Genomic DNA, 116,147 nt, shown 5'->3' on the forward strand with positions numbered 1-116,147 from the left:
TTTGTACCTGTTTCCTCCAACATCTTCACAAGGTCCTTTGCTGTCGTTCTGGGATTGATTTGCACTTTTCGCACCAAAGTACGTTCATCTCTAGGAGACAGCTCCTTCCTGAGCGGCATGATGGCTGCATGGTCCCATGGTGTTTATACTTGTGTACTATTGTTTGTACAGATGAACGTGTTACCTTCTGGTGTTTGGAAATGGCTCCCAAGGATGATCCAGACTTGTGGAGGTCTACAAAAAACCACAGGTACACCTCCAATTGACTCAAATTATGTAAATTAGCCTATCAGAAGCTTCTAAAGCCATGACATCATATTCTGGAATTTTCCATGCTGTTTAAAGGCACAGTTGTAATGCTCTGGGTGTCGGGAGTGTGAAGTCAGGCGCAGGAACAACAGAGAGTTCAATATAGTGCTTTTAATGCACACACGGTAAACAACGGCCCCACGAAAACACTGGGTGTACAAACAAATGCCCCATACACGGGGGACGAAAAAACAGTCCAATACACTCTACGAATGAATAAACAATACGTTCGTCTACTCCCGATACCAAGGTACAAAATGATCAATCCCGCACAAAGAAACGGGCGGGCTGGCTGACTAATAAAGCCCAACTAATTACAATCACCTCAACACAGGTGTAACCAATAAACACATAAGGAGGGGGAGGAAAAGAGTCAGTGGCAGCTAGTAGGCCGGCGACGACGACCGCCGAGCGCCACCCGAACGGGAAGGGGAGTCACCTTCGGTCGGAGTCGTGACAGTACCCCCCTCTGACGCGCGGCTCCCGCAGCGCGCCGACACCGGCCTCGAGGTCGACCCGGAGGCCGAGGCGCAGGGCGATCCGGATGGAGGCAATGGAAATCCCTCAACATTGACGGATCCAAAATGTCCCCCACTGGTACCCAGCACTTCTCCTCCGGACCGTACCCCTCCCAGTCCACGAGGTACTGCAGGCCCCTCACCCGGCGTCTCGAGTCCAGAATGGCCCGTATCGTATACGCCGGGGACCCCTCGATGTCCAGAGGGGGAGGAGGGACCTCCGGCACCTCACCGTCCTGCAGGGGACCAGCTACCACCGGCCTGAGGAGAGACACATGAAACGAGGGGTTAATACGATAATAGGAAGGGAGTTGTAATCGATAACACCTCGTTTATTCTCCTCAGGACTTTGAAGGGCCCTACACACTGCGGCCCCAGCTTCCGGCAGGGCAAGCGGAGGGGCAGGTTTCGGGTCGAGAGCCAGACCCTTTCCCCCGGTACAAACACAGGGGCCTCACTGCGGTGGCGGTCAGCACTCCTCTTCTGCCTTATACTAGCTTGTTGGAGGGACTCCTGGACGGCCCTCCAGGTCTCCTTGGAGCGCTGTACCCATTCCTCCACCGCAGGAGCCTCGGTCTGGCTCGGATGCCATGGTGCCAGGACCGGCTGGTACCCCAACACACACTGAAAGGGGGACACGTTAGTAGAGGAGTGGCGTAGTGAGTTCTGGGCCATCTCGGCTCAGGGAATGTATCTCGCCCACTCCCCTGGTCGGTCTTGGCAATACGACCGCAGAAACCTACCCACCTCCTGCTTCACTCTCTCCACCTGCCCATTACTCTCGGGGTGATAACCGGAGGTCAGGCTGACCGAGACCCCCAGACGCTCCATGAACGCCCTTCATACTCGGGACGTGAACTGGGTTCCCCGATCAGAAACGATGTCCTCCGGCACCCCGTAGTGCCGGAAGACGTGGGTGAATAAGGCCTACGCAGTCTGTAGGGCTGTAGGGATACCGGGCAACGGGAGGAGACGGCAGGACTTAGAAAACCGATCCACAATCACCAGAACCGTAGTGTTCCCCTGAGACGGGGGAAGATTGGTCAGGAAATCTACGGATAGATGAGACCATGGCCGTTGTGGAGCGGGGAGGGGTTGCAACTTCCCTCTAGGAAGGTGCCTAGGAGCCTTACTCTGGGCGCATACCGAACAGGAGGAGACATAAACCCTAACGTCCCGAGCTAAGGTATGGCCACCAATACCTCCCCCGAAGGCTCCCCACTGTCCTCGCCACCCCAGGGTGACCCGAGGAGGGTAGGACGTGAGCCCACCGAATCAGTTGGTCCCGAACACCAAGCGGCACGTACTTCCGCCCCGCCGGACACTGAGGAGGCGCGGGTTCCGCCCGTAGCGCCCGCTCGATGTCCGAGTCCACCTCCCATACCACTGGTGCTATCAGCCTCGAGGCGGGAAGGATGGGAGTGGGATCGGTGGACCTATCCTCCGTGTCGTAAAGGCGGGACAGTGCGTCAGCCTTTACGTTTTGGGAGCCCGGTCTATAGGATAACGTAAACCGGAACTGGGTGAAGAACATGGCCCACCATGCTTGACGTGGGTTCAGTCTCCTAGCTGCCCGAATATACTCCAGATTCTGGTGGTCGGTCCAGATGAGAAAGGGGTGCTTAGCCCCCTCAAGCCAGTGTCTCCACACCTTCAGAGCCCTGACCACCGCTAACAACTCCCGGTCCCCCACATCATAGTTACGCTCCGCTGGGCTGAGCTTCCTAGAGAAGAAAGCGCAGGGGCGGAGTTTTGGTGGCGTACCCGAGCGCTGTGATAGCACGGCACCCACCCCTGCATCGGACGCGTCCACCTCCACTATGAATGCTAGAGAGGGGTCCGGATGCGCCAACACGGGTGCATCCGTGAACAGTGCCTTCAACCTGTTGGAAGCTCCGTCCGCCGCTGCTGACCACCGCAACCGCACCGGGCCCCCCTTTAGCAGTGAGGTAATGGGAGCCGCTACCTGGCCAAAACCCCGGATAAATCTCCGGTAGTAGTTGGCAAAACCCAAAAACCGCTGCACCTCTTTTACCGTGGTCAAACACGGCACAAAAACGGCAGGTAAACTCTGGGTAGTGCTCCTTCGCTGAGTCTGGGCCATTCCAGACTGCGTTCGCCCACTCCAGAGCACGACCCGTTAGGCAGGAGACGAGGACACTCACCCTCTCCGCTCCCGAGGGAGTGGGTCTAACGGTGGCCAGGTACAGTTTCAGTTGGAGTAAGAGAGGAGCCCACTCCTCTCCCATCAGTCCATTCTCTCCATCATTTGATCCATGGCCGATCCGATCCGATGGAGGACGGTGGTATGGTGGAGAACCCGTTCCTCCATCGATGGGAGAGGGTTGGCCGCTGCTCCTGCTGACTCCATTTTCTAGGTGCGGGATTCTGTAACGCTCTGGGTGTCGGGAGTGTGAAGTCAGGCGCAGGAACAACAGAGAGTTCAATATAGTGCGTTTAATGCACACACAGTAAACAACGGTCCCACGAAAACACTGGGCGTACAAACAAATGCCCCATACACGGGGGACGAAAAAACAGTCCAATACACTCTACGAATGAATAAACAATACGTTCGTCTACTCCCGATACCAAGGTACAAAATGATCAATCCGCACAAAGAAACGGGCGGGCTGGCTGACTAATAAAGCCCAACTAATTACAATCACCTCAACACAGGTGTAACCAATAAACACATAAAGAGGGGGAGGAAAAGAGTCAGTGGCAGCTAGTAGGCCGGCGACGACGACCGCCGAGCGCCACCCGAACGGGAAGGGGAGTCACCTTCGGTCGGAGTCGTGACAACAGTCAAGTTAGTGTATGTAAACTTCTGACCCACTGGAATTGTGATACAGTGAATTCTAAGTGAAATAATCTGTCTGTCAACAATTGTTGGAAACATTTCCTGTGTCATGCACAAAGTAGATGTCCTAACCAACTTGCCAAAACTATAGTTTGTTAACAAGACATTTGTGGAGTGGTTGAAAAACAAGTTTTAAGGACTCCAACCTAAGTATATGTAAACTTCCGACTTCAACTGTATATAACCATGTAGGTTACAACTGATGTATCCTTTGCTTTGTATTATTTTTCTCTCTCTCTCTGTGTTTTTTATTTATTTTTATTTAACTTGGCAAACCAGTTAATAACAAATTCTTATTTTCAATGACAGCCTAGGAACAGTGGGTTAATTGTTTACTGTTTACTGTGTTTAGCGCTATAGTACTGTGCATGAAGGAGGTTGACGTTTATTGGGATGAGTCTTGTCCTGGAGGCAGAACTGAGCAACTTCTTCTAGATGGGCAAGTTGCACCTTTCAGACTGCTGCTTTATGTACATCAAATCAAATCAAATTTTATTTGTCACATACACATGGTTAGCAGATGTTAATGCAAGTGTAGCGAAATGCTTGTGCTTCTAGTTTCGACAATGCAGTAATAACCAACGAGTAATCTAACCTAACAATTTCACAACAGCTACCTTATACACACAAGTGTAAAGGGATGAAGAATATGTACATAAAGATATATGAATGAGTGATGAGTGATGGCAAGATGCAGTAGATGGTATCGAGTACAGTATATACATATGAGATGAGTAATGTAGGGTATGTAAACATTATATTAAGTGGCATTGTTTAAAGTGGCTAGTGATACATTTTTTACATGTATGGCAGCAGCCACTCAATGTTAGTGGTGGCTGTTTAACAGTCTGATGGCCTTGAGATAGAAGCTGTTTTTCAGTCTCTCGGTCCCTGCTTTGATGCACCTGTACTGACCTCGCCTTCTGGATGATAGCGGGGTGATCAGTGGCTCGGGTGGTTGTTGTCCTTGATGATCTTTATGGCCTTCCTGTGACATCGGGTGGTGTAGGTGTCCTGGAGGGCAGGTAGTTTGCCCCCGGTGATGCGTTGTGCAGACCTCACTACCCTCTGGAGAGCCTTAATAAGGTTGTGGGCGGAGCAGTTGCCGTACCAGGCGGTGATACAGCCCGACAGGATGCTCTCGATTGTGCATCTGTAAAAGTTTGTGAGTGCTTTTGGTGACAAGCCGAATTTCTTCAGCCTCCTGAGGTTGAAGAGGCGCTGCTGCACCTTCTTCACCACACTGTCTGTGTGGGTGGACCAATTCAGTTTGTCTGTGATGTGTACGCTGAGGAACTTAAGAATTAAATTGTCTATCAATCCCTGTCCACCCTATATTTTTTAGTCACGTTTATGAGTATTTATGTATAAGAGTAGATCACTGTCTAAGTGGCGCACGGACATTTTCTCACCAGCTGGTCTACATTTCACATTGTCTAACCATGATTTTGGTGGCTAAATATAAACATTTTCGATCAAACTCTATATGGATTGTGTAATATGATGTTACAGGAGTGTCATCTGAAGAATTCTGAGAAGGTTAGTGAAAAAATTAATATATTTTGGCGATGTTGACTTTTATCGCTCACTTTGGCTAGAATCAATGCTGGGCTGCTATGTGCTATGTGCTATGCTAATATAACGATTTATTGTGTTTTCGCTGTAAGACACTTAGAAAATCTGAAATATTGTCTGTATTCACAGGATCTGTGTCTTTCGATTAGTGTATGCTGTGTATTTTTACGAAATGTTTGATGATTAGTAAGTAGGTAAACACGTTGCTCAATGTAGTTCTTCTAGTCCATTTGTGACGCTGGGTGCAATTGTAACCTATGCCATCTACCTGAAATATGCACTTTTTTCTAACAAAACCTATCCCATACCATAAATATGTTATCAGACTGTCATCTGATGAGTTTTTTTCTTGGTTAGGGGCTATAAATATCTTAGTTTAGCCGAATTGGTGATAGCTACTGGTGTTGGTGGACAAATAAAAGATGGTGAAGGGGAAGACGTAAGCAGTGTCCGTATACTCATAGCAATAACAGTGCCCTTTTAACTGACTCCAGATCAGGGGCCAAAATTTCTGAAATCTGACTCCATGTCAGGGAAATTGCTGTAGAATGGGCTCTGTTCCACTTAGAGACAAAATTTCAACTCCTATAGAAACTATAGACTGTTTTCTATCCAATAATAATAATAATATGCATATTGTACGATCAAGGATTTTGTGGGAAGCCGTTTCAAAAATTACACGATTAGCATAAATAGTCACAACAGCGCCCCCATCCTCAACAGGTTAAGGTTGTGGGCGGAGCAGTTGCCGTACCAGGCGGTGATACAGCCCGGCAGGATGCTCTCGATTGTGCATCTGTAAAAGTTTGTGAGTGCTTTTGGTGACAAGCCGAATTTCTTCAGCCTCCTGAGGTTGAAGAGGCGCTGCTGCACCTTCTTCACCACACTGTCTGTGTGGGTGGACCAATTCAGTTTGTCTGTGATGTGTACGCTGAGGAACTTAAAGCTTTCTACACTATCCACTACTGTCCCGTCGATGTGGATAGGGGGGTGTTCCCTCTGCTGTTTCCTGAAGTCCACGATCATCTCCTTTGTTTTGTTTTGTTGAGTGTGAGCTTATTTTCCTGACACCACACTCCGAGGGCCCTCACCTCCTCCCTGTAGGCCGTCTCATCGTTGTTGGTAATCAAGCCTACCACTGTAGTGTCGTCTGCAAACTTGATGATTGAGTTGGAGGCGTGCATGGCCACGCAGTCGTGGGTGAACAGGGAGTACAGGAGAGGGCTCAGAACGCACCCTTGTGGGGCCCCAGTGTTGAGGATCAGCGGGGTGGAGATGTTGTTACCTACCCTCACCACCTGGGGGCGGCCCGTCAGGAAGTCCAGTACCCAGTTGCACAGGGCGGGGTCGAGACCCAGGGTCTCGAGCTTGATGACGAGTTTGGAGGGTACTATGGTGTTAACCTGTCTAGGATCAGCGTGGCGCTAGCGGCACACCCCCCCCCCCCCCACTGAAAAACCAGTGCCGCGAAATTCAAAAAAAATATTTTTTTAAAATATTTAACTTTCACACATTAAAGTCCAATACAGCTAATGAAAGACACAGATCTTATGAATCCAGTCAACATTTCCGATTTTTAAAATGTTTTACAGGGAAGACACAATATGTAAAGATGTACATCTATTACCTAAAAACACATTAGCATAATCCACCATCTTTTATTTGTCCACCAACACCAGTAGCCATCACCAATTCGGCTAAACTAAGATATTTATAGCCCCTAACCAACAAAAAAACTCATTAGATGACAGTCTGATAACATATTTATGGTATGGGATAGGTTTTGTTAGAAAAAAGTGCATATTTCAGGTATATGGCATAGTTTACAATTGCACCCACCATCACAAATGGACTAGAATAATTACAATGAGCAACGTGTTTACCTAACTACTAATCATCAAACATTTCGTAAAAATACACAGCATACACGAATCGAAAGACACAGATCCTGTGAATACAGACAATATTTCAGATTTTCTAAGTGTCTTACAGCGAAAACACAATAAATCGTTATATTAGCTTAGCACATAGCAATTAGCAGCCCAGCATTGATTCTAGCCAAAGTGAGCGATAAAAGTCAACATCGCCAAAAGATATTAATTTTTTCACTAACCTTCTCAGAATTCTTCCGATGACACTCCTGTAACATCACATTACAACATGCATATACAGTTTGATCGAAAATGTTTATATTTAGCCACCAAAATCATGGTTAGACAATGTGAAATGTAGACAAGCTGGTAAAGAAAACGTCCTTGCGCCACTTAGACAGTGATCTACTCTTATACATAAATACTCATAAACGTGACTAAAAAATATAGGGTGGACAGGGATTGATAGACAATTTAATTCTTAATACAATTGCGTTATTACATTTTTTAATTTATCCTTACTTTTCAATACAGTTTGCGCCAAGCGAAGCTACGTCAAAAAACATGGCGTCCTAAGCCACTAAAATGTTTCGACAGAAACACGATTTATCATAATAAAAATGTCCTACCTTGAGCTGTTCTTCCATCAGTATCTTGGGCAAAGGATCCTTTCTTGGGAGAAATCGTCTTTTGGTGGAAAGCTGTCCTCTTGCCATGTGGAAATGTCAACTACGTTCGGGATGAACTGAAAAGCGTTCCCAACTTTTCACATCGTTGCAAAAATAAATGTCCCAAAATCGCACTAAACGGATATAAATTGCTATAAAACGCTTTAAATTAACTACTTTGTGATGTTTGTAACTCCTATAACGAGTGAAAAGATGACCGGAGAAATATAACAGGCTAAACTAACGCTTGGAACAGGAGAGGGTCGGTGTCTTCCACGCGCGTTACGCAGCAAGAAAAGACTTGCTAGCTAAAGGTTTTTTTCATTTGTAGGGCCTGTGAACGAGCAATCGAGCCCGTTGGAATCGTCATCACGTAAAGGCATCCAGGGGAAGACGTAAGAAGTGTCCGTATAGTCATAGCAACGACAGTGCCCGTTTAAATGACTTCAGAAAAGTGGCCAACGTTTCTCAAATCTGACTCCATGTCAGGGAAATTGCTGTAGAATGGGCTCTGTTCCACTTAGAGACAAAATTTCAACTCCTATAGAAACTATAGACTGTTTTCTATCCAATAATAATAATAATATGCATATTGTACGATCAAGGATTTTGTGGGAAGCCGTTTAAAAAATTAGCCACATTAGCATAAATAGTCTAAACAGCGCCCCCATCCCCAACAGGTTAAATGCTGAGCTGTAGTCGATGAACAGCATTCTCACATAGGTATTCCTCTTGTCCAGATGGGTTAGGGCAGTGTGCAGTGTGGTTGCGATTGCGTCGTCTGTGGACCTACAGGGGCGGTAAGCAAATTGGAGTGGGTCTAGGGTGTCAGGTAGGGTGGAGGTGATATGGTCCTTGACTAGTCTCTCAAAGCACTTCAAGATGACGGAAGTGAGTGCTACGGGGCGGTAGTCGTTTAGCTCAGTTACCTTAGCTTTCTTGGGAACAGGAACAATGGGGGCCCTCTTGAAGCATGTGGGAACAGCAGAGTGTGATAAGGATTGATTGAATATGTCCGTAAACACACCAGCCAGCTGGTCTGCGCATGCTCTGAGGACGCGGCTGGGGATGCCGTCTGGGCCTGCAGCCTTGCAAGGGTTAACACGTTTAAATGTTTTACTCACGTCGGCTGCAGTGAAGGAGAGTCCGCAGGTTTTGGTAGTGGGCCGTGTCAGTGGCACTGTATTGTCCTCAAAGCGAGCAAAGAAGTTGTTTAGTCTGTCTGGGAGCAAGACATCCTGGTCCGCGACTGGGCTGGTTTTCTTTTTGTAATCCGTGATTGACTGTAGACCTTGCCACATACCTCTTGTGTCTGAGCCGTTGAATTGCGACTCTACTTTGTCTCTATACTGACGCTTAGCTTGTTTGATTGCCTTGCGGAGGAAATAGCTACACAGTTTGTATTCGGTCATGTTTCCAGTCACCTTGCCCTGATTAAAAGCAGTGGTTCGCGCTTTCAGTTTCGCGTGAATGCTGCCATCAATCCACGGTTTCTTGTTGGGGAATGTTTTAATAGTTGCTGTGGGTACGACCTCGTCAATGCACTTGCACCGAAGCAGCGTATTCGTCTGTCAGGACCCGGTGCGAGAAACAGTCACTAATAATCGTCAGAACCCAGAAGATGAGGCAGACACAGCAGTACTAGAGATGGTGGTTTAATTAAAGAACAAAATCTTCAGGCAAAGAATCTAAATCCACAATGTCCAAACATAAAGCCAAGAAGCACAAAATGGATATCCTCCAAAATACAAAGAAACTCCAAAGTGGTAAAAACAGCAGGGAAAAACAAACCTCAAAAGACTACTCAAAAATACACAAGAACTAAACCAGAGAACCTCTGGAAAATCCAAAAAGAGAATCATATGTTCAGAACAAGGCTTGGGCTGGGGCTGGGTGCTAACATACAAACACTGAGCAAGGAACTGAGGAACACACAGGGTTTAAATACTAACAAGGGAACGACACACAGGTGCAAACAATAATTAGAGCAAGGAAAAACAAAAGATACAAAAAAGGTGCAATGGGGACATCTAGTGACCTGAACAGTCCTGGCCAAAACCTGACATTCGTCAATGTTGTTGTTTGACGCAATGCGGAGCATATCCCAATCCACGTGATCGAAGCAATCTTGAAGCGTGGGATCAGATTAGTCGGACCAGCGTTGAACAGACCTGAGAGCGGGAGCTTCCTGTTTTAGTTTCTGTCTATAGGATGGAAGCAACAAAATGGAGTCGTGGTCAGCTTTTCCAAAAGGAGGGTGGGGGAGGGCATTATATGCGTCGCGGAAGTTAGAATAACAGTGATCCAGGGTTTTACCAGCCCTGGTAGCACAATCGATATGCTGATAGAATTTAGGGAGTCTTGTTTTCAGATTAGCCTTGTTAAAATCCCCAGCTACAATGAATGCAGCCTCAGGATATGTGGTTTCCAGTTTACATAGAGTCAAATAAAGTTCGTTCAGGGCCATCGATGTGTCTGCTTGGGGGGAAATATATGCGGCTGTGATTATAATCGAAGAGAATTCTCTTGGTAGATAATGCGGTCGACATTTGATTGTGAGGAATTCTAAGTCAGGTGATTAGAAGGACTTGAGTTCCTGTATGTTGTTATTGTCACGTTCTGACCTTAGTTCCTTTTTTATGTCTTTGTTTTAGTTTGGTCAGGGTGTGAGTTGGGGTGGGCATTCTATGTTGTTTTTCTATGTTTTGTTCTGTTGTTAGATTTCTATGTGTTGTGCCTAGAATTGGTTCTCAATCAGAGGCAGGTGTCAGTCGTTGTCTCTGATTGGGAGCCATATTTAGGTAGCCTGTTTTTCATTGTGTGTTGTGGGTGATTATTTTCTGTTCTGTGTTTTGCTTCACCGTACAGGACTGTTCGTTTGTCGTTTTATTGTTTTTGTTCAGTGTTCAGTATTCTTATTAAAACAAGATGGACACTTACCATGCTACGCATTGGTCCTCCTCTTCTTCCACCCACGATGAGCGTTACAGTTATGATCACACCACGTCTCGTTAATCATAAGGCATACCCCCCCGCCCCTCTTCTTACCAGAAAGATGTTTGTTTCTGTCGGCGCGATGCGTGAAGAAACCAGCTGGCTGTACCGACTCCGATAGCGTGTCTCGAGTGAGCCATGTTTCTGTGAAGCAAAGAACGTTACAGTCTCTGATGTCTCTCTGGAATGCTACCCTTGCTCGGATTTCAGAAACCTTGTTGTCAAGAGACTGGACATTGGCGAGTAGTATGCTCGGGAGCGGTGCGCGATGTGCCCGTCTCTGGAGCCTGACCAGAAGATCGCTTCGCCTGCCCCTTTTACGGCGTGGTTGTATTGGTTGGCCAGCTGGGATCCGATCCATTGTCCCGGGTGGTGGGCAAAACACAGGATCCGCTTCGGGAAAGTCATATTCCTGGTCGTAATGATGGTGAGTTGACGTTGCTCTTATATCCAGTAGTTCCTCCCGACTGTATGTAATAATACCTAAGATTACCTGGGGTACCAATGTAATAAATAACACGTAAAAAAAACAAAATACTGCATAGTTTCCTAGGAACGCGAAGCGAGGCAGCCATCTCTGTCGGCGCCGGAAGTCAGTACATAGTCATTAAACACTGGTCACTTGAATAATGTTTACATACTGTTTTACCCACTTCATACTGTATTCCAGTCAAGGCTCATCCTATATAACTACTGCTGTATAAACTTTTTATATTCATATTTTGTCCATACTGTCTATACACACCATTGTATACATATATATTTATATTCCGTACTGTGACATTGCTCGTTCTAATATTTATTAATTGAAATGTTTTGGGGATTTGTGTGTATGGTTTTATATTGTTAGGTATTACGGCACTGTTGGAGCTAGAAACATAAGCATCTCGCTGCACCTTCGATAACATGCAAAATATGTGTACACGACCAATCAAATTTGATTTGATATGCAAAGTCAAAATTGGCTATATTGTAAAAATTGATAAACCAAAAATTTGCGTTTTGCCCTTAATAATTTAGGGTTAGCAGTATTATTAAGGTTAAGGTCAGATTGTATGACTTTGTGGCTGTGCCAGCTAGTGACCACTCTGCAGAGCTGCCTCCAGAACAAGATTCATGACGAGAAATGCTAACCTGCGTATATGACATCCATATGGCTATGCCTTGACAAAGATGAAAGCCCAGCTCCTGTTTTACGAGTGTAGAAAGGTCGTATGACATTTTACACCTCAGGCGAGAGGAGTCACACTCTGTCTGACTTTCCCATACCCCTTTGGTGTGCTACTGATCACAAGTCAAGTCACAGGAAAATCACTTCGGATACCAGACAAAAACATGTCAACAGTGGGCCATTAGTACATCTCAAGTAAAAGTATTTACACAATGCATGCATATATGTATTCATTTATATGCAAGGGAGTTGAAAGACACATAGATGTAATATCATGGGACAATTCAACCCACTAGGTCAGTCAAAACCTTCATGAACAATTAGGCAAGACGTTTCAAGTTGAATATCACACTGGAATTGAATTATTTTTGAGAAATATGTTACTATTGTGAGCACTGATGATAAAATAGGCATTTGCATTACTGAAGACTACATATTTGGATGTGATCTAATTCTAATGTAAGCCAAATCTATTCAAATGTAAATACATGTACACTAACACCGTACCCGACATGCAATCAAGCATCCTGGATACAGCATCACTCATATCATGTTGTGTACTTCCCATCAGTACTTAATTGTGGTGCTCTTGGTTTACAGGGATTCTGTAGTTGATTTTCCCTGATCACCCCTTAGCAATGGCACACAGCCATGGTCTGGAAACCTAAAAGCATCACTGTTTCCAGAAACTGTTTCCAGTCTTTACAGCTCACAAGTTATCTATAGCGTACCTCATCCAGGCTGATCCAGACTGATTCATACACACTCTCTTTTTCAATCTGGTACTTTTTGCCCTTGCCCCACCCATGTCTACCTTCCTTACTCTGTCACCCCCCACCTCTGTGTCCCCTAACCACTTGACACCTTTTCAGATTCATCCCCTTCAGTTGGCAGACAGCGTGTTTCACCCGGGGGCCACGATGCAGTGATCCCCGCCCAAATCAATGGCAGATAAATCAATGCTATCTCTTTCTTCCATGCCTCTGCCACAATCGATTTTTTTGCTGTTACCTTGCTGTTTGTGGAGACTTGAACTTTGTTCAATTAAACCCCAGTTCACTTTGCCCGGGAAGCAAATTGTAACAGGGCAAGTCTTGCATTTGAGTAACAGACAGAAAATCTTGCCAGAGCTTCGACTAACAGTATTTATGAGGTTCCCATGAAAAAGGAATTGCACAACTTTTAACTGTTGCTGGCCTGGGACGTGATGTCTTTAGGAGGTAAGACCTAATCCCACTAATGTTATTGCAAAGTTGATATACAATTTCTGGATCAAAGATAAAGGTTATCTCTTGCAGAAAAAGATCTCTCTTGCAAAATACATTGTCTCTCAATGAGACTAATCTGGATCAAACGTTTTCAAAATACAATGGGAAACCACAGCCACCTCTCTAGATTTACAGTACCCAATATACTGTAGGCTGGATGGCCACTCAAAAACTAAAAGAGAAAAATTGCTGTAGCAGTACCCAGGCCATTTTTGTTTAAACCTGTCTAGGATGAGGGTGCCGCTAGCGGCACACCCCCCCCACATTCCACTGAAAAGGCAGAGCCGCGAAATTCAAAAAAAATATTTTTTTAAAATATTTAACTTTCACACATTAAAGTCCAATACAGCTAATGAAAGACACAGATCTTGTGAATCCAGCCAACATGTCCGATTTTTAAAATGTTTTACAGGGAAGACACAATATGTAAAGATGTAAATCTATTACCTAAAAACACATTAGCATAATCCACCATCTTTTATTTGTCCACCAACACCAGTAGCTATCACCAATTCGGCTAAACTAAGATATTTATAGCCCCTAACCAAGAAAAAAACTCATCAGATGACAGTCTGATAACATATTTATGGTATGGGATAGGTTTTGTTAGAAAAATGTGCATATTTCAGGTAGCTGGCATAGTTTACAATTGCACCCACCGTCACAAATGGACTAGAATAATTACAATGAGCAACGTGTTTACCTAACTACTAATCATCAAACATTTCGTAAAAATACACAGCATACACTAATCGAAAGACACAGATCCTGTGAATACAGACAATATTTCAGATTTTCTAAGTGTCTTACAGCGAAAACACAATAAATCGTTATATTAGCATAGCACATGTGCAAACATTACCCCAGCATTGATTCTAGCCAAAGAGAGCGATAACGTAAACATCGCCAAAATATATTATTTTTTTCACTAACCTTCTCAGAATTCTTCAGATGACACCCCTGTAACATCACATTACAACATACATATACAGTTTGTTCGAAAATGTGCATATTTAGCCACCAAAATCATGTTTAGACAATGAGAAATGTAGCCCAGCTGGTGAGAAAATGTCCGTGCGCCATATTAGACAGTGATCTACTCGTATACATAAATACTCATAAACGTGACTAAAAAATATAGGGTGGACAGCGATTGATAGACAATTTAATTCTTAATACAATCGCGGAATTACATTTTTTAAATTATCCTTACTTTTCAATACAGTTTGCGCCAAGCGAAGCTACGTCAAAAAACATGGCGTCCTAAGCCACTAACATTTTTCGACAGAAACACGATTTATCATAATAAAAATGTCCTACTTTGAGCTGTTCTTCCATCAGTATCTTGGGCAAAGGATCCTTTCTTGGGTCTAATCGTCTTTTGGTGGAAAGCTGTCCTCTTGCCATGTGGAAATGCCAACTGCGTTCGGGATGAACTGGAAGGTGCCCAGAGATTCACAGCGTCTCAGAAATAAATGTCCCAAAATCGCACTAAACGGATATAAATTGCTATAAAACGCTTTAAATTAACTACCTTATGATGTTTTTAACTCCTATAACGAGTCTTAACATGACCGGAGAAAGATTACTCCCAACACTAATGCTTGGAACAGGTGCGGGTCGGTGTCCTCCACGCGCATGACGCAGCTGCAAAAGAGTGACTAGCTACAGGGTTTTTTAATTTATAGTGCCTGTGATTGCGCAATCGACCCCATTCAAATCGTCATCACGTAAAGGCATCCAGGGGAAGACGTAAGCAGTGTCCGTATACTCATAGGAATAACATTGGCTTTAAAACTGACTCCAGAACAGTGGCCAAAATTTCTGAAATCTGACTCCATGTCAGGGAAATTGCTGTAGAATGGGTTCTGTTCCACTTAGAGACAAAATTTCAACTCCTATAGAAACTATAGACTGTTTTCTATCCAATAATAATAATAATATGCATATTGTACGATCAAGAATTTTGTAGGAAGCCGTTTCAAAAATTACACGATTACCATTAATAGTGACAACAGCGCCCCCAGCTTTAACAGGTTAATCTCATTTGGGGAGAAACAACAATTGATAGCCTGGGTTACCAGTGCATTGCATGGGGGAAGTTTTGCGTTGCGTGTGGCACTGCTTTGTTGTGCAATACTTCCAGGTCTCTTGGCAGGAAAATGTTCAATGTGATCCGCTGGGCCTATCATCATGCATTTAGGTCACAGATTCAGGTATTATTGGGAATGATTTCCAGCCGATGCACAAGCTCAGACATATAAAAAAAAATATATTTAATGTAGCCGCAAAGAAAATGATTCACTGTGATATTGCCCTTGTCTCCTGCATAAATAATTCATTATTTTTATGTTCCCTCATGGTGACTTGGGGGATTGGAACGGCTGAGTGTTTTCACAAGTATTTGTGTCCAATCTTCTCTGTATTGGGTGTACTCTAATCAAAGCAGATAGTAAACATGTTTTGAATATTTGTTGAGATTCAACAGCTGAGTCATCTACTTATCAACTAATCAAATGACTTGTTTGCATGCCTCACTCGGGCACAACAGCAGTACCCAGGCCAGTATTTTCAATTAATAAGAATTGCGTTGATTGACTGTAGCGCCGGCTGCTGATTGGCTAAATACCCGGGGCGTGAGGTGGTTGAAGTTGTCAACAAAGCAGCATGACAGTAATATGATGGCATGTTTTCAAACTACCGGTAGTTTCTTTAAGATATATAAAGCGATCTGTGCATTTAAACAACAGCATAAATCCTATTTTACTTTTGCATGTCAAAAACCGAATGACCAGTGCTGCACATGCTGTCACTGTTTTGAACAGATTAGATTATACTATTTAGAACGAGCAGCCAACTCGTGTCACGAACAAACAAGTACACCAGGGAGAACGCAACAAGCATACAGGTGCAATAAGTGAAAACACATTATCTGACTGGGGATAGCTAGCTAACGTAACACCAGAAAGCATGATGTGCTAGCCAGTCAACTTTTATTCTGAAATAACTAATAAGTTAGTCAGATATTAGTTTAGAAGAACTTGAAATTGGCATGGAGCTAACTAGCTAGTGAGCTACCAGCTAGCTATAGCTTGCTAGCTACTTATCAAAGGTATATAGATACACTACATGACCAAAAGTATGTGGACACCTTGTTGTCGGATATCTCATTCCAAAATCATGGGCATTAACATGGAGTTGGTCCCCCTTTGCTGCTATAACAGCCTCCACTCTTCCGGGAAGGCTATCCACTAGATGTTGGAACATTGCTGTGGGGACTTGCTTCCATTCAGCCACAAGAGCATTAATGAGGCCGGGCACTGATGTTGGGTGATTAGGGCTGGTTTGCAGTCTGCGTTCCAATTAATCCCAAAGGTGTTTGATGGGGTTGAGGTCAGAGCTCTGTGCAGGCCAGTCTGTATGGACCTCGCTTTGTGCAGGGGGGCATTGTCATGCTGAAACAGGAAAGGGCCTTCCCCAAACTGTTGCCACAAAGTTAGAAGCACAGAATCATCTAGAATGTCATTGTATGCTTTAGCTTTAAGATTTCCCTTCACTGGAACTAAGTGGCCTAGCCCGAACCATGAAAAACAGCCAAAGACCATTATTTATCCTCCACTCAACTGTACAGTTGGCATTATGCATTGGGACAGGTGGTGTTCTCCTGGCATTCGACAAACCCAGATTCGTCTGTCGGACTGCCAGATGGTGAAGCGTGATTCATCACTCCAAAGAACTAATTTCCACTGTTGCAGAGTCCAATGGCGACGAGCTTTACACCACTCCAGCCGACGCTTGGCAATGCGTATGGTGATCTCAGGCTTGTGTGCGGTTGCTCGGCCGTGGAAACCCATTTCATGAAGCTCCCAACTGTAATGGCAGTCTAGCTCTTCCTCCTCCTCGGACGAGGAGAGGCGATAAGGATCGGAGGACCAATGTGCAGCGTGGTAAGTTTCCATGATTTAATATACACGAAAACAAGACACTATACAAAATAACAAACAAACTAACCGTCACAGTCCCGTGTGGCACAAACACTGACACAGGAAACAACCACCCACAAAATCCCAACACAAAACAAGCCACCTATATATGATTCTCAATCAGGGACAACGATTGACAGCTGCCTCTGATTGAGAACCATATTAGGCCGAACACAGAAACAGACAAACTAGACACACAACATAGAATGCCCACCCAGCTCACGTCCTGACCAACACTAAAACAAGCAAAACACATAAGCACTATGGTCAGGACGTGACACCAACGAACAATTATTTTGCTGATGTTGCTTCCAGAAGCAGTTTGGAACTCGGTAGTGAGTGTTGCAACCGATGACAAAAGATTTTTACGCTCTATGTGCTTCAGCTCTAGCGCGGCAGAAATTTGACTTGTTTGAAAGGTGGCATCCTATGACGGTGCCACGTAGAAAGTCACTGAGCTACTCAGTAAGGTCATTCTACTGCCAAATTGTGTCTATGGAGATTGCACGGTTGTGTGCTCGATTTTGTGCACCTGAAATAGCTGGCTGAAATATGGCTGAAATAGACGGAATTTGAAGGGGTGTCCACATACCTTCATATATATAGTGTAGCTGGTTAATTTGACCAACAAGAATCTACCAAACTATGTCTCAAGGTTTCTCAAAATTACTTTAGCTGCCTAATACATGTTATCATGCTTTGTGATACACCCAGTTTTATGCTGTTTAAGTCCACACAACATGTCGCCCTGTAACCTACAGTAGATCCTGATATACAACATGGGGGGAACAATAAAATTGGCCATGCTTTTTTGTTCTACCAGATCTGCGATGAGAAGGTTCTAGCTAGTGTATCCTTCTGTCCTTCGACTCTTATTGGATGTAATTGTCCAGTTTATCAGGTCCCAGCCTCCCATGACAGTTATGATTATTTATTTACAAGTTAATTAACATTTGCTTTAGCACCATCTGTACCTGATAGAGCAGATCTAGTCCCGTGTGCGAGAGATTCATCACTGGGAGGAAGACCGAGATAAGATGGCGCCGACCGAGATGGCCGCCTCGCTTCGCGTTCCTTGGAAAATATGCAGTATTTTGTTTTTTTATGTGTTATTTCTTACATCGGTACCCCAGGTAATCTTAGGTTTCATTACATACAGTCGGGAGGAACTACTGAATATACGATTAACGTCAACTCACCATCGTTATAACCAGGAATATGACTTTCCCGAAACGGATCCAGTGTTTTGCCTTCCACCCAATACAATGGATCTGATCCCAGCCGGGGACCCTATGCGACGCCGTAAAAGGGGCAAACGTAGCGGTCTCTTGGTCAGGCTTAGGAGACGGGCACATCGCGCTCCACTCCCTAGCATACTACTCGCCAATGTCCAGTCTCTTGACAATAAGGTTGATGAAATCCGAGCACGGGTAGCATTCCAGAGAGACATCAGGGATTGCAACGTGCTCTGCTTCACGGAAACATGGCTAACTCAAGAGACGCTAACGGAGTCCGTGCAGCCAGCTGGTTTCTTCATGCATCGCGCCGACAGAAACAAACATCTTTCTGGTAAGAAGAGGGGCGGGGGGGTATGCCTTATGATTAACGAGACGTGGTGTGATCATCATAACAACACACAGGAACTCAAGTCATTCTGTTCACCTGATCTAGAACTCCTCACAATCAAATGTCGACCGCATTATCTACCAAGGGAATTCTCTTCGATCATAATCACAGCCGTATATATTCCCCCCCAAGCAGACACATCGATGGCCCTGAACGAACTTTATCTGACTCTTTGTAAACTGGAAACCACACACCCTGAGGCTGCATTCATCGTAGCTGGGGATTTTAACAAGGCTAATCTAAAAACAAAACTCCCTAAATTCTATCAGCATATCGATTGTGGTACCAGGGCTGGAAAAACCCTAGATCATTGTTATACTAATTTCCGCGACGCATATAAGGCCCTCCCCCGCCCCCCTTTCGGAAAAGCTGACCACGACTCCATTTTGTTGATTCCAGCCTACAAACAGAAACTAAAACAACAAGCTCCCGCGCTCAGGTCTGTTCAACGCTGGTCCGACCAATCTGATTCCACGCTTCAAGACTGCTTCGATCACGCGGATTGGAATATGTTCCGCATTGCGTCCAACAACAATATTGACGAATATGCTGATTCGGTGAGCGAGTTCATTAGGAAGTGCATTGACGATGTCGTACCCACAGCAATGATTAAAACATTCCCAAACCAGAGACCGTGGATTGACGGCAGCATTCGCGTGAAACTGAAAGCGCGAACCACTGCTTTTAACCAGGGCAAGGTGACCGGAAGCATGACAGAATACAAACAGTGTAACTATTCTCTCCGCAAGGCAATCAAACAGGCTAAGTCCCAGTACAGAGACAAAATCGAGTCGCAATTCAACAGCTCAGACACAAGAGGTATGTGGCAGGGTCTACAGTCAATCACGGATTACAAAAAGAAAACCAGCCCCGTCGCGGACCAGGATGTCTTGCTCCCAGACAGGCTAAACAACTTTTTTGCCCGCTTTGAGGACAATACAGTGCCACTGACACGGTCCCCTACCAAAACCTGTGGGCTCTCCTTCACTGCAGCCGAGGTGAGTAAAACATTTAAACGTGTTAACCCTCGCAAGGCTGCAGGCCCAGACGGCATTCCCAGCCGCGTCCTCAGAGCATGCGCAGACCAGCTGGCTGGTGTGTTTACGGACATATTCAATCAATCCTTATCCCAGTCTGCTGTTCCCACATGCTTCAAGAGGGCCACCATTGTTCCTGTTCCCAAGAAAGCTAAGGTAACTGAGCTAAACGACTACCGCCCCGTAGCACTCACTTCCGTCATCATGAAGTGCTTTGAGAGACTAGTCAAGGACCATATCACCTCCACCCTACCGGACACCCTAGACCCACTCCAATTTGCTTACCGCCCCTGTAGGTCCACAGACGACGCAATCGCAACCACACTGCACACTGCCCTAACCCATCTGGACAAGAGGAATACCCATGTGAGAATGCTGTTCATCGATTACAGCTCAGCATTTAACACCATAGTACCCTCCAAACTCGTCATCAAGCTCGAGACCCTGGGTCTCGACCCCGCCCTGTGCAACTGGGTCCTGGACTTCCTGACGAGCCGCCCCCAGGTGGTGAGGGTAGGTAACAACATCTCCACCCCGCTGATCCTCAACACTGGGGCCCCACAAGGGTGCGTTCTGAGCCCTCTCCTGTACTCCCTGTTCACCCATGACTGCGTGGCCATGCACGCCTCCAACTCAATCATCAAGTTTGCGGATGACACTACAGTGGTAGGCTTGATTACCAACAACGACGAGACGGCCTAGTGAGGGCCCTCGGAGTGTGGTGTCAGGAAAATAACCTCACACACAACGTCAACAAAACAAAGGAGATGATTGTGGACTTCAGGAAACAGCAGAGGGAGCACCCCCCTATCCACATCGACGGGTCAGTAGTGGAGAAGGTGGAAAGTTTTAAGTTCCTCGGTGTACACATCACGGACAAACTGAATTGGTCCACCCACACAGACAGCGTCGTGAAGAAGGCGCAGCAGCGCCTCTTCAACCTCAGGAGGCTGAAGAAATTCGGCTTGTCACCAAAAGCACTCACAAACTTCTACAGATACACAATCGAGAGCATCCTGTCGGGCTGTATCACCGCCTGGTACGGCAACTGCTCCGCCCACAACCGTAAGGCTCTCCAGAGGGTAGTGAGGTCTGCAGAACGCATCACCGGGGGCAAACTACCTGCCCTCCAGGACACCTACACCACCCGATGTCACAGGAAGGCCATAAAGATCATCAAGGACAACAACCACCCAAGCCACTGCCTGTTCACCCCGCTATCATCCAGAAGGCGAGGTCAGTACAGGTGCATCAAAGCAGGGACCGAGAGACTGAAAAACAGCTTCTATCTCAAGGCCATCAGACTGTTAAACAGCCACCACTAACATTTAGCGGCCGCTGCCAACATACTGACTCAACTCCAGCCACTTTAAAAATGGGAATTGAGGGAAATTATGTAAAAATGTACCACTAGCCACTTTAAACAATGCCACTTAATATAATGTTTACATACCCTACATTACCCATCTCATATGTATATACTGTACTCTATATCATCTACTGCATCTTGCCATCTTTATGTAATACATGTACCACTAGCCACTTTAAACTATGCCACTTTATGTTTGCATACCCTACAGTACTCATCTCATATGTATATACCGTACTCTATACCATCTACTGCATCTTGCCTATGCCGTTCTGTACCACCACTCATTCATATATCTTTATGTACATATTCTTTATCCCTTTACACTTGTGTGTGTATAAGGTAGTAGTTGTGGAATTGTTAGGTTAGATTACTTGTTGGTTATTACTGCATTGTCGGAACTAGAAGCACAAGCATTTCGCTACACTCGCATTAACATCTGCTAACCATGTGTATGTGACTAATAAAATTTGATTTGATTTGATTTGATTTAGAGCAGACCCAGAAGTTGTGACTGAATGGACGCACATTTGAGGGCCCCAGGATGGTCCATTTACTTTGTGCTGTTATAATTTATGCTATGAAATCCTACGATTTCATTGGGGAAGTTCCTCCTCATAGCAAATAGCTGGCAAAACATTCCAAGCAATGTCTGCACCACCTATGTGCCCATGGAGGCGGAGCTGATGCTTCTGCTGCTGCTGGCAGTCACTGAGGTGCAAAGTAGTAAGTAACTGAACAGTTTATTTTGAACAATATATTTTTGAAACAGGAAAATGTACACATTTACCACACTTTTATGAGCATTTATAACATAATTATATAATATATGTTATTTTTTTATAAATACATTTTGGTGGGGACCAATCACAAGTGGGGCGCCGCCCCTAACACCCAAATGAGCAGGCTGCTGCTAATTGTCTTGCTGGATTCAATGGACACAGTTAGTTGAGACAGGCTTTTCTCTCACAACCCATCCAGGTACTTCGATAAAGGAAGCAGCATGGCAACTGGAGGCTGACTAGAAGGGAGGAACTATCAGAGTGGTTAACTATGGATTCTCAGAGAGTAGGCTATTGTCCAGTCTCAGACCACATAAAAGACCACATACCATATGTATCCTCCAGAAACCTGTTACTCTTTAGCCTACTGTGCTTTAAGAGGCTAGCATCAAAGTGAAAGTCATACATAGTATTTTCAAAGGGAAGAGCTAGGACAGCTAGCAACATAACATGGAGCTGCCAGGAGCAGAAGGATTGGTGAGCGATCAGATAGGGCAGAATTGATGACCTGGCTCAGGATGGATTTCTGGGAGAGCGGGCTGCCAGAGCGAGGTAATACTTTCAGACTCTTATCGGCACTGGCATAAGCTGAGTGCTGCATCACCCACTTCCCAGCGTCAGCTTATTATGAGAGGCCATGATGTGATTGCCTTGTACTACTTTTGTGTGTTCCAGCAGGGTCTGTCTGTGTGTGTGCTGGGCTGGCTGGACAGAGTGGGCTGGTGCTTGTGGAGATGGCCTCATGTCACTCATTACAAACTCCATGGAGCTCCCAGCAATCAATGTAGAATGCATTTTTTTGCAAGCAGAAATCCACTTACGGATAGTCTAGAAGCTGTTAGGGTCAGGAATAAAAGTTCAAAAAGACAGAGTTAGTTATCTTAATTAAAGTATTGCTGAGATGGGAAAAGTTAACAGTGTTCTTAATTGTGGTCTGGGTTGCTCTGTCCCATGTTGTCAGGCTTTACCTATATGGTGCTGACAGCATCAGGCTCTAGCATTTGTTTGACAAATTGTGAATACCATGAGACAGTGGTGGAAAAAGTACCCAACTGCCATACTTTTGTAAAGTAAAAGTGAAAGTCACCCAGTAAAATACTACTTGAGTAAAAGTCTAAAAGCATTTGCCATTAAAGTATCAAAAGTAAATGTAATTGCTAAAATATACTTCAGTATCAAAAGTAAAAGTAGAAATAATTTCAAATTCCTTATATTAAGCAAACCAAATGGCACCATTATATTGTTTATTCTATGGATAGCTGGTGGCAGATTCCAACACTCATTTAGAAATGGAGCATTTGTGTTTAGTGAGTCCGCCAGATCAGAGGCAGTAGGAATGACCAGGGATGTTCTCTTGATAAGTGCATGAATTGGACCATTTTCATGTCCTGCTAAGCATTCAAAATGTAATGAGTACCTTTGGGTGTCAGGGAAAATGTATGGAGTAAAAAGTACATTATTTTCTTTAGGAATGTAGTGAAATAAAAGTAAAAGTTGTCAAAAATATAAATTGTTAAGTAAAGTACAGATACTTAAAAAATACTTAAAATGTAGGTAGTAGTTTAAATGATTTTTACTTAAGTACTTTACACCACTGACTATACAAGGCATTGTATTGCAGCTTGCTATAAGGCCTATAATAAAGGCTCCAGAGTGGCGCAGCGGTCTAAGGCACTGCATCTCAGTACAAGAGGCGTCACTACAGTTCCTGGTTTGATTCAAGGCTGGATTGGGAGTCCTATAGGGCGGAGCACAATTGGCCCAGCGTCGTCCGGGGTAGGCAATCATTGTAAATAAGAATTTGTTCTTAACTGGCTTGCTTAGTTAAATAAAGGTTACATTTAAAACATTGGCATTTAAAGAAACGTAAATCGATGTATTCCGTTTATTATAGGGTCTACATGTCTTACTTATAGTACAATGTTCAGTTGAGTCGGCTAGACTGAATCTCTCTGCTTTCTCGGCAACTATTTATTTCACTGACTAGGATAAACCTTTCCGCGATTAAACAATGTGGTTTCAAACTTGACGCCTGGACGCTGACAACGTCACCGTGGTAACAATCCTCAATTATCAATGATTGGCTAACCCGTGGGAACGTTTCAATTCCCTCAGTACAATGATTGGTTGGTGGGCGGTTTAAGGAGCGGTTAGAGTCTGCATCGTTCCGGGTTATTGTCAGTTTCGGCAGCTTTGCACAGGGAGAGGACCGCATCTTGAATAGCAGTGAGCTGCCTTAAACATACAAATATTTATTCGGACATTATCAATATTGCTTGGTATTTAGATCAAAGAGAAGGTCAACGCAAAGGAATGTTTGGAACTGGGTTTGTCACCTCAATTGGAAATCAGAGTCTATAATCGGGAGGACAGACGTTTGCGAGAGGCTGTAGACAGACATCGCCGGAGAAAGTGTATGCCAAACGGGCTAAGGATTTAATAGCACCTCTTATTTCTCACACCTGCATTTGTTTCAAAGTATTGGAATCTGCACGGTTACTCTGTGCTACAGACAACGTTGAAACATTTTGTTTAGTGGACAAATTCAGATTGATTGATTAGACTAAATAGGTGAACCACTTTGACCTATATGCGTAATTGCTTTGGGGAATCATTCGCATCCATCTATTCTTTTGGATTGAGAATTTCGTTTTGTGACGTCTTTTTGGAAATATTCTCGGGGAAACGAGGAGAAGAAATGACACGATAGCGTATCATTTTACAGGCTAGTTTCGGAGGGCGAAAGGTTGAGTATAATATGCGTTAGGTGAGACCACAGTTTAACGGGAGAGACTGACACGCAACACTCCTGGATTTGTCAACCTGTTATTTCCCAGGGTTTGAATTCACGGTCATTCAGCCCAGGAAACGAAACGCATCAGTTACAATAATATTGTTCATTGACGGAAAGAGCAATTAATTTAACCATTGGGTTTTCCAGTTTGGACTCTGATTCACTGTCTGAAAATGTGCATGACACTGAAAGGGGGAGAATAAACTGTATTGCTGTTGATCAACAACGGGTGGTTTTTGGATTTTGGAGAGCTAAATGAAACCGATCTGATTTATCTCTGGACCGCAACGCTCTGAAGCAGACTACTCATCGCCAGCTAACCTGCATGGAGTTCTAATCTGCACTACGAAACAATTTATGGTAACTAGCCAATTTTATCTTCAGGTTTCAAAACTATAGTCATACATTTATCGCATGCGTAATTTGGGAATTGTGTTGCTGCTAATGGCAGCCGGGGTCATTCGGCGACATGTCTTCATATCATAATTGATGGATGGAGTGTAAGAAAGCTGGCACATTGCATAACAATTGATGGATAGTATTGTAGGGAAATAGAATGAGGATGTAAAATGCTGAGTCTACGGTACAGAGATGTTTCAATGACTGGGGTAGGACAGGCTATAAAACCTGTTTTCATGCGTAGCCTAGGCTAACCTACAATAAAGGACATGTTGTAAAATCGATGTCAGTTACTTAATTGATTTAGGATCTGCTTTGACTTGTTGTATTTGTTCTTTTCAAGGGTAGGGAGCAATTGAGTATATTGTCGGAAGTATTCTACACAAGGAATTATTTTCTGTATGCCCCCATGCGTCATATTATTTTTAATGAGCGGTGGGTAAAGAGTTTCAGCGGCAATTAGTGATTTTCACACCCAAGTATAACTGGCTTAGTTTCTTTAAATAGTTGATGACATTCATTGATGTTGATTAAGGACGCGCTTAGATGTTATCTTCCTCAAATGAACGAGCAGCACCAGTGCGTAATTCCTCAGAACTTTTCAGTTGGAGCTCGATGTCATAGCCTATGTTCTATATAGCCATTAAGTACAGGCTATACCCAAGTACATGCAACACACACACACAATATCAGGCTACTGTAAACAGCAGGTGTTGACCTGGAAAAAAGTATATATTTTTAATCTGTGTAGGATGTAACATGGGGACCATCAGGCTACACACATGCACCTCTTCATGTTCAGCGACCAGAAGATACACAAACACACTGATAAGCAAATGGGTTTAATTTTTTCCTGTGAAATTCCTGGAGTTTGTGGCTAGTTAACAGGCCTCGATAATCCATGTATTCATAGACCACTTCAGGCCAGGCCTCTACTAAAAATATCTCTGCATTGTTTCAGTGGCTGAATAGTGGAGTACAGTACAGTGGACTTTACCCTGGTCCCTTACTTGCTCATTGATAATCTTACATGGGACCGCTCTACATCCAGGGGCAGGCTCCTGGAGTCGCCAGTCATGTACAGCACTTGCCATAGCAAAGCACTGCGCTGCTTGCTAGTATTGAGTAAAACATTGGGTGAGACTTCACCCGAGGGGGCTTCCTACATTAACTTCCTACACTCGGCCCTATGACCTGCTGAGCAAATTGTGCTCATATTAGCTCTGAGACTGCTCCTCACCTAAACAAATAGTCTCCCTCGTATAATGCGTGCCTTAACTCAACATTATGGTTGGGGACGATAGGGTTAGCTACTGGAGCTAGCAGGACAGCCTAATATGTAGACCAGTGAATTACCTCTTGGATTTAGTCTTGGCTCTGTTTTAATTTTTGGGGGCTAAATATCGTGACTCATAATGCCTTTCTGAAGGCTGAATGTGTTTTACTTTGATTTGGGATTTTAATGCAAAGTAGGCCTAAGTAGCCTGACAGTCTTTATTCAAAACAGAAATAAATATACAATCTGATTCGTTTTTTTGGTCGCCTCATTTGCAGGATTCTAAATCCATACAGGAAATTATTAAAGCAAGGTTTTTATTGTTAAAACTAAAGCGGTTCCTTCCAAACTCAACTTTATGTTGGGTGAAGGCAATAATACTAGCCTATGTTTCATACTCCGTCTTTGGTTAAATGCCTCCCAAAACCATCTAAAAAGCAGAACAAATTTTATACCGTTGCCTGAACTTTCAACAAGTATCCTTCTTAATGTGCAAAGAGTTGGTTGAAGGACAGATTTAATTTTGGCTATAAGATATTAAAGCGGAAGTAATATACTAAGCAAGCCCAGGCACTATATCAATTTCCAACACTGAAATCCTATTTCAATTTGATTGATTGATAGCATTGGGGTGAATGCTCTGTACTCTTTGCTTATTAAAACTGCAATCTTGAGTGAATAAGTAAGGTTTGCTCATGAATATCTTCATAATAGCTTAACTTTAATTTCCTGTTCTATGTATTAATATTATTTTAATCCCAAAATGGTTTGATTGTCTTAATGCAGACCCAGAGACAGCAATACCGAACTACGGTGTGTGCAATGCCACTGCAAACATACCTTGGACGATATACACTACTGTTCAATAGTTTTGGGTCACTTAGAAATGTCCTTGTTTCTGAAAGAAAGGCAACTTTTTTTGTCCATTAAAATAACATAAACTTGAACAGAAATACAGTGTAGACATTGTTAATGTTGAAAAGGACTATTGTAGCTGGAAACGGCTGATTTATTTTTTATGGAATAACACCAGTCTCGACGTCAACAGTGAAGAGGCGACTCCGGGATGCTGGCCTTCTAGGCTGAGTTGCAAAGAAAAAGCCATATCTCAGACTGGGTAATAAAAAGAAAAGATTAAGATGGGCAAAATAACACAGACACTGGACAGAGGAACTCTGCCTAGAAGTCCAGCATCCCAGAGTCGCCTCTTCACTGTTGACGTTGAGACTGGTGTTTTGCTGGTACTATTTATTGAAGCTGCTAGTTGAGGACTTGTGAGGCGTCTGTTTCTCAAACTAGACACACTAATGTACTTGTCCTCTTGCTCAGTTGTGCACTGGCGCCTCCCTCTTCTCTTTCTATTCTGGTTAGAGCCAGTTTGCGCTGTTCTGTAAAGGGAGTAGTACACAGCGTTGTACGAGATCTTCAGTTTCTTGCCAATTTCTTGCATGGAATAGCCTTCATTTCTCAGAAAAGAATAGACTGACGAGTTTCAGGAGAAAGTTATTTGTTTCTGGCCCTTTTGAGCCTGTAATCGAACCTACAAATGCTGATGCTCTAGATACTCAACTAGTCTAAAGAAGGCCAGTTTTTTTTTATTGCTTCTTTAATCAGCACAACAGTTTCCAGCTATGCTAACATAGTTGCAAAAAGGTTTTCTAATGATCAATTAGCCTTTTTGAAATGATAAACTTATTATTAGCTAACACAACGTGCCATTGGAACACAGGTTGCTAATAATGGGCCTCTTTACGCCTATGTAGATATTCCATTAAAAATCTGCCGTTTCCAGCTACAATTGTTAATGTTGTAAATTACTATGTCTACACTTTATTTCTGATCAATTTGATGTTATTAATGAACCAAAAATTTGCATTTCTTTCAAAAACAAGGACATTTCTAAGTGACCCCAAACTTTTGAATGGTAGTGTATATATAAAAAATAATCTGCTCTGGTTTATCTTCAATAGATATTCATTTCTAAGCTTACTGTGCCAGCTTGATTATTTGTGATTTGAAAAAATTATATTTACAGAAATGTAATAGCACATTTTGTTTTCCAGAGAGGCATTTAGTTTATTCTGAATAGGATATATTTTCATAAAATTATAGGTAATGGAAAGCAGTGATCCTATCTTGTGGCTCAGCTTCCACAACCACTGACAATAAAAGTTGCTTCTTTCTTTCCAGGAAACACATTTAGGCAAAACATTTAGTGACACATTAACCTTTTCTCTCAAAGGCATCCAAATAGCATCTCATTTAGATATTGATCTGAGTTCCTGTTACTGTTATTTTTTTAAATTTTTGTTGCGCTTTGTGTAACTTATTCTTTTACTTATTGTGTACATAATGTTGCTGCTACCGTCTCTTATGACCGAAAATAACTTCTGGACATCAGAAAAGCGATTACTTACTGCGGACTGGAAGAAACTTTTTCCTTTAACGAGTCCGACGAGAAAGATATCCTGCTTTCACTGGAACAGGCCCAGATCCAGGACTTTTGCGTGAAGAAAAGAAGCCGGAAAAGAAGTAACCGATTGGGGATCCTTCTGAGAATCCGGAGGTGAGCGAGTAAACTCCCAATGTCTTCCATTCTCCTTGCTAACGTGCAATCGTTAGAAAATAAAATTGATGACCTACTATTATGATTTCCTACCAATGGGACATTAAAAACTGTAACATCTTATGTTTCACCGAGACGTGGCTGAACGAAGAAACAGACAATATAGAGCTGGCGGGATTTTCCATGCACCGGCAGAACAGAGACACTACCTCTGGTAAGACGAGGGGTGGGGGGGGTGTCTTTTTGTCAATAACAGCTGGTGCGCAATGTATAATATTAAAGAAGTCTCGAGGTATTGCTTGCCTGAGGTGGAGTACCTTATGATAAGCTGTAGACCACACTCTCTACCAAGAGTTCTCATCTGTATTATTCGTAGCCATCTATTTACCACCACAAAGCGAAGCTGGCACTAAGACCACTCTCAACCAACTCTATAAGGTCATAAGCAAAGAAGAAAATGCTCACCCAGAAGCGGCGCTCCTAGTGGCCGGGGACTTTAATGCAGGCAAACTTAAATCAGTTGTAACAAATGTATACCAGCATGTCACATGTGCAACCAGGGGAAAAAGAATCATAGACCACCTTTACTCCACACACAGAGATGCATACAAAGCTCTCCCCTACCCTCCATTTGGCAAATCTGACCACAATTCTATCCACCTTATTCCTGCTTTACAAGCAAAAACTAAAGCAGGAAGTACCAGTGACTCGCTCAATACGGAAGTGGTCAGATGACGCGGATGCAACACTACAGGACTGTTTTGCTAGCACAGACTGGAATATGCTCCGGGATTCATCCAATGGCATTGAGGAATACACCACCTCAGTCATCGGTTTCATCAATAAGTGCATTGATGAAGTCGTCCCCACAGTGACTGTACGTACATATCCCAACCAGAAACCATGAATTACAGGCAACATCCGCATCAAGCTAAAGGCTACAACTGCCGATTTTCAAGGAGCGGGAGACTAATCCGGACACTTATAAGAAGTCCAGCAATGCCCTCAGACGAACCATCAAACAGGCAAAGCGTCAATACAGGATTAAGATTTGAATCCTACTACACCGACTCTGACGCTCGTCGGATGTGGCAGGGCTGGAAAACTATTATGGACTACAAAGGGAAACCCAGACGCGAGCTGCCCAGTGACGCAAGCCTACCAGACGAGTTAAATGCCTTTTATGCTCTCTTCGAGGTAAGCAACACTGAAGCATGCACGAGAGCACCAGCTGTTCTAGATGACTGTGTGATAATGCTCTCGGTAGCCGATGTGAACGAAACCTTTTAACAGGTCAACATTCACAAATCCGCTGGGCCAGATGGATTATCAGGACGTGTACTCAAAGCATGCGCGGACTGACTGTCAAGTGTCTTCACTGCCATTTTCTGCCAGTCCCTGTGCCCATGGAAGTGAAGGTAACCTGCCTAAATGATTACCACCCTATGGCACTCACGTCAGTAGCCATGAAGTGCTTTGAAAGGCTGGTCATGGCTCACATCAACAGCATCCTCCCGGACACCCTAGACCACATATGTCAGAGTCAAGGCCCGCGGGCCACATCCGGCCCGCGAGAAGGTTTTTTACGGCCCCTGGGATGATCTTGATTTATTATTAGAACCGGCCCGCAGACCGCAGCAAGCCGGCAGCCCGCAGATCTTTTACACGCACCAATACTACATTTCCCACAATGCAACGGTGACGCACCGAGCAGTAGGCTGCTTCATTTCAATATTTATTGGCACAGCAGTCGTCAGCATCACAGTAAAATTAACTTTCAGATACCCATCAAAAATGGCAAAACGGAAGGTGGACACTGAGAACCGGGGGTTTCAAACAAGGTGGGAGTCGGAGTATATGTTCACGGAGGTAGCTGGAAAACCTGTGTGTCTTCTGTGTGGAGAAAGTGTGGCGGTACTGAAAGAGTATAATCTGAGACGACATTATGAAACGAAACACGCGGACAAAAACAAGAATATGGACATGGAACAAAGGCTACAAAAGGCAGAGGAATTAAAACGAGGCCTCAAATCTCGACAGGCTCTGTTCAAAAAAGCCAAATCACAAGGCCAGGCTGCTGTCAAGGCCAGTTTTATTTTGGCAGAAGAGATCGCTAAATCAGCCCGGCCATTTACGGAGGGGGATTTCATCAAAAACTGCATGATTAAAGTTTGTGACGAAGTTTGCCCAGAAAAAAGGCAACTCTTTTTAAATGTGAGTCTGAGCAGAAACACCATTGCCGAGAGAGTAGACCAGTTGTCCATCAATCTAAAAGAGCAGCTTGTGAAAAAGGGAAAAGATTTCATTGCATATTCCTTGGCTGTGGATGAGAGCACCGACATTTCTGACATTGCCCAGTTGTCAATTTTCATCCGCGGAGTGGACTCCAGCCTAAGCGTGACAGAGGAGTTTTTGGCTTTACGTCCTATGCATGGCACAACTACGGGGCATGATTTGTATGAAGAGGTGTCAAGATGTGTAAATGAGATGGAGCTGCCTTGGGAAAAACTCGTGGGTTTGACAACCGACGGAGCACCTGCGATGTGTGGACACAGGAGCGGACTGGTGGCGAAGATACGGGAAAAGATGCAAGAGGAAAACGCGACAGGTGAGCTGACAGCTTATCATTGTATCATACACCAGGAAGCGTTGTGCGGTAAAGCCTTGAAAATGGAGCATGTAATGAGCATCATCACGCGCACAGTTAACTTTATCAGAGCCAAAGGTTTGAATCACCGCCAGTTCAAGGCATTTCTGACGGAGTTAGAAACGGAGCATGGTGATTTGCCTTATCACACAGAGGTGCGATGGCTAAGCCAGGGAAAGGTGCTTCAAAGATGTTTCGAGCTTCGTGAGGAGATTTGTCTGTTCTTGGACAGCAAAGGGAAAGACACAACACAACTCCGAGACGAAATGTTTCTGTGTGAAATGGCTTTTCTGTGTGACATTACGAGTCATCTGAATGCAATGAACTTGCAGCTGCAGGGTCGGGATCATGTCATCTCTGATATGTACAGTACAGTGAAGGCATTTAAAACCAAACTGACTCTGTGGGAGACGCAGATGCGGAAAGAAAATTTGAGCCACTTTCCCAGCTGCCAGACCATGAAAGAGAAGCTCTCTACCAGTGCGTTCCCGAGCGCACAGTTGGCTGATAAAATAGGTATGCTTGCCGCTGACTTTCGACGCCGATTTGCTGACTTTGAAGCACAAAAAAGCAGGTTGGAACTGCTCGGTAACCCATTTGCTGTTGACGTGGAAAGCTCACCACCAAACCTCCAAATGGAGTTGATTGACCTCCAATGCAATGATGCACTGAGGGCAAAATATGCGGCAGTGGGTGCTGCGGAGTTCGCCCGTTTCCTCCCCGACACAATGCCCCAGCTGCGCATCCAGGCTGCTCAAACGTTGTCTATGTTTGGCAGCACATACCTGTGTGAACAACTGTTTTCTTTGATGAACCTGAACAAAACATCACACAGAAGTCGACTTACTGCTGAACACCTCCACTCAATTCTGAGGATTTCCTCAGCTCAGAGCCTTACCCCGAACATTGATGAACTTGTGGAAAAGATGGGACACCACCAAGTATCACCCTCAACCTCAAACAAGTGAACATTACTGTGCAATCACATATTTAGAGTTTTTACTCAGTTCAAGTTTAAAAGTTAAAGTTTAATATTTGTTTTCACTGCATGTTACTTCTCCTTAAACAAAGTGTTGTTTTTGATTAATAGATTTTTGCACTTTATTTTATTGTATTTCAATCCAATTATATTTTAAAAATATTTCAGTTGAGTGGATGATAGAAAATTGCTATTATTGTTTTTTTCTTTGAAGTAAATTTAGCCCACTTTTGCTAAAATAGAAAATATAGGCTACTGATGGTGCCTTGAATACCGGTTTCTTTCATTTAATGTTCATGTTATGGGGATTTTTATATAAAGGAAATTTGTCTTTTGTGTCTGTTGAAAATTAAAGATTACTGACAGAGCCATAAGAAAATATTGCTTTATTTATCTGATCATATTGGAATATATTTGTTAGGTTTTCAGTAGGTTCAATTAGGTTCACTAGACTATATGCGTCATTTAAAAATTTTTCAATGAACATTCGAACAGTCCGGCCCTCGGCTTGTAGCTAAATTTTTTATTTGGCCCTCCGTCCATTTGACTTTGACACCCCTGCCCTAGACCCACTCAAATTTGCATACCGCCCCAGGATCCGGGACTTCCTGACGGGCCGCCCCCAGGTGGTAAGAGGAGGCAACACGTCTGCCACGCTGATCCTTAACACTGGAGCACCTCAGGGGTGTGTACTTCGTCCCCTCCTGTATTCCCTGTTCACCCACGACTGCGTGGCCAGGCACGACTCCAACACCATCAAGTTTGCTGACACAACAGTGGTAGGCCTGATCACCGACAACGACGAGACGGCCTATAGGAAGGAGGTCCGAGACCTGGCAGTGTGGTGCCAGGACAACCTCTCTTCATTGTGAGCAAGACAAAGGAGCTGATCGTGGACTACAGGAAAAGGCGGGCCGAACAGGCCCCCATTTAACATCGAGGGGGCTGTAGTGTAGTGGGTCGAGAGTTTCAAGTTCTTTGGTGTCCACATCACCAACAAACTATCGTGGTCCAAACACACCAAGACAGTCTTGAAGAGGGCACGACAAAATCTTTTCCCCCTCAGGAGACTGAAAAGATTTGGCATGGGTCCCCAGATCCTCAAAAGGTTCTACAGCTGCAACATCGAGAGCATCCTTACCGGTTGCATCACTGCCTGGTATGGCAACTGCTCGGCATTTGACCGTAAGGCGCTACAGAAGGTAGTGTGAATGGCCCAGTACATCCCTGGGGCCAAGCTTCCTGCCATCCAAGACCTATATAATAGGCGGTGTCAGTGGAAAGCCCATAAAATTGTCAGAATCCAGTCACCTAAGTTATAGACTGTTTTCTTTGCTACCACACGGCAAGCAGTACCGGAGCGCCAAGTCTAGGACCAAAAGGTTCCTCAACAGCTTCTTCTCCCAAGCCATTAGACTGCTGAACAAATCCCCCCCCCCCTTCCCTTGTACACTGCTGCTTCTCGCTGTCTGTTTGTTACCTATGCATAGTCACTTTGCCCCCACCTACATGTGTACAGATTACCTCAACTAGCCTGTACCCCTGCACACTGACTCGGTACCGGTGCCCCCTGTATATAGCCCCGTTATTCTTATTGTGTTACTTTTTATTATTTTTATTTTAGCCTACTTGGTAAATATTTTCTTCTTCTTGAACTGCACTTTTGGTTAAGGGCTTGTAAGTAAGCATTTCACAGTAAAGTCTACACTTGTATTCAGCGCATGTGACAAGTTTGATTTGTTCGGTGTATATTTGCTCTGACTACAGTGGGTACCATTCTTTGTGTAAACAATTTATACATGAATAAATATAATAGATGTTCACTTGAACATTTGTTTTGTGTTTTGAGCAGTCCTGCATTATTTGCCATTCTGAGGTACTAGTGGAGTACTATGGATATCCCTGTATAGTGGTAGTTAGGCGGTATGGAATCTGTCTCAAGTGGCTCTATAGCCCTCAAACTCAACTCGGGACCTCGAAGCAGTGGAACTGGCTTTTTTATTTTATTGTTCCCCTCTAATCAGAGACTGATTTAGACCTGGGACACCAGGTGGGTGCAATTTAAGGATCAGGTCGAACAGAAAACCAGCAGGTTCCGGACCTCGTAGGGTAGGAGTTGAATACGCCTGCTCTATAGCTTCTTCAGTAACACTTACTTCCCTGATCCTGCTGCCTTAGCAAAACACAGCTTAAAGAGGAACTGGTTCGATCAATGTGTTGTATTTTCAAACAATGTGAGGACAAAGAGGCGTGGTTTGTTTAATCCACTCTTGTGAAGGGTAAGGAACAATCATATGTCAGTTTACTTAGCTTCTGTTTCAGACATGCACGCTTTGACATTCCTTAGGTCAGGGGTGTCAAACTCATTCCACGGAGGGCCTAGTGTCTGCAGGTTTTTGGTTTTTCCTTTCAATAAAGCCCTAGACAACCAGGTGTGGGGAGTTCCTAACTAATTAGTGATGTTAATTCATCAATCAAGTACAAGGGAGGAGCGAAAACCCGCAGACACTCGGCCCCCCGTGGAATGAGTTTGACACCTGTGCCTTAGGTCTTGAATGCAGTGGTTCTCAAACCTCTCCTCGGGGATCCCCAAGGGACTCCCAGACGTTTCACAATTTGGTTTTAGCGCTGGACTGATTCACCTAATTAAGGGCTTGATTATTAGTTGACAAGTTAAATCAGGTGTGCTAGTTCTGGAGTAGATTAACATGAACTGGCTGGGGGTCCCTGAGGAGAGGTTTTAGAACCACTTATTTGAGGCAAAAATTATTGTTGGTAAACGATAAGGTCGTACATGACTACATAAATTATATATATTAATATTATTTTTAGTTTTTCTTTATCCCACCAGGCAGTCTATCACCCCCAATATTGCCTCCTTTATGATCACATATATCAGCCCTTTCCTTCCTACTGCCCTGTCTGATCCCACACACATTTATTATTCATTTTATTTTAGAAACACTGGATCTTTTTGGATTTAGGAGTGCAGAGAAAAGGAGTCCAGTCTTGATTGTGTATGCCCCCTGCAGCGAATTAGGCGGCTCCTGTGTGGTGCTGGTTTTGTTCTCAAAGCCATATCTGTACCTTGAGGTAATCACCAGACATGATTTCCTTGCCTTTGTCTGTGAGGATGAAGTAGTAATGTGCTGTATCCTAGCAGGCGTTCATCCACTGATGGCAGGCAGTGGACTTTTCATCATGCTCCACGAGTGGAACTATAACTTAGCCTGGTCCCCTAGCCTAGCTACTACTATAGGTGCGTTAGCCAACTCTTCTGTTGTAATGCCTTATGTGTGGCATGGCAACAATTTGAAGGGTTGCCTACAGCCCATACAACATTATGGGACCAGGCTAAGTTAAAGCACTGCATTCCTCCTCAGTGATGGGCTAACCAGTTTTCAAAGTTGTTAATATATGCAGAATGGTTCAAATGCAGTTATGCATTTGAGATACAAGATGGAATATCCAAGAGGACCTTGACCCCATTGAAGATAGTTATGTGAATCCTAAAAGGTTTCAGGTTTGTGCAGCGAAGATACATATAGTGGATGGGTGCTCTTGTGCCAAAAGGGGTCCCATACCCCTCAGTAGTGTATTAAGGCCTTGGATAACCCCCCATCATGGCCTCATCAACAATTATGCATGAAGGAAATTTTGATTGGTAGTGGAGGCTTGGGTGCCGTTTGATTCACTATTGTGTGTTTCTTATTATCTCTAGAACTCTTTATTGCCTCTTGTTTCCCTACCAGAAGCAGCTAGGGAGGGTTTTATCTCGTGCGAGCGTCTGATTAATCTCTCTTCTCCCAATGCTGTTGTACTTTAATCTTGAATGGGCACTATCGGATTCTCCTCGCCTATTGAGGAAGATCAAGCTTTAGTGGAACAAGGAACTGCACATCACCCTAATCTCCTTCTCTGCTGGATTTTGGTTGGCTACCCTCCCTTGGGGCTTTGTACTGTTTCTGCAAAAGCAGGAAATACATCAGCAAGATAAAGATGTTTTCTCTTTATGCTTTGGTCATTAATTCTCAGTTGACATTAGCCAGCACTTTACAGCTCTCCTGGTTGGTTCATTACCTGGCTGAAGAAGCTGTCAGCTCGAATTATCAGGGTCAATGATTGACACAGTTGCAAATCGCCATATGACCTAAATTGGTTGAACTTTTGTCAGCCATTAAAAAAAATTAAAAAATCCTTAATGATTATGTAGCTCTGGCTATGGGTGCCCAGTGCCCTTTACATATTGCCAGTTTTACACAGGGGATGGAGGCCCTATGTGAATGACCTAGGTCATCCTATGTCCTTAGGGTCTGTGCTGTAGATGGGCTTCAGCTGTATGGATGTGTCGTGGATTAATTTGTTTAAATAGAATGCAGTCGATTCAGACATAAGCTGCGGACTACAATTTTGCTCATCCAATTCTGTTTATGTATCATTGAAAAACAATAGGCATTGTGCATGCTAGCCTGGCTTCAGGAGTGTGTGTGACAATGGCTACATTACTTTATTGTTGCCAATGGATACTACTGTCACGATCGTCTAATGAATTAACAGACCAAGGCGCAGCGTGCTCTGAGTTCCAAATCTTTATTTCGTGAAACTTACAAAACAAAAAAAGAAACAAACAACGAACTGTAACAAAAGAGGTGCTACATGCACCAACTCAAAACAATATCCCACAAACACAGGTGGGAACAAACACTACTTAAATATAATCCCCAATTATAGACAACGATTACTCAGCTGCCCTGACCTACTCCACCATAGAAAATAAGGACTCTATGGTCAGGACGTGACAACTACTTATATGTGGGTGACACAGCGACTGTTAGCTGTTGTGACAAAAAAAGAGTATGCGACTCTATTCTGATGGTGTTGCTGTAAAGGTAATGACATTTCCACTGACTGGAGAAAACAATGTCGTCTGGTCGGCATGGTAATTGGAGAAAACACCCCTCTTCGTTTCCCCAGCTCAGCGTGAATGCAACACCATTTAATAAAACTCTGTAGATTTGGATCTTTTATTGCCAGGCCTAGCAGCGGCAACACAGAATGGAAAGCCGAGGCGTGCACAGATAAAACTCATTCAATTTTACCTGTTGAATTTTAACCAAGCTAGAGTCGGATTTGTGAGAGGGCATGCGGGGGGGGTATATGGGCAATTTGACTTTGAACCCTTTCCACTGCAAATTTTACAAAAACACATTTAATTGAAGTGTGCAGATGCAACGTTTGGTAACAGAATGATGGTTTGCTGTTTGTTCCACCATTCGGGTGCATCTGCACAGTTCAAGTAAATGTGTTTTTGTAAAATGTTCAGTGGAAATTGTTAAAAGCGGTCCTTGTGCATAGAGTTGTATGGTTTGTTTAACTTTGCAATCCTTGATTTTGTTTGACATGCATCACTCTGTTACCGTGGAACTTCCAATATGTTTCTAGCATAAACTCACTATTGCCCTGATCTGAGCAGTGGAGTAGACAGGAATTTCCATTTTCTCTTGTGTTATTGCTTGTGTCAAGACAGGGTTGGAAATCCTTGTGATATTAGACCCTCAGGCCTCCTGGCTTCTCTATGCCTGCTTCTACGCACATATAGAAATATTGGCATGAGGACACGTATGGACACACACACACTCTCCCTCTCTCTCCTAGCGCCTGTTTTATTACCTCCTGCCTGCTGCTGGAATTGCTTTCCTCCCCCGACTAAGCCAGGCAAAGCCGGCTTTATTGTGTTAACCTATTTGTGTGTCGAGAGCGATTGCCGCGTTCTTTATCTCTATTTGTATTCTGACGGAGAGACAACGAGGGGGGGCTGTGGAGCCAGGCGAGCCACCAGAGTTAGACGGATGGCCGGTCACCTCGCTCCACTCCCGAGGATAATGACTAGTTGCTAAGCAAACCCCCCCTCCCACCCTGCCCGACTGGCATCCAGAGTAATCACTTTTTATCTCTCAGATGTCATGTATAATTATAAGCCCATCGCCATCCTCGGAAATCTGTCTAATGGGTCTTTTCATTTATTTAGGTGAGTGGATATGGAATTAGAGATTTGGGTGGGGGTTGGAGCTCTATTGGTTTTCCTAGATTACAGAGTGCCGTAACAACCGTGTTCAGTGTGTGTTGATCCTTTTCCCCATATAGAAGTTCAAACTGCCTGCTGTCGTATATCCGCTGAAGCATTATCTACTTGGTGGTCAGCAGTTGGTAGAGTTTGACCAGGATTATTCCACTGGCTAAATGTCATTCTCCGTGTGAGATAGCTGTGCTGGTTATCCTCTCTTGCTCTCTCTTCAGAGACCAAATGGGATCAGAGCTCAGGTTTGTAGGCTCTTAGTTTTATTAACATTTTTATTGAGTTGAAGGAATTGTTGACCCTTGGTGGCATAACGAATTGCCTGCTCTGCTTGGCAGAAATGACTGGCACGGTTTCAAGCTTTTTTTAACCCAAGATTTTTGCTTTGTCGATTGAGCAGGTAACTTAAGTTATTTTGCTCTTTTGCTACATGTCCTTCTCATTTCAACTCTCCATCACGGTTGACAACTCCAGTGTTGCCCTCCCAGAGTGCAAAGAACCTTGGCATGACCCTGGACAACACCCTGTCGTTCTCTGCAAACATCAAAGCAGTGACTCACTACTGCAGTTTCATGCTCTACAACATTCGTAGAGTACGACCCTACCTCACACAGGATGTGGTGCAGGTTCTAATCCAGGCACTAAATCTCCCATCTGGACTACTGCAACTCACTGTTGACTGGGCTCCCCGCTTGTGCCATCAAACCAATGCAATTTATCCAGAACGCTGCAGCCCGCCTGGTGTTCAACCTTCCCAAGTTCTCCCATCTCACCCCGCTCCTCCGCACACTCCACTGGCTTCCAGTCGAAGTTCACATCCTCTACAAGACCATGGTGCCTTAGTGGTGGAACCAGCTACCCCCTGAAGCTAGGACAGCAGAGTCCCTGGCCATCTTCCGAAAGCACCTGAAACCCTACCTCTTCAGAGGTATCTTAAATAATCCCCTCACCTCTCCCACCCCCTTGTATTTATACAAAATAAAAATCAAGCCACTTTCCTGAACCAACACTTGCAAATTCTCACAACTACTTTATTGAGGAAAAGTGTAAATCAAATTGTATTTGTCACATGAGCCAAATACAACAGGTGTACAGTAAAATGCTTACTTAACTGCTTAACTCTTAAGGACTTTTAAGAAAAAAAAGTAAGAGCTAAGAATAACACATAATTAAAGAGCAGCAGTAAATAACAATAGTGGGGCTATATACAGAGGGTACCGGTACAGAGTCAATGTGCGAGGGCACCAGTGTCGAGGTAATTGAGGTAATATGTATATGTAGGTGAGTTATTAAAGTGACTATACATAGATAATAACAGAGAGTAGTAGCATTGTAGAAGAGGGGGGAGGGGCAATTAGATGTTCAGGAGTCTTATGGCTTAGAGGTAGAAGCTGTTTAGAAGCCTCTTGGACCTTGACTTGGCGCTCTGCTTGCTGTGCGGTAGCAGAGAGAACAGTCTATGACTAGGGTGGCTGGAGTCTGACAATTTTTAGGGCCTTCCTCTGATACCGCCTAGTATAGAGGTCCTGGATGGCAGGAAGGTGTACTGGGCCGTACGCACTACCTGCTGTAGTGCCTTGCGGTCGGAGGCCGAGCAGTTGCCATACCAGGCAGTGATGCAACCCGTCAGGATGCTCTCGATGGTGCAGCTGTAAAACCTTTTGAGGATCTGAGGACCCTTGCGTAATCTTTTCAGTCTCCTGAGGGCAAATAGGTTTTGTCGTGCCCTCTTCACGACTGTCTTGGTGTGCTTGGACCATGTTAGTTTGTTGGTGATGTGGATGCCATGGATCTTGAAGCTCTCGACTTGCTCCACTACAGCCCCTTCGATGAGAATGGGACCTCCTTTTCAGACCTCCTTTTCCTGTAGTCCACAATAATCTACTTTGTCTTGATCACGTTGAGGGAGAGGTTGTTGTCCTTGCACCACACGATCAGGGCTCTGACCACCTCCCTATATGCTGTCTCATCATTGTCGGTGATCAGGCCTACCACTGTTGTGTCATCGGCAAACTTACTGATGGTGTTGGAGTCGTGCCTGGCCGTGTAGTCATGAGTGAACAGGGAGTACAGGAGGGGACTGAGCACGCACCCCTGAGGGGCCCCCATGTTGAGGATCAGCATAGTGGATGTGTTACCTACCCTTACCACCTGGGGGCGGCCCGCCAGGAAGTCCAGGATCCAGTTGCAGAAGGAGGTGTTTAGTCCCAGGGTCCTTAGCTTAGTGATGAGCTTTGAGGGCACTATGGTGTTGAATTCTGAGCTGTAGTCAATGAATAGCATTCTCACATATGTGTTTCTTTTGTCCAGGTGTGAAAGGGTAGTGTGGAGTGCAATAAGAGCATTTCATGGCTACTGATGTGAGTGCTACGGGTCGGTAGTCATTTAGGCAGGTTACCTTAGTGTGCTTGGGCACAGGGACTATGGTGGTCTGCTTGAAACATGTTGGTATTATGGACTCAGAAAGGAAGAGCTTGAAAATGTCAGTGAAGACACTTGCCAGTTGGTCAGCACATGCTCGGAGTACACGTCCTGGTAATCCGTCTGGTCCTGTGGCCTTGTGAATGTTGACCTGTTTAAAGGTCTTACTCTCATGCATGTTTCAGTGTTACTTGCCTCGAAGCGAGCATAGACCACATACCTCTGATATGTGGTTGTCCCACCTAGCTATCTGAAGATGAATGCTCTGGATAAGAGCATCTGCTAAATGACTAAAATGTAAATGGAGAGGGGGGATGGCATCTCATCCATTTCTTTCTGGTGTTCGCTCAACTGTGAGCTGCTTCACTCAGTCTGGTTTCAGAGAGACAGTAGAGAGAGAGTCAAGAAATCGTTACTACGTCCGTTGCTTTGGTTTGACAGCTTCCCTCATCTGGGGGAACTTCATACAGACATATGATACATCCTACCCCCCCTGTGTGGTATGGTTCTGTGACTGCGTCTCTGGGAAGGAACAGCTGTCCAGCTGTCACCACAGCCAGCCAGTCATCTGCACTCCGAGCTTGGCAACATTTGTAGAGGCTGTACACGCAAGGGGCACCGTGCCCCTACTCTAGTGTCCTGAAGACCACCGTACCCCTACTCTAGTGTCCTGAAGACCACCGTGCCCCTACTCTAGTGTCCTGAAGACCACCGTGCCCCTACTCTAGTGTCCTGAAGACCACCGTGCCCCTACTCTAGTGTCCTGAAGACCACCGTGCCCCTACTCTAGTGTCCTGAAGACCACCGTGCCCCTACTCTAGTGTCCTGAAGACCACCGTGCCCCTACTCTAGTGTCCTGAAGACCACCGTGCCCCTACTCTAGTGTCCTGAAGACCACCGTGCCCCTACTCTAGTGTCCTGAAGACCACGGAAGTGTGTCAAGCATGTTCACCCTACCTGACTACTGTACTGAGTCAGTAGACTTAACTACTGACCATATAAATACATTTACTAGAAGGGGGGAAAAGCACCTTAGATCACAGCAATTTGACTGCACCCTCATGGGTACACTCAATATGGCTGACATGGTTTTTCACATATAGTCTGTCACACTATACATTGCCACTGGAATACACCCACCCTATGAGACTTGTAGAGCGGCTTGTTCGGCGACGCCTACTTAGGCAACATCCATTCTGTACAGCATTAAACAACCAAAATGAAAAATAGAATGGATCTGTGAACCTGTCATTTTGGTTGTCATGCATTGTAAATGAAACATTTTTATTTAAACCAACAACAAAAAAACTCTTAACGCACCCTTTCAGAAGGGCCAACTACACGTATCATTCTTTATTTGATGGGTGTGAGATCCCTGTTTTTGACATTGTTAAATTCCTCAAGTGTTGCCTCTGTGTCTGCAGCTCTTCTTGTTCACATTCCAAGCGGCATCCCTCCTAACAATTCTCAACCTCTGTGTGTGTTCGCGTGCACATGCGTGTGTGTGTAAACAAGGTCCCAGCGAGTGAGGTGTAATGGCCTGGAACTGACAAGAACCCACTGGGAGATTCTCTCGCCTCCCTCGCTTCCAACCTCATGGCAGCATGGGGAGAGAGAGTGAGGACGAGGGGGCCCATAAAGCCGTCTGAGTGGGGAGAGCCGAGTGGCAGTCCTGTCTGTCAACCACAAAGCAGGATCTGAGAGGGAGAGCGTGCATGGGACTTCCTCCTGGGATGAGCCTGGGAGAAAGGGAGGAAAGCAGATGCTCACTGAGCTTTTTTTCTGTCTCTTCTTTCTCTCACCGCCTCGCTTGCTTTATCCTCTCCCCCTCTCTCTCATGCTGTCTGTCTTTAGCTTCTTTCAAGCTGTTGGTGCAATGGTACATGGAAGAGGAAAATCTTGTACAGATGTAGAATCCTAATTTGAGACAGTTTGGTACAGCAGGAAAATAATCCGGTGGCAACAGGAATTATTATGTGGATTATAATTAATAGCTATTTTTGTAGGGGTTGATGAGTTTTTATTAAGGGGAAAATCAAGTCTGAAATTTCTGTGGAAATTAAAAACTTCGGAAAACATTTTAAACGTCAAATACACTAGAACTTTTAAATGTACTTCATTGCATGAAGGTTCTCCTGCAACAGGGTGATAAAATTAAGGTCCTACATCTGTACATATAATAGCACATAGTTCTTTATGGACTGACTGAGAAGAGCTCAGTTCTATGAGTGACACTGCCATCCACCTTCCTTGACTTAGACTGTTTTTGTTATGAGCCAGAAGTAGTGGATGTACTATTTTAAAAACAGGCTTTTCAGGCATATAATGCTGGTTGTCTCCCTTTAGACTGACAGCGACTGCTTAAACTGCAATAGGTTTAAACAAAGTTTGATGGAAACCGTTGACTGGAGCGGAGAGAGGGAATGCCTGGATGTCTCCAATTAAGTGTCACGTAAGGCTTGTCTCCAGTCCCGTTTTCATGTTGTTCTCCATTGACGGTGACGAGGCCGTGCTGCCAATTGTACCAGGGGATTGTGAGGAAGACATTTGGTGATAACGCATCATTGTGCCATGATTGAGGGGCGAATCCGGCATTACACAGTCATATGGCTGTGTAGTGGTGAAACCTCTCCTCCCTTCCTCCAGCCCCCATTCTCCACAGTCCCCACCCAGCCCGTCGGTGATAAGGAAATAGTCTGCTCCTGACCTATGGTTTTAGCATTCAAATGTCTTCCGTTGATACCCCACCACTGTGATTGGCAGCTGGACCTGAATCGTGTGGTGGCGATGGAGGCAGCCAGTTGGTAACCGTGACAATGGTCTCTCGTTGCCTTGTTGTCACACTTTTCTTGCTGTCACAGAAACCCCTCCGGTTGCATTTCTACCACAACAACAGCATCCTATTCATCTTTTAAAGAAGAGCAAAGAAGCAGTATTGTTTGCTGAGAACTTAGATGAGCTCGTTCAGAGACCACACTGAAAAGGAAAAAAGAGAAGAAACAGGGCTAGTTTAGGTCTCATTTGTGGCAGGAAAACTGAGCCTCCAATGTTAGAAGTCTAATCTTGGTCTGCTGCTGTGGGGCATGCAGAGTCAAAAGCACACTGGCCCTACCGGATACTCTAGTACGGTCAACATTTTAGGACTCCCTCAGCCACTCCTCTCCTAAATGACTCCAGCAGGTGTCTGTACTCTGATCTGGAAGAAATCCCTGTATTTATAGCTAGTTCCAAGCATATATGGAATTGTCGATCAGTTTTATGGGAGAATATCTTTGGAAATAAACTGCTTTCTGTAGCAGCAGTATGTTTCAATGTTGCTACAGTATATTCCGACACGGCGGAGCACTGAGCCGTCATGGTGTAGCCATCTCAATGAGACATGCAACAGTAACCAGGCCAACAAGTCACTTTGTGCATAACAGAACAGCGACCTTGTAGAACAGTGCATTTCTTGTAACCTGCAATAAACTCTGTGGAGATCACAGCTGCTTCCATGTTGTCTACAACAGTCTTGTTTTTTTATTCTCAGAAGACTGTCTGGCTGGTGGTTACTAAGGGTTGGGTTTTTGTGTTTAATTGATACATGCAATTGGTGTTAATTTTCCTAACAGTGGGAAAACTGTTCTCAGAGTCCCAATTACTGCCTTTGTCTAGGAAAAGCCTTCTTGACACCTTAATTTGTCACGAAAGCCTCTGTACACTGCTACTAAAGTCCCACTTCATTTAAGAATGGATGGTGTGAAAATATACAGAACAGCAATATACAGAGCAAGAGTTCAGCTGTTTTATCAGATATGGTGGCTCTAGTATGTGATCATGGTACTTGTCTCCACTCTCCCCCTCCAGGCCAGTTGGGTTGGGTACTCCCTGGTGGTAGTCTCATGGAAACCTGATCAGACCAGGAAAGCTCAGCTCCAATCAGCCTGGCTGAGCTCACTGAGACAGTGTGACACTGTTCTGTCATTGCAGAATCCTACAGTACCATAATCGCTACTATAAATGAATCTGTGGTGTAAATGTTAACTTGATCTACACAAATATCCATGGTAGATTAACAGAATGTAGAGTTGTTACGATGTTGTAATTGTTTGGTCCTCTCTTACTGGAAAAACTTGCTGCCTATTGGTTATTTTCATGAATTGCAGAATCTTATGGACAGCGCACATGCTCGTTCTACTGGCGTTGGTAGACTGAAGAGAGGCTGTGTGAACACTGAATCTGGACAGCAGTGTTTCTGTTTAACCTTATTTCTGTGCATGCGTGTGTGAATGTATACCTATCTGAGACTGCAAATGTGTTAGTGTGTGGTGAGGGGACGTCTTTGTGTTTTTCTGTTTGAAGTCGATAAGGTTCATTACAAACACTGCTGTCCCAGATTGAGTTCTGCGAGCTGCCACAGCCAGCGTCAGAACACAATGCGTGTGATCCTTTTACCCTCGACCCAAAAATATTCTGTTCTTTCACTTTCAAGGGGTTTGCTATGCATAGCTCAACAGTTGTGTGTGGGCATTTTCCGCCTCCCCTCCCCATTGAGGCAGCACTCTTGTCCTGCCTCCCCATTGTTTCCACTGGGGATGGATGGGGGAGCCCATCCGCCACTCAATAGCCACCCCATCTGTCGGTTGCATGCCTGAGCATCGCAAGCAGGGATTTGAGCCCATCTCGTGGGGCTCTCTGTCTCTGAAAAGGGGTTTAAGACTGCTGCGGTGGGGTGTTCTCCCCCCGTCCTGTCGCAGGCCACAACTGACACAGCCGGCTGGGAGTCTGTGTGAAGGATGAGAGGCCTTCATTGTGTCTGGATGAGAGACCTTCACAGACCCCCCCCCCCCTCCCCGGGCGACAGGGTCACCTTGTCCCCCAAACAAACGCTGCCCACAGTGTGTGTGTGTGTGTGCGTGCGCGCGCCATTAGGTCAAGTTGCCTTGGCTGTCTGTACATTTTTCTAGCATCTCCCCCTTTAACATCCCGACCTATTCAGCTCAGGCTGGATCAAGCTTTCAAAGGACATCTGAGATGTGAGGGGGAAACACTCCAAACTGATTTGCAGTTCAAACTGGTCTTAGTTAGCATTTAGGCTTACAAAACTGCTGATGTCACTCTTTTGTCTTTTCACTGCTGATTTGAGGATTTAATAAAATGTATATTTGTTTTGTCTCTTTCATGGGGAATGAGCAGCCTTAAGCTGGGTTGTGGGAGGAAGAGAGAGAGAGAGAGAGCGTATCAGGAAGTGCATGAGGCAGCCAGGGGGCAGGAGAGGAGGTCACCTGGTAAAAACAGGCTACCACACAACTAGGTGTCCCTAGACACCAGCTGCCACCACTGTCAACCTACAAAAACGGCAAAGGCTACTTAGCAGGTTTACAGGTCCTCACCAATCCCCACAGTCACCAACCACTGTGTTGCTCCTCCTTTCAGATAGTTCAAACTAGGGTTAAACACCACCAATGGCCCTCCCCTCCTCGACACCCCTGCACCAGCTGGTGGCATCTCCACTGCATATCTGAATATATACATATTTTACACCATCGTATTATTAATTGTGCAGTGGGGCCGGTGCTAAGTAGTGTGGTGATAGACTGGTTATTCACATCTCCATTTGGAACGAGCGCATCATTGGGAGAAACTCCCCCCTATCAGATCGTTTGTCATGAGCGATGGACAATTTACATCTAGAGCCTTTTTCTATTTATTAACTATGATGTGATGTCACTGCAGTTTCCTACCTCCATCTCTCTCTCTTACCCCCTCATCTGGTGATACTCTGTCTTATTCTCTGGGGAGCTGGCTAGCTTAAGTCATCTTAATTGAATTTAAGTTGTCGGGGGAAACTTTGGCAAGCCATGGAGGAAACGGATAAGCCACCTGGTTTGGCCCTAACGCTGGGGAGGCTGTGGGCAGCTGTAATAAAAGTGAGGAAGAGGAGGATGAGTGAAAAGGCTGTGTGCCTCCTCACGATGCCTGGTCAGGACAGAGTGGAGATCCTGGCTGGGGAAGATGGCCTCCCATTACAGCGAAACAAAGGAGGCTGTTGCATTATGCTGCAGACTTCCTGACGCTGCAGAGAAAGGGAAAGTGAAGGGGGTATTGGGGCACAGTAGACCAGAGTTGGTGTGTGTACAGACAGTGCTCTGTAGGCTTGGTCAGGATCGTTCCGGACGTCAGTCCTGTACAAACCAGATTTTTATACCTTGAATTTGGGGCCCTGATACCAATTATGCAAACTATAAAAAATGTAAGCAGGACAGTCTTTTTTTATATATATAATTTAATCCTAAAGTAATAGATTCTATAAAAAAAAATACATGAGGAGCTTTATAGCTAAAACTAGAATGAGTGTCTATCAAAGACTCCAGTGAAGGATTCAGAGGGACTGGGCAGGAGGGAGGGGTGCTATCGCCTCATTATTCAAATAGGATGTGATTAGCATAGAGTGAAAGATGATTTATGGTTATTCCGGCGTCTACATTGGCAGTACAGCATTTACTGCGATGCGGCCTATGCAGAAGTCAGGGCATTCATACTCGCGCTTTGTAGAGCAGAGCTGTTGTGAATGAAGTTGTCAAATAAATGTGTGTTTATACAGGACGTACCGCCCCCCCCCTACCGTCAACCAATCATGTCAATGCAGACCAATACGCTTTTTTACAAAATTTGGGAGGCGCACAGCGATGCGGTATGGAGCATGATTTGGCCATGTTTCGATAGGGAAGAAATGGAAGTAAACGGTCCGAAACAGGGAGGAACCATCTGAACCAATAATTGAGGCAACATTGTGTGGTAGTTCGTTGTGTGTTTGCTGGGTCAAGTGACCATCCAGACTGAAAACCGACAGTATGACTGTTCCCTATGATGAGTCCTGTGGAGGCCACATCCCTGGATTGGGATGTGCAACAGCGATTGTTGATACAGCTTTTGACTGTGTCATAGTTCAGATACCAGAACAGCTACTGAAGGGGATCTTTCTCTCCCTCTCTACACAAAGTTGGAGAAAATGGATTGAAACCCCCAATGAAAATCGAGCCTACAAATATTATATGGATTTGAAGTTGTGCCTCTGGGGTGAATTCCTTTTTTTTAATGTAACAGTTGTATGCGTTTGGTCTTGGGCAATTGGGCTTAATCGATCATCTCTGTGGAAAGGTCAGGAGAAGATGCGGCCATGTTTGAAGTGCTTTTTCTCAGAAAGAAGCGAGCATGAAATCTGACACCTCCATATGAGTAGGCCAGGCGTTGACGTGCAGATTAGAGGCAGAAAGGGTGGCCCATGGGGTCCATTTAGGCAGATCCATCTCTAAATACATCACATATATCATCACAGAGAGGGAGAGGGAACACGTTTAAGCTGCCTTTACTTTGATTTGCATTTTCAACAGAAAAGTAGATTAAAAAAAAAATATATATTTTTTTTTTAAATGTATAAAGGGGACATTTAGAAAAAGCAAATGGGGTCAACAGTTGTGTAGGAAGAGGGTGGTGCAATGTTGGGGGGGGATTACATTTTCAACTCACTGCTGGGGTGTTTTGATTTAATATTGTTTGAAGTTATGGGTCACTTGGCTTCATCCTGGGCGGTCTTTATCTAATGTGGAGTGGGTGGTTGTTGTGGGCAGGAGGCAGCAGCATCTGTGCAGTTGAAACAGGGCTCTCTCTAGCTAATCCTCTACCCAGGGATGACTCAGTGGGGTGAAGACAATTGCCAGGCTGCTTTCTCATGCTAATAGTTTCTCCAACTAGATCTTCCAAAAAAGGGAAAAAAATAGAACAAAAATGGGGGAGGGAGGCATGGTGTTGCAGGAACAACCAACCTAGCTAAAATGGGTTTTAACTGACTGGATAGGGTCCCAGTTGTAATGCCTAGAGTAAGGACTCAGGAGTGAGGTTTTGTTTCGGAGAGAGAATAAAGAGAGAGGTTGTCCATAGTATTTATGTGTATGTGACGTCAAAGACTTCAATGTTCAGAGAGGTCACGCGTCAGACTGCCTCTCACCCTTCCCTTTATCTCCGCCCTCCAGCAAGGTGTCAGACTCAGGAGTGGTTTGAAATTGAATTAATATGCCGGAATTTATAGATTTCATTCCCTTGCCATTTCTGCTGGGAGGGAAAAGAGTATTACAGTCTCCATCTGCACTAATTACTGGGTGTTGGCAGCACTACCTGTCTCCAGTGACGGACTAACCTGGGCGCAGAGCTGAAACTCACAGGGCTGCAGCCTGGAGTAGCAGCCACTATTCTGATTGAGAGGTGGCCACAGGAAGAAAGATGTCTCTGGGCTTTTTTTACGCTGATGTTTTTGATGCGCCGGGAACACCAACTACTTTGAACTTCAGTAGCGACATTATTAAAGGGGATGACTTCATCCTAGTTCGTTCTTTCTCTCTCTCCATCTATCTCTCAAAGAAAGAGGCAAACTCTGTTCCAATCTGACATACCCCACTCTCCCCCAGGAGACACAACTTCTCCAAATCCTTGGATATGGACTAATAATCAGTCATCCCCAGCCGTTCTCACTCCACGAATGCTCACCCCAACGGTTCATTTTACTGCACACTCGTTTTCTTCGATTGGTCTTCATTCTCAGTGTTTTGTGAGTCAGAGAGACAAGTCTACCAGTCATATTGGTCTCCATATCTCCTGGTTCCATGAGAACAGCTTGGTGGCGTTTCCGTGCCGTCTGTAGCCAGCAGGTGATTAAGATAAACGTGCATTGGGTCTCCCCTCCCTCACCGTCCAATAGGATTCTCTCGTGGTGCAAGCAGCCCGGCTTTGCTCGGTCAGGACCAGCTTTGAGAAGAAGCACGATGGCAACAGCTGGACACTTGAGCATTACAGGCTAGAGGGAGGACTGCTGAGATCCCCGGGTCTGAAAACGTGACTGTGTGTGTGGAGGATAACACCTGCTAGGTTTCTGACTGTTTTGCTGTGTGCTCATTGCCACATATAGTAGGGACCTGAAATCCAACAACACAAAAGTAAATTTGTCTGTCATCTGTCAGTTTTATTGAATGCGATCAAAGTCAGTATTTAAACTGTGGACTGTTTTTGATTATCCCGGAGAGTGCCTCATCCCTGCATAACTGAACATTTGATCTATAACTCCCTCCAATCAGAGACCCTGCACTTGTGCTTTGCACCAATTGAAATTGGGGTCACCTTAGTAACACAGAGTTGTTCAGATTTAAACATGAAGGAGAGAAGGAAAGGCATCACATTGTTTGTTTTTTAATTATATTGCATTGATTTATTGACCAGCACACATTTTCAGACGTACATGTTTTCAGACGGGTTGCGTGGGTACGTGCATGTGACGTGTGTGTGTGTGTGTGTGTGTGTGTGTGTGTGTGTGTGTGTGTGTGCGGTTGTAAATATTTGCTCTTTGTCGCCCCCTGTTCATCTGCATTTGATTCCTTCCTGAAATTACGACGGCTTCTATTTGATCTGTTGGAGCCAAGCTGAGAAACGACGGCACCAACGAACATTGAGCCAAACGATGAAAGATGACGCTCTGTCTGAATATTCAAACGGAGCAGTGTGGATGAGGGGGCAGTATAATAGACCGTTGTGTTGTTGTGTTAATCCATGAATAGATCTAACTGTGACACAATTTCAGAGTGTGACCCTGGGATACTCTCTGTGGGTTTTGAGACCAGGTCTGGAGACGAGACCTTGAGAACAGTATGATAGGGTTTTACTGAAAGATAGTTCTGGAACTGATTTAAGTCTAGTAAGAGCCCGCTAGGCATGATTTTAAAGTTAGCTTAGCTTTAAACAAAAATCAAGCACATGTTTCAACAAAAAAATTATAAAATAACAACAAAAACTTGTATTTCTAAAATAGATTCAATTTAAGCTGATTTTAGAGTTGTAATTTGGATGTTAAGTCCTACTTCAGGAGCGGCTGTCTTAGCATGTAGTCAGTAAGCGGTGTAGGCTATAGAGCAACCCAGTGACTCACTGACATGTCAAGAGCTGGAGGCATCATTGGAGCCGTTACAGGAAAGTCGCTTCTTTGCGGTGGACCACAGAGACTAAATGCAGACTTGCTCCTGTTTCCTCTGTCTCTGACAGACTCCACTTTTGCTTTCATTTCCCACAGACCAACAGCACCAATAAGTATATGTATTTGTCATACATATACTGTAATGCAGGACTTGTTGCTTGGTCAGAGTGTCATGGTTGACTCATTTGGGTGACCTTTTATTGGGCATTAATGACCACTAGCCCTTTACTGATGCAGCAGTTGGCTCAGAACTCAATTGCTATGACATGGTTGACATTAGATTAGTCTGTGCAGGTGTGTAGATGACCTACTCTCTGCCATTGGACTGACAGCATCTCATGACTGATAAACTGAAGCTGACTGGAATATGGAACCAAAAGGGTACCACTTTATTTTATTTGACAGCCCAGTTTTAGCTGGTACTTAACTTGGCAATAACTAACAAACTGGGCTGTGTGGCAACAATGGATACTTTCTGGTAGGCATACTTGCCTCAGAGGTAAGGTTTTCTAATTATTATCCAACTGTATTACCATCAATACTAACAGTAAAGTTAACCTTTCTGAACCACCCATCCCGGTATCGGGATAATTGTCATCAGCAACGCTGAATAGCATAGCGCCACAGTCAAATAATATTACTAGAAAATATTCATATTCATGAAATCACAAGTGCAATATTGCAAAACACAGCTTAGCCTTTTGTTAATCCACCTGTCGTCTCAGATTTTGAAATTATGCTTTATAGCGAAAGCAATCCAAGCGTTTGGGTAAGTTTATCGATCGCTCGACAAAACATTAAGTACACTTAGCATCAGGTATCTTGGTCACAAATCAGAAAAGCAATCAAATTAATCGTTTACCTTTGATCTTCGGATGTTTTCATTCACGAGACTCCCAGTTAGACAACAAATGTTCCTTTTGTTCCATAAAGATTATTTTTATATCCAAATACCTCCGTTCGTTTGGTGCGTTATGCTCAGAAAACCACAGGAAATAGCGGTCACGACGACGCAGACGAAAATTCCAGATAATATCCATAATCTCCACAGAAACATGTCAAACGTTTTTTATAATCAATCCTAAGGTTGTTTTTCAAATATCTATTCGATAATATATCAACCGGGAGTGTTGGTTTTTCAATAGGACCGGGAGTAACAATGGCCGCCTTTCTCTGTTGCGCAAAACTCACTCTGAGAGCCCCCACCTATCCACTTACGCAATGTGATCGTTCTCGCTCATTTTTCTAAATAAAAGCCTGAAACTATGTCTAAAGGCTGTTGACACCTTAGGGAAGCCATAGAAAAAGGAATCTGGTTGATATCCCTTTAAATGGGTGATAGGGATGCATAAGAACAGAGAGGTTTCAAAAACAGAGGCCCTTCCTGATTGGATTTTCCTCAGGTTTAGCCTGTGTAACAGATGTATAGTGTACTCTCGATGCGTTGTGTTTTATAATAATAAATAACTTCGGCCAGTGGTCCCAGTTGAGCATCATTTATTTCTGCTGTTGTTAAATGGGAAACAGCACGTTAGTTGTGCAGGGCTTAACAGTGTTGATGGCTGTCGATGACAAAATCCCTTGCATCACATTTTCATACTGGGCGAACAAAATACAAAAATACAATACAAAATATAACATGTATAAATACCTGTTGTTAAATGGGAAACAGCACGTTAGTTGTGCAGGGCTTAACAGTGTTGATGGCTGTCGATGACAAAATCTGTAGCATGAAGACAACTGTGTTAGCCGTGGCTTATGTGACCATGACATCGGTGTATGCTAGCTAACACAATTATTTACAGCAATCATATGCCAAAGCACATCCCAGAAAGCCCCTCAATCCCTAACAGGTACCATATACCCACACATGTATAAAATCAGTAACGTACAGCAAACTTGTACACATTGTAAAATAGAAAATAGAAAACAGTATTCAGAACGTGACCTACCCCTTGCATCACATTTTCATACTGGGAAGACCTGACGTTCGCGATCTCCCCCTATCTGCAAGTGGGGCCAATCACAACACCCCTTATTGTCATCAGAATTGAACTAACCAATAAGAATGCTTGAACATCAAATACACATTTCTTTAGAGGCAAGTGGAAACATAACCAACCCTGTTACATTCTCCCCTGCTGAATTACACTTGCATACTACAAAGAAACTAAATGAGGTATGCAATACCTTGCAATACATATGTCACCAAATATTCCAGTGCAAAGACTATTCTCTAAAGAGAATTAGGGGAATTCAAAGACCCCGTAGGAAAACATGCCTGTTACATGTTCAGTACACTCAGTGACAATAACCTCAGACAGAAAAACCTTGGCCTACATGACCCCTGACCCATTACCTCTATAGGGTCTCTTGAACGTTAAAAGTAAAAAAAAAAATTGTGGCTACAGACTTGGATTCTAATCCTACACCCACACAGGTACTCTAATGAATTCTGTATGAAAAACCCTCTGTGTCTGCATAGTCTCAATGAGTCTCACTGGGCGTTTCCTAACTCGACCAGCCCCTGACCTGACAGTCCTAACAGAGTTATCATTACGTTTAACCTGTTCAACTACAACCACCATTGGTGGGTCACTGTCCACAGTCGATGGGTAGTCAAGGTCAAGGGTTCTGTGACTGTTGCTGGAACTTGTGCCACCAGTGGCATCTTCAGAATGTCTTTCTTCCTCAGAGGGTTCGGACATTTCTTCACCAAAGGTTAGCTCTGACATGCTTGTGCCACCAGTGGCACCCTCAGAATGTGGTGAGTTCTGAGGGTCCCTCGCCAGTGGCCCATCTTCCAGCACATCTGGGGTCTCTTTTTCAGAGGGCTCCGACTGTGTTTCCTCCGAGGTCTGTTCTGATACCCACACACTAGTCCTCTCACCAACGTCCATTTCTGGTATATCATTCATGGATGAGTCCTCCATCTCCTCACTCGGATCCTCACGGTCTCCCGTATTAGATGTCTCTAAGGCAGTGTCAGGGAGAGGCAAGAAGTTTACAGGCATTATCAGATTACGGTGTACCGTTTTCTCCTGGCCAGTCGACATGTTCTGTATCTTGAAGATGTGGATGTCACTATTCTTCTCCGTAACAATATAGAGGTTGTTCTCCCAGCGATCCGCCAGCTTCCTCTTTCCACGTTCACCCTTATTCGCCAGCAGCACCCGATCACCGACCTCCACTGGAGCTCCTCTGATCTTCCTGTTGTAGAGGCCCGCATGCCTCTTCAGCTGTTTGGTTGCCGACAACTGTACAGTCTCCATGGCATCCCTCAGGTCTCTCGTCAGGGACTTGACGTACTCATCATAGTCTACAACATTTGAGTCTTGTAGCACCGTACCAAACATCATGTCGACAGGCAGACGTGGGGTTCTCCCAAACATCAACTGGAAAGGGGCGTGGCCCGTGGTTTCATGGACTGTACAGTTGTAGGCGAAGGTCAACGACTTCAGCTTCTGGGGCCACCTGTGCTTCGCTCTCGTAGGTAAAGCCCTGATCATGTTTCCCAGCGTTCTATTGAACCTTTCGACTCCCCCGTTCCCCATCGGATGGTAGGGAGTTGTGTGCGACTTCTGGACTCCTGCAGCACTCAACAACTCAGCAATCAATTTACTTTCAAAGTTGGCCCCTTGGTCGGAATGGATACGACGAGGAAAACCATACACACAGAAGATGTTGTTCCACAGCTGAAGGGCCACTGCTTTAGCTGATTGGTTCGGACACAAGAAGGCATGGGCCATCTTAGTAAAATGATCAGTGACGACCAGAACATCCAAGGACTTGTTGTTGGAGTCTTCAGCAGACCAGAAGTCCACACACACCAACTCGAGGGGCTCAGTTGTGATGATGTTCTCCAGTGGAGCTCTGGCCTCTGGCTCGGGGGCCTTACTGAACACACACCTCTTGCAGGTCTTGACATACTCTCTCACATCCGACTCCAGACCATGCCAGAAGAACCTCTGTCTCGTCAAGTACAACGTCCGCTGTTGCCCCTGATGACCGGCTTTATCGTGGACACCCTTCAAAACTGTCGCCCTCATTGAGGTGGGTACTACATACTGGTACGTCTTCCTCTTTGACAGCAAACTTTTGGTAACGCGATATAGTACACCCATTTTCAGAGTGAGCTTCTCCCAGGTCTTCAGAATCCGCAGAGCCTCGATTGGTTCATGGCCACGTTCCCTCCTAGAAGGTCTACGGCCCCTGTCCACGTAGAAGACACCTCTGGCGAGTGCATCATCCTGGCGCTGCTTTGATATCAGGTCGTCACGGGACAGCACTCTCACATCTGACATCTCAGATGGCACCAATGACTGAGTGAGCTGAGGCAGTAGCAGCGCACAGTTCTGTAGACCAGCCTCCTCTTGCGACCTCAGGATTGCTGACACCGCTTCCTTTGACAGAGAACCAGGAGAAGGGTAGGAGGTAGGTTGGCAGTCCATGACAATTTCACAGGCCTCTGCCTCAATTGACGGTGAGCAGCTTTCGAGGTCGAATGGGTGGTTCGACCAGCGGAACACATCTTGCACCTTCTCAGCATGTACTCCCGCAGCTTCTTCCAGCAAGGCCTTGTATGGAACCCTTGTGATGCGGTGGAGAGCGCTCGGCTGCACAAATGGCTGTCTACTGAGTGCATCAGCAATGACATTTTTGGGACCGGGGATGTACTTTATGTCAAACTCGAATGGAGCGAGTTTAGCAACCCATCTCTGTTCACAGGCGTCCAAATTGGGCTTGGACAGGATGTATGTTAATGGGTTGTTGTCTGTCCATACAGTAAAAGGCTTGCCCCTTAGCCAATGACTAAACTTCTCACAGACTGCCCAGCGTAAAGCAAAAAAACTCTAACCTATGGGCAGGATACTTTGACTGTGCATAAGTAAGAGATTTGCTAGCGAATGCTACGGGCCTGGCTGCAGACCCATCCTCTGGCACTTGGGATAGGACAGCACCTAATCCATTACTAGATGCGTCTACAGACAGCAAGAAAGGTCTACTAAAATCAGGGTGGGCTAGCATGACCTGATCAAGGAGAGCTTGTTTCAACTGACTAAAGGCCTGTTTGCACTCACCAGTCCAGTCTGCTGCTGTGAGTTTCCTATTTATTCTTCTTTTCCTCTTTCCTTTCCCATGGCGTGGTGCCTTCGTCCCAGTTGTCAGCCCATGCAGCGGCTTAGCGATGGTGGAGCACCCCTCAATGAACTGCTGGTAATAGACTATCATTCCGAGAAAGGACCGAATCTTCCCCTGGGAGGGCACGTCCGTGTTATCCTCCATGAGATCCTTCTCTGTCATCCCTGCAATAGCCTTCACTTTTTCCGGGTCTGTGGCCACACCTCCTTCACTGATGACATGCCCCAAGAACCGCACTGACCTCTTCATGAAATGGCATTTCTTTGGAGCCAATTTCAGATTATGGGCCTTCAGACGCTCAAAAACTGACTCCAAGCGTTGCAATCCAAGTTCTTCAGTCGGGGCAAAAACCAGCACATCGTCCAGGTAGCATAGAAGGCTAGAAAAATTTTGATCCCCAAAAATGCTCAACATCATCCTCATGAATGTAGCTGGGCTATTGCACAGTCCTTGTGGAAGACGGTTATATTCATATAACCCAAAAGGAGAAGTGAAGGCTGTAAACTTCTTGTCGTCTTCATGCACCTCCACATTGTAGTAGCCTGAGGTCAAATCCATTGTAGAGAAGAAGGCATTGCCACCCAGGGCCGCCAGAGCATCAGCTTGGTGAGGTAGAAGGTGAGCATCCTTTACGGTGCGAGCATTGAGCCATCGGAAGTCTGTACACAGTCTCAGATCGCCAGACTTCTTCCAGACCAGCACGAGCGGGGATGCATACTCACTGCTGGATTTCCTGATTATCTCTCGCTCTTCCATCTCATCCAAGGCCTGCCTGAGCTTGTCATAATGGTTAGGGGAGAGCCTACGGTAAGGTAGCCTAAAAGGCTTAGTGTCACTGAGTCTGATGCGATGGACATATCCAGTAGCCTTCCCGCAATCTAGTTTGTTCCGGGAGAAGATACACTCGTAGCGGGCTATTAGCTGAACTAGCCGGGCCTTACACTGTTGCGACAACTGAGTGGACTCAATGTCAATGTCACCTAGACCTAACTCGTGCAACACCTCACTTGTCACTCTGTGCGGTTTTACGGCACTGTCAACGGTCAAGCTATCTCCACTACCATTGTCAAAGTCTTGATTGGCATCCATTTTGTGTACCTGCTGCACCAGGGGGACCGGTTCAACAGTGGCCCCATCTATGTAGTCAGTGTTAAAGTCCTCTAATGCCATGCAAGGAAAAACATCCGCTATCTTGGCATTGCGTCTCACTGTTACTGGCTTTGGTGAGGGATTGATAACTTTGACAGGGACCCAGCCATCGCTCCACAATGTCGCTACAGTTCTCCCCACTAGAATGTTTTTTGGTCTTGAGCGTGCCCTCGTAGGCTCAATAACGACAGCACTGCCCGCAGATATATTTTGAGGCGTACACAACCGGCCCCAGACTAAATGTTCCTGCATGGGCTCCAATGTGACCATGACATCGGTGTATGCTAGCTAACACAATTATTTACAGCAATCATATGCCAAAGCACATCCCAGAAAGCCCCTCAATCCCTAACAGGTACCATATACCCACACATGTATAAAATCAGTAACGTACAGCAAACTTGTACACATTGTAAAATAGAAAATAGAAAACAGTATTCAGAACGTGACCTACCCCTTGCATCACATTTTCATACTGGGAAGACCTGACGTTCGCGATCTCCCCCTATCTGCAAGTGGGGCCAATCACAACACCCCTTATTGTCATCAGAATTGAACTAACCAATAAGAATGCTTGAACATCAAATACACATTTCTTTAGAGGCAAGTGGAAACATAACCAACCCTGTTACACCTGCAATATCAGTTCTGTTAAACTCACAGACAAAATTGACAGTTTTGGAAACTTTAGAGTGTTTTCTATCCTAATCTGACAATTATATGCATATTCTAGTTTCGGGGGCTGAGAAATAGGCAGTTTCAAATGGGTACGTTTTTTTAGCCAAAAACAAAAATACTGCCCCCTATACTTAAGAAGTTATTAATGTATCCTGCTGCACCATCCTCCTTACATGTTATAGAAAATAATGTGTCACCTTGCAAATGGTTTCTGTAGGATTTAGAACACAATGGTCATCTGTTGGTCTAGGAATTGTTTCTGCTGGTGTGTTGGGCTGGGCAGGACTGTTGGGTATAGACTGTTGTTGTAGGGTCTCTTGTTTGTGGAGCTGTGGGGGGGGGGTTGTTAACAATGCTATATTTAATGTCCCTGTCAGCAAATGTCCTCTCAGAATGTGTTTGTACTTGTGTGGTGGTGTGTGTCTGTGATCTGTGAGTCTCTCCCTTTTGTGTTGTCTGTAGCGGCCCTATTGCTCTATCCACGATAGAGTAGTGTGAGTGTTTATTGCTGTGTGTGGAGGGGGGAGGGTTTACTGCCATCCACTCCTAATGGGGACTTTCATTCTCCCTCCATTCATGTGGCGGTATGGTGTGAGAGAAAGACAGATGGGGTTAGGAAGAGAGAAGGAGAGAGAAAGAAGGGAGCTAGGAGATTAGGGGGTAGAGGCAGTGCCTTGTTAAAGGAAAAGAAAGGGCTTTGAGTGTCTATTGGATTAACTTGTTTGGACTGATTAACAGGGGAGACACAGCAGCTTGTTAAAAGCGCTTCATGGGGCGTCCCACAGTGAGCCGGTGGGTCACCATTCAATTAGGCCCAAGCCCGCCCTGTTCACTAAGCAGGCCCACTACCAGCCAGCCACTAGGCTCCCTGACCAGGCCTGCTATGGTGGATGAGGAGGGGGGTCACCAGGGCATAGCGCATGCACACGCGCACACACATGCATTGACAGACACTACACACACACTACTCATACATTATTTTTATGGCGTCCACTTTTGGAGTGTGAGCGGCCCTTTTCTCGGTTTGCTCTCCCCACCTGGATGGATGCCTATCTAGACAGGGGGAGACATCTCCTGTGATCAATGCTCCACTTTAACAACCTTAAAACTGAGAGAATACCCCCTTTCCACCAGCCCACAGTCTCTTTATTCCAGCTTATTCGCCCCTGTGCAGAGATGGATCTTCTGCCCCCCATTCCAAACCCTGTGGCAGTGGAGTTAGGAGATGGGGGCAGGGGCAGGGGCCGATACTCCTGGCTTTGGACTTTTCCTCTCATTGGTGTAATAAAATAACGGTGTGTGGACTTGATTAGTGAATAGGGGCAGGTGGTGTGTGTGTCCATTAGCAGTACCTTCCTGTAACGGTTGACGCTCTCCTCATCCTCGGACGAGGTGAGGAGAGAGGGATCTGAAGACCAAAACGCAGCTTGTGGGAAATAAGCCATCTTTATTATAACAACGATAAAGATGGCAACACGAAACGAAACAAACACTTTCAAAACTACAAAATAACAAAACGACGTTGACGAGACCTGAACATAAACTTACATAACTAAACATAAACTTACGTACAGGAAACAGACGACATCGAAACGAAAACGAAACAAACAAACGCTACAGTCCCATGTGGTACGAACATAACATACGGACACAGGAGACAATCACCCACAAACAAACAGTGAGAATGCCCTACCTAAATATGACTCTTAATTAGAGGCAAACTCAAACCACCTGCCTCTAATCAAGAGCCATACCAGGCAAACCAAAACCAACATAGAAACAGATAACATAGAATGCCCACCCAACCTCACGTCCTGACCAACTAACACACAAAAACTAACATAAATAGGTCAGGAACGTGACAGTACCCCCCCCACAAGGTGCGCACTCCGGACGCACCAGCACAAAGTCTAGGGGAGGGTCTGGGTGGGCATCTAACCACGGTGGTGGCTCAGGCTCCGGGCGCGGTTCCCACCCCACCATAATCCATCCTAGCCTCCTCCCTCCAAGCATGTCCACCCTCTTTCTTCCCCCACAAAATCCTCTTAATAACATATCTAATAATGACAACACCGGGACAGAGAGATAAACCAAGACAGAGGGATAGATAAGAATATAGAGGTAGATAAAGATAGAGAGGGAGATCAGGATAGAGGGGCAACTCCGGACTGAAAGGCAGCTCCGGACAGAGAGACAGCTCTGGACTGATGGGCAGTTCTGGGTATCTAGCCTTTTCAGGCTGAAGGGCAGCTCATGGCTGACTGACGACTCTCGACGCTCATGGCAGGCTGACGGCTCTCGACGCTCATGGCAGGCTGACGGCTCTCGACGCTCATGGCAGGCTGACGGCTCTCGACGCTCATGGCAGGCTGACGGCTCTCGACGCTCATGGCGCTCTGACGGCTCTGGCTGCTCATGGCGCTCTGACGGCTCTGGCTGCTCATGGCGCTCTGACGGCTCTGGCTGCTCATGGCGCTCTGACGGCTCTGGCTGCTCATGGCGCTCTGACGGCTCTGGCTGCTCATGGCTCGCTGGCGGCTCTGGCAGATCCTGTCTGGTTTGCGGCTCTGGCAGATCCTGTCTGGTTGGCGGCTCTGGCAGATCCTGTCTGGTTGGCGGCTCTGGCAGATCCTGTCTGGTTGGCGACTCTGGCAGATCCTGTCTGGTTGGCGGCTCTGGCAGATCCTGTCTGGCTGACGGCTCTAGCGGCTCCTGTCTGGCTGACGGCTCTAGCGGCTCCTGTCTGGCTGACGGCTCTGTAGGCTCATGGCAGACGGGCGGCTTTGCAGGCTCATGGCAGACGGGCGGCTTTGCAGGCTCCTGGCAGACGGATGGCTCAGATGGCGCTGGGGAGACGGATGGCTCAGATGGCGCTGGGGAGACGGATGGCTCAGATGGCGCTGGGGAGACGGATGGCTCAGATGGCGCTGGGGAGACGGATGGCTCAGATGGCGCTGGGGAGACGGATGGCTCTGGCCGGATACGGTGCACTGTAGACCTGGTGCGTGGTGCCGGAACTGGAGGCACCGGGCTAAGGATAAGCACCTTCCTACTAGTGCGGGGAGCAGGGACAGGGCACACTGTACTCTCAAAACCTACTCTACCCCTGATGCGAGGTACCGGCACTGGTGACGCCGGGCTGAGGACAAGCACATCAGGATTAGTAGGGGGAGAAGATACAGTTTGTACAGGGCTCTGGAGACGCACTGGTAGCTTAGTGCGTGGGCCCGGAACTGGAGGCACCGGGCTAGATACACGCACTACAGGGAGAGTGCGTGGAGGAGGAACAGGGCTCAGGATACGCACTGGTAGCCTAGTGCGTAGTGTATACACTGTAGGTACTAGGCTGGGGCGGGGAGGTGGTGCCGGAATTACCGGACCGTGGAGGCGTACTGGCACTCTTGAGCATTGAGCTTGCCCAACCTTACCTGGTTGAATGCTCCCGGTTGCCCGACCAGTGCGGGGAGGTGGAATAACCCACACCGGGCTATGTAGGCGAACCGGGGAAACCATGCGTAAGGCAGGTGCCATGTATGCCGGCCCGAGGAGACGCACTGGAGACCAGACGCGTTGAGCCGGCCTCATGACACCTGGCTCAATACCCAATCTAGCCCTCCCAGTGCGGGGAGGTGGAATAACCCGCACTGGGCTATGCACTCGTACAGGAGACACCGTGCGCTCTACTGCGTAACACGGCGCCTGCCCGTACTCCCGCTCTCCACGGTAAGCCTGGGAAGTGGGCGCAGGTCTCCTACCTGCCCTTGGCCCACTATCTCCTAGCCCCCCCCCCAAGAAATTTTTGGGAATTACTCACGGGCTTTTTTGGCTTCCGTGCCAGACGCGTTCCCTCATAGCTCCGGTTCCTCTCTCCGGTAGCCTCCGCTCTCCTCAGTGCCTCCAGCTGTTCCCATGGGAGGCGATCTCTACCAGCTAGGATCTCCTCCCATGTGTAGACATCTTTTCCATCCAAAACATCGTCCCATGTCCATTGCTCCTTTCTCTCCTGTCCCTTACTCCGTTTAGTTTCCCTTTGCCGCTTGGTCTTAGCGTGGTGGGTGATTCTGTAACGGTTGACGCTCTCCTCATCCTCGGACGAGGTGAGGAGAGAGGGATCTGAAGACCAAAACGCAGCTTGTGGGAAATAAGCCATCTTTATTATAACAACGATAAAGATGACAACACGAAACGAAACAAACTCTTTCAAAACTACAAAATAACAAAACGACGTTGACGAGACCTGAACATAAACTTACATAACTAAACATAAACTTACGTACAGGAAACAGACGACATCGAAACGAAAACGAAACAAACAAACGCTACAGTCCCATGTGGTACGAACATAACATACGGACACAGGAGACAATCACCCACAAACAAACAGTGAGAATGCCCTACCTAAATATGACTCTTAATTAGAGGCAAACGCAAACCACCTGCCTCTAATCAAGAGCCATACCAGGCAAACCAAAACCAACATAGAAACAGATAACATAGAATGCCCACCCAACCTCACGTCCTGACCAACTAACACACAAAAACTAACATAAATAGGTCAGGAACGTGACACTTCCGAAGTGGTTAACCCAAACTTGCTCCCATGCAGGTACACAATCTGTTTTTAGGTTGTTAAAGGATGGGCCATTGTGAGCGCATACATTTGTTTTTGTTTTTTTGTAAAATTGTATTTCCTGCCACTGATAGACATCTGTTTTAGGATTAGAATAGGTGAAGAGGAGGGGATAAACGGACGGGGGGACGTGACAAACAAGTCCGACTTCCTCCTCTCCTCTCAAAGTTAAGGCTGTAATAGGAGAAAATTGGTTCTTGAAATGGAAGGGGAAAGCGGTTTCTTTGAGAGCAAGATAATGACTCGGAATACATTTGGCAAGAGCAAATGGAGAATAATGGAGGGGTAGTTACACAATTGTCTTTCATTTTAGTAGAGGGAGGGAGGGGGAGATGAGGCATTCCCCATGAGGATGGTCTTTGGTCTCTATCTATGTTTTGTGACCCCCCCCCCATCCCCCTTAACCACTAGCCTTTAACGAATGGGCTGTGAGGGAGGGCTTGTTGTGAAATTAGTATCTTCACAGAGGACACAGAGAGAGGCTTTTAGCCTGTGAATGGCCAGTAATGAGCTCAAAGTGCCTGAGTGTTTGGGCCAGGCTGCCTCTGTGTGTGAGCGGAAATGGCACTGCACACTAGTGGGCTTTTCAGGGGCACCTGGCGGGGGGAAAGAGTGCTCCTCTTTTTCAAACCCCTTTGTGTGTGCACATATAGGTCTTCTTTGACTATGCATACAGCACATGCACACATCTAGCTTCAGTTGGTACACTATGTTATAACAATTTGTCTAACAGATCCCCAGTAAGGATTCATTTGAAATATTGATTCATTTGGTTAGATTGAGTGTTCTGAACTTTCTTTATTTGTCTTTCAATCTGTGCATTTAAAATATATAAATTTGCTCCTAACTGTTTAGACCCCAATATAATTCTATAATGCTGCAGTTAAGAAATTTCTTGATAAAGCAAATTTTCTCACACATTACAAACAGACATGGCTCAAAAACAAAGAACACATTACAAAGAACAAATTACAAGTTAACTTAGTTTTAACCTGTTGAGGACAGAGGGCGCTGTTTTCACTTTGGGGGAAAATCGTGCCCAATTTAAATGGCCTCGTACTCAATTCTTGCTCGTACAATATGCATAGTATTATTACTATTGGATAGAAAACACTCTCTAGTTTCTAAAACCGTTTGAATTATATCTGTGAGTAAAACAGAACTCATTTTGCAGCAAACTTCCTGACAGGAAGTGGAAAATCTGAATTCGATGCTCTGTTCTAGGGCCTGTCTATAAATGTCCTTGATATTTATTAGTATACATGCACTTCATACGTCTTCCACTAGATGTCAACAGGCAGTGAGAGAAAAAATGGAGTGTATAACTTGATCTGGGATCGAATAAAAGCTCTCGGCATGATGTGTCACCAGTTTCCTGTTTTCTGGAAAGCGCAAGAAGGGACCTGGTATTGCCTTCTGAAAAGCTGTCGTTATAGACGACTAATATCTCCGGCTTTGATTTTATTTGATAAATGTGACAATATCATCGTAAAGTATGTTTTTTCAATATAGTTTTATTAGATTATTGAAATTTATTCGGGACGTTAGGCGTGTTGTGTTGTGTGCCTTTGTTCAGGAAGGAGAGCTTCGCGCTACTTTGCTAGCTTTCCGTGCTAATTGACTGGAGAAGAGGACATTCTAAAACCAAACAACGATTGTTCTGGACAAAGGACCCCTTGTACAACATTCTGATGGAAGATCATCAAAAGTAGGACCCATTTTATGATGCTATTTCATATATCTGTCGAACATGTGAAATAGTTTGCGCCCAGATTTTGGGCACGCTCTCGCTATAACTAAGCTGGATGTCGTAATGAAGTTATTTTTAGAATTCTAACACGGCGATTGCATTAAGAACTAGTGTATCTATCATTTCCTATACAACATGTATTTTCTAGTAACGTTTATGAATAGTTATTTGGTCAGAATCGTTGAGTGTCATAAAAATATCCGCACATTCTGGGAAAATGATGCTACGTTAGCACAATGTATAACCACTGATTTCAGCTCTAAATATGCACATTTTTGAACAAAACATAAGTGTATGTATAACCTGATGTTATAGGACTGTCATCTGATGAAGGTTTATGAAGGTTAGTGAAAATTAATATCTTTTGCTGGTTTATTCGCTATCGCTAACGTGCCTATTGCTATCGCTAACGTGCCTTGATGAATGAATGCGGTAGTGTGGTAGGCTATTGTAGTAAGCTAATATAATGCTTTATTGTGTTTGCTGTAAAACACTTTAAAAAATCGGAAATATTGGCTGGATTCACAAGATGTTTGTGTTTAATTTGCTGTACACCATCGATTTTTCCGAAATGTTTTATGATGAGTATTTAGGTATTTGACGTTGGTGTCTGTAATTACTCTGGCTGCTTCAGTGCTATTTCTGACGGTAGCTGTGATGGTAGCTGCAATGTAAAACTGATTTATACCTCAAATATGCAATTTTTTTTAACAAAACATAGATTTATTGTATAACATGTTATAAGACTGTCATCTGATGAAGTTGTTTCTTGGTTAGTTTGGTTGGTTCTTGGTTAGTTAGGTTGGCTTTGTGCATGCTACCTGTGCTGTGAAAAATGTCTGTCCTTTTTTGTGTTTGGTGGTGAGCTAACATAAATATATGTGGTGTTTTCGCTGTAAAACATTTTAAAAATCGGACATGTTGACTGGATTCACAAGATGTGTATCTTTCATTTGCTGTATTGGACTTGTTAATGTGTGAAAGTTAAATATTTCTAAAAAAATATCTTTTGAATTTCGCGCTCTGCCTTTTCAGTGGAATGTGGGAGGAGTTCCGCTAGCGGAACCCCGGTGCCAGACAGGTTAACAATTCTCAGAAGGCAGCCTGCCCTCCGGCCCCTTTTTTTCTCCACCATCTCTTCATGCAAATGACAGGGATCTGGGCCTGTTCCCGGGAAAGCAGAGTATCATTCACATCGGACTCGTTAAAGGAAAAAAGGATTCTGCCAGTTCGTTGTGAGTAATTGCAGTTCTGATATCCAGAAGTTATTTTCGGTCATAAGAAATGGTAACAACAACATTATGTACAAAATAAGTTTCAAATAATGCAAAGAAACGAACAAAAAAACACAATTGTTTAGGAATACGTAAAACGTCAGCCTTCTTTTCCGGTACCATCTTAACCAAGCGATGTAAGTCATATGGAAACAGCCCAAGCTGCTTGCTATAGCTAGCTATCATATTAGCTCCACTGCGGGGGTATCTACCCTAACACGACAGCTAAGCTGTCAAAGAATCGGAAACGAGGATATGCATAGCCTGTGCATATCTGCATCTAGCAAACATAACAAACCATAACCTAAGCCCAACAGATAAACACATTACTCTAGCCTTCATTTTGGTGGCTAGTTAGACGGTAGTCTGTGTACAGCTAGCTAGTGAAAGTGCAGCCCAAATTTACCTTCACACAACTTTTCTTGCATGATAGACTAACTATCCAGCTAGCTATAACAAGCAGCTTGGGCTGTTTCCATATGACTTACATCGGTAGAAACAAGACAAAACAACCAACTAGTTAGGTGACTATATACAGCTAAATACACACTGCAACTAATTCATGAGACAGAGGGCAATCATTCCAGCTCCACTGATGATGTGCTAGCCTGTACCAACCAAGTTATCATGACAGGACTTGCTAATCTGAGAGCTGTTCCACAGCATCAAACATCGACAGCACCAAACATATATGTACTTTTAACTTACTGTATTTAACTCACCGCAACATCATCGCTTTTCAATCTGCAAGGACATGTCCGAATCCGTATCACTAACCAACCCAGATACAGCCTCTTTCACAGGTTGTGTCCGCTTCGGCACCATTATTTTAACAAGTGAAGTAAACCCTGTTTCTCTTTTTATGGTTGACAACAGCCATGTGAGTACAACAGGTAATGTACATTTTGCGATATTGACACAGATATTTTTTGAAAAACAAGGCCGTTCGTGGCCGCTATAGTAATTTGAAGAAAGGCCTTCAACGGCCGCTACGGGTTCTAAAGAGTTACCGCTAGTCATTTACTCATCATTTGAATTCCTTTCTTTCATATTAGAATCTATAATACTAAGTACTGGAGCGAATGTCGCTAAATGTTCATCTAGTGATTCACCGGGAAAATGAATAACAGGGACCGGCATTTGACAGGCGCGTGAGAAATAATTGTTCAATAATCCACTATGCATCACAGCGAGAGATGGCAGCATTGACAGCCCCGGTGAAATATTTGCCTGCTCTCTTTGTTTTCATGTAATGAAAACGATACTGATTCATATCCATGCAGTGCCGTCAGGAGACTCCATCAGCACAGTGTCCTAGACAGAGGAAAGAAATAGGTTGAAACATCATAGACAGTACTGTTTTAGGTCTGGTTGAGGTTCTGACCTACTGTTTTTACATTGCACGTCTCTTTTTAGTTTACAAACAAAATGTTAGTCTACGTCTAATGAGAAGATGCAGTTTGTTTCTTTATGGTCATTAATTCAGCCCACGGTTCTTGTAATCACTCATCATTGTGTAATCCCTCATTGGCGATATGTGACTGAATTTCGATCTAATCCAGTCTATGTGCATGAGGCTGCCCTGCAGGTCTGTGCATGAGGCTGCCCTGCAGGTCTGTGCATGGGCCTTGATGGAGGTGATCTTGGCTGGCTGCATGCGTGTTGTGTTCTGTGTTTCCACACTGATGGTCTTTTTCAGAGGCTCTGTTCCTCTAGAGCGGTGGTAGAGCTGGATATGTTTAGCCTAGGGGGAGATTGATTAGTGCTGTCACTGGACCTGATGCACTGCTGGCACACCCAACCCATTTTCACTCACACGTTTTGCTCTTCTTCCTTGTGGGGAACTAAAATGTATTTTCATTAAATCCTATTTTCCCTAACCCCTTACCCTAACTTCTAACCCCTTACCCTAACTGTAACCCTAATTCTAATCTCTAACCTTAAAACAGCCTTTGTCCTCATGGGGACATCGAAAATGTCCCCAAGAGGAAGACTTTTCCTTGTTTTACTATCTTTGTGGGGACCTTTGGGGACTTTAGGATCTTGGTCCCCCAGGCCTTTGCTGACATTCTCCCAGTGTGGTCCCATGTTAACTTTCTGCAGGTAGACTGCTCTTTTCTCAGCATTACCATTAAGCTGTCTATAGATAATGCAGTCACCATAGACAGAAGTCAGGCTCAAGCAGACGTCCTATTTATAAATGTCAGAGGTTGGACTCTACTCCTCCTAACCTGTCTGACTCTGCTGCCCCCGGACCAGTGCAGTTGTAGGTGGCATAGAGCCAGTTCCAGTCCCAGTTTCTAAGCAGGCAGACAGTTGTAGGTGGCATAGAGCTATCCCTGTCCAAGTTGCTAGGCAGGCAGACAGTTGTAGGTGGCATAGAGCCAGTCCCAGTCCACCACTGAACCTCACAGACCTCCATGCCCATGGAGCTTTGCTTCTTCTAAATCCTCCTGCTTTTCTCACATTCTTTCTTCAACCCCCTCTCTCTCTCTCTCTCCCCCAGGTTGGCCTTGGCAGTCCCCCAGTTGTAGTTGTCTGCCCGCCCCCCTGCCATGCTGGCCTGCCTGCAGAGGAGGCAGAACCCTCCAATCCCATCCTCCCAGTACCCCTTGTGCGTCAGCAAGGCCCTGGAGCCACCTCAAGCCCTCAGCCGAAAATGTGAGTCCAATACAAAGAAGGGTCAGGAGTTTTGTTAGGTTTCCCAATGTATTTGATTTGGTAGAGGGAGACCTTGGGGTTGCTATGTTGTTACTCATTGTGAATAGAGGGACTGTTTAGCTGTGCTGACTGTGCAGAGTTTAACGTGCCTCCCTGGCCCTCGGTGACTGTGTAGGTGTGCGTGTGTGTGTTGGTTCTTCTATCCTTGTGGGGTTCTAAAATCCCCAAAAGTCCCCCTCATAAAATACTGTATATAAAGGGACTGGCCATGGGAAGTTGTTATGGAAATGAAGGGGAAAGAAACTAGTTTGGACCAGCTAAGGATTAAAGAAAGCTGCTGTATTCCCCTGGAAGGTGACTTTCTGCCTAATTTCCCTGAAGCCTCGGGATTAGCCCTTTAGTGGAATGAGACTGTCCTATGTGTGTGTGTGTGTCGGTGGTGGAGGGGGCTGTTCCGCTTATAGAACGCTCCAAGAGTCTTTAGTGGCCTATGTTTGCATGGCAAGCCGATTTAAAAGGGAAGGCGGATGGAGAGAAGGAGTTAACCTAGCATTTTCAACCTCAGTTTACAAAAGCTTAAACATGTTACAATTCCACCTGCTAATAGCCCTAATTGTCAACAACATATCACTAGTAGTAAAATAAAAAAATTCCACTAGAGAAAAACATACTGTTGGACATCCGCATGACGCTATTTAACCGTGACTAGTGGGTCTGGCCCGCTTATGTATACATCTTCCTGATGCATGTGTAACCCCGAGATTTTTGACTGTTGCTACTTTGCAGGACTGACACAGGCACACACAGGATCATCGGGTTCAGGCAATTGCCCCATTTATTATAGTCTGGCAATAAAGCACACAGCGTAGGTGTTCAAGTTAGAATCAGACGATTATGAATTTGCATTCCTTCAGCTCTGTCTTCGCCATAATCATAAATGAAAGGGCAGACATGGCTATAATAACACAATGTGATCGTAAAGTTTTATATAGAATAAATATCACGAGAACCAATTGTTTTTATTTTACAGTAACGTGAACCAAGACTCAAGATGGGAGTACAACAACCAGCTAGCTTCAGAGAAACACATTTTCAACACAGTAAATAAATTACAACATACCTGGCCTGAACTAGGGACCTCTGCCTCCCAAACTCACATGACTGCCCTCCTCAAGCGTCTTAGCCGATTGCGCCACGTCAAGCTAGCTAGTGAGGCGACACAAGCGCGACACCTCAGCCTGAGGGGTAAGTGTCACACACCCCCATGTAATACACATGATTGGTTCAACTGTCAAAGGGGAATGAGAGGACAAGGTCAGTGTTGCTTTTGTTCAGATCTGCGTGTGTGTATGTTTTTCAAGTATGTGCCAAGGTTGATATCAAAGGGGTGTGTGTCCTGGTTCCATGGGAATGGAACAGGTACTGTTGGCATGAGTTCCAGCCAGGTTCCCTAATGAGCTTCCAGAAAGTGAGAGAGACAGAGAAGAAAGAGGGAGGGCTGTGAGAATGAGTCAGAGGGGAGAAATGGAGAGTAAGAGAAAAAGAGGGAGGCAATGGCTGTCTTAATCGATTCCTTCTCCCTCCAATTTGGACAGGATTAGCCCACTTCCTCATCAGGCCTCTTATTGAAGAGCAGCCAGTGGGAGTCAGATGGAATCAATAGAGAAAAATAACAGTCTCTCTCTCTCGCTCTCTCTCTTTCTCTCTCCACCTGTTAAACCCTTTGATTGAAAGATTACCACCGTGGTCATATATAATGAGTAGATTTGAGAAGAATGGCCTCCTTTCTGTCCCGCGGAGGTGAGACTGAGTGTTGGATTTCAGCATTGTACTGTACTTTACAGCCACTGGCCCTTCAATGAGAGAGGGGATTGTTCAGCCAGGCTCAAAAGGGGTGCGGAGAGGCAGATGTCAGCTTTGGCCAGGGGGATCGTGGGCACACACACTGGGCTCCTTCGTGCAAAGCTAGGTCCCCGTCGATTGATCACCCTCTGGCCCAGTTTGAGCTGAGGGAGGAGGAGTGGGGGTTGTGGGGTAAAGTGACCCTGGCTCTTAGTAGCCCGAGTGATGCCTGTCTCTGCCTACCTGCCTGCCAGACACCACCCCCTCACAGCGAGAAATAGGATGTGAGGGAGATTATTACCTGGCAGTGGCAGGAGAGGTGAGCTGCTCTGCCATTTGCATCTGCTGTCCTTTGCAGAAAAGCAGTGAGTGGGGGGATGGTGAGGGGGTGGTGGTGGGTGAGGGGGGCAGCGATGCTGAGCAGCTGCACAGTTCATTGATGCGACTCCCATTAAAAATCCCTCATACCCTCAATAAAAAAGGACTTAACTGGCTTCGCCATCAGCGGGAAGAGTTCAGATCGGCTCGCCAGACAATCAATTTCCCCCGAGCGCATAGAGCTTAGCGGGAGAAACGGGAGGCGGAAAGAGAGGGATGTTTCCATTATCACAGTCTGCTCTGCATCTGGGCCATGAGAGCGATAGAGATGAAGAGAGGGTGATGAGGGAGAGAAAGAAATGGGAAGCGGGAGAGCGGATGTAGAGAAGAAAAGAAAGATGGGGAGTGGGAGAGCGATGGGGGGAGAACGAGAGCGAGAGACTGGCTTTTTAAAATGACATTGACGCCCTGCCTTTAAAGGTCGAATGCAGCCATTTTTATCTCGATATCAAATGTTTTCTGGGTAACAATTAAATACCTTACTGTGATTGTTTTCAGTTAAAATGGTCTAAAATAAATAAAAATAGCTCTTAGCAAAGGGCAATTTCTCAAGAAAAAATTTGGCTAGGGCTGTCTGGGTGGGGAGGGGAAAACTGAAATGTAGCTGTCATTGGCATAGAGGTTTGAACCTCCCTTTCTATTAGTAGTCTAACTAATTTACCGCATGGTGACGTCACCATGGAAGGCCAAAACTCCATCCCACCAAAACCAGCAAAAATTTCAGGTGGTCTTTTCAAACAGCTCTTATACCAAAAGGGCATTATCACCATTTTCACAGTATTATTCCAACCTCATAGTGTGGAAATATATATAAAACACTGAAATATCTAGGTTTTGACTGCACTGGACCTTTAAAAATATCCTATTGGATTAGCCTCACTGGGGCCTTTAGATTAAAAAAATTCTCTTCTCTTGCTCTCTGGCCGTGGAATTAAGAATGGGGAGGAATTACTTAAATTATAAATCATAGGCATTTGCTTTCAGCGTGCCCAAATTCCCTGTGTATGGTGCTGCACTATCCGCACACCAGGACCTGTCATTTTTTATTAAATCTCCCCTTATGGGACATTTGTAGCACCCCCCTTCCCGTCCTCCCCTCCCCATCACGTCTGCCACTATACGCGGCACTTCGTGAGAAGCAGGGGAGGACACGGCAGTGGAGCCAGTGTCTCTCTTCAGGCCGTTCTCCCCCAGAGAGAGGGCACCGAGACCAGTCAGAGGAGAGAGAGGGAAGGCCCTGGGCCTGTAGAGGGAGAGGGATGCCACTGAACGTAGTTTCCAGTCCCCAGGCACCTAGGCTTATTCTTCTCACCCCTCAGCCTTCAGGTCCCTAGCCCTTCATGGTTGTGGAACCGGCCTCTCTCTAAATAGGGAGGTGTAGACAGAGAAGGGTGTAGCTGAGGGCTAAGAGAGAAGCTGAGGGCCCCAACGAAAGGCCGCTACACACCGTATTTGACGCTCCGTAGCTCTGTTTGAAAGCGTGTGTAGGGCCCTTAAGGGGGCTGGTCAGGAGGGACCACAGCTCAGCAGCCTTTCATTTGGAGGAGAGGATAGAACCTTTTTATAGTCCCAGACAGAGGCTACTGTACTCTCTACAGCAGGTCAACTTCTCATCTCACCAACATAAGAATGTAACAACTTGATGAGAATTTGAGAATGTAACAATTTGATAAGAATGTGAGAATGTGTTTACTGTCCAGGCCATTTTATTCTCTTATTTCATCGTATGGTTTGTTTGATGTCGGCAAGATCAGCAGGAGTGACCATGACGCTCGTGGCTATCAATGTGGCGTGTTTGTGCCAGCCCTGTCAGATTGGGATCTGCACGTCGTGGGTTCTTTCCCTGGTCAGTCCGCCGTAGGTCCTGCCCTTGTTAGACCGCACATGTCACAGACGCTCCTGTGTCTGCCCCCTGATTGGATCAGACTTTCGGCTCAATCTGTGTCGTGCCTCTAGCCAACAGCAGGCCCTGATTCTACCCCACGTCCAGAAGGCACGCTGATATCATCATCCAGCAGGCCTCGAGAGCCAATCATGGAGGTGCACAGAGGGTTTCTATGGCATCAGTAGAAATAGAATAACTAGAATGTGTCAAAATGAATGGTAATGTCCATTCTAATCATCTAGTTCTATGCTAATATCCTAGGTTCACTACATGCCTGGTATCTATAGACATAGAATGGCTAGAACAGGAAATACATTTATGAAAATCCATTTCTATGCTGATATTCTATTGGCCCTCAAAGTCAAAAAGTAGTGCACTAAATTGGGAATAGTCTGTGTCTGAAAAAGCACCCTATCTACCACTCTCTCTCTGGTGTTTGAGCCAGAGGTAAACATGACAGTAGAATTACCTTTCCATATCAAATCGGATACCTCCACAGCCTGTTATGGGGAGAAAAAGGGAAAGGTTTTCTGTAGAATACTTAAATGTGGCAGCAGAAATGACAACCTTTTCCCTGATAGCCTTTGAGCCCGGAGGGAGAGAGGACTGGAGTGGAAATGTAGAGAGCAGGAGCAGTGTACCCGGGGAGAATTTGCATGCACTTGACCTTTCCCCACTGATTGAACTGCCTCTTCCATCTCCCGTTTGGAATTCCACAGACTCACTGCACATGGCCGGCCGCCATCATTATTCCATTTATTCAGCGTTAGGGAACAGGGAGAGCTGTTAGTGGCCTTTCTCAAAGTGAGAGATGATTGACAGCCAAGCGTTCCATGCCACACCCCCTCAGTACCACTAAGTGTAACAGCTACTCACATAAATAAAACAAATGTAAAAAATCATGATGTAACTACTTCACCTGTGCTCGATTGACGCTTGCCTGGCGCCATGGAACTAATGGAATAGTCCCAAAAGTGCACATCACGATCAAGCACTCAAATATGTTTGAAAGAAAACAAATATTTGAACCTGGGTGGGTGGTTTGGTGGATGGACACAGTCTGGAAATACAGTACACGCACCAGCAGCCTGTCTCATGCCCACTGGCACTCCATTGTGCCAGGAGGGTGGCGGGTATCTCAGGGCTGGCACTCAGAAGATAATTTCCGGCAGGCTGCATCTCACAGTGCCATGCCCCTTCGCTCTGCCCTCTACCGTCTGTTTATGGGGCACGGCGGTGGCGGTGGCGTGGGGGTGGTGTTTCTTCATAGGGCAGTGAGGCTCCAGAAAGCAGGCCACCACTCTAGTTTTGGCCACACTGGGACTTGGTTTGGAAATGTACTGTAGGCTCCCCGTTCCCAGCTAGTTACATTTTGGTATCGCAGGTGCAGGGCAGTAACACATTCTATCACTGTGTGCTGGCTGTGACATTCTATTGTCGCTGAGATATGGCAGCCTATCACTGCCAAGGGAAGGACTCTTTCTTCATCAAAATGTGGATAATTAACAATGCTGTAATACTCTTACCTCACTGTATTGTGTGCATGTGTAAGGGGGTTGGCCATCTGAGGTATCATGACTACAGCAGTGTACAGTAGCTGTGTCAGATGTGAGTGTTCTTGCTGACCCTGGCTGTCACTACTGCTCTGTGGATCCCTAAGGGCTAAAGCGAGTCATCCATCCAAACCACACTGTGCTTTTAAGTGACAGAAGGATTTATGTAGAGAGAACACTCAATTTCTCCTTACTCATATATCCAGACCGGTATCCATCCAGATTGGAAGTTTCCTTTCTGACCTGCATTGAGTCATTAAAGGTATGTCTGTCTCTCTCTGTCTCTCTCTGTCTCTCTCTCTCTCTGTGTGTCTCCCCCGCTGGTGGAGGGCCTTGTTGTCTGTACAGCGTTAATAATTAATTGGGAATCAGTGGAGGACTTGTCTCCTAAATGATAGAACAGAAGGGCCTGGGCTTTTGCCTCAGGCAGCCTGCGGGTGCCTTTTCCCATTTACCTGCAGGCCTTCCCCAGTCTGACAGTCCTGCCCAGAGCCGGCCTTCTCTCCTCTCCCTCTGCTGCTCTGCCTGCCTGCCTGCCTCTTGTCTCTGGTTCTGTGTGCTCCTACAATCTCCAGTCCTCAGGTCCTGTACTCAAACTCTGGGTTACTTGAGTTTGTGGAGGATGGGTGCTGTGTGTTTGTGTGTGCATGCCGCCGGCTCTGCTCCCCTTGTGTAGCAATTTTGAGGAAATAATGTAGCACAGTCGCAAATATTATTGAAAGACAGCAGCCAGGACAGAAGAGGTGCCTTGTTGTCATCATAGATGATATAGCTGGTGTGTGTGGCTTTACACAGAGCCTCCTTTTGTTCCTATTTATCAGGGCTATCATCTGGAGAGGTGTGTTGTGATTGAAACTAGTGCCCCAGTGCATGCTTGTGTGTGTGTGTGAGATCAGGGATCATTAGCGTATAAAAAGGCCAACTCTACTGTTTTGGAAATGAAAACCAGTCTGGGTTGATGTTGAATGTTGGCTCTGTGTCCCTGGGCACTGGAGCGCAGCTTCTAACAGGGCAATGGGGGCACATTGTGTTGGAGGGGGCTGGGCGGAGTGGGAGAGAAACGGACAGAGACGAGGGAGGGAGAGATAAGGGGGCTGGGGTGACTTTGATGCCACAGGAATGAGTTCACGGGCTCGTGAGCACAGGCCTAATCACACATGACAATATTGGCTGGTGTGCCAGTCGCAACGCATGACAGCCCCCCCCACTCGCTGGTGCTGCTGACTCGGGTATTTGCTGATAAAGCTCTGCTTTCTAGACCATGCTGTGTGTACAATGAGGGTGGCCAGGCTCGTCACAGCCATACCGCCATGCCATACCCCCCCCTCCCCCCTCCAGAACCATGCACTGTACCAGGCCCAGGCTCCCCTCTGGTACACTCCATTTTAACCAAAGGACAGGCTGGTGAATAAAGAAAGACTGGCGTGTCTCGGTGCTTGAAATGAGGTCGGGTCTATGGGCTTTGCCGGCGCGTGAGATTGTGTATGTTATTTTTTTTAATTTTTCTAAAAATTCAATTGGACACCTGTTTTTTGGCATAGCTCTTTTTGTTTGGCCTGTTTTGTTTATCGGGGTCGTGTGAATTGTGGGGGTAAACATGTTGCCCCAGATTCGGTGTGTGTTTGGTACACGGGCCTCCGTCCCACAATAGAGCCGACATGGCTACTGCTGACGTCCTGCATTCCTCCTCCCCAGCCAACACAAAGGGGGACCGGCTCGGCCAGCTCTCTGTCTCTCTCTGTTGGTCTCGCTATCTGCTCAACCCGGGAGATGGAGGACTAGAATCACTGTTGAAGATAGTCAGCGACCTCCTTTTTGAAATGTGGGGAGTTTTTTTTTACTATTTGGCTGCATGTGAAATTGCACCCTATTCCCTATATAGTGCATTACTTTTGACCAGAGCCCTATTCCTTATATAGTGCTGTGTTTTTTACTAGGGCCCATATGGAATAGAGTGCCATTTCAGACACACCTCTGTTTATCCTCTATACAGTCTGTCCATGACAAATGCTGCACAAACAACACTGAGCTAAGATGACCAACAACAAGAAATATTTAGCAAGAAAGCTTCATTTGAATAACTCAGCCATAGGAATTTTGTGGTGGTGACATGGAAACGGTCTCTCTGGATAACAAAATCACTATAAAGGTACCATTATGACATGACCACCAGCGTTACTAGGACTACTCTGTCTAATAATAATCCTAATAATGGTAACACTTGAGTATTGTAGCAGTGGTGTCTGCAGGGCTCTGCTTTGGGCTCGGCCGGGGCTCTGCTCTGGGCTTGGCCGGGGCTCTGCTCTGGGCTCGGCCGGGGCTCTGCTCTGGGCTCGGCCGGGGCTCTGCTAATGCAGCCTGAGCGCAGACAAATGGGAAGTGACACGTGTGTGTAGAATGCTATTTGTGGTGACGCTTTGACTACAGATAATAAAGTGTTCGCCACAAGGTGATTTCACTCTGCAAGCACCCCAAAAGGAACTCACTTACTCTGGGTGAGAGAGAGTGCAAGAGCGAGAGATGGGAGGTAGAGAGAGGGAGAAAATCCAGACTCTTCTAAAATGATGCACAGTGCTAGCTACTAGAGGAAGTAAGGTTCAACTGGAGAGGGGTGGTTTGGATAATCTGTTATAAACAGGATTTTGTATGTGTGCTAGGCCCTGTGCACAGGGAACTCCTTCAGAATCAATCAATCTTCAGTAATTTCCCCTACAGCCCATAAAAGGCATGTTGCTACATCAAACCAACAAATTAGTTGATTGATTAACGTCTGGGTATAGCGATAAATACCAAATAGAAAATAAAAACAATGGACGTCACTATACCGCTATATACAGTGCATTCGGAAAGTATTCAGACCCCTTGACTTTTTCCACATTTTGTTACGTTACAGCCTTATTCTAAAATGGATTACATTTTTAAAATACTCAATAATCTACACACAACCCCCCATAATGACAAAGCTAAAACCAGGTTTTTAGAAATGTTTTCAAATGTATTAAAAATAGAAAACAGAAATACCTTATTTACATAAGTATTCAGACCCTTTGTCATGAGAAGTGAAATTGAGCTCAGGTGCATCCTGTTACCATTGATCATCCTTGAGATGTTTCTACAACTTGATTGGACATGATTTAGAAAGGCACATATCTGTCTATATAAGGTCCCACAGTTGACGGTGCATATCAGAGCAAAAACCAAGCCATGAGATCCATAGAGCTCCAAGTCAGGATTGTGTCGAGAAACAGATCTGGGGAAGGGTACCAAAAAATGTCTGCAGCATTGAAAGTCCCCAAGAACACTGGCCATCATTCTATAAATGGAAGAAGTTTGTAACGACCAAGACTTCCTAGAGCTGGCCGCCCGGCCAAACTGAGCAATCGGTGGAGAAGAGCCTTGGGTTCTTGGTCACCTCCCTGACCGATGGTCACTCCAGAGTTCCTCTGTGGAGATGGGAGAACCTTCCAGAAGGACAACCATCTCTCCACCTATCAGGCCTTTATGGTAGAGTGGCCAGACGGAAGTCACTTCATTAAAAGGCACATGACGGCCCGCTTGGAGTTTGCCAAAAGGCACCTAAAGACTTTCAGAGTATGAGAAACAAAATTCTCTGGTCTGATGAAACCAAGATTGAACGCTTTTTTTCAGTGGCAGGGACCGGGAGACTAGTCCGGATCGAGGGAAAAATGAACAAAGCAAATTACAGAGATCCTTGGTGAAAACCTGCTCCAGGGCACTCAGGACCTCCGATTGGGATGAAGTTTCACCTTCCAACAGGACAATGACCCTAAGCACACAGCCAATACAACACAGGAGTGGCTTCGGGACAAGTCTCTGAATGTCCTTGAGTGGCCGTGCCAGAGCCCGAGCTTGAACCCGATCAAACATCTCTGGAGAGACCTGAAAATATCTGTGTATCAACGATCCCCATCCAATCTGACAGAGCTTGAGAGGATCTGCAGAGAAGAATGGGAGAAACTCCCCAAATACCGTTGTGCCAAGCTTGCAGCATCATACCCAAGAAGACTCGAGGCTGTAGTCGCTGCCAAAGGTGCTTCAACAAAGCACTGAGTAAAGGGTCTGCTAACTTATGTAAATGTCATATTTCAGTAAAAAAAAGATATCAACTTGCAAAAATGTCTTTTTGCTTTTTAATTATGGAGTATTGTATGTAGATTGATGAGGGGGGAAACATTATTTTTTTTTTGAATAAGGCTGTAAGGTAACAAAGTGAAGGGGTCGAAATATTTAACGAAATAACTGTATGTAGCGATATGTATCAATGTTTTAGTGGAAAATAAATCAAATATGAGGACAAAATTATTGGCTACAGTTGTTGAAGCTAATTTATGACAATGAAGTTGCTCTCATAGGCCTGAGCCTGAGGTGATCAGTGCCAGGAGGCTGAAGGAAGGAAGCACAAATCCAACATTTGCCAGGAAATTATTTGATTGGATTTGAGGTGAGAATGACCTTTTTGAAATTAAAGATAACAATTAGGAGTCATATGAGTTGTTTTTTTAACTTTTTAATGTCTAAATCCATTTTTGACATAGCGCCATGGTTCTGTAGCTGGCTGTGATAGATCAGAGGGGAGATCTATATTTCTGTTACTAGTCGAGTAGCCATCAGAGACAGGGAGTTCGCAGATGGGGGTGGGGTGAGGCTGACTTATTTTCCTGCAAGTACTGTTTGTAGGCCTATGCATCACAATCATAATTCAAGATATCTTTGTCATCATGAACTTTCATAAGAATCTGAACAATTATAGCTAGCCTACATACCAAATCTTTTAATGTCATCTCCAAGCAAGTAATTAACAAAATCAGCCATGCAATTCAATACTCATCTTTTAAAACAAACTCTTTTAACCTAAATTGTTTTTATCTTAAAAAATGAAATAGAGGAACTAACAGGTACAGATACACTACCGGTCAAAAGTTTTAGAACACCTACTCATTCAAGGGTTTTTCTTAATTTTTACTATTTTCTACATTGTGGAATAATAGTGAAGACATTAAAACTATGAAATAACACAAATGGAATCATGTAGTAACCCAAAAAGTGTTAAACAAATCAAAATATGTTTTATATTTGAGATTCTTCAAATTGCCACCCTTTGCTTTGATGACAGCCTTTCCCACTCTTGGCATTTTCAACCAGCTTCACCTGGAACGCTTTTTCAACCGTCTTGAAGGAGTTCCCACATATGCTGAGCACTTGTTGGCTGCTTTTCGTTCACTCTGCGGTCCGACTCATCCCAAAACATCTAAATTTGGTTAAGGTTGGGGGATTGTGGAGGCCAGGTCATCTGATGCAACACATCCTCCTCCATGCTTTAAGGTGGGAAATACACATGTGGCGATCATCCTTTCACCCACACCGCATCTCACAAAGGCATGGTTGTTGGAATCAAACATCTCCAATTTGGACTCCAGACCAAAGGACAAATTTCCGCCAGTCTAATGTCCATTGCTCGTGTTTCTTGGCCCATGCAAGTCTCCTCTTCCTATTCGTGTCCTTTAGTAGTGGTTTATTTTCAGCAATTTGACCATGAAGCCCTGATTCAGTCTCTTCTGAACAGTTGATGTTGAGATGTCTGTTACTTGTGTAACCCTCTCACCAGTCTCGAATTTGACTTTCACGATATTAACTTACGTAGAATATCTCAACAGCATGGGATGTTAGGTGAGAAGGACATCTCCAATAAGAATCCCTATTGTAACCTATCTAGGGTGATGACAAATAGGGTTTTCATTTCAGATGGAATGATTATAGATTTTTGTTTTTGTATAAGGATATACTTTCCCATGCATTAAATTAAATTGAAACAGTAAATGACCCCACCAAGGCAACATAAGGTTCAAGATGTGTATTATTACATTTTCAAAGCACCACATCAAAATAAATAGTAAATAATAAACCCCAATGAGTCAGGCACAACCCCTGTCCATATTGTTTCAATCTTGCTTAACTTCGACACACATAAAGTCCAGAAGCACCCCACCGTTGTGGTTACTCACTACTCATAGATATTCCCTCAGTGAAGGATGGCAGTACCTTGCAGGTTCTCACAAGATCCACAGCGAGCACAGCTATCAATGCAGACAGTACTCTTTAGCAGTAACCGAAATCCCATGGGAACATGAACTCGTTAATCTTTCCCAAGCAATTCTCTCTCGGTGTCACACGATGCTAGGCTAACCTCAAGGCTGTCAAATACCTCCACGATGAGATGGTAGCTTCAGTCTTTACTCAGTCTTAACAAAATTATAACAACTCTCTTATAAAATAAAATCAGTATTTCCCTTAAACTCGGTAGGTATGGGTTTTGTTCTATTTTTAACGTCTTTTATCATTTTTCTTCACCAACGGTCATAATGTAACGTCCATCCTTTTCTCAACGTCTCTCTCCCTCTTTTTCCTCCCAGCTTTTTCTCCCAACTTAAAAGTAAACCAACCTATTCACTTATACATTAAAGAAATATTTCTTCAAAAGAAATGCATTAACAACATTACAATTCGGGAGCAATTCAATCACCTTAAATCTAATACCAATTAATTATAACAAATAACTCAATACTCGGTTCTAACAAGAATATTACACTTGAACCCTGTGAAGCATTTATTTGGTCTGCAATTTCAGAGGCTGGTAACTCTAATGAACTTATCGTCTGCAGCAGAGATAACTCTGGGTCTTCCTTTCTTGTGGCGGTCCTCATGAGAGCTAGTTTCATCATAGCGATTGATGGTTTTTGCGACTGCACTTGAAAAATCTTTCAAAGTTCTTCATATTTTTTGTATTGACTGACCGTCATGTCTTAAAGTAATGATGGACTGTCGTTTCTCTTTGCTTATTTGAGCTGTTCTTGCCATAATATGGACTTGGTCTTTTACCAAATAGGGCTGGCGCAGCGGTCAAAGGAACTGCATCTCAGTGCAGAGCCATCACTACAGTCCCTGGTTTGAATCCAGGCTGTATCACATCCGGCTGTGATTGGGGCGGCGCACAATTGGCCCAGCTTCGCCGGCGTGGGCTATCATTGTAGATAAGAATTTGTTCTTAACAGACTTGCCTAGTTGAATTAATATAAAAATAAATGCACAGTTGAAGTCAGAGTTTACATACAATTTTTTTTTTGTTTTTCACAATTCCTGACATTTAATCCTAGTAAAAATTCCCTATATTAGGTCAGTTAGGATCACCACATTATTTTAAGAATGTGAAATGTCAAAAATAGTAGATTTCTTTCATCACAATCCCAGTGGGTCAGAAGTTTACAAACACTCAACTACTATTTGGTAGCATTGCCTTTAAATTGTTTAACTTGGGTCAAACGTTTCAGGTAGCCTTCCACAAGCTTCCCACAATAAGTTGAGTGAATTTTGGCCCATTTCTCCTGACAGAGCTGGTGTAACTGAGTCAGGTTTGTAGGCCTCCTTGCTCGCACACGCTTTTTCAGTTCTGCCCACAAATCTTCTATAGGTTGAGGTCAGGGCTTTGTGATGGCCAATACCTTGACTTTGTTGTCCTTAAGCCATTTTGCCACAACTTTGGAAGTATGCTTGGGGTCATTGTCCATTTGGAAGATCCATTTGCGACCAAGCTTTAACTTCCTGACTGATGTTCTGAGATGTAGCTTCAATATATCCACATAATTTTCCTGCCTCATGATGCCATCTATTTTGTGAAGTACACCAGTCCCTCCTGCAGTATAGCACCCCCACAACATGATGCAGCCACCTCCCTGCTTCACGGTTGGGATGGTGTTCTTCGGCTTGCAAGCGTTCCCCTTTTTCCTCCAAACGTAACAATGATCATTATGGCCAAACAATCCTATTTTTGTTTCATCAGATCAGAGGACATTTCTCCAAAAAGTACAGTCTTTGTCCCCATGTGCAGTTGTAAACCGTAGTCTGGCTTTTTTATGGCGGTTTTGTAGCAGTGGCTTCTTCCTTGCTGAGCGGCCTTTCAGGTTATGTTGATATAGGACTCGTTTTACTGTGGATATAAATACTTTTGTACCCGTTTCCTCCAGCATCTTCACAAGGTCCTTTGCTGTTGTCCTGGGATTGATTTGCACTTTTCGCACCAAAGCACGTTCCTCTCTAGGAGACAGAACGCGTCTTCTTCCTGAACGGTATGACGGCTGCTTGGTCCCATGGTGTTTATACTTGCGTACTATTGTTTGTACAGATGAACGTGGTATCTTCAGGCGTTTGGAAATTTCTCCCAAGGATGAACCAGACTTGTGCAGGTCTACAATTTTTCTTCTTAGGTCTTGGCTGATTTCTTTAGATTCTCCCATGATGTCAAGCAAAGAGGCACTGAGTTTGAAGGTAGGCCTTGAAACACATCCACAGGTACACCTCCAATTGACTCAAATTGTCAATTAGCCTATCAGAAGCTTCTAAAGCCATGACATCATTTTCTGCAATTTTCCAAGCTGTTTAAAGGCACAGTCAACTTCTGTACGTAAACTTCTCACCCACTGGAATTGTGACAGTGAATTATAAGTGAAATAATCTGTCTGTAAACAATTGTTGGAAAAATTACTTGTGTCTTGCACAAAGTAGATGTCCTAACCAACTTGCAAAAACTGTAGTTTGTTAACAAGACATTTGTGGAGTGGTTGAAAAACTAGTTTTAATGACTCCAACCTAAGTGTATGTAAACTTCCGACTTCAACTGTATATATATTTATATACGTACGTGTATGTGTGTGTGTGTGTGTGTGTGTGTGTGTGTGTGTGTGTATATATTTTATATAATATATATATTTTCTATGTAGGTTGCAAGATCGAATCCCTGAGCCGACAAGGTAAAAATCCCCTGAACAATACAGTTAACCCACTGTTCCTAGGCCGTTATTGAAATTAAGAATTTGTTCTTAACTGACTTACCTAGTTAAATAAATGTAAAATATATATATTTTAAATAATACGCCTACCATGTCACAACACCACTGATTGGCTCAAGCACATTAAGAAGGAAAGAAATTCCACAAATTAACTTTTAACAAGGCACACCTGTTAATTGAAATGCATTCCAAGTGTCTACTTCATGACGCTGGTTAAGAGATTGCCATGAGTGTGCAAAGCTGTCATCAAGGCAAAGGGTGGCTACTTTGAAGAATCTCAAATATAGAATGTTTTGGGTTACTACATGATTCCATATGTGTTATTTCACAGTTTTGATGTCTTCACTATTATTCTACAATGTAGAAAATAGTCATAAGAAAAACCCTTGAGTTTGAGTTTATTTTATTTTTACAGGGACAGTGCACATTAATTAACGTTTCAGTAAAAGTGCCGGTTTTAGCCAGCCGGCTAATTTTCAACCGCAGTCCCTGGGCAGGTTATTAAAAACAATTACAATATAGACAGTCATTGAGCAGTGAGCACACGCAGAGCAACATAGAACAAGCAAGACATAGCATACAGACAGAGCAACATAGAACAAGCAAGACATAGCATACAGACAGAGCAACATAGAACAAAAAGCAGCCAGACAAAATTCATAAAAGCAACAAAGTATTTCCACACCTCACAAGCTACAGACAACAGACAACGTGGAAAGCGGCAATTCACAGCTAGGGATTGTGTTCACAAATCTGATTGACCTTTAGCCATGTCTTCATGCATTTTGTGAAAGTGTGATATGTGGTGCAGTTATGTGTGTCTGATGGCAGTGTATTCCAGACATGGGACGCTCTCACAGAGAAAGCAGATTTACTAAAGGTGCCTTAAGGGAAATTTACAGTCACCTCTCATGGCAGACCTTGTGGATCTGCTGCCATATGTTTGGGTTTTCTGTTTAACAAAAGTACTGAGTGGAGGGGGAGCCAGGCCATTTAGGATCTTGAATACAAGACATGCGTTGGTGTATTGCACAAGATTTTCCCAACTCAGGAGCTCATGCTTTCTGACGATGTAACAGTGATGATGGCTATTGGGCTTCCTATCAAGCACTTTGAGAGCCTGTTTGTAAACAGACTGAATAGGTTTTAATGTTGTACAGCAAGCTTGGGCCCAACTAGTCAAGCAGTATGTTAAGTGGGGGAGTATCATATATTTGAAGTACAGTTTTGCTACCTCTGTAGTCAAACAATTTCGTATAAATCTGAAATTAGCTAGGGTGAACTTGGTTATTTTAATTAACTTTTTCACTTGCTTTTTAAAAGAGAGGTTGGAATCAAGTATGATGCCAATGTACTTAAAATCAGATACCACCTGGAGCTTAGTAGGTGTGTTCAAACTGTTGACTGGTACTGTATATATAAAATAATACATATATTTACAAAAAATAATAAAAAACAATATATAGAGATATCTATATGGTGGATTGGAAATGATATAGACAATTACATTAAAGCCACAATCTATCTGCAATAAAGCTGATCTACCCTCTAAAATATATATACAGTGTATATATATATATATATATATATATATATATATATATATATATATATATATATATATATATATATATATATATATATATATATATTATACTGAACAAAAATATAAATGCAACAATTTCAAATTTTTTACTGAGTTACAGTTCATATAAGGAAATCAGTCAATAACAAAAACAAATCATTAAGCCCTAATCTATGGATTTCACATGACTGGACAGGGGCACAGCCATGGGTTGGCTTGTGAGGTCATAGTCCCACCCACTTGGGAGCCAGGCCCAGCAAATCAGAATTCGTTTTTTCTCCCACAAAAGGGCTTTATTACAGACAGAAATACTCCTCAGTTTCATCAGTTGTCTGGGCTGCTGGTCTCAGACGATCCCGCAGGTAAAGAAGCCAGATGTGGAGGTCCTGGGCTGGTGTGTGGTTACACGTGGTCTGCGGTTGTGAAGCCAGTTGGAAGTACTACCAAATTCTCTAAAATGATGTTGGGGGCAGCTTATGGTAGAGAAATTAACATTCAATTCTCTGGCAACAGCTCTGGTGGACATTCCTGCAGTCAGGATGACAATTGCATGCTCACTTCAAAACTTGAGACATCTGTGGCATTGTGGTGTTTGTCAAAAATGCACATTTAAGAGTGGCCTTATATTGTCCCCAGCACAAGGTGCACCTGTGTAATGATCATGCTCTTTAATCAGCTTCTTGATATGCCAAACCTGTCAGGTGGGTGGATTATCTTGGCAAATGATAAATGCTCACTAACAGGGATGTAAACAAATATGTTTTTCAGAGAAATAAGCTTTCTGTGCATATGGAACATTTTATTTCAGCTAATGAAACATGGGACCAACACTTTACATGTTGCTTTTATATTTTTGTTCAGTGTAACAATCAACCTTGTGATTAACTGAGATAGATGAGTGTACCTGGGATGTTTTTTTCCTGATGCTGAGCAAAGCAAGCAGTGGGACTCTCATTTCCCCCCACATACACTTGAATTCGTTTCCCTGGCTGAGGGCATAATCAGCATGTCCCCCACCCCCGCCAGGCAACTGTGCCCTGTTGATAGCTGGCTCACGCAACCTCTTCCATTCAGTTTTCTCTCTCTCCATCTCTCTCACCTCCGGAAGCTCCGGCAGGGGAGCCAGACATTTGATTGACTGGTGGCCGAGTCGGCAGGACAGCTATTATTATAGTTTTTACCTCTGGCTGGGGGGGGGGGGGGGGGGGGGGTCTGGCCTACAGCCCCTGCTTTGTGTGCCCAATAGTCAATTAGAGGTGGCGCACCGCCGGAGACGACAGGGATGCAGGGTTAATTGCAGAGGACCTAACAGCTGGCTCTATCAGGGCCCATCGTGCATTGCAGCAGTTGTCACGGCAATCGAGTACCGGCCTGTAATCGTTGACTAATCAGCCATGTGCCAGATGACACCTCCATTAGCACAAGGCAGGTATTGTTTAGCGTGCTGCCTCTGGCTCCTCCCTCCACCCCCTGGCCTGCGCTTCCTTTCACAGCCCTGCTTTTGTCTGGCGTTGGTAACAAGGGGGAGGGGGGGGGTGTCATAGACCCTGATTCTATTTAGCCGAGGACCCAACAATAGGCACGGGTCAAGGGTGTCCCCTCGCAACAATGCTTTTTCAAATCTGTCAATTCCCGAATGGCAATACATTTAAGCAAGTAAAACTTTTTCCAAAGTAAGTGATTCAGGCATGAGGGATTGGAAGGCCATTCTAGCCATTAATTATTAACTTGAATAGCTCCATAACAATGAGGTGGAAAGGGCAAAGCGTTGCTTGCTCGCTCCGTGGAGGGAGGGAGGACAGATTGAATATGCAACAGCATGGTGGAAATGGAAAAAAGTAGATTAGAATGGCTTGGCCTAAAAGTATTGTGGTTTATAGGGTGACGGGGCTGCAGCGGCTAATGTCCTCTGTGGCCCTCAATGGTGCTGACAGCTCATGCACATTTAACAGCAGCGACTCGTCTCTGGAGAACAGGTTAACGCCGGTGAACCTGGTGGATGTTGCACTGTGGCTGACCCTGTGTTTTCTTTCATCTTTCTCTCCCTCTCCCCCTACCTACCTACAAATCAGCTCCTGTTGTATTTTCCCTAACCCTCTCGTCCTCACAGCCTCTTTTGTTTTGGTTATAGCTAATGCATGTCATGTGTTCATCATTCTGTGAAGACATAATTGCAAACGTCCCAACCACCTAGTATTTTACCCTCTTTTTTTAAACAAGGACATTTCCTTTGGCTTTGTTGGTGTAGAATAAAAGAGGGGATAGATGAATGTGTAAAGTAAGCACCACATTGATACTGGCTTGTGCCTGAGAGTGAGAAAATACCAGATGTTTTGATTTGATGTGTGACTCGTTGGCTTCTCATAATAACTAGAAATATCCCCAACCTGCTCCTGATTTTAGAACGTTTGGAGCTCTAATAAATGGAAGCAAGGAAGGAGAGGATTTCATCCAGTTCTTTCTGGCTTATTCCTGTGAATATTCAATTAAGCCACTAATTAGAATGCCAAGCAGTTTTATGCTGCTCTGAATTTGATACTGCACTCTCTCTGACTCCGCGTCTCTCTCCTTTCCTCCTATCTTTCTTCCCTCCCTCTCTCCTTCCATCCCTCCCTCCCTTCTTTGCCTCCAACTAACTAACCTAACTCCACGCTCTCCTGCTCACTCCGTCTGCCACTGCTTCTTGTGATCAACACAATTTGACCCCTCACTTAGAAGTGCACCGAATTTAAGGGATTTGTTTAGTCTAATCCCGTTCCCAGTTCTCTTTATTGCTGTATCGTACCCAGTGGACCTCATCACACCCAGTGGACCCCACCCCATCCTTCCTTCCCTCCTCCCACCTTGCCTCCTACATCCTTCCCTCCTCCACCCACACACACAGAAAATTAGTTAATCAGAATTCAGAGTACCGCTGTCTGATTAAAGGAGTGTTAATTGAGTGTTCAGGATTGGGCAACACACACACACAGCACCCCCAAAGACGGCACAGGGCACTCCAAGGACGATGCCCTTGGTGAGCTCCATGTCACCAAAACCAATGGAAGAACAGTGTGTTTCTGCTTTGTGTTATTAAAGGCCCTGTTGAGAAAGGCCCTCTGCTGTTCAGTCCTGTTCTCTTCAATTCCATCTCACCATGCTGTAGTTTATCCCTAGCTCTGCCATCTCTCTCTCGCTCTCTCAGTAGTGGTACACACAGACACTAGTGGTGTGCTGGTCAGAGATATTTTTTTCTTCTCTGTTTGTCTCTGTTTCTTTCATTTAGGACCCGGGGAGTAAATGCAAAAACAAACATTGGTACCTGAATGGCCTTACTGAAGAGCTCAGTGACTTTTAACGTGGTACCGTCTTAGGATGCCACCTTTCCAACAAAGTTTGTCAAATGTCTGCCCTGGTAGACCCTCCCCGGTCAACTGTAAGAGCTGTTATTGTGAAGGGGAAACGTCTAGGAGCAACAACGGCTCAGCCCCGAAGTGGTAGGCAAAACAAGCTCACGAAACGGGACCACCGAGTGCTGAAGCGCGTAGCATGTAACAATCTGTCCTTTGTTCCTACACTCACTACCGATTTCCAAACTGCCTCTAGAAACAACATCAGCACAAGAACTGTTCGTCGGGAGATTCATGAAATGGGTTTCCATGTCCGAGCAACCGCACACAAGCCTAAGATCACCATGCGCAATGCCAAACGTTGGCTGGAGTGGTGTAAAGCTCGCCGACATTGGACTCTGGAGCAGTGGAAACGCGTTCTCTGGAGTGATGACTCACACTTCACTATCTGGAAGTCCGACGGACAAATCTGGGTTTGGCGGACGCCAGGAGAACGCTACCATAGTGCCAACTGTAAAGTTTGGTGTGGGAGGAATAATGGTCTGGGGCTATTTTTCATTGTTTGGGCTAGGCCCCTTAATTCCAGTGAAGGGAAATCTTAATGATACAGCATACAATGACATTCTAGATGATTCTGTGCTCCCAACTTTGTGGCAACAGTTCGGGAAGGCCCTTTCCTGTTTCAGCTTGACAATGCCCCCATGCACAAAGTGAGATCCATACAGAAATGGTTTGTTGATCTGTGTGGAAGAACTTGACTAGCTTGCACAGAGCCCTGACCTCAACCCCATCGAACTCCTTTGGGATGAATTGGAACGCCGACTGCGAGCCAGGTCTAATTGCCCAACATCAGTGTCCGACCTCACTAATGCTCTTGTGGCTGAATGGAAGCAATTCCCTGCAGCAATGTTCCAACATCTAGTGGAAAGTCTTCCCAGAAGAGTGGAGGCTGTTATAGCAGCAAAGGGGGGACCAACTCCATATTAATGCCCTTGATTTTGGAATGAGATATTCGAGCAGGTGTCCACATACTTCTGATCATGTAGTATACCTAACTGCGCATTTGCATTCTCTGATGATGCTGAAAGAAAGAAATCATGTTTCTCCACAAAAAATGTAGCCTGCATTTGGTGTACAATTTTACTGCAAGGCTATGTGAGAGGTTATAGACCTACAGTCAGTTTTCAGATTTCAGTTTCCATTTAACCCATCTGCACAGTAGGCTACAGTTCACTGATGTGCCATAGGCCTATTTAAAGTCCCCGTCTTGTGACTGTCGATTTGTATAGCGCCTCACAATCATCACACATAACACACACTGCTATCATCCACTCTCCATTTCGCTGCTTTTCTATTATTGAATTAAACTCCGACATTGTCCTTTTTGACTCGTGGATCGACTAACTTTTTCTGCCTGTTCCCAAAAGCATTTGATAATTGGGGTGTAGGCTATTTGGCTAGCGCACAGTTATAGGCCCTAAAGATTAGGCTTATGCACTAATGCCAGATAGCCTAAAATAATGAAGGAAAAACCTCATAAAATGTGCTATGTACACAAACATCTGCCACAATAATCACATTACTTGTATTTTTTAAACAAGCTCCTTGCACAAGCATCAGAAACACTGTTGTTTTGACAAGTAGCTATAAATCACTGATATCGATTAGGGGGGGGGGGGGATCGGGTTGTACGTGATGTTGAAATGAACACAACTAAAAAAAAAATACATATGTATAAGTGTGGGTTGGACACTAAGAGATTGTTGCTGAAGGGAGGACTTCCCATCTGAAGGTAAGTGCTAGGACATCTCAGGAGAGACCGAGCGTGCACCCACTTTTGCCATCAGAACAGCCTCAGTTTGTCGGGCATGGACTCTACAAGGAGTCAAAAGTGTTCCACAGGGATGCTGGCCCATGTTCACTCCAATGCTTCCCACAGTTGTGTCAAGTTTGCTGGATGTCCTTTGGGTTGGTTGACCATTCTTGATAGACATGGGAAACAATCCATGTCACAATTGTCTGAAGGCTTGAAAATCCTTCTTTAACATGTCTCCTCTGCTTCCTCCCCTTCATCAACACTGATTTTAAGTTAATTTAGCAAGTAACATCAATAAGGGATTACCACTTTTACCTGGTCAGTCTATGCCATGGAAAGAGTAGGTGGTCTTGTGTAAATTGGATTTTAAGGTATTGTTTTCTCTTTATTCAACCTACCTGCCCACACAATATTTAATGACCCTAAACCCGCCCACCCTGTGGATATAAGCATGGGGACTGCGGGCAACCCGTGAATAAATCAAATAAATGTCTTTTTAAATCAGCAGATACACTAACATACACACACATTGCCTCTCTTACTCGGGTGCTTGGCACTAATGAGCGATGGCATTTAGAGATGTGCCCACTCTGACACATGGGCATTATGTGCCAGGCGCTGGGTGGTTAAGGGCGAAGGTCAGTGCGTTAATTGCCTCCCTGCCATCTCCTCACCCTGGCGTGGGAGCCCAGCCCAGCTCTCACCACCACTAGCTGCACCCGGCAATGCCACTTCTCTTCACTTCAGGTAGTTTAATCTTGTGGTATCGGGGTTGGATAGTCATTGAAGTGATGGTTTGGAGAGTGGTAGTCGTAGCATTTTGCTATAAAGCCGTGTTGGTCTTTCCTGTATTTCTTCTGTTCTGTGACGCTGTTTCAGATGTACACGTGAGAGTGCCGGTCGTCGCCTCATGCCTCGTTCTGAAGAAGAGAAAAAAGTGTATTCTTCCATCCCCAGGGGAAGTAATTAATCCGTACAGGGCTGTCAGGTGTTGAAATGAAGCGAGTGTGAAGCATTTAGCCCAGGAGGCAGTCGCCCGCCCAGGCACCTGTTGTCGTTCTTGCCCTACATTTCAGCAGAGAGCAGGATGCTCCAGTGATGGCAAGTGAAACACAATCACAGCTGGAGCTTGTGTGTGTGTGTGTGTGTGTGTGTGTGTGTGTGTGTGTGTGTGTGTGTGTGTGTGTGTGTGTGTGTGTGTGTGTGTGTGTGTGTGTGTGTGTGTGTGTGTGTGTGTGTGTGTGTGTGTGTGTGTGTGTGTGTGTGTGTGTGTGTGTGTGTGTGTGTGTGTGTGTGTGTGCAGAAAACCCCTAGCCCTGTGGGGAGGCAGTAGGGGGAGGATGCAGTGGGTGGGTGCCTCAGAGGGTGTTTATCAGCCAGTACCATCTGTACTCTGCTGCTCAGCACTGTGATCTACTGCAGCCAGAGCCAATAAGTCCCGCAAAGCTGCAGATCTGGCCTGAACACCGCCAGGCAGTGTCCTTTCTCCATGGCCTTAGTTTACTTATCCTGACATACTGCTCCTCCTGGGAGAAGACCGATGAAGAGACCCTGGCCATGCACATCAAACACCACATCAAAGTGTTTGTGGGTGTGTGTGTGTGTGTGTATGAGCGTGTTTGTGCACAAATGAGAGGGGAGAGAGAAACAGAGAAATCGAGAGAACGGGAGAATGACGCAGAGAATTGTGTGTGTCACAAACTCTGCAACAAATATATAATTGTAGGCAATTAGAATCAGAAAGAGCACAGACACTAATTTACCACCTCCATTCTTCTACTCCACCTCCTGCTCCTCATCCTTCTACTCCACCTCCTGCTCCTCATCCTTCTACTCCTCCTTCTATTCCTCATCTTTCTAATCCTCATCCTTCTACTCCTCTGCCTTTGTGGGGCTGAGATAGGTTCTGCCTGTTGACAAACAACGGGTGAGAGAGGGGGTAGTGGGGCGTTTCTCTGTGGCCAGCCTGATCTCATAGAATGAGTCTAGGTTTCTGCAGGAGGGAAAAAGACGGCACAGCAGTCAGGTGTGGAAAATATGGACTCGGTCACCAGAAAGAAATGGGAATTAGCCACCTTTAAAAAGAAAAAAGAAAAATCCTGGCTCTTTCTGGCAAGTTTTTTTTTATTGTATTTTTTCTCATGTGGCAGTAATTAGGAGAAAATATGGGAGTGCGAGGGGCGGCACAGGTCATTGATATGCCAAAGCTGAGTATCTCTCCTCATTTAAACCATGTGATGATCAAAGATGTTTTTTTTTTATCCTGTGTTGTAAAGAAGATCAGAAAAAAACTGCCACCGTACCATTAGCGTGTTTTTTTTTTCTCTTTAGAGCAAATGAAATAAGTGCCTGTGGGGACATCAAAGCATGGTGTCACCAGGGAGGGTTGTGTCCCAGTCAGGCAGACCCGGTCCTGCTACCCACTGATCTGGATGCCTATGGTCCTTTATGTACAAGTCCAGATTCGGACATGTACAGTGTCCTTGTAATCTGTACGGTGTCTGTATTAGGACATTCATACATATGTACAGTGTCCTTATCAGGAAACTCAGACATCTTTGGTGTTAGTCATACACCTGCAACTTAATATTAAGGTGTTCTTAATGTTTTGTACACTGTGTATGACAGTTCCATCTCATTACATTGTGATCAGTTAATTTACAGCCATAAACATAGGATTGTATTTTTTTAATCCATTGTCTCTTGTCTTATTTAGGACCAATTGTGATGCTGGAGTCTGATATATCCTGTCTAGCCCCAGCGTTCCGCTAGCGGAACTCCTCCCACATTCCACTGAAAAGGCAGAGTGCGAAATTCAAAAAATATTCTCTAGAAATATTTAACTTTCACACATTAACAAGTCTAATACAGCAAATGAAAGATACACATATTGTGAATCCAGTCAACAGGTCTGATTTTTAAAATGTTTTACAGCGAAAACAGCACGTATATTTATGTTAGCTCACCACCAAATACAAAGAAGGACAGACATTTTTCACAACACAGGTAGCATGCACAAAGCCAACCTAACTAACCAAGAACCAACCAAACTAACCAAGAAACAACTTCATCAGATGACAGTCTTATAACATGTTACACAATAAATCTATGTTTTGTTCGAAAAATGTGCATATTTGAGGTATAAATCAGTTGTACATTGCAGCTACCATCACAGCTACCGTCAAAAATAGTACCGAAGCAGCCAGAGTAATTATAGAGACCAACGCGGAATACCTAAATACTCATCATAAAACATTTCGGAAAAATGCATCGTGTACAGCTAATGAGAGACAAACATGAATCCAGGCAATATTTCAGATTTTTTAAGTGTTTTACAGCGAAAACACAATATAGCATTATATTAGCTTACTACAATAGCCTACACACAACCGCATTCATTCATCAAGGCACGTTAGCGATAGCAATAGGCACGTTAGCGTTAGCGAATAAACCAGCAAAAGATATCAATTTTCACTAACCTTCATAAACCTTCCTCAGATGACAGTCCTATAACATCAGGTTATACATACACTTATGTTTTGTTTGAAAATGTGCATATTTAGAGCTGAAATCAGTGGTTATCCATTATGCTAATGTAGCTTCTTTTTCCCAGAATGTGCAGATATTTCTATTAGACGCTCACCTATTCTGACCAAATAGCTATTCATAAACATTACAAAAAAATACATGTTGTATAGGAAATGATAGTAACACTAGTTCTTAATGCAATCGCAGTGTTAGAATTCTAAAAATATCTTCATTACGACACAAGGCTTATGTTATAGCGAGAGAGTGGCCAAAACCGGGGCGCAAAACTACTAGTATACAGTTCGACAGATATATGAAATAGCATCATAAAATGTTTCTTACTTTTGGTGATCTTCCATCAGAATGTTGGACAAGGGGTCCTTTTGTCCAGAACAGTCGTTGTTTGGATTTAGAACATCGTTTTTCCCTCTTGAACTAGCAAGCACACTGGCCAAGTGGCGCGAAGCTCTCCTTTCTGAAAAAAGGCACACAACGCAACATGCCTAACGTCCCGAAATAAATTTCAAAAGTCTAATAAAACTATATTGAAAAAACATACTTTACGATGATATTGTGACATGTATCAAATAAAATCAAAGCCGGAGATAGTAGTCGTCTATAACGACGGCATTTCAAAAGGCAATTCCAGGTCCATCTGCGCACTCTCCAGAAAACAGGAAATTGATGACTCGTCGTGCCAAGAGGATATATTCCACCTCAGACCAAGATAAACACTTCATTTTTTCTCTCACATCCTCTTGACATCTAGGGGAAGGTGTATGACGTGCATGTATACTCATACGTGTCATGCCCATTTATAGGCAGGCCCTTGAACAGAGCATAATTTTCAGACTTTCCACTTCCTGGTCAGAAAGTGTGCTGCCAAATGAGTTCTGTTTTACTCACAGACAAAATCCAAACGGTTTTAGAAACTAGAGAGTGTTTTCTATCCAATAGTAATAATAATATGCATATTGTACGAGCAAGAATAGAGTACGAGGCCGTTTAAATTGGGCACGTTTTTCCCCCATAGTGTAAATAGCGCCCTCTATCCTCATCAGGATATATGTCATTGACTATTGAAAAGTTTGTGATATATAGGCCTAATATATTTGTCTTGAACCATCAATATTTTACTTTGACATACAGCATTTAATAGGCTCCTCTTGTAGTCGGAGTAAAGGGACTGCGCTTAAAAAGCATCTTCCATTTGGCATTGAAAATTCACAAACAATAATACTATGCCCTCCCCCCTGCTTTTTAACTCCCACATTATTTCCTTTATGATATGGATCTTGCAGATTGAATAATTTTCATAGTTGAAGGCCCATTGCATTGTAGAAATGAACTCTCCATGGTATCAGTAATGGGAGCGGAGAAATTAGAGTTGTGACTGCTTAGCTATGGAGTCTCTTTAACATGACTTTTTGATAGGAAATTATATGGAGTAAGTCCCGCTCACACATCCCCTACCCTCGACACTCCTCAGATTTCCAAAACATTCGTTGACTGATTCTTTGGCTTCACATTTTGGTGCTTTTTTTTGTTAGCTTTTGCATAAAAATCACATTTTTGAAGAGGTTGTGAGTCATTGGTGGCAGTTGATTTATCGTTGGTCAATTTAGTTATTTTCCCTGACGCCACTTTTTGTCGGACGTAGTTAATTAGCCATGAAATTGTCTGAATAATGTCGTTTGAATCCAATATCGCCATGGTACACCACCCCCCAACACTGACACGTTTTATTTTTTGTATGGACATTTTGCTGCCTGCCACCTCTACTCACGTCGGTTAAACTCTTCCTACCTGAGTAAAGGCCAATCAAAGTATTTTGTGTGAGCGGACTCCAACATTGTGGAATTTAATTTTGGGGGTTGGAATGGCTGCAGGTACTTCAGGTAGCATAGCCCCACTACAACCACTAGTTTCAGTTGTGCGTGACACATGAGCTTGGTTATGAGAGTGTAATTCTGGTACCAGGCAGAATATCTTGCTAGTGTTACTCCCATAGAGATGTGTACGTATATGACTATATTAATGTGTTCAAATTCAATCTGTGGTTACTCCCCTATACTACAACTTAGATCTAAACGTTACAATTCAGAGATTTCCAGCAGTAGTTTATCAGCAGTCGTCACAGATCTCTCTAGTTATTCAACATGGTCTCATTAAAATATATTTAAAAATTGTGAACCATTGTAGTTATCCTTTCAAGGACACACGTTCCGCTAGCGGCACACCCCCACCACCCCCACTGAAAAGGCAGAGCCGCGAAATTCAAAAAAATTTTTTTTTTTAAATATTTAACTTTCACACATTAAAGTCCAATACAGCTAATGAAAGACACAGATCTTGTGAATCCAGCCAACATGTCCGATTTTTAAAATGTTTTACAGGGAAGACACAATATGTAAAGATGTAAATCTATTAGCTAAAAACACATGAGCATAATCCACCATCTTTACTTTGTCCACCAACAACAGTAGCTATCACCAATTCGGCTAAACTAAGATATTGATAGCCCCTAACCAAGAAAAAAACTCATCAGATGACAGTCTGATAACATATTTATGGTATAGGATAGGTTTTGTTAGAAAAATGTGCATATTTCAGGTAGATGGCATAGTTTACAATTGCACCCACCGTCACAAATGGACTAGAATAATTACAATGAGCAACGTGTTTACCTAACTACTAATCATCAAACATTTCGTAAAAATACACAGCATACACTAATCGAAAGACACAGATCCTGTGAATACAGACAATATTTCAGATTTTCTAAGTGTCTTACAGCGAAAACACAATAAATCGTTATATTAGCATAGCACATGTGCAAACATTACCCCAGCATTGATTCTAGCCAAAGAGAGCGATAACGTAAACATCGCCAAAATATATTAATTTTTTCACTAACCTTCTCAGAATTCTTCAGATGACACTCCTGTAACATCACATTACAACATACATATACAGTTTGTTCGAAAATGTGCATATTTAGCCACCAAAATCATGGTTAGACAATGAGAAAAGTAGCCCAGCTGGTGAGAAAATGTTTGTGCGCCATATTAGACAGTGATCTAGTCGTATACATAAATACTCATAAACGTGACTAAAAAATATAGGGTGGACAGCGATTGATAGACAATTTAATTCTTAATACAATCGCGGAATTACATTTTTTAAACTATCCTTACTTTTCAATACAGTTTGCGCCAAGCGAAGCTAAGTCAAACAAAATGGCGTCCTAAGCCACTAACATTTTTCGACAGAAACACGATTTATCATAATAAATTGTTCCTACTTTGAGCTGTTCTTCCATCAGAATCTTGGGCGAAGCATCCTTTCTTGGGTATAATCGTCTTTTGGTGGAAAGCTGTCCTCTTGCCATGTGGAAATGCCAACTGAGTTCGGCATGAACTGGAAGCGTGCCCAGAGATTCACAGCGTCTCAGAAATAAATGTCCCAAAATCGCACTAAACGGATATAAATTGCTATAAAACGCTTTAAATTAACTACCTTATGATGTTTTTAACTCCTATAACGAGTAGAAATATGACCGGAGAAATATAACTGGCTTCACTAGTGCTTGGAAAAACAGTGGGTCGGTATCCTCCGCGCGCATGACGCACCAAGAAAAGAGTTCCTACATACAGGGTTTTTTCATTTATAGTGCCTGTGATTGCGCAATCGACACCATTCAAATCGTCATCACGTAAAGGCATCCAGGGGAAGACGTAAGCAGTGTCCATATACTCATAGGAATAACAGTGGCCTTAAAACTGACTCCAGAACAGGGGCCAAAATTTCTGAAATCTGACTCCATGTCAGGGAAATTGCTGTAGAATGAGTTCTGTTCCACTTAGAGACAAAATTTAAAGTCCTATAGAAACTATAGACTGTTTTATATCCAATAATAATAATAATATGCATATTGTACGATCAAGAATTTTGTAGGAAGCCGTTTCAAAAATTACACGATTACCATAAATAGTGACAACAGCACCCCCTAGCCTTAACAGGTTAAACTTGTGGTGATGTATTAGTTTGATGTTCCCTGTGGTGAGGTATTAGTTTGATGTTCCCTGTGGTGATTTATTACTTGGTCACATGTTGGTTAGCTCTGTCCCTTGTTCTCACTCCAGTGTCTCTCTCTTTGTCTTACAGGTGAGCTGGTGGTTCCCATGCATTCTCCCCGCTACCCCAGTGTGGCTGAGCTGGATGCCTACGCCCAGAAGATGCAGAGCAGCCCGCTGTCCATCAAGATCTTCCCCACCAACATCAGGGTCCCCCAGCACAAGCACCTTAACCGGACTGTGAATGGCTTTGACACCACAGGTAGCCAGCGCTACAGCCCCTACCCACACCTCCACACCGGCGGCTACACAGGACTCCTGGCCATTGTCAATGCCTCCTCACCCTCCCCCTTTGGCCCCACTAAGGGCATCATCAAGAACTCGGAAGGCAGACGGACTAAGCTCTCCCCAGCCCATATAGCTGTGGCCCCGTACCCGCCCCCTAGCAGTAGCACTTTAGCCAATGGCCACGGCCAGATGGTGTACCACACGGGGTCCTCGAAGCCCCCTGAAGCCCCTGCCCTCTCCCACTCGGTGCCCCCTAACGTCACTGTGGCCGGCTCTATGATCCCTGTGACAGGGGGGCGAGGCCTGGCCCAGCCCCTCTCCCAGTCCAATCTTCCCTCCATCCAGAGCATCATCTATCAGATAAACCAGCACTGCCAGGCCCAGGCTCTGCAGCAAGTGTGCCAGGGGGCCACCTCCTCCACCGCACCTTCCACCAACCCCAGCCCCTCCAAGCAGGGTGCGGGGGGTGTCATGGGCATCTCCTCTGGCTCCTCAGGGGGTGGCTATGTGGGCAGCATTGCGCCCCAGCCTAACTTGGTGTACACAGGAGCGGGGCTGCCGCTGGCGGCCCACAGTGGCGAGGCCATGAAGGCCGGGGTGTACTCGGACAGTATGGACTACATCCTATGGCAGAAACAGCAGCAGCAACAACAACAGGCTGTGCTTCGCATGTACAGTGGGGGCAGTGGGGGAGGAGGGGCCATCAGTAAGTCCCCTGAAAGCTGTGGTGCCCCGGGGGGAGGGGGGATTATGGCCAAGGCCCAGGTGTTATCGTCGTCCTCCTCCTCCTCCTCCAGACCCTACCACCTGACGGGGGGCGTTGGCAGCGGGGGGTGCCTGGACAAGGTCAGCTCCTCCCCTCTGAACTGCATGGGGATGCATGGCAACTTCTCTGTGGGCCAGTACTTTGCCCCGCCCTGGAACAGCGTGCTGGTCACCCCTGACAGTGACTGTTACAACCCCCACCAGGAGCTCCTGAGGACCACCACAGGAGGACCAGCTACGGGGGGCCACAGGGAGATGGGCTACCACCACCACCCCCACCACCATCACCACTACCCCGCCATGGACAGCGGGAGTGGGGGAGGCCTGTGCTGCAGCCTGCCCAGTAAGAGCCAGCTGTGCAACACATCGGTGCTGAGCAGCAGCCTGCAGTCTCTGGAGTACCTGGTCAACGACATCCACCCACCCTGCATTAAAGAGCAGATGCTGGGCAAAGGCTACGAGACTGTGTCGGTGCCAAGGCTGTTGGACCACCAGCATGCCCACATCCGCCTCCCGATTTACAGATAGAGTGGGGGATAAGAGCGCGAGTGCCAGAGCTCAAGAATTAATGAATGATGCGAAATCTGGATTAAAGGTGAGGGACAGAGAAGATCTTGACTTCCTGGGGATGTACAAGTCTGTTGAGACTGGCACTGCTTGAAGCAGCTCGGGGGCTCCAGGGAGGGAAGCGATGGTGTTAGACTGGATCCTGTGTTGGATGACAGGCTGGGGGGGTTCTCCCTCTCAGCCCAGAGGGATTATTTATCAGTGGGGGAGAAAATGGATTTCAGTGGTTTTGGTTTTTAGAAGATTCTCCAGATGTTCCGTGGTTTAGTTTGCCAACTGGAATTTGGGGCTGTTTTTTTTTCTTGTTTTGTTGTTGAGTTGACTAAACTTTTTCCTGAGAATCATAGCTTGATATGAAGTGCATACAGCCACCTCTGTTCCCCCATCCAAATAGAAAGCCAGTGGGGTGCTGTAGTCACATAGAAGGACCCAAAGGGCCAAGGTGTAGGGCTGCTTTCTAAACTCCAAAAGAATAGGCACACACATACAAACACACACACACATACATTTGCACACAAACACACACACAAACACGCACGCACACAAACACGCACGCACACACACAAACACGCACGCACACACACAAACACGCACGCACGCACACAAACACGCACGCACACACACAAACACGCACGCACACACACAAACACGCACGCACGCACACAAACACGCACGCACGCACACAAACACGCACGCACGCACACAAACGCACGCACGCACGCACACAAACATGCACGCACACACACAAACACGCACGCACGCACACAAACACGCATGCACGCACACAAACACGCACACACAAACACGCACATACAAACACGCACACACAAACACGCACGCACACAAACACGCACGCACACAAACACGCACGCACACAAACGCACGCACACACACACGCACGCACACAAACACGCACGCACACAAACACGCACGCACACAAACACGCACGCACACAAACACGCACACAAACACGCACGCACACAAACACGCACGCACGCACGCACACAAACACGCACGCACACACGCACACAAACACGCACTCACACACGCACACAAACACGCACGCACACAAAAAGCACAAACACGCACGCACACAAAAAGCACGCACACACACACAAGCAAGCACGCACACACACACAAGCACGCACACAAACACGCACACAAACACGCACGCACACACACAAACACGCACGCACGCACGCACACAAACACGCACGCACGCACACAAACGCACGCGCGCAAACACGCACGCACGCACACAAACACGCACGCAAACACGCACGCATGCACACACACACACAAATACGCACACACAAACACGCACGCACGCACACAAACACACACGCGCGCACAGACACGCACAGACACGCACAGACACGCACGCAAGCAAACAAACAAACAAACAACAACCACGCACGCAAACAAACAAACAAACACGCAAACAAACACGCAAACAAACACGCAAACAAACACGCAAACAAACACGCAAACAAACAAACACACAAACAAACACACAAACAAGCACACAAATGCACACACGCACAAACGCACACGCACAAACGCACACGCACACGCACACACACACACACACAAACGCACACACACACGCACACGCACAAACGCATACACACCTATATGCATACACACCTATATGCATACACACCTATATGCATACACACCTATATGCATACACACCTATATGCATACACACACATACACAATATACTAAGAAGAAAAATAAAAACATGGAATCAGTACTTTGGTATGATGTGCAAGAATCACAATATTGAATGAAAAATATATTACAATATTAGTAATTATTGTTATAATTGATACTATAAATTGCACTGCTTGGAGTTTAAAAACATTGTTAACTTTGGAGGTTGGAAATGGGTAGTTTGGAAATGATATGTTGAAGAAACTTAAACTTGAAACTACTTTTGTTGTTTTCTATATTTGTGGGTATATTATATGCATTGGCTGCTATGGGGGAAAGTGTCTCAACGCTTTTTATTGTTTCATGTGGGGTTTATTGGTTTATTTTGTTATTCCTCCTCAAACTGACGTGCAGTTTCTGATGTTCTGGTGTAAGGCATAGTGGCTGGCCAGAGTGCTCTCTTCTCTAACCAACACTGGAATCTACAGTATATCTTCAAAACAAAACATTTTTGCAAAAAAAAGATTAGAAAAATGTCACTATTGAAGATTATGATTGAGAGGTTGTCCACTATGACCTCGTGTGTGTGTGTTAGTTTATTTTTGTCCCCTAGACCCCCCCCCCCCCCAACAAAGAAACCCCCAGTTTAGGAATCTGAAAATGAGGCTGAATCAGCTTTTTCCTATGAGAGGGCTTTTTACTTAATTCAGCTAAAATGCTATTCCTCTCTTGCCTAACTTTTATAAGTAAGTATGGTAGAAGTGGGATATTCCTTTCACTTTTGGGACGTATCATATAGAAGGAGTGTGAGCCGGGACCAAAGGAGTCTGTCCAGGGTACACCGATGTGCCCCATACCCCGAAAAACAAGAACAAAGTGAAACAATCATGCCCTGTCCTCTCAGGTGATGTGAGGTGAGACAAGGTTCACTGCTTTTTCCTAGTACGTTTCAGCCCATGGTTGAGATGAGTTGAGCCCGGGTCATTCATTGACTTTAGGATTCAGAACATTTAAATATTTATTATGTCTATGAGTTTCCCTTGAATGTGCTGCACTTAAATTACTGAGATGTCTAATGCCTTTTGGGACTCGAGTGAACCCGAGAAAAAAGACAAATAGGATCAGTGCAGCAGTGAAGCAGTCCTCTGGGTCCAAATTAGCATTTCCTTTGTCAGTCAAATTTCACTGGTAAATTGAATTTATTAACTGGAGAGAGAGCTGGGCTTTGTCACGGGGAAATGCTGGCAACAGTGGAGATTTATAAAGTGCAATTATTATGACTGTATTAACGTTTCTCTGAGCTTACACCAAAAAATGTAAACTACAGTTGTGAATACATTCCCAATGTTCCCCGATCCCCATCCTTTTCTGTTTTCAGGTGTAAAATAAATCTCATTTGAGAATATATTCAGAAGCCAAATCTTGGCTGTGAGAATTGTCATTATTTTTCTATTGTCCTAAAAAAAAGAGAGAAAATGACCTCAAGTCAAATATCCACATGATTCTGGAGATGCTCGTGTTTCTGGCGAGTCATGGTGTGGCTATATCTAAGGTTTGTGTGTGTGAAATGTGTGTTAAAAAGGCTTCATACATGCTTTTGAGGTCATTACAGAAGCCAAAACTTACCTTTGCATAAGGAATTGCTCTTTTAAATTTGCCACGTGTTCAAATGGCCTAGTATGAGTTGCGTCCATTGTTCACATACACTGAAAAATAACAATTATCAACCTACAGTCTTTGTATCTTCAAATTTGAAGATATTCCAACACTGTATCCCTAGATTTACTAGAGCCATAAAAAGGAGACCACTAACAGAACCTCAACGCATCAGCAAACGTAATTTACGTTTTCCCCTCAACCCGCTTTTTAATGAGAATCATGAGTCTTAATGAATATGCTAATGTTTGTGGAAGTCCTTGGAAGGCTGACGAACCAAAGCTCTTAGACCAAAGAGTACCTGGACTTGCACTAGTAGTTTAAGTAAGCCTCCTTAAAGGCCCAATGCAGCAGTTTTTATCTCAATATCAAATCATTTCGGGGTAACAATTTAATTACCTTACTGTGATTGATTGTTTTCAATTAAAATGGTCAAAAAGAAACAAACATTTCTCGAGCAGGAAGAAGTGAACTGAAAGTTTTCAGTTTGAGCTGAAAATTTGCTGTTATTGGCAGAGCGGTTTAGAACGCTCTCTTATTGGTGTATTAACTAATTTACCACATGGTGATGTCCCCATGGATGGCCAAAACTCCATCCCACCAATCAGCTCTTAAACTAAAAGGCCATTTATAATTTTCACAATTTCACAGTATTATTTCAACATCATAGTTTGGAAATGTATATAAAACACAGGCAAATCATGTTTTTGACTGCACTGGGCCTTTAACATTCCATAGTAAAATATTTTAATGTTGTTTCAACAGCTTAGTACCCCCGCCACAGTTCTGTTTCTGGCATCGTTTTATTCAGTCTTGTCGAAATATTTTGACAGATTTACAGAAGATGCATCAGATCCCAAATCCCCTTCCCTTTGGCTTCTGCACCCATGCATTAAACCATGTCACATGATGTTGGAGGAGGGCTAGTGAGACTTGTGTGGAGCAGTTGGTGTCAGCATTTTCCACAAGGAAACGTTAGTGGTGATGGGCCTACCATCTAATGAGAGTATTGGATAACGCCTGGGTGACGAACTGTGGGAGTGGGATGAATTTGCCCACAGGATTGTAATGCACTATATCCTGTTTTTCAGAGAGCAAGGGGATTTTCTTGAGGGACAGAAGAATCGATTAAACCCTTTAACTATATTGTATTATATCCCTTATCCCATCAGGTATTTCTCCTCATGTTTTTATTTTTTTGGAAAATGACAAAATACCATCAAATTACATTTTTCTCCTTATTAGAAAATTGAAAGGATATTTTAGAAATGAACATCTGAACTGTGAGCTCATGCCCTCTGCCCTTCGACTTCACTGTGGCAAACACTCAAGCTGACCACATGAGCCCCTGGGGACTTGGCATGCTGACGGATTGTCTTTCTTCTTTTGGTCGTATCTGTCAGATCGTTGTCACCACAAACGGAACGTCTCAGAGCACCCTTCCAGATGGGTATCTCTTCGTGCAGGGCATGTCATCTTCTGTCTGTCCCTTTTGGGAGGTTATTGTTGTGCGTTGAAATGCAGATTGTCAATGTGCTTTTGAAACAGTGGACGTGCAGGACTTTACTCCTCAGCTCTCTTCCTCTCTCCTGACTCCACATAGACTTAAATTGAGGCTTATATTATATTATAGCCAAATTCAAAGCTCTGCACTCCACAATGGGCACTATCCTCTCAAACTAGGCCTGTAGACGGTTGATTTATTATGTAATGTCCATTTGCAACACTGCTTTTCAGAGTTGTACTAGTCATTATCTGAGGATAGAGAATAATACTGTGTTTGAGTTAAACTATTCCATAAAGAAAGTGTCATCGTTCCATTCATCTATAAAAATCGGGACCATTGACCCTTGGTCAATAAAGTCGATTGTTTTAGATTGTTAGCATTCAGTAATACTATTACAATGTATCTCTCGTGCTTCATTGGGTGGGATAGGAGGCTTTATTTTGTGGTCACACACAGCCTCCAAACCGTCTGTCCCTCTGTCCCAGACTCTGGATAAAGGAGGGTTACTGTTGATGTAATATACCTTACCCTCTGTCTACTTGGGACAATGGATGCTCAGCCTATATTAGGATAATGGAATTACATTTTCAATAAGACTTGTGGGCGTCCATCCATGGGTCCATCCGTGCAGGGCCTCTCTCAGCTGCAGAGGCAAAGTGCCATATGGCATGTCATTATGGAAGCCCTCCCTCCCTCGCCCTCATCCAGGGCCAACAGAGTTCACCAGTGCTTAAACAAACCCAATGTTAGGAGGACTGAAGGGATGGGGCAGTATAAGGGGGGTGGGAGTCACTGAAACACAGCCAATGCAGCGTCGTCTCAGAGGGCCTTCCTCTTCCACAACACCCTGGGCTCCGAGGCAGCGAAGGCTCTTTTGAAAGATGGCCTACTGTTTTTGATGATTGGGGGAGGATTTGTTTTATGTTGGATTATGCATGGATGTGGCTGTATGTGCCCAGGTCCTAGCTGGCTGAGGGGCCCTGCCTGCTCTCTGTGACAGATCTCACAAACAGAGAGAGGCAGTGGGGGTCAGAGCAAGCCCCTGAAGCATTTAGTAATCAGGATAATTGCCACGTTGCGGCTGCTGCTGGTTTCAGCCTCACAGCCTGTGACTGTTCTCCCATATTCACATAGGCTATGTTTTGAGAAACAGTAGTGTGTGCCTCTGGGAGTGTTATGATGCACACTGGTTACTCACATCAAACCCTTCTGCCAATCTATCAAGATCTCTGGCCAGGATTCCAACAAATCACACTACACCAATATCACACTGTCTTTTCACTGGTAAATTTCACTGGTAAATGCTGCAGATGTCGGCTGAAGCATAAAATTACCTTTATTAGTCAAGTGCAGTGGGATGTCGGTGCAGTTTGTTTGTATCCCGGCCTAGCACAGTCTTCAGTGAGGGGTATTGAAAGGTTTCCATTTGTATGAAGCACAAATGGTATGTTCTTGTTTATCACCTGCCAGTTGTTCCTGGAAGGGCAGAGGTCAGTGGATATATAACAACCGCCTACTCTTTTACTACAGAGAGAATGACCTCCACGACCTTTTTGCTATCTAACTGTGGCCAATGGATATGGAGAAAAGTTAATCTCACAGAATGTATATTGATGCATTCCCCCAGTGCTCTGCATCTCAGGCATCTGAAGGGCACCATGACAGAGGGAAGATACTAAGTGTGAGGCCAATAGGGGAGAGGTAAAGAGGGATTGCCTGTGATAGACAGGCTGTTAAGATCTCTCAGTAAACCCCCCCAGCCCCCGCCCCCTGGCTTCAGGTCCATGGCGTCTTTTCACCTTGTGTACATGCCTGTGGCCATAGAACTACTGCAGATATGAACAGGGGATAGGGGCAGATCAATGAAGGTCAACACTCCACTCCTTACCAGAGGGCTAGCTGAGACATATCCCCTGGCTGCACCATTGGGCCCCTGTGGTGCCCTATCTCAGGGACCTTTCCTCCACCTCTCCGCTAACAACTGGAACATCAGATCAACAAAGTCCTCTCAGTTTGGCTCTGTTTAAAGCAAAGCATCGTTTCTATTGATAATTCAGTTTTTCTTGAAGAGGCTTGTTTAGGTGACATAAGAGCATTACACAAGTTGCACGATATCTATATTGGGGATTGCATCGCCCACAGATGTGGAGCAGAGTGCTTACAGTTATCCCTCATGGGCACTGGTGATACAGTTGACAGATTGACATGTGAATATTACGTTTGAATGTACAGTACTGTTGTTTCTAGCATTCTCTCTCTTTATATCATCAAAAAGCAATAAAATCATTGGAAAATAAACCTATAGTACAGATCCAAGATCAGATCAATAGAATCAGAGGCACAGCTTAGAAGCCCTTCTCTGCCAACGGAGTGCATCTGTGCACGATTTTCAGGCACCTACGAAGTAGAACTTTCTTCAATGTTACAACTGTATGTAACAACAAATTAATTCTAGAAGGGCCGCCAAATCTCTCATCTATTTCATGGGGTGGCTATATTGCTGTATCCAATCTAAAAAGTCTGAGGAATTTTTGTTTGTTTGTTCTAATTGTATCTATTCATTGTTCGTGTGGCACTTTGTGTGGTTCCTGTAGACAAACAGGACAGATTCTACAATGATCTCCAATGCTGCCAAAGTCTGAGGGTGCCACAACCTTGAGAAAATCATATCCAGTGCATTCGGAAAATATTCAGTCCACTTGCTCACTAACAGGGATGTAAACCAATTTGTGCAGAAAATTTAAATAAGCGTTTTGCTCATGAAACATGGGACCAACACTTTACATTTGCTTTTATATTTTTGCTCAGTGTATTTGAATCTTGGATTTCGAATAAAAGGTTCTGAATTCTAAAAAGAAAAAAGCTGTAAAATCCTTTAGCCTTGGAATGTTCAATTTTTGAATGTGCCTATAGCAAAGCATCCCTGTGATTGCTTAGCCCCCTCTATCCCAGCCCACATTTACAATCTCCCCATATTCGCCCCTACAGCACCCCTCCCCACCCCACCTCTATCTTATCCAATCTGCTGAGACTGCCGCTGTGTGCCCCCTCATTCACAATTCCACCCCTCAACCCCCCCTCATCCAGCCCAGGTACCATAGTGGATAATTGTAATATTACTGTTCCCTGCTTTTTTGTCAATCTCAGGACTGAAATGTCTTTATTTTGATGTGGATGGTTAATTTATTCTGTCCTCTGTTATGTGATATTGTTTGACATTAAGTAAATAAAATGGATGATGGCTTCTATGTCCACGGCTTTGGTTGTTTTTCCTCTCACAGTGGGTAGAATGTTATGATAATATGATTTCACTGCAATGTAGGCCTACTCACTTGAATATATAAAATACACACATGCTCTCTCTCTCTCTCTCTCTCTCTCTCTCTCTCTCTCTCTGTCCCTCTGTTTCCCTCTGTCTCCCTCCACCTCTTGTGTAAAGGTCTCTCCCATCAGATCCTTCTCAATAGTGGGCAACATACGGATCCGTCCCGCAAGCCAATTCAATCTGGCCCGCAAATTGCTTTTGATGAACAAATTATTCTGGCAAGAAATCCACACAGAAATGTTGGCCCTCAAGACAAAATTCTTGCCCACCCCTGTCCTAACTGATTATGGTAACCAAGGTAAGTCCATTAGTGGTGGGAGGCTGAAACTCCGTGAACCACACCATGATCGCATATTGACTGCTGCCCTCTGCAATCCACTCTGGCTTTTTCACCTGATAGTCTGCAACTACACCTGAGGCAGGCAGGATTTGGGTGACTTTGGTACTATCTACTGCTTCTCTCTCTCTCTCATCTATAGTTTGTTTGACCATTACTGTTGCATAATTAACCTCGGTGCCCCACGTTAGGAGAAAAGCAGTGGTGTAAAGTACTTAAGTAAAAATGCTTTAAAGTACTACTTAAGTCGTCCAAAAGTACTCGTTACATTTTGAATGTTTGTCAGGATAGGAAAATGATTCCAATTCACTCACTTATCAAGACAACATCCCTGGTCATCCCTACTGCCTCTGATCTGGCGGATTCACTAAACACACATGCTTTGTTTGTAAATGATGGCTGAGCGTTGGAGTGTGCCCCTGGCTATCCAAGAAAGAAATACAAATAAAATGGTGCCGTCTGGTTTGCTTAAAACCTTTCATTGCTACCCATCCCGGATCCGGGTTTTCTGTCATTAAAAACCCTGACTAGCATAGCCTAGCCTAGCGCCAGAGGGTAATCATAAAATATAATTTCATGAAATCACAAGTGGAGTATTGCAAAACACAGCTTAGCCTTTCCTTAATCCATCTGTCGTCTCAGATTTTGAAATGATGCTTTACAGCGAAAGCAATACATGCATTTGTGTAAATGTATCGATCGCTCGACAAAACAATAAGAACAGCTAGCGTCAGTTAACTCGGTAACAACATCCAGCAAAGCAATCAAATGGATCGTTTACCTTAGTTGATTTTCGGTTGGTTTCACTCACGAGACTCCCAGTTAGACAGCAAATGTTCCTTTTGTTCCATAAAGATATGTTTCACATCCAAATAACTCAGTTGGTTTGTTGCGTCATCACCCAGGAATTCACAGGAAAAAGCGTTCGTGACAACGGCGAAAAAAATTCCAAATGATATCCATAATGTCCACATTAACATGCCAACCGTTGTTTCTGATCCAACTTCATTGTGTTTTTCACAAATCTATTCGATAATAAATCAACCGGCACAGTTGGCTTCTCACAAAGGCGAGAGAAACAATGGCTACCTTTTCAGATTTACGCATGATTCACCCGGAGAGCCCCCACCTGTCCACTTGCTCAATTTGCTCTTACAAGCTCATCCTTCAAAATAAAGGCCTGAAACTACGTCTAAAGGCTGTTGACACCTTAGGGAAGACATAGAAAAAGAGGTCTTATTGATGAGACTTCACATATGCAATAGGAAGGCTTTCGAACACAGAGCTCTCAAAATTAGTGCCACTTCCTGCTTGAAATTTTCAGGTTTTCACCTGCAATAAAAGTTCTGTTTAACTCACAGACAACATTCTTACAGTTTTGGAAACTTCAGAGTGTTTTCTATCCTAATCTGACTATTATATGCATATTCTAGTTTCGGGGGATGAGAAATAGGCAGTTTAAAATGGGTACGCATATTTTGCCATATGTTTCAATTGCGCCCCCTATCAAGAAAAAGGAATTAAATATTTATACTTTTACTTTTGTACTTAGGTATATTTGAGCAATTACATTTAGTTTTGATACTTAAGTATGTTTAAAACCAAATACTTTTAGGCTTTTACTCAAGTAGTATTTCACTGGGGGACTTTCACTTCAGTAATTTTCTATGAATCTATCTTTACTTTTACTCAAGTATGACAATTGGGTACTTTTTCCACCGCTGGAGAAAAGTCCTGCGGTGGTTTGAGGGGAAAAGGGGGAAGCAAGAAAGTATGAGTTGTATGTAGTAGTGTGGTGTTCACAAAGGGAGGACAAAAAATTAAGTGGGGAGGGGTACCTTTTTGATTGTGTAATGGGATAGCATTCCTTCCTAGATGGAGATTTAAAGGGAGGGGGAACCATATGACCTGGGAACGTCTAAAGATGGGCTTAGATAAAGAGAGGGCGAGATAAAACAAGCTTTGGATTAAACTCTTTTTACACTCAGGTGTCCTATAGCAGCTGATTATACAGTGCATGATGGGGGAGAGAGGGGGTAGCAGAGGTTTCTCCAAACGAGGAATAACCCTGATTAGTTAGAGGTCAACTGAAAGCCATTGACCTCTCTCTCCCCTCATCTCCTCTCGCAGTCGCTTGCTCTCGCTCATACTATAAAGTAGCTTCCAGTAGACAAAGTGAAATGTTTGTGTATTCACTCTTGTACTTGTTCCTAGGCTTTGAGTTGGACAGAATTCTACACGTGTGTTTATTACCTCTGGCTCTCAGGTGATAACTTGATCCAATCAAATAATGGTATTTTATCATGTGGTATTTTAACATGTGACCATGATATAAGTTCCCTTTCTTCTTCATTTGTTGGTGTATGTGTGTGTGAGAGCGTGTACAACAGTAGGCCTATAGGGTATGAGAGCGTTAGCGCATTTGGAAACACATCTACACCACAAAGTAGGGCCAGCATTCAATTCAAGATGTGTTATAGAGCAGCGCATTATACAGTAATATATACAGTAATTATAATATAATATACAGTCATACTGTACAGTGCCTTCGGAAAGTATTCAGACCCCTTGACTTTTTCCACATTTTCTTACGTTACAGCCATATTCTAAAATGGATTAAATAAAACATTTTCCTCAGCAATCTACCAACAATACCCCATAATGAAAAAGCAAAAACAGGTTATTAGAAAAAACAGAAATACCTTATGTACAGAAATACCTTATTAAGAATTCAGACCCTTTGCTGTGAGACACGAAGTTGAGCTCAGGTGCATCCTGTTTCCATTGATCATCCTTGAGATGTTTCTACAACTTCATTGGAGTCCACCTGTGGTAAATTGAATTGTTTGGACATGATTTGGAAAGGCACACACCCATTTATATATAAAGTCCCACAGTTGACAGTGCATGTCAGAGCAAAAACCAAGCCATGAGGTCAAAGGAATTATCCGTAGAGCTCAGAGACAGGATTGTGTCGAGGCACAGATCCAGGGAAGGGTACAAACACATTTCTGAAACATTGAAGGTCCCCACGAACACAGTGGCCTCCATCATTCTTAAATGGAAGAAGTTTGGAACCACCAAGACTCTTCCTAGGGATGGCCGCCCGGCCAAACTGAGAAATCGGGGGAGAAGGGCCTTGGTCAAGGAGGTGACCAAGAATCTGATGGTCACCCACAGAGCTCTAGAGTTCCTCTGTGGAGATGGGAGAACCTTCCAGAAGGACAACCATCTCTCCACCTATCAGGCCTTTATGGTGGAGTGGCCAGACGGAAGTCACTCTTCATTAAAAGGCATATGACAGCCCACTTGGAGTTTGCCAAAAGGCACCTAAAGACTCTCAGACCATGAGGAACAAGATTCTCTGGTCTGATGAAACCAAGATTGAACTATTTGGCCTGAATGCCAAGCGTCATCTAGAGGAAATCTGGCCCATCCCTATAGTGCAGCATGGTGGTGGCAGCATCATGCTGTGGGAATGTTTTTCAGCAGCAGGGACTGGGAGACTAGTCAGGATCAAGGGAAAGATGAACGGAGCAAAGTACACAGAGATCCTTGATAAAAACCTGCTCCAGGTTCACCTTCCAACAGGACAATGACCCTAAGCACACAGCCAAGACAACGCAGGAGTGGCTTCGGGACAAGTCTCTGAATGTCCTTGAGTGGCCCAGCCAGAGCACGGACTTGAACCCGATCGAACATCTCTAGAGAGACCTGAAAATAGTTGCGCATCAATGCTCTCCATCGAACCTGACAGAGCTTGAGAGCATCTGCAGAGAAGAATGGGAGAAACTCCCCAAATACAGGTGTGCAACGCTTGTAGCAACATACCCAAGACGACTCGATGCTGTAATCGTTGCCAAAGGTGCTTCAACAAAGTACTGAGTAAAGGGTCTGAATACTTATGTATTTATGTATTTTTTTATAAATTAGCAAAAACAAAAAATGTTTTTGCCATTATGGGGTGTTGTATGTAGATTGATAACTGTAATCTAACAAAAAGTGGAAAAAGTTAAGGGTTCTGAATACTTTCCGAAGGCAGGGTTTAGGCCGCCATTGTAAATCAGAATATGTTCTTAACTGACTTGCCTAGTTAAATAAAGGTTCAATTAAAAAAAAATATATATATATATATTTTGAAATATGCCATTTAGCAGATGCTTTCATTCGAAGCGATTTACAGTCATGTGTGTATTCATTTTGAGTTCAGGTAGTCCTGGGAATTAAACCCACTATCTTGGCGCTGCAAGCGACATTCTCTACCAGCTGAGCTACCAACTCAGCTATAATTTACGCTTGAGCCGACATGTGTAGCGTTTACCGTGAATGAGATATCAGCAAATGTTGAGGAAAATGCCTTTAAGGCTCATTGTCTGGCTGTCCAGTGCACTGCTATTTAAATGCACCTTGAATTGAATCCTGGCTTCAAACTACAAGCACCCCAGTTAAATGTTTAATGACACTGGCACCTCCAACTCTGAAAGTTGAGCTGTCGTTGTTTTTCTCCCTTCCATCCTCCCCACCACCACTCCATTCCACTCCACCCACCTAAACCCTGTGATAAGCTCCAAGGCTGATGAGGCAGGCACAGGCAGCCGTCTCCAGCAGAGCATGTGGAGCTGGGAGACTCACTGCACACTGATTTCATGCACGCTCACTCATACAGAAAAGAGGGGATCTGTGGAGAAGAAATGCTTCTCTTATTAGCAAAACTCATCCACCTGCACGCTATATTGAGTCCCTGGCAATTTCACAAGAAATCAAGAGGACAAACGCCCATAGCATGAGCCAATGGGCTGCTGTAGCTCTGCTGTCACTGTACCATCAACCTGCCATTTTGACACTCTGAATCATCCCAAGTTTGCTCCTTCTCAGATTCTAGACGAAAGGTCATCTCACCAGTCACATTCCCCCATGATACCTGGGGCCAGTGGTGGAAAAAGTACCCAATTGTCATACTTGAGTACAAGTAAAGTAAAAGTGACTCAAGTAAAAGTGAAAGTCACCCAGTAAAATACTACTTGAGTAAAAGTCTAAAAGTATTTGGTTTTAAATATACTTAAGTATCAAAAGTAAAAGTAATAATTATTTGTATTGTATTAAGCAAACCAGACTGCATAATTATATATTTTTTTATGATGTATAGCCAGGGGCATGCTCCAACACTCAGACATAATTTACAAACAAAGCATGTGTTTAGTAAGTCTGCCAGATCAGAGGCTGTAGGGATGACCAGGGATGTTCTCTTGATAAGTGTGTGAATTAGGCAAATTTCCTGTCCTGCTAAGCATTCAAAATGTAATGAGTTTTTTGGGGTGTCAGGAATGTAGTGAAGTAAAAGTCACAGTTGTAAAAAATATAAATAGTAAAGTACAGTACGGACACCCCAAAAAATACTTAGTACTTTCAAGTATTTTTACTGAAGTACTTTACACCACTGCCTGGGGCCCTATTTATTAGGCACTAAATGGAAGAAAATCGACTGAAACAGGGAGGGCCTATCTGAACTTGTCCAATAACAAACGCTCAGTTTGTTTTCCGTTGCAAATCTTTTGCCACAGTGAGCCCTAATGAATCTGGCACACAATTGGCCCAGCATCGTTCCGGTTAGAGTTTGGCCGGTGTAGGCAGTCATTGTAAATAAGAACTTGCTTGGCTAGTTAAATAAAGGTTTAAAAAAAATACAGCCTTGGTCCTTGTTCCTAACTCTCCCAGTGGATAGATTCATTTAGAAATGTCTGACATGGGCGACGTATTTCACAGGTGCATATGAAAAGCTTTTCAGGGAATTACTTCAAAGGAAAGACTAATTACCTTTGGAAAAATAATTTGTCTAAGGGACAATGAGTGATCTTGAAATAAACATGTCAGCATGGCTCTAAACGGATCTGCTTTCCGGACTCTACCATCTCTCTATCTACCTTTAAAGACAGATGCTCCGGTACTTTGGCGACTAGCAAGTATTTTTTAAACCTCCCACTTTGGGCTGGATGTGTCAATGTGTAGTTCATATATGCATAATCTATGAGCAGAATAACTGTCTTACCTCAATTAGCCACTAAAATCCCTAGTTTGAAAGCGACTGTGGTCTGGAAGCTGTCCCGCACAATTTTCCATACATTTACCTCGCAATGAGCCAGCCCCCTAGCAATTCGAGTTCCAGCCAATGAGTTTCAGCCCTTTGCCATTTAAGTGACAGCTAGAAAGATGCACAGCGAGAGAGAGAGCAATAACGTGGTGCACATATCTACACATTTGTGACGTAGTACGCAATTTCCGGGGACTACTTTTGGCTCGTGGGCGCTATTTTCAGAACCGCTGGCTACCTAGTATACAAAAGTACCAGAGAAAATCATGGTGTGCGCACATTACTGTATTTATATGTGGGATATTGTTTTTCAGCAGGAAAAGTTCCAAAATAGCTGGGCTGTGTCTTTAAATGGCTGTGAGGAATGTGGTAAATATCAAGTTAGCCATGGTTCATTTCATTGATGAAAGAATTACAGTTCTCCTTTCTTCCTTATTCTGATCCCATGATGATGAGCATCTGTGGATAGAGTTAGAGCTGAGTTGATGCCTTTAAAGCACAGCCTGATGTTGAGATCTTTCATTTACCGTTACCATCAACACTATTATCCCAGAAACCCTAGACTCCAATTTGCATCCCGCCCAAACAGATCCACAGATGATGCAATCTCTATTGCGCTCCACACTGCCCTTCCCCACCTGGACAAAAGGGACACTTATGTGAGAATGCTATTCATTAACTACAGCTCAGCGTTCAACACCATAGTCCCCTCATAGCTCATCACTAAGCTAAGGATCCTGGGACTAAACACCTCCCTCTGCAACTGAATCCTGGACTTCCTGACGGGCCGCCCCAGGTGGTGAGGGTAGGTAGCAAAACATCTGCCACGCTGTAGTGCTCAGTCCCCTCCTGTACTCCTTGTTCAACCACGACTGCATGGCCAGGCACGACTCCAACACCATCATTAAGTTTGCAGACAACACAACAGTGGTAGGCCTGATCACCAACAACGACGAGACAGCCTATATGGAGGAGGTCAGAGACCTGGCCGGGTAGTGCCAGAATAACAACCTATCCCTCAACGTAACCAAGACTAAGGAGATGATTGTGGACTACAGGAAAAGGAGGACCGAGCACGCCCCCTTTGTCATCGACGGGGCTGTGGTGAAGCAGGTTGAGAGCTTCAAGTTCCTTGGTGTCCACATCAACAACAAACTAGAATGGTCCAAACACACCAAGACAGTCGTGAAGAGGGCATGACAAAGCCTATCCCCCCTCAGAAAACAAAAAAGATTTGGCATGGGTCCTCAGATCCTCAAAAGGTTCTACAGCTGCAACATCGAGAGCATCCTGACTGGTTGCATCACTGCCTGGTACGGCAATTGCTTGGCCTCTGACCGCAAGGCACTACAGACGGTAGTGCGTACGGCCCAGTACATCACTGGGGCTAAGCTGCCTGACATCCAGGACCTCTACATCAGGCGGTGTCAGAGGAAGGCCCTAAAAATTGTCAAAGACGCCAGTCACCCCAGTCATAGACTGTTCCATCTACTACCGCATGGCAAGCGGTACCGGAGTGCCAAGTCTAGGACAAAAAGGCTTCTGAACAGTTTTTTCTCCCCCCCCCCCAGGAAGACATTTAAACTTCTCTCATTGACTTTTCAAACCCCCGTCTGGTCTGCCAAGTCTGCTTCTCAAGTGTTCCCGGAAGACTTGCTATGTTGGGCCTCTGGGTTTAGAAACTCTGTGGTATCATCATCTTCAGACTCATCAGGCTCTAATTCTAATGGCCTAATTGGCTAGGTGGCAATATCTGGACAAGGTGTGCTGCCAGCTACAGCTCAGTTGTATAAGAATGGCCCTGTAATGCCGGTAAACAATGTGTTATAGACAGTCAACCAATTACAGGCCCCAACACAGGGACTGACCCCACTTATCCACCACTTGTGGTGTTGCGTCAGAGACACAGTTACTCATACGATGACACAAGGTTAGTACAGCATATGAGAGAAAATCACTAGCTTAACGACTTCCTGTGTAAGTGTGCGGTTCCAGAAAGGGTTGTTGACGGTGACACTAGCAAGCCGTGGCCCTGTCCTAGATAATGAGGTTGCAGGGAGGGAGGAGGGCAGGCCAAGTTGTCAGCGGAGTTAGCTAGGTGCTCACACTGCTCAGATAAACCTGGAGGATTAGTGCCCCAGTTAAAGTTGGGGCAAAGAGGATTAGCCTCTCCTGTGAGGTAGCAAGAGATTCCCGGTGTCCTTCAGCAAGGCTAGCTAGGGAGGGAGGGAGGGAGGGAGGGAGGGAGGGAGGGAGGGAGGTGGGAAAGTGATAGATGAGGCTCTGGGTCCATATTCACAAAGTGCAGCTATAGGTCAGTTTTCCCTTTGAGATCATAATAAATAAGATTATATGGACAGGGGTACCTGATCCTAGATCAGCACCCCTTATTGTTAATACAGGCCCTGCAGCACTTCTGCCTACTACCTATCTGAGACATATGACTGTTTAACCAGACAACAGGAGAAGACATAGAAGCAAGGTGGATGGATAAAGGAGAAAAACTTAGAGGTGCTTTGGAAGGTAGTAGGCTTTGACTTTTGTTGGAGAATGTGTGTTTAAATTGGAGAAGTAATTAGTCAGGGTCGTATTCATTTGCGCACACTGTAGAAAAACATTTTGCAGCGGAAA

General features: G+C 44.5%; 1 protein-coding gene across 2 annotated transcripts; it reads left to right on the forward strand.

Annotated features, from left to right (window-relative positions):
• The first annotated feature begins 24,217 nt into the window (after window positions 1–24,217).
• On the forward strand, window positions 24,218–102,023 carry LOC129853189 (protein FAM222A-like). 2 transcript variants are annotated; one of them, XM_055918942.1, is made up of 3 exons: window positions 24,218–25,188; window positions 68,319–68,473; window positions 97,418–102,023. In XM_055918942.1, exons 2-3 carry the CDS (start codon window positions 68,368–68,370, stop codon window positions 98,905–98,907), a joined length of 1,596 nt encoding a protein of 531 aa, XP_055774917.1. In that variant the 5' UTR covers window positions 24,218–25,188; window positions 68,319–68,367; the 3' UTR covers window positions 98,908–102,023. The 2 variants fall into 2 exon arrangements, with proteins under 2 accessions (XP_055774917.1, XP_055774918.1); XM_055918943.1 differs by lacking the exon at window positions 68,319–68,473.
• Window positions 102,024–116,147: the final 14,124 nt, after the last annotated feature.

The sequence above is a fragment of the Salvelinus fontinalis genome, chromosome 4, assembly GCF_029448725.1.
Source record: "Salvelinus fontinalis isolate EN_2023a chromosome 4, ASM2944872v1, whole genome shotgun sequence".
NCBI lineage: Eukaryota > Metazoa > Chordata > Actinopteri > Salmoniformes > Salmonidae > Salvelinus > Salvelinus fontinalis.

Bases quoted from the DNA above. Each gene is read 5' to 3' on its own strand.
- LOC129853189 (XM_055918942.1), top strand. From the start codon at position 68,368: ATGCTGGCCTGCCTGCAGAGGAGGCAGAACCCTCCAATCCCATCCTCC. The intron at 68,474-97,417 runs GTGAGTCCAATA...TTTGTCTTACAG, and splicing joins TCAAGCCCTCAGCCGAAAAT to GTGAGCTGGTGGTTCCCATG.